The 144,179-nt window shown below is 40.0% G+C and overlaps 5 protein-coding genes, 1 long non-coding RNA gene and 1 pseudogene across 14 annotated transcripts; 1 reads left to right on the plus strand and 6 right to left on the minus strand.

The window, feature by feature from the left end:
* The first annotated feature begins 1,744 nt into the window (after window positions 1-1,744).
* Window positions 1,745-28,530, plus strand: LOC119913220 (SH3 domain-containing protein 19-like). Of its 2 annotated transcripts, XM_038732587.1 has the most exons (17): window positions 1,748-2,342; window positions 9,844-9,880; window positions 13,127-13,167; window positions 14,904-15,051; window positions 15,507-15,642; window positions 16,094-16,280; window positions 16,366-17,553; window positions 20,030-20,101; window positions 21,202-21,457; window positions 22,303-22,597; window positions 22,689-22,889; window positions 23,594-23,652; window positions 23,789-24,039; window positions 25,245-25,276; window positions 25,392-25,566; window positions 26,035-26,123; window positions 26,260-28,530. In XM_038732587.1, exons 1-17 carry the CDS (start codon window positions 2,252-2,254, stop codon window positions 26,365-26,367), a joined length of 3,366 nt encoding a protein of 1,121 aa, XP_038588515.1. In that variant the 5' UTR covers window positions 1,748-2,251; the 3' UTR covers window positions 26,368-28,530. The 2 variants fall into 2 exon arrangements, with proteins under 2 accessions (XP_038588516.1, XP_038588515.1); XM_038732588.1 differs by lacking the exon at window positions 20,030-20,101 and having other exon boundaries at window positions 1,745-2,342.
* On the minus strand, window positions 7,884-9,837 carry LOC119913249. Of its 2 annotated transcripts, XR_005446415.1 has the most exons (4): window positions 9,738-9,837; window positions 9,518-9,631; window positions 9,375-9,421; window positions 7,884-8,421 (listed from the first exon to the last, which is right to left on the minus strand). It is a non-coding gene; the product is annotated as an uncharacterized LOC119913249 (long non-coding RNA). The 2 variants fall into 2 exon arrangements; XR_005446414.1 differs by having other exon boundaries at window positions 9,518-9,837.
* A 1,321-nt stretch (window positions 28,531-29,851) lies between the features above and the next one.
* LOC119913229 (tripartite motif-containing protein 16-like) lies at window positions 29,852-32,567 on the minus strand. The gene has a single exon (XM_038732603.1). It carries the CDS (start codon window positions 32,495-32,497, stop codon window positions 30,896-30,898), a length of 1,602 nt encoding a protein of 533 aa, XP_038588531.1. The 5' UTR covers window positions 32,498-32,567; the 3' UTR covers window positions 29,852-30,895.
* A 2,779-nt stretch (window positions 32,568-35,346) lies between these two features.
* LOC119913228 (tripartite motif-containing protein 16-like) lies at window positions 35,347-37,513 on the minus strand. Its single transcript, XM_038732601.1, has one exon. It carries the CDS (start codon window positions 37,466-37,468, stop codon window positions 35,849-35,851), a length of 1,620 nt encoding a protein of 539 aa, XP_038588529.1. The 5' UTR covers window positions 37,469-37,513; the 3' UTR covers window positions 35,347-35,848.
* Window positions 37,514-42,222: 4,709 nt separating this feature from the next.
* Window positions 42,223-72,563, minus strand: LOC119913226 (serine/threonine-protein kinase DCLK2-like). The gene is made up of 16 exons (XM_038732599.1): window positions 72,337-72,563; window positions 70,313-71,793; window positions 63,836-64,224; window positions 58,004-58,130; window positions 56,476-56,607; window positions 55,463-55,551; window positions 54,834-54,906; window positions 53,778-53,883; window positions 52,796-52,853; window positions 51,989-52,108; window positions 51,723-51,869; window positions 50,680-50,813; window positions 50,480-50,557; window positions 50,189-50,285; window positions 49,186-49,266; window positions 42,223-48,839 (listed from the first exon to the last, which is right to left on the minus strand). Exons 2-16 carry the CDS (start codon window positions 70,746-70,748, stop codon window positions 48,714-48,716), a joined length of 2,193 nt encoding a protein of 730 aa, XP_038588527.1. The 5' UTR covers window positions 70,749-71,793; window positions 72,337-72,563; the 3' UTR covers window positions 42,223-48,713.
* Window positions 72,564-79,617: 7,054 nt separating this feature from the next.
* On the minus strand, window positions 79,618-101,060 carry LOC119913221 (NLR family CARD domain-containing protein 3-like). Of its 7 annotated transcripts, XM_038732589.1 has the most exons (12): window positions 100,943-101,060; window positions 100,106-100,205; window positions 96,760-96,861; window positions 94,930-95,012; window positions 86,998-87,091; window positions 85,482-85,583; window positions 84,908-84,993; window positions 82,902-84,678; window positions 81,648-81,821; window positions 80,906-81,079; window positions 80,712-80,758; window positions 79,618-80,588 (listed from the first exon to the last, which is right to left on the minus strand). In XM_038732589.1, exons 2-12 carry the CDS (start codon window positions 100,201-100,203, stop codon window positions 80,059-80,061), a joined length of 3,267 nt encoding a protein of 1,088 aa, XP_038588517.1. In that variant the 5' UTR covers window positions 100,204-100,205; window positions 100,943-101,060; the 3' UTR covers window positions 79,618-80,058. The 7 variants fall into 7 exon arrangements, with proteins under 7 accessions (XP_038588517.1, XP_038588518.1, XP_038588520.1 ...); XM_038732590.1 differs by lacking the exon at window positions 96,760-96,861; XM_038732592.1 differs by lacking the exons at window positions 96,760-96,861; window positions 100,106-100,205; window positions 100,943-101,060 and having other exon boundaries at window positions 85,891-87,091; window positions 94,930-94,944.
* Window positions 101,061-102,893: 1,833 nt separating this feature from the next.
* Window positions 102,894-141,282, minus strand: LOC119911941 (annotated as a pseudogene).
* Between the last annotated feature and the right edge of the window lie 2,897 nt (window positions 141,283-144,179).

Genomic DNA, 144,179 nt, shown 5'->3' on the forward strand with positions numbered 1-144,179 from the left:
GTATAAAGAGTAACAAAATAGATTCATTTTGGTTCATTTTTGCCAACTTTATATGCATTAGTTTTTGCTTTTGTTCAGCCCCTATTAAACTGACCCCCAAACGTATGGTATCATTTCATTCAAAACAACCTCAGCTATAGGTATGACTTATCAGTTCAAGTTTAAAGCTGCCAGGAGCACAAAATGCAAGAAAAAGGCCCCGGATACATGAAACCAAATTTATAAATCTTCAGAGATAATCACTCAAAATATTATTACACAATGGTTCAACGTTGTAAAAAATATTACATTCGCCATTTATGCTCACAAATGCAACAGAATAATGTAAAAAATAAAACTATGATGCAGACTATTTACATATTGAGTGTTGTTATTCTAAACCATTTGTATGCCAATGCATATCACTGAAAATATTCATAATTCAAAGTTTTAAAAAATATATATTCAACAGAGATCCAGTGTTAAAGCCCACGTCAGCACTTTCAACTGGTTTTCTCATCTTGTCTCTACATGATATATAAATAATGTTACGTTTTACAAATACAAAATGCTGACTAGCTAGACCCCAGATAGATTTTGGCACATTTTAGCTCTGGACATCAAAATGAAACTCAACACACGTTTCCTAACTGATCTCAATCATAACTGCAGCACAAAGGAAAACATTAACCTCAATGCCAACAGCCGCTGCCAGTCGAGACCTGTTAATACCTGTTTACATTCTTCCTCCAGCTTGCAATATGTTCAACTCAGTAATCAGTCAGTCTCTCGCTCTCTCTCTTTCTCTCTGTTGTTTTATTCTATTTTTCACAACATTTCAGTTCTCTTGTACTGTTTAAATAGGACGAAGGCTCAGTTCGTATATATTGGACTCCCTATAATGTGCTTCTCTTATAGTATATATATTTAGCACTTTAAGCCATGCTACTTGGATGACTTTAGGGGTTTCTGCCAGTTGCCAACACTATATCTCAACAACTACTGGATGGATTGCAATCAGATTTTTGTGCAAACATTCATGGTCTCCAGAGGAATAATCCTAATGACTTTTCCTGTTGCGTCACCATGAAAATGACCTCGAAGGTTAATGACATTCAACAAAAGACAATTTAGCATGGCAATTTAAACTCCTGTTTTCATCTAGTACAAACTATTTCTTATATAAAACTTTCTCTCCTGGCCTGTTCAGATGAACAAACTCATGTTTTTTTTAATAAATCGATCATGCTTAAACTATTCTTTGTGTTCTACTTGAAATTACTCACAAAACACTCTGGCCAGCACCTCTTTAAATACAACACATTATTAATATTAGATATTTATGTAGCCACCCAGCAGTATAATGTAGCCTGTTTATATATGAGAAAGGCTTACTTTAAGTACCTTTTTCAGTACTTTTAATCATGTACTTTTACTTGTAATAGAGTATTTTCACATCATGGTACTGTTACATCTAGCCTAATAAAAATATTTCACCAATGTGTTTGTTTATATATAAGATAGGCCTAACTTTTGCAGGTAAAAGTACTTTAAATCATGCGCTTTTACTCGTAACAAAGTATTTTCACACTGAGGCACTGTTACATCTACTAAAATATCTGAGTATTTTAGCACTGTGTTTGTTTATGTGAGCTAGGCCTACTGGATACTTAAGTACATTTGGCAGGTAAAAGTACTTTTACTCATGTACTTTTACTTGTAATAGAGTATTTGTACATTGTGGTATTGCTACTTTTACTAGTGAATGATGAGTACTTCTTGCGCCACTGTTTAACACAACAAGATGTTTTGGTGAGCTAAGCCAATTGTTTTGTCCTCCATTTTTTTGTCCCTCATTCCCGTGTGTTTGTTTTTTCAGGTGATGACGTCACGCAGCCGGAGAGCGTGCGGCTCTGTTTCATGAGCTCGCGACCGCCGGCGGTTAAACAGGGAAGCCTGGAGAAAGTCTTCAACCGAAACCACACAGCGACACTTACTGTAAAAACAGCATGTTTTAACCAGTCTAACGTCTCGGAAGCTGCTGGACTCAGAGCCGAAGAGTTTAACTGACCCTGGAAGTCGTTTCCGCCGATAAAGTTGACGGTGTTTGGGGCGAAGTTGTCCCGAGTTGTTGCGGTGGACGTTAGCGACGACAAAACAAGAGGAGGAATAATGTCGCTGCTGTCTCTATTTTGACCCAGCTCCATTTCCCCCAGACAGACAGGAGCAGGACAAGTAAGGGGAGAGAAAGAGGGAAAGAAAGTAAGGAGAAATGGCCGAAGCACGACCAGAAGAGGAGGAGGAAAACATGATGAGGGACACCCGGGAACAAGTGGTTCGAAGACAGCCGAACAGCTCCGGAGGTAACGTTAAAAAAAGAGCCTAAAATATTAACGCGTCTCGTTTGTGTCAAAGCGACTCCACTTGGTATCGATTCAAGATATAGATCCCCGTGGCAAACACGAGTTGTCACAAGCCGACTGACTAGCTTACACTGAAAAATGCAAACCCTCAGATAATCAGCTGGACTGGCTGCACATGTCTGCAGTATTTTCTTGATATTTTATAATTGCAGTATTTCTGTGTTAAGTTTGGTGAGCTGACAGGTACTACATACTCCCTCAGGATCCTGCACTCTTAATATCTGTGGTATCTCAGTAAAATCTCTCATAGGACAGATAAAACTATTTGTTCACTTTACAGGCTGAGTTAAATATACCAGTACCTTTAATGTGCAAAATTGTAGTTTTTAGAAAGCCACAAAGCAGTGTCTGAGTCTGTACTGAAAGACGTGTAAGAAGATGTTAAGAAATCACAAGTAAGTTGCCATATCAGCTCTCAAAGGTATGACATTTGGGTAGAAGTTTTGAATGAATAGTTGATTGACTGACTGAAAATCATTTAGTACTTAAAGCCATGTAGCTCAAATCTCTCTTAAATGTTAGTATGTACTGTTTCTATCTTTTATAACTCGCACATTAAACTAAATATCTCTGGGTTTTGGAGTCTTGGTTGGACAAAACAAGCTGTTTGAATATGTCAGCTTGTTTTTTTTTAAAAGACATTTTATGGACCAAACGACCGGTCTGTTATTGATTAATCAGAAGAATATTTGACAAAGGAATCAAAACTGAAAATAATTATAACTTTCAGCTCGAGACATGACAATAGGACACTCATACATAATAGAGAGAGCTATTTATCTATTTTGTTAACTGTATGAGCGTGTGGGTGTAACCTGCTTCAACCCAAAGACATAAATTCTCGTGGACATATCGCCATCTGGGTCAAAGTTTACACACGCCGGCATAAATACACCGACATTCCCAGTTGACTGTAATGGCAGCAGCCTGTGTGCCAAGACTCACAGCCATTAGTTTAATCTACAAGTCTCTGCCTCATACAGGGAAACTCAAGTTGTATAATTAGAGTTAATAATTGATATTTTCTTTGTAAGTGTTAGTGTGTAAGACAACGGCATACGAGGCCTTCCAGATAATGCCCTTACCTCAGCCCTCTGGCTAGGGCTGGGTAAGTGTTTAGGATAATTACGACACAAGTCTGAGCGCCACCTGAGTGATTCTATGACGAAGCAAAACCCTGAATACTCAGTCAAGTATTTTAACAGCCCAGAGTAAAACCTGAAATATTGCATTTGCCGTTATTTGTTTAATATCATCACCTAATTGGGTTGCAGTGGGATTTACGCAACAACATAACAGGATAGAGGTTCTGCTTCAGTTTGGCCTTCAGCACAGGAAGGTTTGGTTTCTGTAGACCGACCTTTTCTGCACAGTGTGTTTTGTAAATAGTGAAGCAGCTCTGAGAGACAGGCATGCACGCATGCTTTATCGTCGTTATTACATTTGGTCTCAGGGTGAGCAGATGTTGGGGTTGGGACTCAATAAAACATGTCAAAGAATCTGAATCATCACGAATCTCTTAACTAATGTAATTAGCTTTCAGCATTCGAAGGTAGCTGTGATCACAGCTGAGAAGCTAGAAACACAGCAGTTTTAAGTGGTAGCCACTAGATTAATTGACATTCGCATTAATTAAGCCAGCCTGTTCACAACCTGTAGCTACAACCTGAAAATGTAGCAGAGCAGCAGGTGATCTGAAATGTTGATGATTGATTGTTCTGATCAGCTGATAACGAACTGACTTTTACACCCGATGCTACTTGATCCACATAAAGAAGTTCCTGACTCAGAACTATGGAGTTGATGAGCTCAAAGTATTGATTTGAATTAATGTTTATGAGCTACAGCTGATAAATCAACCACGGTTTAGTTCTGGCTTGAACGAGAAGCCTGCTAATGTTACCTAAATGTTTTTGTACGTTAGTCTTTGCAAATAAATAGAAGGAGAAGATATAAAAGATGTGTTTTGCCTTCCAGGAAATGGATCCAAATTGAACCGGCAATCTGAACCTACCTCTACGATATATATACTGTGAGACGAGATGTTAACAGTCAGACATTTTCTACCATTTATACGACTCCAGGAACAGTTATTATGTTACTGCCATTGCAGACATTGTTGCTAATCAGGGAGCGTAATAATAATACATTTTATTTATATAGCGCTTTTCAAGAAGATAAGCAAAGACCCTTTACAGGACAAGTTAAAAATGATCCTAGATAACTAAAAACACAGTAAGGTAGCAGAGGACATTAAACTCAAACATTAAAGCAGCTCTGGAAAAGTCAGTTTTCAATAACTTCTGCACGGATTTGTATGTGAATAAACTTGACTGTAGGGCTACGACCAACAATGATTTCCATTATTTATTAAAGGGAGAGTTTGGGATTTTTGAAGTGGGGCTGTGTCAGTGTATTACCTGCAGTATATGACAGTCAGTTTGTCCCCAGTTCGGAGAAGCAAAGAGTTGTAATGGCACAGAAGCTAAGCAATGTACTGCTGTGGACAGGGTCGGCGGCAAAACATATTTTAGCCACCTGAAAGGTGCCAGACACTTTTATACAATACACCGCTAAGTTGCACTAATGTGTGGGAATACTGACTGTGGTTCTCAAAGTTTTACAGGTTGAGGACCCCTTAACTGACTGAAATTAGACCACTGACCCCCGTTCGATAATATTTTGTCCCAGGTTTCCCCATCTGAATTTTTGTCTTTTAGATATTGTATTACATAAAGTTTATGAAACCCACGACCAAAATATGCACACATTCTGTAACATAATTATACAAATAAGGAATTGTGGTTAATAAATTACAATTACAACTTTTTGCTGAGGATCCCCTGGAACCCCCTTCCAGGACCCCTTATGTGTCGTACATGTATCGTTTTTCCAGTGGGCCTTCTTTTAGGTAACCAGAACACATTAGCTGCTGACCCTGTCAGCTGCAGTACATTGCTTAGCTTGCATGCCGGTATTATTCTGTTTCTCCAAACAGGGCACAAGCTGACGGCCATCTACTGCAGGTACTATCCCTTTAATCTGTTGATTAGTTTTTTAAATAAATTTATTAATCGATTAAATGTCAAGATAAATGCCCTCCACTGTGTCCCAGAGCTCAGTGTGATCTCTTCAAGTTTCTTGTTTTGTCCATAACCCAAAGTTTGTCATATTACAATGACCAACAACACCAAGCAGCACATAAAACAAATCCTCACATCTGAGCAACTGGAACCAGGAAATATTTGGCGTTTTTGCTTGATTATTGTCTTAAATAATCATTTACCAAAATTGATTATTGACGTAGTGGTTAAGACGCATAACACAACATCCCCAGATCAATTCTGCCAGGATGTGGAGAAGGGAACAAGTTTCTTTGCCAAATCATGGTTTATTTATTTGAATGATTAAAAATTCAATAAATCATGATGAGGATTTTGTCCATAAAATCCTCTGTGCTGATGTTTTCTCCACTATATGAAAAGGAAGTGGTTCATTTTACATTTAATAAACAAGAAGAAGAACGGGGAAGTTAAAAATCCACTCACTCAGGTGAGAATTGGTGACAGGGAAATGCATTACTGAAACACCAAAGCAATAAGAGCTGCGCAGAATGTCCAGTGTGTAGTATAAAGGACTTTAAAAGCTTTTAAAACTTCACAATAAATGGTAAACTTGAGTTCAGTCCACCTGTCAGAACGAGGCTTAAACATGGTAAAAAGTCTGAGTCAGCTGTTGTTGTGTAATTAGACTCAAGCAATGTAGTGCTTTTCATCTTTAACTTCAAATAGTTTGATTCACCAATACTACACAAAGAGTTTTCAACAAGCAGGAAACTATTCTAGAGATTATGCAAAGTGTTTGGGTACAGCCCAGGCTGGTGACACGAGCATTAACTCACCCACTGGGAAACAGTGTTTGTTGTGGTTCCGGTCTCTCTCTCTCCGGGTTTAATCTGTGATTCATTTATCCGGCATTCAGAGTTTGTTGTTTCCACATGGGGTTTCTCTTCAGCCTCGCCTGAGCTTTGAGAAATGCAGATTAATCTCAAGTTAATCGTTTTATACATGTTGTCAATGATATCAACATTGTCAGTTTAATAAAGAAGAAGAAAGATGTTGGAGCTAGTTGGCATTTTGATTAAGGTGGAGGTGAACGTCATCCTCTAATGGATTTAAGTAGGCGGTCAGATGTTTCCAGACTGCTTCAAAAGGTTTTTATTTCCACACAGACTCGTCTGTTAACGTGCGAGGTGATAAATGTCTCATGTAAGTGTCCCAGCATTGGTCGGTGAGTGTTTCCCTCCACGTGACCATACTGACGGCAGGGAGAGCGCATCTGCTCTGCTGTACACATACTTCAAGAAAAAATATCGTCTTGTGCAGCTTTAAACCTACCTAGGTAAAAGTACCTGTTAGCAGGTATAAGTACAACTTCTACACAGTGGAAAACCAAAAGAAGGAGCAGGTCGAGCTGGTGCCGTGCAGTGGAAAAGGGGCTTTACCGTCTCTCTCTCTCTCCCTGTATGTCCGCTTAGGTGATTTCCTCCATCAGTAGTAGGCTAGGCTCTATAAAGTCACCGAAAGGAGGCGTGTTGACTACGTAGCCTATCAAAACAAAACCAACGCGGTAGCTAATGTAACATCTGACTGGTGTGTTCACTGTCGCTTTATCTGCTCCGCACTTGTAAAATATCTGCAGTGTCGCGACTTGTAACGTAATCACCGTGTTTCTCTGATAAATGCTACAATGTGTCTTCTAACCTGGACGGCCCACCGAAGTAAAGTGCATGTGTGGGAAACACTGAATGAACCGTGCTTTTCTTTTCACAAGCCAGGTCTTTACCAGTGTTGACCAGCACTGTGACTCCCGCCATGTTGATGAGTAGACGGCTGCGAGAGAGAGGAGCAAACGCTGGCAGGACTTCGCGGAAACATATTAATAATTAACTCAACATCAAACTATATCAGTATAAACTGTATTGTCTAATTTAATATCTCTTTTGAAATTATATCAGTATACATTATATACTGATATACCGCCAGCCCTACGTATGGGGAACACTGACATTATCAAAGTGATCATTTGAAATTCCCTTATAAAATGCCAAACACTCCCTGTTTCCTGCTTCTTGGTTTTGAGGAGCTGCTGCTTTTCTTCCTTTTATGTGATGATAAACTCAATATCTTTAGAATTTGATGATATCACGTCAGGTTTTACCACATTGTGAGAGGCATCATTTTATAGACCGTCCATAATAAACTAATTCTTATCTGCAGCCCTAATCGTGGATCTGTCCACCTGATGAATGAGTCCAGTATTCACCCTCCTTTAGCTTTGTATTGCTTTACATATGGCTCCTGAGGAAAATATCTGGCTTTTTAGCAGGTAAATGCTCCGCGATGTTCACCAGCTAGTCTGTAACCTTGTATGTGGGAGTTAGCAGTGTACTGTGGGTTTATCAAAGCTTTTCACTGAGAACAGTCTAGAAATTAGTTTAATGAGAGCAGTAGAGTGATCAAAACAGTGAAGTTTCAGGCTGTAAAACCAAAACAGTGAGCTGAAATTTGCTTAAAGCTTTGAAAAGTTGAGGGGAACTGCAGGGGTAGTGATAATTCTCTGTGGGTTCATCATCTTTTACATCTGTTCTCCTTAATGTGTTACATCTATACAAATATACGATAGCAGCTTCAAGGATGTGTTGTCTTCATGATGGTCAAGTTTCCTTGAGCTAAAATCTCTTCTAGCTCCAACCTGTGACCTCCCCGTGCCAAACAACAGATGACGGGCGCAGTGGAAAATGTGCTGCGTTGTGCAGCGGCGTGTTTGAACGCAGCTCCAGCATGAAGCTCAGCCAGCCTGCTGCAGGACGAACATCTGGAAGTGTTAAAAAAATCCTGATGACTCCAGCAGAAATCCACAGCAGCCAATCACAGCCTCACTTCCTGGATGCTCTCTGCCTATCAGGGAGCTGTCCAGAACAGACGGGCGGTCCAGAGTTTTAGAGACAGAGAGAGAGCTGGGGGAAGAGAAGAAGAAGATAGAGGAGAGAAAAGAGAAATGTTCAGTTTTGGATTAGCAGAATAAGACAGAAGGTAGAAGAAGGTCTTTGCAGAATATTTTACAAACATTTAGTTTGTCTGGACGCTACAGGGAGCAGCGCTGACCTGACTGTCACAGGAAGGGAGGTAGGAAATGGGAAAATGCACACAGACATTTTCTCTGTTCTTTGTTCAACTTGAAAAGGTGACGACAAGGTGAGGATGTGTTAATCCTCAAAATTGTTTTACTTTTGTCCTCTTTATTGTTGCTCTGTGTCCGTTACTGGAGTTTTTCTAAACTGCACTTTAGTCCGCGTGGACAGGGACATCCTCCTCCATTTTATTTTGATGTAGTTTCAGTAGGTGGCGCTATTTTTTGTGTGTGCTTTGCTACTTCTTCTTCGTTCTACTCCTATCAAACTGGAAACATATAACGCATAACTTCCTGTACAGGAGAGGATTGTTTGTCATTTAAACCAGATACGACTTCATCGACTCAATAACAAGTTTGAATTTATTTTTTATTTAAATTTATTATTTTCATGCGTTTTGACAGCGTGTCAGTTTTGCGTGATGTATAAAACTGATTTGTTCTTTGGGATAAAACACTGGAAGGATCATTCCTTTCTTTCAGCTTAACCACCAGGGCTGGGTGTCATTCGGACATTTTTGGTAATTGGGGCAAATACAACACTTTTTTAAAACCTTAGTTTGGGGAATAAAAAAAATAAATTAACAAAAAATGCTTCCCATTTCATAGAAAAATTGTCCACACACAGTTGAGGAGGGTCGTCAGATGCAAAAACTATCAGGGTGGTTCGATCAAAGGTTGCAAATAAACTCCCGCACACTGTCTAACTTGCAATAAAAAATTTATTAGCTGGGAACGTTTTGGCACTAGACCTTCATCAGGCAAAATTTTACAACTTACAGGACTGACAGCAGTGTCCAGTCAGGAGGGAAGCGGTCCACATGAACCTGCAAGAAAACCAGAATAAAGAGACATGAAGGTGTTTATACACAAACAATGCAAACTCTATATGCACACAAGACCAAAACAACAGTACCACTCACCAGATGGACAACAGGAAGCCGTCACAGGAAACAAGCTGAAGACATTTTCCTCGTAAAGACCCTGTGGATGTGGTCTTCTCACATAGGGAATCTAATTAGTTGTGGATGTTGAGTCTGTTGGATGGCACAGAATAAATAAAGATGTAGTCTAGGCTTCGACAAGATCTGCAGTTGTGTGGTCAAAGAATCTGACCAAGCTTTAAAAGCCCACTTCTGATACCTGATGTGAGGTGCACGATGTGTTTCAGTCCGTTGTCCGCTGAGAAATTAGTTTGAATGTAGAGGCCTGTTAATCATAATCTTTCTCCCTCTCTGTCTCCTCCCAGGTCGTCCTGACCGGCGTAAGCCCGAGCAGCGTCAGAGGTAAGATCTTTTTGTTCTTCTTCCTCTTCTTTGTCTTACCTGGCAGTTTGGTCAAGATGAATAAGTGTGAACCAGGAAGTGTTTAACATGAGCCACATGCAGAGAGAGAGAGATTTGGCAAAGGAGGTGCGTTTGATGTTGAATCCAGGTGATTCTGATTTCTCTGGAGTAGTTTTACCCAGAGTGAATCACTAAGTGAAAGGTTATGGTGTTTAAACCTGCTGTATTATATTAGAATATAAAAAAAAAAAACATCCACTATCTTTACAAACCTGCAGTAAACAGTTTCTGCTCTTTAACTCCAGCTGCAGGGTCCTCGCAGACTTGCAGGAACTACTTTTCTTCCCTTTGGTCTCAGGGTCTGACACACTCCTAGAAATATTTTGGCTGTTGTCCGGTTGGCATGTCAACCAGCCGGAGGAGTCACAGAGTTTAATGAGTGTCTGTGTGTGTGTGTGAGTTTATGGGAGGAACAGAGCCTCAGTTTGAGCTGATTTCTCTTAAAAGATGGTAACAAGAGAAACGGATTGCAAGAAGGCTGCTAAACGTTTGAAAGCCCCTGCTGCGTGACAAAACAGCAGACTGTGCGCATTAGTCTGCGTAAAGGGAGCAGACAGCGTTAGAGAATCACCATGAAATCATTTTGTAGGCCTTTGTTTGGTTTGTTTAAGTAAATATTTATGTAAGTCAGCTTTTGTGCGTACACCTCATGCTTTTCATTACCTCGGCTCTGTGTTTTGCATCTCTTCTCTGTGTTTAAAAGTGATTGACCAGTCAGTTGATCAGTGCATCCCTACTGGTACTAACTGAAGTATGGGAAGTGTGCACCATTATCACCATTAGTATGATTGATGATTCTGGTTCGAGTCTGTCTGTTCATTATAAAGTTTGTTTCCTAAACCCTCACTTGCCTTTCTGCCTTTATGTTGTGATTTACGGCAGTCTCTGCCTGATCACACCCCAAAATGATGTAATGGTTGAAGGGAAAAAGGCCCGAAAGTTTGCCAAACGCAGGAAAAACTAACATCAGCAGAGAGTTCACAAATGAATCGCTCACTAGCTCTGACTTCACAAAAACACAAACTACAGCCTCAAACTTTATCAGTGTTTCCTGTTTTGTCCAACTGTATTTCAGTGAGCAGGGAGAAATTAAATGAGTTTTTTCCATCACTGTTTAAAGTAAAGCTGTGTGTGTGTTTGTTTGGGCAGCGGCAAGGGTGAGTCATGTGTGTCTGTTCATGGTTAGCAGCAGAAAGAGCAAGAGAGACGGTCAGAGACAAAGACACAGGGAAAGAAAACAGACTGAGGGATGATTTAAAAGACTGAGAAAGTGATCCAGAAAGACTGTCGTCTGGGTGAGTCTGTTGATTCCTAACCTGCAGAGCAACGACGTCTTCTGTATTTAAACCAGACGAACTTTGGCTCAATTTCAGGCTCCTCACTCGTCCTGGAGCTCCTGGAATATCTTTGAATCATTTAGACAGTTTAGGTTGCAGACAGATGAAGTCAGGGGAATTTTCCAAAATGTGTCCCGCTGGGAATTAAAAATTTAGCCTCAAAATGTGATTTCAGCAGATTCTTTGCTCTGGACGATTGTTCAGGGTGAAAACAACATTTAAAGGTGGGGCTGGGCGATATGGCCAAAAAATTTATCACGATAATTAGTTATCAGTTAAGTAATTAATCAGTTGAGTTCTTGATAATTATCACAATAAATCTCAAATCATTATTTCTTTCAAGTTTAAAAGCTGATTTTTGCTCCAAAGTGAAAGAAACCAGATAATTAATTATGGTTTTAATTTTTTCTTTGTGGTCCGAACATGACAAACTGTGATCGCTTCTGAAGTAGAACATTATAAACAATTATGATTTATGATTTTTTTATGTGTTAAATTAAGTAAAATCTTTTTTTCTTAATAAAACACTTAAGTGCTGATTTGTTTGTGAATCAGATGATTGTTATATTTACATTGATATAAATTATTGTGCAATAATTATTGTTTTATTGATCAGCCCTATTTAAAAAAAATGTTCTGTCAAATTTGAGCAAATATCTCCTCGCTAGCTGTTCGTTCAGCATGTGTGTGCTGACAATAAATCCTGTGTTTGTACTCAGCCCTGGCTCAAAGTGGCTCGCACCCCTCAACACAACACTATCCCAGCCATGAATTGTGTGTCAGGTAACATTAAATGATTAGCACTCGGACAGTCAGCCTTCTTATAAGTTCACCAAGACTGTTGTTAGCTATAGAGGCAGGAGAGTTGTCTCTGTATCGCTGCCTGGAGCTGCTGTCCGTCTCCTCTCTGCATGTTAGCTTCATGTTGGTTACATTATTGCTCTGATAGTTGTTCGCTCTATATCATGGTATCTGTCCTGGTTTTGGATTTAACAACTTTTAACAAACCACAAAAGGAGAAACTGTTAAGTTGAAGAAAGTACTTTTGGATCTAAGAAGCGTTTTGTGTCGGCTTCTTTTTTGTCTGATTGTAAAAGGCCTCTGCGTTCAGTGAGTCAGAAATCCTGTTTGTGTGTCGGGGCCAGCAGCCAGGTATCAGCTTTGTTTTCTAAACCAGACAAATGATTAGTTGCCGCTTTAATAGCTCTATAAATTAACACATTTAAAAACAACTTTAGTTGACTGAAGTGCTTTCCAAGCTCAGGATACACAAAACGAAGACAGTACAAAATACCATCACAGTCTCTCTCCTCTGGGCTGTAAAAGGATGTTTCTCTGTTTTACATCATCTCTATCTGTAGATATCTTCAGTTTTCTTTGAGGAGTTTGTTTTTATGTCAGATTTTGTTTCACACTAACAGCCAGTTGGAGAGTGTTATTTTGTTTGTTTACGTGTGTTTGCCCTGAGAGTTCAGCCAGGTTTGGTGTAGCTAATGTTGAATCAGGACGTGGTCTAAGGTCAGCCTCCAGTGTTGGTCTGGAGTACACCTGTTGGCAACAGATATAAAAGGCATCCTTTCTGACCGTAGTGAGCACTTTGGACGTGTCAGCTGCTGTTTGGGCCAAGCTTTTGTTCTTTGCCAGATTTATCTTCTAACGCTAAGGTACCCTGAAGCAAGTCATAGCTGTCTGAATGTGAAGCAAAGTGGAGCTCACAAGTTAAAAATAGAGTTAGGCAGACTGTGTCGAAATGGCCAAGAGGGCTAGAAAAACATGTGTGGAGAGTTAGACGAGGTGGCAGCAGTGGTGGAATAATGTTTTCATCTTTTCTCTCCCTCTCTCTCTACAGCCAGGGTCCACTGTCGTCCATCAGAGCAGTCATCAAGAGAAGTGAGTCCTCCTTCTTCTTTGTGTGTTTTTTCTATCCATCAAGAAAGAAAGAAAGAAAGAAAGAAAGAAAGAGAAAAAGAAGGGTTAAGAAGGAACCAGGTGGCTTTAGAAAAAAAAATCACCCTGTAATCACTGTGCAGATGAACTTGAGATCCAGTTGGCTGATTTCCAAAATGTAAAACCCCAGATATGGACTGAATTTTAGTATTAAAACGTTCAATAAATGAACTAACGTGATTAACACAATGTAAAGACGTATCAGCTCTGACGTTTTGTTGAACTCGTACGTGTGTTGTGTTGCAGACATATCTACTGAAGTTAGCATGCTAACAATCAAGCCCCGGCCCGTACTGTCTCACTCTACCACTTACAGAGTCTGATAAAATACCTCTTGTTGATTCAGATGGGAGATGTGTGTGAGCGGCAACATCGCGATGTTCACACAAGTCTAATAAATAAACAAAATTTAACCTATTGGCCTCAGGTGAAGATACCGACGATGGTCGTTCAGTCTTGGCCACCGGTAGTCTTAACGACTGTAACGACTGTCGTCACAGCAACAAGGAACACTAACGAACCAGCGGTATCGATGACCCGGGATAACGACCCCACTGAGGTTAAATAACTGAGTTTCCCTGCCAGTCAGTCAGAACTGAAGAAGTCCTTTGGATGAGGGACGAAACGTCTTCCAGTATCTTCAACCAAGTCCAGTTGCCCTTGATTTTAACCTTCGTTGGATATCGATACATGAACGTCTAGTATCGTTCTTTTATTATTTAAATTTATTTATAAATAAATAATATTTTTCAGTCCACTAGAACAAGAGTTTTCCTTTAGGGACACAAATTGTAGTATATCGCAATATATTTTAAATTGCAAGTATTGTAAAAATATCGTATCGTAGGGCTTACTGGGAGGTGCATAAAAAGTTATCAATCTGAGTGGCGTTATTAATGCTAAAGGTTGTAAAGGTTAATATGTTCCTGAGAGTGTCAGAGTCTAAACTGTAAGTGCAGAAGAAAGATGGTAATTTGTTTAACAGAACTTTGTGGAAAGCCACTTGGATTGTGACCTGGAAAATTGTGGCTTTTTAAAAAAGGAAAATATGCATTTTGACCTTTTTGTTGGGTAATAAAATCCAGCATGGCAAGGAAGGCAGCAACTCCCAAGACTGGACTGCCCCGCAGTGTACTGTTTAACCACTTGCACCCTCGTTCGTCCTTTTAGATTCCCCTCATGTAGCTTTAAAATACGAGAACAGTCTTTTTACAATGTACAACACATATTCTAAATCTACTTTTAAAAACCAACTTTTTTTTAAAGGCTGTGTGATTACATAAAACACAACAAAAATCCAGATGCATTGTGCTTAATTTATAGTTTCCCTCTTATTATTGTTTTCTATCTTGACTGGGGTTTGAATAAATCTCTGCTACAATGCATGCTTTTGCATTGATCTGTAGTTTTTACCCCTGAAAACCTGATCTAAATCCCCACAAGCTGTTGGACAACATCACACACTGTATATTCTGCAGCTGACCTGTTCCTGCTGTATGATTCTTAAATTTAATTATTCTTTTTATTAAGCTCATTTGATCAATATGTCTTTGTAATTAGAGAAACACCAGTGATTTAAAATACTCACTTCCTTGTTTAAAACGACGTGTTTCAGCAGTATGTCTTGCTTAACGGCGTGATCTTTCTATCTGTATTTAACGCTCTGTTTTCTCTCTCAGCCTCCGCCAGGCCAACATCTCTCTCTGAGGTGCCGCGAGACAGGGAGCGAGACAGGGAGCGAGACAGAGAGCGAGACAGAGAGCGAGACAGAGAGCGAGACAGAGAGCGAGACAGAGAGCGAGACAGAGAGCGAGACAGAGACAGGAGGTAAGACACTGTTGAACTGTCGTCACTAGATGATAGTAGTAAATTGAACCGTTTCATGAGGCTGAACCAGTGTGTCAAAGTCAAATTATGCTAAATTATCTTCTGAGTCAGACTCTCTGAATATCACAGCCTGTTTTGTCTCTTTTGATTAAACATCTTGTTGTTGTAAAATAACAGTCAGTTGGTGACAGTGCAGAGCAGATAGATTATTTTGTTGATGCTCTTTAATCTGTCAGATTAGGGGAAAAAAGATTTTCAGTAAACAGGCAGGTGTGGCGGTTTGTTTACAGTAAATAAGCTCCATGTGAAGAGTTTTCACTGGATTCACTGTGCAGAGCGGCGAATGTCAGTTGGAAAAACACACTTTCTAAGTGGAAAATTGAAATACGCATCTCAGCTTGTCAAAACATGAATTTCTCTGTTGGTGACTTCCTGTTATCTGGAACCAATGCCAGGCGACCAGAAATTACCATCCTGTCAGCGGAGCCTCTGGCCTCCACATCCTGGTTCCCCGGGGCCTCTGCAGGATTTCCACCTCCCCCTCCTCCTGCCGCACAGATCTGGGGACCCACAATCCCTCCGTCCATACAGGTAACTCCGTCTGTGTTTGTGATGAGATTTGTCGTCATCGTCATCGTCGTCGTCTTCTTCGTCTTCTTCTTCTTCTTTAATGGGAGATTGTTACCATGCGGATTATTTAGCCGCAATTGTCGCTGAAAAAATATCTGCCAGTTTGTTTTCTCCTTTGACTTCAATTCAGTTTAATTTAAAATGAAGAAAAATGGACATACTTTTACAACCACAACCGCTGCAGCTTCCATTTCAAAAATAGACAAAAACAAGCTGCTACTTTCTGTTTTTACTCGTTAGATAATTATCTCGACCCTTTAAAATGTCAGAAAATACTAATAATAGTTATTTCCCAGAGACCACGGTGATGTATTAAAATACTCTGTTTACAGTAAACACACACTTGAGAAGCTGGATAAGAAGAGATTCGGCATTTCTGCTTGAAAAAGTGACTCTTGTTTCTCGTCCTCAGCCTCCTCCTTCCTATGAGGAGGTGATCAGGGAGAAGACACAGGAGCAGGTTCTCCTTCCTCCTCCGTCCACTTCCTCCTCCTCTTCCTCTTCTTCCTCCTCCTCCTCTTCGTCACGTCCAGCTACTACAATAACCATTGCCACCCAGACTGACCCAGGATCTTCCCCCGACCCACAAGACTCACAGGGTGAGAGGGAGCTCAACATTTATTCTTTCACTTTTTTTTTTGTTAAAAAATATTTGTGAGTAAAATAAAAAAAAATTGTGTGCAGCGAAACGACCAGTGAAACCACCACGGCCGCCTCTCCCAAGCCCTCCCAAACCGTCTAACGTTGATGACCTCACTATCACGGCCAGCCAGTCAACACCCACCAACCTCGACAGTAACGGCGTTGTACCAAACAGTCACCCTGAGACGGTCACACACGACGCCGCTCAGACACAACTTTGTTCACCTTTGACCTCAACCTCCGGAGCTCAGACTGACCAGTGGGATCAGTCTTTTGCGGCCGTTGACGTGGCACCTCCTCCTGTCACTTCCTCTCACGTCCCGTTGGAGCGTCCCAAGCCACGACCCCGTTCCAGGCTCAGTGTACAGCCGATCAGCAACGAGGTCAAAGTTCAGACTTTGGTGAAACTGCGTGACGACGGTTTGGCCACGCTAGCTGCCCGCAGTGGATCTGACGCTGCTAACCAGGAGGTGAGTCAGGGGAAGTACCTGCAGGAGCTCCTCGAGGCCTTCAGCAGCGACGACTGGGGCTTTCCAGAACGCCGCAGCGACAGCAGTGAGCACAGCCAATCAGAGAGCGAGGACGGAGAGGACGAGGAGGACATGGCGACTCTGAAAGCGAGGATACAAGCCTTTGAGCAGCAGCAGCAGCAGCAGCAGGTGGCTGATGGGAGCTGTGGCGACAGCAGAGACCTTGTTGTCACAAAGAGACCTGAACCCCGGCCACGCCCTCGTCTCCAGGGGCAACCAGCTAAGTCTGTCCCTCCTATTGTCGCCCCGAAACCCAAAAACGTTTCACATTCCCCCAAACCATCCGGTAAGGCATTCTGGGAAGATGAAGGCGGGACAGCAGGAGCGGCAGACACAGGGAACATTGAGGCTTTGAAAACAACAGAAGCTCCTTCTACAGACTTAAACCCTCAAACTGCCACCGAGCCTGGTACCCCATGCCTCGCCTCTGCCTCGCCCCCTGTCCCGGCCCCCAGGCCCTCTCCGCCCAAACCTACCCCGTCTGTCAGTGAGACCCTTCCACCAGCCAACCCCAAACCTCCACCCAGACCTCCAATCGCCCCCAGGGCCAGCGTAGGAGCCCCGAACCCTGATAAGAGCACGGCTGCTGGGCGCACCACCCCACCTCTGCCCCCGAGACCCTCTGCGGAGGTCGGCAGTGGAGCGCAGACAGAGACTCAAGCTGGAAGAGAAGAGGCGCAGGACGCTGCAAACCAAACTGGTGAGTTTTATTCTTTAAAGGTGCAGTCTGTACTTGGCTCTCCAGGTTTGAAAATTGTTGGAAGCATTTGGGATACTGTAAGGACAAAACTCAACAAAATATATTACATGGGTCTAGTCATTTTCAGACCTTTTACTGTGGAAACATACTAAGATATCTGCAACCCCAGATTGTATCATACCAGTCCTGAAAACTGCAAAAGTAAAATTCCTGTTAAGCCCTTTGCTTAACCAAAAATAAACATATTAAAAAGGGATTTACACACAAGTGATTCACTTTAACTCATCCAGCACTGGTTCCTAATTTGCACAATACTGTTTCTGATCTAATGTTTGCTAAATGCTGAGGGATTTTATTATGAAAGGCCAGCGCTGCTCTGTTTGCAAGCTAACCCTGCTGCTAGCTACTACGTGAACACTAAAGCTTTATTTTGGGAGTTTTAATTGGAAGTGCTAGCATGATACAAACACCACTGAGCTGCTCACAAAAGAAATTTGCACGTGTTGCTGTTGTAGTTGTTTGAACTCACGTCAGAAACAATAACTGCGTCCCAATTCAAGACTGCAGCCTGAGTGTATACAGGATACTGTGTACTAATATTTATAGTGTACAGTTTTTTGCAGTTTAAATTCAAAAATATACAAAATAATCAACAGACTGTCAGGCGTGAGGCAAACTGCAACCACCTTCCACTTTTTTCCAGCTGTGAGCAGCTCCTCCGTTTCCTCGGTGTAAACAAGTTAGTCATCAACAACAACTGTTCGTTGTCACGACGACATTGGAAACCAAGAACACTTCAACTCGGAAGAGATTTCGCAAAGTTTCCCCTCTTTCATCCCCACAGATGTGTTTTTGTGTGGCAGGAAAATCCCGACTTTACTGCCTCCTGTAAACTGAGAAGGACTTACGTTCACATTTAAGACGTTGATGTCGTAAACAGAGTGACTCATAGTAAATGAGCAGGTGGAGGTTTAAAGTCTTGGCTGTTGACAGACATGCTGACTGTTACTGGGAAGAGTATCTTTTGGACTGATTCCACATGCGAAAGGTAACCATCATAGCTGGATCTGAACAGATTAACTGACAGAAAGTCAAATGGCAACAGCTTAGTTTGTTTCACATTCCTGCTTCTAAAATATCTATATTTACTTGTTTTCAAATTCTTCTGTGATGGTAAACTAAATATTTTCTTTGGCAGCAGTCACATTAATCTGTACCTGATGTTTTCTGGAACAAATTATTAATCGATTAGTCAAGGAAAATAATTAGTAGTTAATTGCAGCCCTGAACACATTACACATTACAGCATTTTACATGTAGAGGGTTGACATCTGATTTTCTATTAATCATAATATTTTAGTTGAGTGGCTCTTCACACCCGGCTGTTGAAAGACATGTTGGCCGTTGTGGGATTTGACCCTGTGATGCTTCACTTACAGGACAGTCCGTCAGTGTTTCTAGTTCCGAGTGTTTCTTGTTTCTGCGATGTAGCGCAGTGCTGACTGTGGACTGAACAGCCTATTAAATCAGTTAAAGATTATCAGCTGCTGCACTCCTGCCTCTCTGTTCAGATTGTTTCACAAATATTTACATGAGGTCTGAACGAAGCCTGCTGCTTCCTGCTTACACTGCTTATCTGCCAGATAACCCGAATGTGTAGCTGCTGCTGATAAACTTTAAGTTTATTTAGTGACTGAATTAGCAGTTTTTCTCTTAGAGTGGAGAGAGATTTCTTTTCAAATGTGTCCACTTTTCAAGATGCTAAAAAAACAGTTGTGGGCTTAAATTAGGGCATTTCACCATATATTTTGCAGCTGTAGATTTAGACTTCACTCGCATATTTCTAGCCTGCGAACAGACAAATAGCTAATAATGAATAATAAAAGTGAAATGCAAATTGAGTCTGATTATCAGGCTGGTTAATCTCTAAACTAACAGCCTTGGTTTGATCATTTCAGAAGTTGGTGTTATGAGCTCAACTGGCTCAATATTTGTATAAAGTTTCAAGTGTTTCGACACAAAGTGGTCGAACAGATTCACATGTGCTGAACGCATCATTTGAAAGATGAGATCTGGCCAGTGTCAAAAGTGTTGATGCTGACATTTGATATAGTCTCGCTGTTTACCCTAAAACCTCTCTGGGATTCACTGTGACGTCGGTGTTTCTGACGCTGAACAGAGTTTCATTGTAATCTGCGACTAAACAACAAGCGATGGGCTCACGCTCGAAGGAAAGGAAAGTGGTTGTTGGAAGCGACTCTTCCTTTCAGTATTTACTGATTAGAGAGAAGCTCCCTGACCTGGTGTCAGGCCCCTGAATTACCCACATCTCATGTTTGTTCAGGGATTCATGTGTAAAGATCTGGCCTGTTGTTGCATGTGGGAGAAACAGCTACAAATGTAGATGAGATCTACAGTCTGCTCACAGAACTAAATATAAATTTTCTTAAGTCAAGTTTTCTTTTTGTTGTTTCAGTGAAAGTAGGAAGTGGTCGTCCGGGCATCCCGAGCAAACCAGCAGCACTGACCTCACCACACAGAGCCAGCAGTAAGTGACTCTGTGTGTGTGTGTGTGTGTGTGTGTGTGTGTGTGCACTAAGCTGGATGTAGCTTTAGTACAATAGAGTGTTTGAGGGCTTAGAGACACAAATCTTGCTTGCTCATTATGTTGCAGAAATATGCAAACATGTGGAGAGGTTTTGTGTGTGTGTGTGTGCAACCTCATGAGAGCGCGCACGGGGGGGGGTTATATTATTCAATTCAAACCTTGTGAAAGAAAAATGCTGTGATTGTGCGAGAAGGGAAAAAAGCCTTCACTGTTGTTAGTGCTGTGTGAGTTTGTCACAATGTGTGTGTGTGTGTGTGTTTTTATTGGTCAGCTTGACAGAGACTTCCCATTATACAGCTAGCCAGGCTTTATTGGCTGCTACATGAATTTGTGTCAACCAGGAAGCCTGTTACGAGTGTGTTTTTGGTTTTGTTCTGGTTTATATATTCCACAGCCCCTAACCCTAAACAATACTTTTCCAGTCAGCACACTCGGTTGGTATACCGAGAGGCAGTCTGTATCTGTGTGTCAGGATAATGTCTCTGAACAAAAGTATTTGTATTTCTCCTATAACCCACATAGTTATTTGTTTTGATCCTATGTAAGTAGCTAGTAGTGGTATATGGTAGGGGAGATAAAAGCCCTGATGTGTGTTTTTATATTATCCAGATGTTTGATTTATTTGTAGTCTAATATTTATTTCAGTCGTGAAACCCCCAGTACTCTCTGAACACTTCATTGTTCACTGTGTGCCTACAGCTGAACGCACACTCGCTGTACAAAAACACAGAGGTGTTTCTGTTTGCCTAAAATGGTTAGAGGGTGCTAAATATAAGTCGGTCTGCATCTTTACATACTTTGTCAATTAATTAATTGGTGTCGGACGTCATTAAATGCGTGTTGATAAAAAGATGACAGTTATTGTGAAATGAAACGTGGCCATGTTTTTGTTTTGTATTTTATTTTATGGTTCACACATTCAAACTGCTCATTATTCAGATCAGAAGCTAAAGTGAGGCAACAGCAGTAACAGAAAGGAACATTTTTATATAGTAATGGTTACAAAACTAGTTAAATAAACATCTGCTCTCCGTTTTCAGCTCCACACCTGGCCCCCAAACCCACCGGAGCCCCACCAGCACCTCCAGATCCAAACCCAGTTCTACCCAAACCTACAGCTGCATCCCCACCCATAGCACCCAAACCTTCAGGACCGGCCCCGGTTCCGACCCCAGGGCTCAAACCCCCAACCCCGTCTCCAGCTCCGGCCCTGAGGAAAGGCCCCGTGATCCTGACCAAACCGGAAACTACCAGCCCTGCAAACCCAAACTCCTCAGACCCTTCTCTCCCTCCACGGTAAGAAAGAGATTAGTGATAATCCGGCGGGGCGGGGGTGAACCGTGAAATATGACTCCACTGTCCCAAACAAGTGGCAGTTAATTAAACTGGAATTATGCTCCTCAGTTTTGGGTCAAATGTCAGTTTTTCCAGACTGATGTTGCTGCTGAACAACGAGAATGTGCTCTGGCTCTGATACACAGAGACGTGCACCAACAGCAATGATAGAAGTGAAATATAAAATATGAGTTTATTATATATTGAGACTTTTTTTGTTTGTGTCGTTACATTTGGCTGCATACAGGGTAGTCTGATTATCGTAATCAAGCAGTACATTTACACTAATGTCATAATGTAATCCTATTTATACTGTTCATTTCACTGTCATCTGAACATTTTAAAATCTTAACCAATTTTAAAAACACACAGACTTTCAGAAGGCACACACCAGACGATTCAGTCAAGATGCAGGACCAGACACTCGGGTGTATTTCAGAGTGGTGGTTCTGGGGATTTAGGATCTCACAGACATAAACAAACACTGAGGCAGACAGTTGGTTGCGCTTGTGTGTGTGTGTGTGTGTGTGTGTGTGTGTGCGCACAGAAAAACAATAACAGAATAAAACTGGATGAAGAGGGAGTTAGCAGGTTTATACATTATATAGTGCACACAAGTATAAACTATGTTGGAGACGCTTTCTGGTCAGCTCGCTCTCCTCGGCTGTTGCTGGTTTATGATTGGAGGCAACACAATTATCCTCAGGTGTTTGGCCAGCATTAAGCAGGTTATCTGAGACATTATCTTTAATGTTGAAGTCACCGTTAATGAATTCACCTGTCTCGTCATCCATATTCCTTTCCAGGCCTTCAAGTGTGAAGCCCCTGCCTTTCCGTCCTCCACCAATCAAGTCCATCCCGGGGCGGCCACCTCCTCCAGCCATCAACTCAATTTCCACGGCCAACCAGAAGACGCCTCCTTCTGCCAAAACAAGCCCCGCCTCCTCCGTTTCCCCGGCCAGCCGGTCTTCGCCTTCGCAAACCAGGTCATGCCCTTCTCCTGTATCAGCCAGTCAGGTGCAGTCTCAAAAGGCACTTAAGAGGGGACCACCTCTGCCCCCCCGCCCTAAACCTGGACACCCTCTCTATAACAGCTACGTGGTATGGACACACAATTGCACACTCACTCTCTCACAAAAACATTCAAACATAGATTTGAGCTCTGACGTGTCATTTCTTAATTTTGTCTCAGAAACAGGAAGTCCTCATCGTTCTGGATGACCCGAGCCCCTCAGAACCTCTATCAGGTGAAGGGAGGAGTCAAACCGCCGTCACCCCACTCATCAAACCCTCAGAGTGTCTCCTGGACCTGGACACCCAACCAGAGCCTGCTCCCGATCAGGACAGCCAATCAAAACTTCCCTGGGAGGGCCTCAACCTATTAGACTCCCAGGTACTGAAACAGCTCACTAAACATGTCGCTCAGTCCAAAAACCATAGCTAACCGGTGCAAAACGTCTGTTTTTAAAGCCTTTAAATGTTGAAACTATATAATTACTTTATATTATTCTCATCCTGATGAATAAATCTCTAAAAGGTGGGCCGTGTGCCTTTTAAATATTTATAAATGATCTCAAATAGGGCTGCGTACTAAACCAAAATATATCTGTAACACTGAGCATCAAAAGCCATCATGGAGTGAAAGCTGCCATCATTGATCGGGGCCAGATTCATAACATTTTACTTATTCTTTGATCAGAGTTTGATCAAGTTTGCCCATTTTAGACGGATTTATGTGTGTTTAGAAATATTTAACATTTGAGAACTTTGTAGAAAAACATGTTTATATTTCGTAAAGAGTAATTTAACACCTCGTGATAATCTTGTTTTTGTGGGTTAACTTCTCACCCAGCTGCAGTGATGTCACGGTGTACTCTGGGACACTGGGACATCACTGTACAGGTAAAACTTTCTGACTACAACTAAATTTTGGTCAGTGTTACATCACTCTTTAAAGAAAGGTATTGAAAAAAGTGTCTCAAAATACTAAATCATAGCTAGCTATTTCCTTTAACTGCTCTGACTGTGTCTCCCACAGGTAAACTTTTGTATCTGTCAGGATTTAATAGTTTTGTTTTCCTTTTTGTTTTCATTTAGTCCATTCTGCCTGTGCAGCCAACAGAGCAGAAAGAACAGCCAGACCCTCCTCCTGTCAGGTCAGACACACATGATGAACTACACGCCAGACTTGTAACTAAACAGGAACTATTTATAGACCAGACTTGTTTATCCTGTGTTTCATTTTGTCTTGGGGGTGTGTGTGTGTGTGTGTGTGTGTGTGTGTGCGCGCAGTGGTCCTCGGTGCGTCGCCTTGTTTGATTACGAAGGAGAGGAGGATGACGAGCTCACCTTCTCCCAGGGTGATGTCATCGCCCTCCTGGCACTCATTGGGCAGGAGTGGGGGCGGGGCCAGATCCACGGGCGAATCGGGATATTCCCCCTGAGTTTCACTGAGGTGGTGGAGCCGCCCCCACAGCCGGAGTCGTCACCGGGGGAAACGGCAAAACCAGCATCAACAGAAACCACGAAGACAGAAACTACCGGTGAGCTTTTCTGACAACCTTCCTTCTTACCTTGATTGATTGATTATATTTGATGGTTAAAAATACTCAATACAAAAAAGTCTAATGGCTTTTTTTTGTAGTCGTCCAACATCAGAATCAGCTTCATTGGCCAAGTATGTCACACATACAAGGTTTAAGTTGCTCTCAATGTAGAAGTAGACAAACATCTGAAAACAAGGACAACAAAGCTGAACAAAGATACGTAAACAAAGAAGTGTTACGTACAAGTAGGTGAAAAATAGCTGTATGTATTTAAGAAGCAACAATGACCAACGACATGCAATGTCTGCAGGTGCAGAAGAAAATGTGAATATTGTGGAAACCAGACAGAGATTAAAGCTCAGGAAACCTTTGCAAGTGTTTTGAGTTAATCCCCGATAGAGCTAGACATTTCTTTATCATAAATTCTTTATTCCAAAATTACAGTATATTTTGAGATGCTGGAGTTTTGATTACTGTGAGCTGTAGGCCGTAATCATCCATATTAAAACAAAACAAGGCTCGAAATACTTCACTATATATATATATAATATGAAAGTTTCACTTTTTGACTTAAATTACAGGGGAAAAAATGAACTTTTCCTCAATGTACTTGTAAACGATGTAAACAAATAGTGTAAAGAAATAGATCTTAAATGGGTTAAGTACCAGATTTCTTTATTTACATGAAGTGGGTGGTTACATGCAGATAAATACAACAACCATCACAATGAAACAAGAAAAATGTGACTAAGTTCAAGCTTTCTTCAAAATATATCCGAGGCTTCAAATTGCTGAGAATCCTGCTGTTCAAGGACACACTTGGTGTTGCTCTCCAACATGATCGACTCTAAACTTGTAGCAACAATATATCTTTGTATTGCAGCAGCAGCAGGATAAAGAAACATCAAACTCTAGAAACTAAACTTGTTGAACGACATCTTTTGGAAAAGCTGAGCGTCCTTAAACAGTGAAAAGTTGACTAAATACACCGACACAGCGGGTCTTTGCTTCCTACAACCCTTTTACCTTTCCTTGCCGTATACAAAGCTTTCAGTCTTTCTCCCTTACGTGTCTTTCTACCAACACATTTCTGATGATAAAAGAAAGCCTCTGCATACAGAAACTTTACAGCAGATTGATACATTTTTTGTCGTCTTTAGATTTGAATGTGATGATAGATTTTTGTTTTTTGTCCTCAACAGCACCAAAGACACCACAGCACCCAGAGTCAGAGGTGAGTGTGTGTGAACATTACTGTTGAACATTACTGTTGAACATTTTCCTACTTCTATAATATACTGTAAATCATTTTAATATATATTAACGTGTGTGTGTGTGTGTGTGTGCAGGCAAAGGAGTGGGCTGTGGCTGTGTTCGACTTCCCCGGTCAGACCGCAGAGGATCTGTGCTTCCACAAGGGGGCGCTGATTCAAGTGACGGAGCACATCGATGCTGAGTGGAGGAGAGGAAGACTGGAGGGGAGGGAGGGGATTTACCCTGCAGCCTTCACACAGTCCTGCCAGGGTACAACACACACACACACACTCCAGAAATACACACTCTAAAATACATCAGAAGAAAACGCAAGTATCAAGTATAAAATTCACACATTTAAATACTTGTAATAAAACACACATGTTTGTGAAATCACCAAGAACACACAGACTCACATGAAAGCACATAGCCTCACAATGTCTCACACACACACCACATGTGAATGTTTGTCCACAGTATTTCCAAACTCTCCTGCTGGTTTGTTTAGTACTCCTCGTTGTCCCAGGTGGGTGGAGTTTACCAAAACACAGGATGATGCAGCAGGGTCACACAGTTAAGCCAGGACAGATAATCTGTTGCTGTCTGTGTCTCACCTGAGAACGTCTGGCTGATTGTGACGACTAAACTCCACCCGTCTAGTTGATCCTGGGACATCCTGGTGGATGTGTGCAGTGGCTGCTGAGGCCTTTAACCACAACTTGTTCTTCCTGTTTCCAGCTCAGCCAATCCCAGGCGAGCAGTCAGCCGTTAAAGGAGTGGCCAAGTTTGATTTCACACCAGAGAGCGAGGATGAGCTCATGCTAAAGGTGTGTGTGTGTGTGTGCGTGTGTGTGTCATGAGTAAATATCTTCTGTCTTGTGTGACGGCAGTTTTGCACAGATTTCCATTAACCAAAATGAAACACGTCTTCTCTCTTTGTGTCTCTCTGTCCTCCTCTTGCAGGTCGGTGATATTATAACGCAGGTGGAATCTGTGGACGAGCAGTGGATTATGGGACTTGTGGGCGGGAAGCGTGGGATTGTGCCTAAAAACTACATTTCCCTTCTCTGATGAGGAAATCAGCCAATAGGAAACGCTCGATGTCTTTCTTTCGCCTTGTGCTGCTTCTCTCTGTAAAAAGGTGTGTTTGTTTTGAACTGGCAGCCTCCTCCTTCCGCGGCCTGTCAACGCTACAGACAGTTTTTCCTGTGGGCTGCTTTTGATAGTGGAGTGCTGCGTACACGTGGACACGTGTGAATTCTGGTCCACAGTTTCCAAAAACTTTCAGGCAGTTTTTAATGAAACAAAAGCAGCCTGGTCTGTTTTTATTGGTACTTCGGTTACTAAATTGGAGAGACGGGAACTCTGAGGTGTGATTGGACCGTCAGTTTGATTGACAACCTCGCTCTGGCACCTCTCGCTCTGCTCACTACTGGCATTAAGACCAAGAGAGGGAGGGGCTTTCGCTGCCTAAATGATGGAGTAAAACGGATATCACGCTGTTGGTTTTCATCTCGACGTCGTGCTCGAGTTATTTTCAACCTGGACTGGATTTGATTATCTGTTAGTGACTGACCGGCCAGTGGACCCTGGTGCTCCTGAAGCTCAACAGTTTTAGCCCCGCACTAGTGCAAATGGTTAAAAATTATCCGCATGATGGGAAATTCTGGAGAAAATATAATGTAGGTTGGATGCGGCTGGTTTGAAGAGTCGCTGTTAGAGGACTTTTCCTCTTTGAGTCTGATCACAGATGTTTAACAAAGACTGATTAAAAGTGTTATCATGTGTCTGTGGACACATTTTTTAAAATCAGGCTCACTTACAGTATTCAAACTAGAAAGTCTCAACTCAGCAGATTTATAGAGGAGGACCTCTCAGTTAAATCTACATTTATTTTAAACACAGTGTACCACGAAGAACATTATTCTCATCCTGAGCCAGAGGAGATTAGAAAACTGAATAATGTGGAGCTCTAAGCTGATTGGCTGCTGGGCTTTAACAGCTCTGAGCTGGAGGCAGAAGCCTCCTGAGGGTGAACACCAGCTTTGGTTTGTGTTTTTCCTAAACACTAAATGTTTCTAACTTGGCACTTAACACTCGGCGATCTGAGGGTCAAAAAAATGACACTTTCGAGACTGGAAATTATAGGACGTTGTCAGTTTAGTTGACATGAACTGTCAGAATGTTTTGTGACACTGTGGGTACCTAAAGCTATTTATAAGTGCTTAGAAAAGTTTTTTTGTTGCACATGTTTTCGCAGATAAAATCTTACAGAAAGCTCCTTTTATAATGTTTTACATTCCCTAAGCTTTAAAGCTAAACTGGATAATTTTACATAAAGCACACTAAGCCTGATTTGTCTGTTATTTAGAAATTGATTATACATCACTGCTGATCCTTTTGTTTTCATCTATCCTGCCAGCCTGATGAATGCAAATGAGCCTGAAAGGTTTGGTGAATGTAGCATGGTGTGCTGGAGAAGAGTTGCACAACATGTTTTAATGATCTTGAGCATTTTTGGAAAAGGGTTAGCAGCGAAGTTCACATGATTTGTATTTAACGTAATGCAAATAAAACTTGACACTAAGAGCCAGCAGCTCAATAAAATCACACATAAAATAATAATTAAAATCATGGTCGCACACTTTAACGTGGTACGGTGGATTATGAACATTAAAAAATCACCTTTGGGATGTAAAGATATCATAAAACATGTTTATACTTTATAACAGTTCAACAGAAATGCTGAAAGTTGAGACATTAAGGAAGTAAAACGATATTTCACGCCCACATTGGTTCATGTTGGATCTCCTGCAGCTGAGCAGCTTTGTAAAGCAGCATGCTGAACTGTACCAAATATAGAAAGTCTGTTATCGTACTGAACCTTTTGTCATCACGGTGCAATGCTCCAGCTGTAGTACTTCCAGCTTTTCTCAGTATGTTTCATATTTCCAGACTGAATATTCATCTCATACTCATGAACTAAAACTCATATGTTTTTTATTAAAGGTAAAACATGAAGGATTTTCTCTAAATGTGCTGTCAGCAAATTAGCAGCGATGATGATTAATTCCTCTTCTGAAATTAAATGTTGTAGTTGCTAATCAAACCTGTGACTTTTAGGAAACATGACAACATCTCATTCCTGCCACTTCCTGTTCATTGGTCTAATTTTAAATGTGCTCAGATTAAAACTTAACTGAGTTACTTTTTAGATAAAGCTCTTTTTTCACTAATTATTCATTGAGTTTTCAATATAAAGACATATTTAAAATGCAGATGAATGATTGGTTGACTATTCCTTGTCCACTTCTTGTGGAACGGGTACAAAAGTCTGTTCTTCTTTAAATAGCTGAAACAGAAGCATTCTCTACAGTAACCTTTCCTGTTCACTGCTAGTTTATTTTACGAATGGTGTTTATGTTGCTCACAGCCATTACACAACTGTCAGAGTCGATAAAATGTAATTAGATGTCAACTCAAAATGCCAGCAATACCATTATTGTGATTGTCAATGATTTTCTCGATTGATTGACAGTTGTTTGGTCAATATCATCATCCCAAAACCCAAGACGACGTCCTCAACCATCTTGTTTTGTCCACAACCCAGAGATTCAGTTCACTGTCTTAAGGTGATGATACACGGAGCAACTTTTAGAGCAATGGTACTGGGCAATGTTGCTGTCAATGGTAATGAGTAACGATTACTACTCCTGCCACTCCACCACCCTGCCCGCACCGCCGCTCTGCGTTCAAAACATAGTCGGACTTGCCACTAGCAAGATTGTTCAGCAACATTGCTCAAAAAGTTTCCCCGTGTATCATCAGCTTTAGAGGAGGGAAGAAAACAAAAAATATTCACACTTGCTGGGATCCAAAAATGTTTTCCATTAAAAATCTAATTGATATATTTTCAAAATAGTGGACAATACATTTAATAGCTGACAACTAATGGATTAATCGTTTGAGCTTTAATCTGCTGTAAAAAGTAACAAATGAAGCAACAATTTGACAGTCATGAATGAAGTTAGGGGAAATGTTCGCACTATATATTTAATAAACTATTAGTGACAGAAAATGTTGATGGGAGTAAACGTTCACTATTTTCTGCAGTTTGCAGACGCTGCATTCAGCCAGCAGTTAAAATGATTCTCACTAGACAATCACGCAGGTGGAGTAAAGAGAGAACAGTTTAGGTAACGGTCAGTATTTTTATGTCGTTGGAAAAACGTTTTTCAGCGTCAATATTTCTGTTGTTGTGAGTCGTAGCATCCAAGGTTGGAGCAAGGTGGATTTTTCATTTCTAATTTGAAGACACAATGGATCGTTTGCAGGCGTCATCACGACTAATTTGGTGGCAACTCGTCAAAGAGAAAATTTCACATGGTGCATCTTTAATTGGACTATTTGTGGACACGTAATGACTGTAACACTACTTTGTGTGTGTGTGAGGGAGAAAGACACACGAGGAAAGAGATTCATGAACTGCTTTGTAAGAGATATTTTGTGTATAATCAAACATTCCAACTTTTTAATACAAATAAAACTTTCAGACAACAACAGTTTAATTTTCTTCTTTCTTTTCAGATTAATTGTTGCTCCATTTCCTCAGAAGTTTTAGGAGCGTTATCTTTTATTGACTCCTCCTGTTAACAGGAGCTCCCACAAAAAGCTTCCTGAGCAGCAGAGTGATGTAAGGACAATATTTTTACCCTGAGCCTGAACTCTCAGGTTCCTCCTCCTACATACGTTAGACTCCGTCTCCAATCTGTCTGTATAAAATAACCATCAGGAGAATCATTTGATTAGTGGAGTTAGTTACCAAGATACTACTTTCCACTTTATGGACCTGTGATTCTCTGTAAGAAATAATTAGCTATAAGCTACAGTTTGATGTTCAGGTGACAATGTTTAATCAAAAAATACTTAATAACATTAATAGACAGTTGAAGATTGGTGACTGCTAAAATTGGTATTTCTTAGTATTTGATTTATATTTTTTCATGCTTCAATATTTTGTGGTCTGTTGTGAAATGCTGCAATCATTGAGCATTTCTGCAACTTATATTATAAGTTGAAGATTAAAAGAATGAGACACATAGTCTCTATGAATTTAGAAAATCACAGACACAAATGTGTTACATTTCACAAATTCATCATAATTAAGCTTTGGGAGAGTGTTGCATTTTCAGAAAACATCCTTTAGTTGCAGTGCATATCAAATGTATACAATAACAGATAAAATGTTCTTTTAAACTAAACTTCTAAATATTAATCAATCAATAATCAAACTTTTCTCATTGCCTCTCTATTATGTCTGTCTACCAACAGAGCAGTGCCTTAAAACAATAACTTGTTAATTCAAAGACTGAGTGAACTAAGAGTTACGCTCGACTTCCTGTCAGATGAGACATAATTTGAAACGCATTTATACACATTATGTATTAGATAAAAACCCAATAATCACAACGGTCAAATCACTTAAACTGTCCCTGTAAAGCTGTTAATGTGCCCACTAGTGAACTACGTCTACATTAATGTCCCACAGAAGTTACAGTACATGTCTTTGATGCTAACCTCTGATCAGCCTCTTTAATCACTACTTGAGTTTACACAACTCAGCAGTGTCTCCATTAAAACCACCAAGAAACAGTCCAGCATAGAGCGGCTGAGTGAATGTGGTCTGGACTCTGTGGAGGAGAGTCATGGTTTCAGTGACGCTGTAGAAAGACAGAAGACCTGCACTGTGATCCAGGTACACGCCTATTCTGGAGGATTTAGGACCTGAGATGCCAGTTGAAAGGTTGTTGTGGCTGAAGCTATAACTACTGCCACAATTTAATACCCAAGACTTCTCATTGTATCCAAATACATGTGCATTGAAGTCCCCTGATCTGCCAATACTCTTATAAGCGACTGCTACTGCAGCATTCCTGCTCATCTCCACCTCCCAGTAACACCGTCCAGTCAGTCCATCTTTACTCAAGACCTGAGATATGTTAATGAATCTGTCTGGATGTTGAGAATATGCTGAATTATTTACATCAAATTTTATTTTTCTGTTCCCCTCTGATAAAACCAGAAATCCGTTTGCTGTGTTTGGATCCAGCGTGATGTGACATGCATATTGTAAGAAATGAACTCTAAACATGGGCTCTGCAAGGAAGGCCTGTATTTTATCTCTGGCTGCCGTCACAGCTGCCATCACATCCTCAAAGTACCGCAGACGGTTGGTTTTTGGTCTCGGTGAGTCTGTAGACTCAGTAAGTTGTGACAGTGAGGGGTAACTGTGGAGAAACTGGGTGTGGTCCTCTGTGTGCTCCAGCTGCTCCAGCTCAGCGTCTTTCCTCTTCAGCTCAGAGATCTCCTCCTGAAGCTCCTCCTGAAGCTCTTTGGCCCGACTCGCTTCAGTTTCCTGCAGGGATCTGATCTGCTGCTTCACATCAGAGCTTCTTTTCTCGATCACACGGATCAACTCAGTAAAAATCTTCTGATTGTCCTCCACTGCTTTATCAGCGGAGCGATCGATCGTCTCCACCTCCTGCTGAAGCTCCTTCACGTCTTTCTCTCGGTGCTGGATTCTTCGCTGAAGTTTTTGCCGTCTTTTCCTGAGCTCCTCCTGCTTCTCTGTCCTTTCTGCTGCAGCAGAGATCATGTCGTGGCCTCTGTGTTCTTCCATTGAGCAGAGATAACAGATACACTGCTGATCAGTGCGGCAGAAGATCTTCATCACCTCGTCATGATGAGAGCAGATGGTGTCCTGAAGTTTAACAGAAGCCTCGACGAGTTTGTGTTTTTTAAAAGTGGGAGATTCATAGTGAGGCTGAAGGTGCTGCTCACAGTAAGAAGCCAGACAAACCAGACAGGACGTGAGGGCTTTCAGCTTCCTCCCAGTGCAGACATCACAGGCCACATCTCCAGGACCAGCATAGCAGTGATCAGCTGGAGCATCTTGGGGTCCAGTCTTCTTCAGTTCCTCCACTAACTCTGCCAACAAGGTGTTTTTCACCAGGACAGGCCTCGGTTTGAACGTCTGGCGGCACTGAGGGCAGCTGTGGCTTTTCTTATGATCTTCCTCATCCCAGAAGCTTTTAATGCAGCTCATGCAGTAGTTGTGTCCACAGGGAATAGTCACCGGATCCTTCAGCAGATCCAGACAGATTGGACAGCAGAACTTTGCCTGATTTCCTTGCTGCGGCATTTCACCGCTCTGTAACAGGGAATGTCTGAAGAGTTTCACTTTCCTCACAGCAAATACAAGAGTCACGCAGGAAGCCAAACCTTCTTTACTTTCACATTTGCTGATCTTTAGTCATGTGACTTGTGTCTCTTGCAGTATACAGTAGTTTACAGCATGTTGGTCACACCCATCTCTGAACAGGCATATCTGGGAAAGGGGCGGGAACCAGGAAATATACAGCCAGAGTTGGACTCTGTTATCACCAGTCATCAGTTACAGCCCTGACTGCATTTATAGCCTTCCTTTACTTGTGCTTGGTCCTGGGCTCTGCTTTTAGAAGTAAAACATCCACCTCAGTCTCTTTTAGAGGTTTTGCTTTCTGAACAGTTGAACAGTAAAGAAATAAGGAAAAATAAAAGAAGCAAGAAATGGAAACACATTCACCAAGGAAAACAGACAAAAGAAAAATAGGAGAGGAAGAAGAAAATTAAATGAAGATGATATTTCCGATACGTAATGAGCGCTCTCTAATGTAGAGGGGAAAATATGAATCTGCAGAGTAACCAGTTACTCTCGCTCAGTTAAATGTACTGGATAATTTGGAAGTACCAGAACTTACAAATGACATTTGAGTAAATGTAGTCTGCAGTTCTGTGCAAAAGTTTAGCCAGTTGTGGGGGAAAATGTTGTAAAGAAAGAAGGCTTTAAACATAAAATAAAAACATTTAAAAAGATTATATTAAATAATTAAGAAAATACAAAGTGAATGACCACAAGAAAGAATTTATCATATCAATAGTTGGTGTGAGCACTTTGCCCTCAAAATAGCATAGTGTTTGATTAAACAATTATGCAAAACAGGTGCTAATGATAATAAATGAAATAGGTTGAAACGCAATCATTAACTGAAACAGAAACAGCTGTGTTGGAGGAATACAACTGGGTGAGGACCAGCCAAACTCTGCTTGCTGAAAACAGTTTGTCAAAAGTCATTCACCACGGCAAGACTGAGCACAGCCACAAGACACAAGGTAGTTATACTGCATCAGCAAGGTCTCTCCAAGGCAGAAATTTCAAGGCAGACATGAGTTTCCAGATTTGCTGTCCAAGCTCTTTTGTGGAAGCACAAAGAAACGGGCAACGTTGAGGATTGTAGATTCAGTGGTCGGCTATAGAAACTTATCTGCAAGCAGATGAAAGACTCATCATGTTTACTTCGCTCCTCAGGATCGGAAGATGTCCAGCAGTGCCATCAGCTCAGAGCTGCAGAAAACAGTAGGACCCTGGTACACCATCTACAGTATTCATTTCATTTAGCTGACACTTTTTTCCAAATCGACTTATAATTCCTATATATATATAGCAATTATAAGTTGATATGTGTCAGGTTGCACGCCTCTGAAGCAAGTAGGGGTTAAGTGTCTTGCTCAGGGACACATTGGTGGATGTGTCACAGTGGGGAATTGAACCCGCGTCGCTCACACCAAAGGCATTTGTCCTATCCCCTGCACTGTCTCCACCTCACTGTCTGGAGAAGTCTGGTCAGGATCGGACTTCATGGAAGACTTGTGGCCAAAAGGCCAAACCTCCATCATGGAAACAAGACCGACCAACTCAACTATGCATAGAAAAACGGGACCTTGGGTACAGAAAAATGGCAGCAGGTCCTCCGTACTGATGAGACAGAATTTGAAATATTTAGCTGCAGAAGAAGGCAGTTTGTTCACCGAAGGAGAGCGGTACAAGAATGAGTGTCTGCAGGGAACAGTGAAGCATCGAGAAGGTTCCTTGCAAGTTTGGGGCTGCATTTCTGCACACGGAGTTTGAGATTGGATCAGAATGAATGGTCTCCTCAATGCTGAGAAGGACGGGCAGATACTTATCGATCACGTAGTACCATCAGGCAGGCACCTGATAAGCCCCAAATTTATTCTGCAGCATGACAACGATGCCAAACATACAGCGAAAGTCATTGAGGACAATCTTCAGTGCGATGAAGAACAAGGAGTCCTGGGAGTGATGGTATGGCCCCCACAGAGCCCAGATCTCAACATCATAGTCTGTCTGGGATTACATAAAATGAGAGCAACAACTGAGGCTGCCTAAATCCTCTGAAGAACTGTGGGTAGTTTCCCAAAAATTTGCCCAACATACTTGCAGAGTTCCTTCAAAAACTATGTGCAAGAGTACCGAGAAGAACTGATGCTGTTTTGAAGGCAAAGGTTAGTCACACCAAATATTGATTTGTTTTACATTTTTCTTCTGCTCACTCACTTTGCATTTTATTAATTGATAAATAAAATCTATCAACATGTCTATTATTGAAAGCTTCCTTACTTTTTTAACACACCTGCCTGAAACCTTTCCACAGTACCGAACATTACTTTTCTCTGTAACTCACAGAGGAAAAGCTTTCATCATCTCAACGTTGACCCAGTAGTTTCTGTGCACTGTTCTGTGCTTCTTCTGCTGTAAATGTCAGAATCACACTCTGACCGCGATAGTCAATCCTGTTCTGAATGTTTAACGTAATATAATAAACTAAACATTGAATAACCTATCATGTAGGTAAACTTGATCATCATGGGAGGAAGAAGACAGTAACTCAGACACAGCAGGGTAACATCATGCCTCTGCATCAGTTTTATTTCACAGTATAATTCATCTTTTCTCGATACAAATCAGTGTTTTTCTTTGTGCCGGATGCCTACACCCTGTTTCATTTCAACACACGTCACATTAGATTAGATTAGCAAACTACATTAATCCCAGATGGGGAAACTCAATGACAGACCATTGTTTGCTTTAAGACTTTATTGTCCACAAAAGGTCAAACAGCTGAGTTTTAATTTAGATTTATAAATTCTCAAAGGTCATCTTTACTTTATTTTCCAAGTAGAACTTAGAGAAATGTCGAGCTTTTGAGCTGTATAAGAAATACCACTTTTTCACACAGCTAATGTCAAAATCCTTTTTAGCTACCAGGTTCAAGGTTCAGTTTGGTCTTTCCAGAGAAACTGTCTTCTAAATGAAAACATTTTAGAATCTTTGTACTAAAAAGGTTTATATATCTGTTATAAAATGATTCAGCATGAATCCTCAACCTAAAAACTTAATTTCTGAGCTGACTGAACTGAACATAAAACAATGTCAGAGATTCCTTTTAGAAAAAACTCACATTTTGGTTAAAAATCCTAATTTGATGTATATATGAGTCATGATTTGAAATAGAAACAGCCACTAGCGTCAAATCACTTAAACTGTCCCTGTAAAGCTAAACTTTGCCCACTAGTGAACTATGTCTGCAATTATGTCCCACAGAAGTTACAGTACATGTCTTTGATGCTAACCTCTGATCAGCCTCTTTAATCACTACTTGAGTTTACACAACTCAGCAGTGTCTCCATTAAAACCACCAAGAAACAGTCCAGCATAGAGCGGCTGAGTGAATGTGGTCTGGACTCTGTGGAGGAGAGTCATGGTTTCAGTGACGCTGTAGAAAGACAGAAGACCTGCACTGTGATCCAGGTACACGCCTATTCTGGAGGATTTAGGACCTGAGATGCCAGTTGAAAGGTTGTCATGTATGAATTTATAGATACTGCCACAATTTAATACCCAAGACTTCTCATTGTATCCAAATACATGTGCATTGAAGTCCCCTGATCTGCCAATACTCTTATAAGCGACTGCTACTGCAGTATTCCTGCTCATCTCCACCTCCCAGTAACACCGTCCAGTCAGTCCATCTTTACTCAAGACCTGAGATATGTGAATGAATCTGTCTGGATGTTGAGAATATGCTAAATTATTTACATCAAATTTAATTTTTCTGTTCCCCTCTGATAAAACCAGATATTTGTGTGCTGTGTTTGGATCCAGCGTGATGTGACATGCATATTTTAATAAGTCAGCTCTGGTTGTGGTCTCCACTAAAAACCATGTCTCAGTCAAAAAGGCCTGTATTTTATCTCTGGCTGCCGTCACAGCTGCCATCACATCCTCAAAGTACCGCAGACGGTTGGTTTTTGGTCTCGGTGAGTCTGTAGACTCAGTAAGTTGTGACAGTGAGGGGTAACTGTGGAGAAACTGGGTGTGGTCCTCTGTGTGCTCCAGCTGCTCCAGCTCAGCGTCTTTCCTCTTCAGCTCAGAGATCTCCTCCTTCAGCTCCTCCTGAAGCTCTTTGGCCCGACTCGCTTCAGTTTCCTGCAGGGATCTGATCTGCTGCTTCACATCAGAGCTTCTTTTCTCGATCACACGGATCAACTCAGTAAAAATCTTCTCATTGTCCTCCACTGCTTTATCAGCGGAGCGATCGATCGTCTCCACCTCCTGCTGAAGCTCCTTCACGTCTTTCTCTCGGTGCTGGATTCTCCGCTGAAGTTTTTGCCGTCTTTTCCTGAGCTCCTTCTGCTTCTCTGTCCTTTCTGCTGCAGCAGAGATCATGTCGTGGCCTCTGTGTTCTTCCATTGAGCAGAGATAACAGATACACTGCTGATCAGTGCGGCAGAAGATCTTCATCACCTCGTCATGATGAGAGCAGATGGTGTCCTGAAGTTTAACAGAAGCCTCGACGAGTTTGTGTTTTTTAAAAGTGGGAGATTCATAGTGAGGCTGAAGGTGCTGCTCACAGTAAGAAGCCAGACAAACCAGACAGGATGTGAGGGCTTTCAGCTTCCTCCCAGTGCAGACATCACAGGCCACATCTCCAGGTCCAGCATAGCAGTGATCAGCTGGAGCATCTTGGGGTCCAGTCTTCTTCAGTTCCTCCACTAACTCTGCCAACAAGGTGTTTTTCACCAGGACAGGCCTCGGTTTGAACGTCTGGCGGCACTGAGGGCAGCTGTGGATTTTCTTATGATCTTCCTCATCCCAGAAGCTTTTAATGCAGCTCATGCAGTAGTTGTGTCCACAGGGAATAGTCACCGGATCCTTCAGCAGATCCAGACAGATCGAACAGCAGAACTTTGCCTGATTTCCTTGCTGCGCCATTTCACCGCTCTGTAACAGGGAATGTCTGACGAGTTTCACTTTCCTCACAGCAAATACAAGAGTCATTCAAGAGGAAAATCTTGATACTGATTTGCAGTGATTTGGCTTGTCAGCTGTTGCACTTTGCAGCATTTTGAATACACCAATCCGTGAATCGGCAGATCTGGGAAAGGGGCGGCAACCTGGAAATTTACAGTGATAATTGGACTCTGTGCTTGAAAAAAAAGGTAGGGGTTAACGGCCTTTGGCATCATTTATTTATACATTTACAGCCAGTTTGAACTTTGGCAGTGTGTTATGCACTCCTTTAAACCTTTAATACTGAGCTTGGTAATATGGCTCCATTAAAGTACATTGTAAAATAATTGTTATCATCTGGGATCTGCTCCATTTAATCCTACATTTTTCCCAGGTATAAAAATATCAAAATCATGTGTCATTAGTAACCATTTGAAATAATCAATCACTCAAATTTACATGGAAAAGTAGGTGAAAAAGTGTGTACTATGGTTGGTCACAATTGTAACCGGAGGGATCATGCGTTGTATCCTGAATCAACTAATTTCTCCAGTGCAGTCACCAAAATTTCTATGTATCCCAGACCAGTTATTAAGACATTTAAAACTGTCGAATGGTAGTCCCCAGCATTGACACTAAAATGCTCAAAATCTCATTGTAGCGTAACTAACTTAAATATCAAAATCCCTTATACAACACTGACCATTCTGAGAGCAAAGACAAAAAAAACAACGTATTTCAGCATTGTAACTTTAGTGCAACATGTATTGCATATATTATATTGTAACTTTATTGTAACATTTGAACTTGTACTTTAGTGCAATATTCATTGTAAACAGTTGTTTGTGTAGAATATGCATTCAACTAGTGGCTGATACTGGAATGCTTGGAAATGTATAAGAACTCAATGGGGCTCTAGGAGCAAACTCATAGTCAATGGCACAAGTCACTATCAAGTGCGGCATCCAAAGGTGTGATGCACTATCACTGCTGCTGTTCTGCATAGGCCTGAACCACCTCAACCAGGTAATCACAAAGGGTAGTTACAGATACCAGTTCCGAAGTGGAACAACCATCAGTCACCTCCTCTACATGGATGACATCAAGCTGTATGCCAGGAATGAGCAAGATACGACTCACTGATCCACACTACCAGGATCTACAGCAATGAATGAATGTCATTCAGACTGGACAGGTGTTGTCAGACGGTATCAAGAAGAGGGAAAATGATAAGAACCGAGGGGGTTGAACTACCAGAAGACAACATTGCAGATGTTCAGGACAGCACAAATACCTTGGGATCCCCCAGGCAAATGGAAACCATGAGGAGGCAACAAGAAAGTCTGCCACAGCCAAATACCTACAGAGAGTCAGGTCCTGAAAAGTCAGCAGAATGGGAAGAACAAGATCCAAGCCATCAACACAGTCATCAGATACCCCGCTGGTATAATAAACTGGCCAAAGGAAGAAATACAGGCCACTGATGTTAAGACAAGGACGCTCCTTACAATGCATGCAGGGTTTCACCCCAAATACCAATAGAGGCCTGGGTCTACCACACCAGGCAGGAACCCAAGTGCAGACTGTGTATGGATGCCCCTGAGAACATAACAGCAGGGTGTAAGATGCAGACAGGAACAGTGTACATGGAACGCCATAATCAGGTAGCTGGCATAGTGTACAGGAACATCTGGCAGGAGTATGGGCTGGTAAGGTGGTTAAGAATGACCGAGCTAAGATCCTGTGGGACTTCAAGAACCAGACTGACAAACTGAGGATGGCTAACCAACCAGACATCGTGTCGAGCGGCAGATGACACATACCATCTCATGAGGGGTGAGAGAGGCATTTAATTTTTTTTTATATCACGGTGCACACCTTGTCTGGGTGGTCACCCAGATCCAACATACCCAGAACACAAAATGAAACTAAAAGAGAAAAACAGATTGGTACAAGAACTGTAAATGTGTATAACTAGATGCATTGTGTTATCCCACCGGTCACTATTGTTGCCGTCATAAAGGTTTACCCATTTTATGACCACACTGAAGAAAGTTGAGTAAATGCATATACTAATACTAGACCCCTTAAAGATGATGTGTACCAAAACTCTCCGTCCTATCTTTATGTTAACATACTTTACTAACCTTTTGTTTGGGAGGTTTGATGCAGCCATCCATTTCTCATGGTGCAACCACGAAGTAAACAGCTGTCGTCATGTGACAGTTTACAATAAACATGTGACACTGCACATATTTCATTTACACCCTTTATTTCAATATTTGCTTGAAATGCATTGATACATCATTCAGAAACATTTTCAGAGCCTTATAAACAAAAAGGTTTTTTAGTGACCGATGGGATTAAATGGGTTTTAAGCCACAACAGCACCAGTAAGGTTCAGCACCGATGTTGCGTTGTCATGTTCTTCCACACCAAACTGTGAAAACCATTTGTTTAAGTTCGATTTGTGCACGGAGGCATTGTCATGTTGAAATAGGGAAAGTGTCTTCCCCAAACTGTTGACACAAAGTTGGAAACACGCAATTTTTAAAATATAGATTTCCTTTTGTTGGAACTAAAGTACCTAAACCATGAAAAACATCCCCAGACCAAATGTTGTCAGTGTTGTCCACATACCTTTGGCCATATAGTAAATAAAACGCTTCTGCTGGGTGGAAACCTTGCATCTCCAGTAAGATGATATTGTCAAAACGTAGTGGTCTTACTAGGTGCATCTCAAAGTCAAGAAAGGATCCTTCAACGGCTGAATTTTACGGATGCTACATCATCGAATCCCACCGAAGGACTGTTCTCATGTCTAGGATCCTTTGAAAGTTACGAAGGGCTGAGTCCTTCGTTCTGAGAAAATTCAAAGGTGCCTTTGTGTATCCTCAGATCGCCCAAAGCGTACCCCAGCACAATGCTGTGCTGTTGTTCTGACGATTTATGCTGCCTTATCGTAAAATGCTATCTAACCCTAACCCTCCTCCTAACCCATGAGCACGCACAGAACTGCTAAGTAGCATATCTCAATGGATAGCACATGACAGAACACTGGTTTCTTTTAAAAATGGTGAACGAGAGCAAAGCAGCAACGTGGCATCACAGATGGGGACTCGAATTAGAGACTCGGACTCAAGTGCAACTTAAGTCGCACACACAGTGACTTAATACTCGAATGGAGACTCGTCCTCAAAAGACTTCAAACTCGACTCGGACTCGAGGTGCGGGACTCAAGAACAATGTTTATTTTTTAAGAAACTTCTGATGAGCTTGCCGTTATTCCCTCCCCCACATGCGTACATAACACGTAGCATCTGCTGCGCGAGACAGCACGTGAGAAAGGACAACAAAAACCCGGCAGCTGCTTCCGTTCGTTATGAAAAGATGAATGAGCGTTTGTCTACTTGCCAAACTTGTGGTAGTCGATTAACGTAATCATTTACATCCCGCCATCACATAAATTATTACCGTTGGCTAGAAAGATTTTACAGGTTTATTGTTGATCATGTAGCCTAACAGTTTTATTTAGTTAACTTTACACTGGGTTTGAGAGTCAACAGGGTTTGTTGACTTACAGTATTTAAGCAGTCAATAATTGCATTGCACATTAAATGGTTGTGCTCTGTAAATGAAAAACAGATTACAGTTACAGTATTCCTTATAGCTCTGCAGTTTTATAAGCAACCTGGATTGAACGCAGCAAGTGATGTATGTAGAATATGTATTTAAATGTCTTTGTCCACTATAACTTATTTGTCCACCAAAATGTGTTCCATCAAAGTGAAGCATTACAGCCTGTAGTCGCTACCTTTCCTTTTTTTTTTAAAGTGACTTACTACATCACAGTTTATTAGTACAAAAGCTAGACGCCACCGGGTCATGAGATACCACAGGCTGCATGTAGCAAACTGCAAGCAAATGTTAGCTAACTTGCTAACCTCTTAATCTAACTTATCCACACCGATAAGTGGTGTGACAACTGCAAACATGATAAACGCTCATGAATTAATTACGGACATCTTTCAATTCATAGACATGGGAGAATAAAGAGTCTTACTTGCGAAATTGTGTGGGGAGCCAACGTTAGCCTATTAGCACACCTGTTAAACCTACTTTAATTTTTTCCTCCCTTCCCACATCATTGGCAAATGTGCAGGCAGTACATCCTCTTTCTCCTGCGAGCAGACTGACGCCAATGCTGCTTTTCTCTTTTGCCCTTCATTTCAAGTTAGAAAGCGAGTTAGTTAAAGAGCACAGCAGTGTTTTCTAAATGCTAGGAAGGAGTTCTGCCTTGTCTCTGTAGGACTCATCCTACCAAGGAAGCATCCTTGACTTTGAGAAGGGGCTACTGTATCTCATCTGAAATGTAAAATCTGAATCTTTAACCGTAACCACTAACTCCAGCCGTCATATAAATGTGGTGAAGTAAGGAGTACATTATATTGTCATCAGATCTGTGGTGGAAGAATAGGAGGAATTACCTCAAAATGGTCTTTGAGTAAATTTACTAGGTTACTCTCAAACTCTGTAATTCACATTTAAAAAGGCTTAAATACTGGTATTACCTTTTGTACCAACAGTGTTTGGGTATGGCTGCACTGCTTTTGATGTAATTGCCAGTTTTTTACCGTTACAGATAACGTTTAAAGATGTTTTTTAAATCCCTTTTTCTAAAGGTCATGTAGAGTCAACACAATATGTCAACATAGCAGGACTGTAACAAGACACACCAGGGTAACATGATGCCTCTGCATCAGTTTTATTTCACAGTAGAATTCATCTTTTCTTGATACAAATCAGGGTATTTCTTTTTCACCGAATGCCTTCACCCTGATCCCAACAAACATACATGTTTCATATCAACACACATCACATTACAGATCATTGTTAGCTTTAAGACATGTCTACAACATGCCCTCAAAAGTTCTTACCTCTCCTTCCACTTCAACCCAGGACTAGTTTTCCTAAAAGTATCTAGCAGAGGAAAAACTCTCAAACAGCTGAGCTTTGACTTAGATTTTAAAACACTGAAAGTGCATCTTTGCTTCGTTTTCCAGAAAGAAAAACATTGAGCTAATGAGATGCAAATAAATAACACCTTTTTAAGCTACCGGGTTCAAGGTTTAAGGGTTCAGTCTAGTCATTCAAGAAATTAGATTTTCTTCAAAATTAAAACACTTGAGAATCTTTGTACTGAGAAAGGTATACAGTATAAAGTAGCATACCTTTTGTGAGTACAGCATACCTCAGACTCAGAGATTCCTTTTAGGAAAACCAGCCCAGTTTGGTTCAAAATCTGAATTTGTCTACTGCACTTAATAAAAAAATCAGTTCCTGTCTAAAATGACATATGATGTGAAATGATCACACACACACACACACACACACACACTGCATTTGATAAAAACACACGTATGGGCCTAATAAATACAGCCACCCTGGGTCAAATCACTCTGAAATCCGCTCAGTTACTTAACAGTGGAACCAGATGGATTGTCTCTGAAATATTAACTTAACTCCACCCGCCTGTGAATTAAAGCTGCATTCAAGTCCCAATGAAGTCACAGTTTGAGGGAATTAAACTGTATTTTTCAGTAGATTTCTGTTTGTTCCTGAACACATTAAATAATAAAGAGTTAATATAAAAGAGAGACATGGTCAGATGGTAAATGAGAATTATGGGAAGTGAAAGCAGCACAACAAATGCTGACAAGAGAAGGAAATCAAAAATTGCTTTCAGTGGAATGAGTTCCTGTCACATGTTGATGCGTTTGCAAGCTACATTCAAGAAAACTCATTCAGTTGTTTACTGCTGGGTTCAGCTGATTTTCTGTCTCTACGGTTTGTTTGTAAAATGCTTTTTTGCGGCCAACTGTCAATTTTTCATGCAACAAAAAGAACGAAACAGTTTCTTGCAACTGCAGTTCCACACAGCAATCACATAACAAAAAAATAAAAACCACAATAAATGTCCAAAGCCAGTCAAAAAACCTTATGGACAATAGTCTGCTGTAATGTTAAGTTCACACAATGCTGAAGCACCAATATGGTCCTTTAACATTACTGCTGATAGTGAGAAACCTTTCTTTACCTTCTCTTCTCACGTGTAAAACACATTTGTACTGTTTGTATTAAACTGACCGTTAGTGTCAGATGGCAGAGAATCTAAGGTTACACAAAAATCATACAAACAGATAAGATTTCAGCTGCTTGTTGACCCAGGTGTAGCTGCACAGCTAACAATATCAACAGAAGGCTCCTTTTGGTTTGGTTTAAAGCAAAGAGAAAATAATTAAGACTACTGGGTTCATAGCAGGCATAGAGGTTTGAAGGCCGAGCCGCTGATTAAAAGAGTTTGACTTTTGTTACAAATGGAAATTCAGCTGTGAGGGACTTAATCATTAGTGTGACTAATGTGGGTAACTTCTCAGCATGATGACAGAGTTCAACACTGTAGAGGTGTAACAAGACATTGTAAATATATCCATAACGCAAACATGTGACCGTGTTAGTAGTATTTGTCACGATATCACCAAATGTTTATCAATTCAGCCTCTTAAAAAGTACTTTAAATTGCCTGCTGCCTCAAAATGTTGACACTGATCATAATCACAAATACACGTCTAAAGCCAGAATTCTTAAAAAATTAAGTTGGGTTCTGTGGACGAATAACAGGGAACCGTCTTAGTTAAAAATATTACTGAGCAAAATGTATCTTTATGGCCACATAGACGCAGAGGTTCTCTTGCAGTGTTTAGTCGCGTGCAAAGTCCTGCAAGCGAATATTCCTGGTAGATTGTTTTATGAACCCACATGTCCCACAGTCGTCCACTCAAAGTCTGCAACATGGCTTCAACAGCTTGTCCTCCTCGACAAACTCTTAATCAGTGGCTCCAGCCAAAGGTCAAGGCCATGGAAAGGTCGTGCTAAGTTCAAAGGTCATGGTAAGGTCATAACACTGTATCAGGTCAACGCATATACCCAGATGACGACTGACACTTTTCAAGTTTTTTAAAAAAGTGACCCCCTTCCCTTAATGCAGACACACACACACACACACACACACACAGTGAACCTCATACTTTGTCCATTTCAACATGATTTTAAGTTAAAACTTCACACTGTGGAAATCAAATACCATCACACACTTATTTACACGCGCACACACACACACAAACACACACACTTCCTTCATCCTCAGTGATTCTTAGTAACATCAACAGACAACATGATGGATGTGTGAATGGAGCAATTGACAGATGACCCAACTATGTCCCATCTCAGAGACACATGAGCATATAAGGAAAGAGATCGATCACCATCCTGTCCCGTGTCGTCAGGCGATATTTGCTACCAGATCTATCAGCAACTCGACTCCAAGGTAAGAACTCTTTCATTACAGTTCGTCAGCATCCCTCAGAAACCTTGAATCTCATTTTTTTCCTGCCTGTTTCTATTTAAATGAGGAGATAACTGTTGAAAGTATATTTTCAGTGGTGGAGGAAGTATTCAGACCCTTTACTTAAAGACGTATTGTGATACGTTTCAGCAGTAAAATGTCTAATAATGACAAGGCCTAAATATATTTTGTTAAGTTGTGTACTTTGACAATATCCGGAATATTTCCAATAATATTTAAAAACATTAAACATTAAAAATATTTAAATTTTTTTACGTGAAGCTGCTTTATTCAGTGTTTTTACCAGTTTTAATCACCATGTCCGTTTGTTTTGCACATGATTCAGTTTGGTAAAAACCTCCTGAACGATGAACACTGAAGGAATCCTGACCGGGAGAAGACTGCAATAAAGGCAATTGTGGTAAAGACAACGGCTTCCCTGATCCTACGCTTCTTCATGATGTCTTTTGCTATGGTTCTGATGTGAGAGACCCCTAGAGGCAAAAATGACATACTGTGCGTGTAAGTTAAAGTACTAATACCATGTGTAATAATACTCTATTACAACTAAAAGCCTTGCAATGACATTGTTACTCGAGTAAAACCATGTAAGTTTAATCAGGAGAATGTACTTAACTAAGTATTTAAAGTAAAAGTACACATTGCAGAAAAATGTAAGATATTTAGATATTTAATGATATAATGTATTTATTTATACTATTCTATATTATTACTCATGCATTAATGTTTAAGCTGGAGCTAACACGATCTATCTAATAATTAATTTAATTATGGATTAACCAGCTGGGTATTTTCTTGACCCACCTATATACTGTTTGGTTGGTGAAATTTAAGGTAAAAACGCTGTCACAGTTTTCCAGAGCTCAAAGTGACGTCTTCAGATGTCAGGTTACTGTACTGTAATTTAAGACAAGGAAAAGCAGCAAATTTTCACATTTGAGAAGATATTTCTGCATAAAACATTACTTAAAAGACTAAATGATCAAAACTGATTTCTTTTTATAAATGACTACTCAACTAATTGATTCCTCCACTAATCATTTAAGCTTTTAAATTTTATCTACCGTTTGGCGGTTTATCAGGATTTGTTTGTAAAATTGTAAAATAACTAAAGCTGTCCAGTAAAAAGTACAATATTAGCCTCTGAGATGTGGAGAATAAGTATAAAGTGTCATGAAATGGGACTACTCAGGTGAAGTACTTTCTGATAGTTGAAGAAATTGTGGCTCTTGAGGAAAAACAAGGTTTTTTCAGGGTGCTGACACATCATGTCTATGGTGAGATTGTTTCTTTTCATTGTAGTATTTATTTATTTTCAAACTGCTACTGTTTCCCTACTTCACAACTGACTCACACAGACAGACACCAACAGACAGAGTGATATTTACAGTATATACAAAATATTTTATCCTCCGTTAACTGCAGGCGGGAGGAGAGGCAGGGAGCTCGGGGTTTGAACTGGAACCCTTTACCTGTCATACAGCAGGTAGAAACTTCAAAAGGTTTTGGAAATTGTGAGGTTTGGAAGTCACTCAGTTAATTTGAGTTACAGTACGAAGTCTGGGAAATAGGTGAAGGACGGGAGGTGGGTGATAGGAAGTGTCCTTCAGTGGAGTGAAGGACACTGAGTCTAAGGCTCATTGTTTTGAGTTTTTTTCTTGCGTAGTTTTTGTTTTAAATTATCTGGCAACTTTGTATTTATTCAGAAAATTTTAAGTATAAGTTAAAGATTAAATGTTTTTGAAATAATACTACTGAAATCCAAGTGGATAAAAATGACATTTGTGTGAGTTAGTTGAGAAGATCTGAGCCAGGAGGTGATTAGCCTAGCTTAGCATAATGACTGGACTGAATGAAACAGGGAAAACAGCTAGCCTTGCTCAAAAGTTAAAAAATATGCCTACCAACACCTCTTAATCTGACTTATTGTTAACATACTGTATCCTGTTTCTTCAATCTGTCCGCAAAATCTTTGTAAAATCACTTTTTTATGAGGAGTTACAAGGTGGAACTGTTTCATGGCTAAGAGGAGCACAGTTTGCCTTTGTGGGTATATATGATAAACAAAGGAAATATAATTATTTGTCAGCTTTAGAGGTGCTGGTAGGCAGATTTTTGAACTCTGGACACAGCCAGGCTAGATGTTCCCCTGTTCCTAAGCTAGGCTAACCTCCATGATTTATGTACAGACATGCAAATGGTATAGATTTTCTCATCCAACTCTTGGGAAGAAGGCATATTTCCCAAAATGTCAAACTAATCCTTTAAACCAACCTACACCTCTCTAAAAACCAAGGTATATTTTAGCAAAAACCGAAAAAAAATGAGCCTTATCTATCTCTACAGCCAATGACCAGTGCTGTGGTCTGGGGAGAAGAACCTCAGGAAGAAAGGGCTGAGATTTGGGACATTAAGAGGAATTAATCAGCAGCGTAAACAGGCACAGTACTCAGATATCTCCTTGGATTGGTGGGCGCCAAGTAGAAGAAATGAGAAACGTCCTTCGGGTCAGCGCAAACAGAGCTGGAGGGTAAAAGGCAGGAGAAATGGGACGTTCCCCAGAGTAAGTGGAAGACATCCTGGTCGCCAAGCGGAAAACAATCCCTAAACCAGAGGGAACGTTTGTTAATGAATCGGTTGTTTACATCCCTATGAAAGTGGTTTGAGTAGCCTCTGAGTGTCTCTTAAGTGTCATTCAGACCAGAGGTAAGGGCCATTTTCAGGAAATGGGTGCAGTCCCGTTAGACACTGGGTGATTAAACAGGATGTATCCAATAGCACCTTCGTGGTTTCCCAGTGTTGATATGGTGTGAGTCCTTCAAGCAGATGTGAGGTGACTTCAATAGTGTCAAGCCAAAACAGAATGGGACCTCTCTTATAGAGCAAAATGGACATCTAATAGACGTTTAATGGCGCTCATCAAAGAGAATGTAAATACTTTCCAGTACAGCAGCAGGGATGGGAGATTAAATTGTGGTCTAGACTAGAGGCGAGGACAGTTTCCAGGAGATAAAGTGGAAATAACAATGGAGAACTTCATTTGTTTCCAGCAAAGCAAACGGGATGTGTCCTAAAGGTGAGGAATCCTGTTCAGTTTCCAGATAAAACACAACGTCCTTAAGACTAAGGAGAGGGAAACTCATCTGGTGTCGAATGAAAGCAACAAAACCATTCGAGACTGGAGGCAAGGGAACTTTTTTGGTTTCCAGTAAATCAAGAAAGTGGAATAAACAGGACAAGTTCATGTTCACACGTGAGGAAATTTGTTCTGTGTCCAGTTGAAAAAAGGGGAACAGATTCTAGACCAGTACATGAAATTAAATGTGTTCTGGACTGAGGAGATGAGGAAATTAGTTTGGTCTTCTGTGAAGGAACAGGACAAGTTCTAGACCAGATTGTAGGGAACATTTCTGGTTTCAACTACCTGAAACAGTACATGTTCTAGACCAGAGGTTGTGGGACTTGTTTGGTTTCCAGAAGGTAAGACGGGACTGGTCCTGGAGCAGGGATGAGGGAACTCATTTGGTTTTCAGTAGATTAAACAGGATGGACTCCAGAATAGAGGGAACTTGCTCAGTTTTCAGTAGATTAATGGGGGTGCATTCTAGACCAAAAATGAGGGAACTGGTTGGGTTTCCAGAAGAAGAAACTGAGATGTCAATTAGTTTTCATTGGAAAAAAACAGTTCTAGACCAGATTTGAGGGAACTTGTCTGGTTTCCGTGATGAGTCTGGAACAGAGGCGTGGAAACGTCAACCAGCAGTGTTGTTTGGTTTCCAGTCGATTTAAGGGGGATGTGTTTTAGACCAGAGGTGAGGGAACTTGTTTGGTTTCCAGAGTCGGGGACTCCTGCTCTGGTTCCAGTGCGTCTCCACCGGTCTGGTCTTCAGTGCTGCTCACAGTGTTGGAGTCCACGGGAGCCTCATCCTAAACAACCACACACATCAATAACAAGTTAACAGAGTGAGTACTCAGATTACTTTATTGCTGTTAACTTATAATTTAAAGTGCTTGTTTTTAGATTTTTGTACTGTTTTATGAGTTTGAATGTTGGAAGTTTACAAAAAGGAACAATCAGTCTTGTATTTTAAGAGTTATTGGCTAAAGACGCTCAAGCACAAATGTCTTTTCATGAAGAGTAACCACAGAACATACTTACTTCTGCTTTAAGGGATTTCCTGAAAACCAGAGTGATAAAACTCGGTTCCTCCGTTGTGGTCAGTATGTGTGTAGTGTTTGTATGTTTACATGTTTCTTGTGTGTGTGCACTTACAGTCACCCAGGGGTGTGACAGGACCTCCTCGGCAGTGAAACGAGTGTCCACGTTCACCTGCAGCATCTGACTAATCAGCATCTGAGGAACAGGTCATGTGAGTGTTAGCAGCCTGCAGTAAACTCTCTGAATTCATGTTCAATCAATTGCAAAAAAACACCTGGTGGGAGTTTTACATAAAGGCCATTTAGATTCTGAAGCTTTTGAAGCAACCTAAAGTTTTGAGTAAGATACTTTTTGTTGGTAAATCGCTCTCATCAAACCCACCAGACTCCATTGATAAAAACAGTAATTTTACCTCACAATACATGGGGTTGCTGGGCTACTGCTGCCTTGGTCGGTTAGTTTGTTTGTGTTACTGTGTGACTTTGGTATTTTAAAAGGGTTAAATACACAAACGTCACACAGTAACACAAACTAACTGATCAAGGCAGCGGTAAATCAGAGAGGTAAAATTACAACCTTTTGTCAAGGGAGTCTGGTGGCTTTGACAAGAGTGATATAGCGACCGTTTCTGGTGAAACAAAAAGATCTGTCTCTGTTGGGATCATTTCTATGTTGTCAGACACTTGTAATTCAATTTGAGCATGTCAGCAGCAAAAACAAGCACTTCAGTGTAAGTACTTGGCGCAATTGCCCACAAGGATTACGTTGCAGCCCTGTTTCACTGGACCAGTTTCAAATAATGTTGTCCGATTAGTCACATAACAAAACATAAGGAAAAACAGGGCCCAGGTTGGAAAATACTTAAGATATGTTTTAACTAAGTAAGCAAAACAAACCTGACCACACATCAGGTGACAACTTAAAGTATTTGACGGTTTTCGACACTTGATTCTGTGGACACAACTCACTAAGTAGTCAAAGCCAGCCCTTATTACTAAAAGATTGTTGTTAATCAGACAATCCAACAGCTTTGAAAATGTTAAAATAAACTTAATACAATTTTTAAATTGAACGCTCCACCTGACGACATATTCACTGTCAGAATTATGAGAGGTACCTTGGCTGGCAGGCTGATTGTGTCCCAGTCTGGAGATGGAAACTCCAGCTTCCCTCTGAGGATCTGATCAAACAACTCCTCCTGGATGTTATTCTCACTGAGGAGCAAAAGAGGAGGGAGAATTAACTGGACCAAAATGACAAAGATGACTTTATATTTATTATTCAACAGCATAAAAACTCAATTTGAAAATAATACAAAATAAGACACTATATTAGTAAAATAAATAAATGGATTAACAATACAGGACTAGATAAAAATTGATAATTTGAAAACTTTGTACACGCTGACCTTCTAAATGGAGGGAATCCACACAGCAGGATGTAGGTGATCACTCCCGCCGCCCAGATATCCACCTTCAGGCCGTAGCTACACACACACACACACACACACACACACACACACACACACACACACACACACGGTTTAATATAAGTGTCAGTTACACTTTTCCACCCTGAAATCGATTAGCTGCTCTTCTTCTCTCTCACCCCGTCTCGGCGATGATCTCTGGGGCCACATACGTCGGTGTGCCGCACACAGTGTACAGAGGCCCCTCCACCACCGTCGCTAAACCAAAGTCACCCAGCTTCAGTGACTTAGTGCCGTCTGGATACTCACACACCTGCAGGTCACGGACACAAACACTTCAAATCCTCCCACAAGACACACAGAGACTGAAGCTGACGCAGATTTACACCAAACAGTAGATTCACTGCAGCTCATACAGGAAATAAGTAAATCAATTACTGCTATAAATATTTTAATGCTTTAGAGTAAACATGTGAAACAGATTTTTAAACAAATAGTTCCATATTTTGAGTTATATGAGAAGATGACAATTAAATTGGGGCCTGGCAACAGCTCAGAGCCAAGAAACAGTCCAGTTTATAACGTTGTAAAACAACAAATCGTTGTTTTTCCACTTCAGTTTGTACAGATTAAACAAACAAGATATAATTTGTTAATTACTGAGTGTTAGAGGGGCAGCTAGGTGAATTCTGTAAACTTTGAACAGCGCTAGCTGTTTCCCCTGATTTCCAGTCTTTATGCTAAGCTAAGCTAACCGACCACTGGCTGTAGCTTATATTAACCGTACAGATGGGAGAGCGGTACAAATCTTCTTGTCTTAGTTAATAAGTGTATTTGACAAAATGATGAACTATTCCTTTAGTGTATTCTTACCAGTTATAGCTACAGCAAATCATTTAAAATTCTCCAAAGTATTCAGAAAAAAAATGAATATGGCTCCACTCATATATTCATGAACCCAGACTTCCATTTAAACTTGTTTTTAAAAAAATTTTTTTAAATGTATTTGTCTTATTTATGTGTAATTACATACAGAACCTCATTACCACTCAACTAATACAAACTACAGTTAATGTGGGATAAACATATGTGCTTCATTTGTGTACCAGTTTGTTTGAATAGTTTTTCAAAAACAGGAACTTGCCAAAATAAAAGCGTGCTTTTATTTTATATTTCTTTTGTTTTGGCATTTATCTATCTTGTGTGCGTGTGTGTGCTGTACCAGCAGGTTCTCTGGTTTGATGTCTCGGTGGACGATGTTCATTCGGTGCAGGTACTTGACGGCTCCGGCCAGGTTGAACACCATGGCGCTGGCATCACGCTCGCTGTACTTTGTGGAGGAGGTGATGGCATCAAACAGGTCACCGCCCTGAAGCAGACAGAGGCATTAAAACAGTAATTCTTCACATGATTTAAATATTTCTTCATATTCTCAGCTGCAAAGACACACAAACAGGAAGAAGAGAAGAAGAAGAGAAGACGAGGCACCTTGACGAGCTCCATGACCAGGAACAGCTGACTGGGCGTTTCATCCACCTCGATTAACTGGATGATGCTGGGATGTCGAACCCTTCGCAGCACCGCCACTTCATTTTCTATCAGATGCTCCTGTTCGCACACAGAATATCACATCCTGATCTGAAGCCAAATATGTATTTACAGAAACCACCGCAACTCAACCATGAAAACCAACCGTTTCAGAAATTCCTGATTACATATGAAGACATTAAACAGCAGCGTGCTGCACAACAACCTCACCAACCACCAAGACTTGAGCCGACAAGTTTTCAAGCTTTCTGCAGAGGCAGAATCAACCTGCTATTTGCTGGTAATTGTCCAATCTCCCAGCCTGCCTGAACTACACACTCTGCACTTGATTGAATTTGTCCTTGTTCTTTCTGAATATCAGTTGGGACTGTGGGACACGTTTGCAGCTGATATATAAATAAATGTGCTACTTCCATAACTGTTTTATATAGAAATATATATACACACACAAACCACTACAATAACTTGAATATTCACATGTAACAAACATCTTTACACACATGGTGATATCAGAAAAGGCAATAAACATGACAACATAAATGATATAGATGAATGCTCATTTCTAAAAGGGTAAAGGTTGTGTGGGGTTAAACACTTTAATTCAGCTCTTGGTATAATCATCAATCAGCTCTGAGGTGTGAGTGACAGATGTGACCAGCAGGTGGACCTTTGCCTCCCCTTTGTGTGTTAAAACTGTTGATTGCACTCTTTTCAACACAAAGTATGAACGCTGTAAATCAGTGTTACCTTCCCACAGCAGCGAGCTTTGTCGATGATCTTCAGAGCGTACTCCTGTCCCGTCGAGCTGTCAATCACAACAAAGCAGAAACTTGATGCATCAATCTAAACAAAATTTGAATTATCACGACAGAAACGAGAGCTTTAACTAACACTTGTGTTTTAAATAAACTATTAAGTTAACTGCATGACTTGACGCCTTGTTTTATCCAATCAACAATTCAGTTTACGATGACATGAAAAAAATTAAAAATGATCAGTGACTTAAACTGTTACCGATATCATAATAGCTGACTGATTTTCTGTTTACTGACCAATTGCTACTGAAGTAAAAATGTGTTATTCTGAAATCATCCAGATCTGATTTACTGTTTTATCATGAAATATTTCTTTATAAAAGATTGTCCTATAAACTGATATTCAATATAAACTCAGTGAGAGAGGAGCATGATGGGAATTTAACCTAGTGTTTGTTGAATGCTGCAGAGTTTGCTTCATTGTTCGCTCAACAATGAATCTCTTTTATACGCTGAAGGTCATTTATTCAGACGGAAGTTCATTTAAAAATAGAGTCTGTTTTCCCTTCATTGATTATGTGGGCAATCTACTTTGCTAATTTCATTCATTAGCACACTCCTGACCGCTTTCTATTCAAGACAACATGAATGTTTCTTGCATTATTTGCTTCTTGGTATTGTTTTAGCAACATTTTTCATTTCTGCATGAATTCTTGCAGTTTTCCTATATATTCCTTACTTTAGTGCTTCTTTTATACACTTTGATCCATTGTTTGTTGTTCCATTTTATCCTAATTGAAATTATGCGTTTATACATTTTCTGTGTGTGCATTATATATATATTTATTAACACTGTTTTGTTAAAAATGTATAAATAAATACATAAAGGGTAAAAAGACTAAATTAGGGGGTATTTGGAGTGTCTTATGTGTCATTTTCATTATTTAAACTGTTTTTGTTGTAATGCTCCTTACCGCTCCACGCACTCTTTCACCACGGCAAAGTTTCCGTCTCCGATCACTTTCCCGACTTTGTACTTCTCGTTGATGATGGAGGAAGAAACGGACCGATTACCGTTCACTGCAGGAGAAGGGAGTTTTTTTTTTTTAGTCTGTAATCTGGGTGTTGACTTACTCAAGTTGAGCCCATCACCTCTATGTCACCAGCCAGCTAAGTTTCATTAAGATGTCAGCTTTGAAAATTCACTCTTGAACCCAGAAACTCAAAAGGTTTTCTGTCTTCTTTCACACCTCAAGTCAGCGCAGGCTCGATGCGGTTAAGCTGCCGCTGCCTCACACTGCTGCAGAGAGAGGTTTTTTTTTTAGGGCTCTTCACTCTTGAGATGCTGTTTTAAAAATTCACTTGAAGACTGAGACAGCCACTTGAAAGTTTTTAGGCTTTGGGGTTTTTAAGGTAACGCTCTGAATCACTGTCATAAAGATGTTTTTTTTAAACTTGGATGACGCAGCTCTTTTATCAAAAAGTTGGCTTTAAAAAAATCTGGACAGAGTCAAACTCAAACACTCGCTGTAAAAGGTCCATTCTGTTTAAATTCAAAGCTTTTATAGTCTCTGTAGTTTTTATTACTTCCTTGTATCTTGTATTTACATTCAAACATGGTTTTCACTACACAGGAAAATTGTAATCTGAAAGGGAACTAAAGCTGTCAGACAGATGTAATAAAGTGAAGTAGTAGGCTAAGTACAATATTTGCCTCTGAGATGTAGTGGAGTACAAGTAGAAAGTAGCATTAAATGGGCCTTAAATTAGTACTTGGGGATAAATGTACTTTGTTACGTTCCACCGTTGGTTTGGGATGAGAGCTTTAAAAGTGACCCTAAACTTTAAATCCATAGGTTTAATTTGCCTTGTAGTTTGAGATCCTGAATCAATGACACTAACCTCTAACACCGGCTTTCAACACATTTCTATCTCAACAATATGGATTTTCAGAGTCCTGCTGATTTCAGGCATTGATACACGCATAGACTATTAAATGTAAACATCAAAACATGAACGCGCACACACACCTTCGACCGTGGTGTCCTCTGGCTGCTCGGCCTCCCCGTTCACATCTGTGGAGGAGGCATGCCGCGGAGACATCTGTACCGAAAAATAAGAGAAGATTTTAGTGTTTGTTTGAGCGAAATGTGTGAAATCTGAGTAGAAAGAGAGGAGACAAAAGCAAGAAAACAATTGCTGATTCAAGATTTAAATAAAAAGAGACAGAACAAGTCAGGTGATGAAGACACATGAACGCACGATGAGGATTAAATGATAATCTAAATCTAATTTAATTAAAAACTAACCTAAAATAAAAGGATTGACAGATCGTTTAATGCATAAAACTAAACTTAAATGATTGTTTTCTTATGCTTTCAACGCTTTGTTTACGTCAATATTTTTTCAATCAGCTTTTCATCTATAAGACAAGCTGTTTACTTAATGCACAAGATTTGGCTTCAAGCTAGATAAACTCCACTTTAACACATTTGTTATTCTGTTTTGTTCCACACATTGATCTGTATTAACGTTGTGTTTGTTTGACATGAAATGTGTTTGATTCAAGATTGTTTTTTTTACTAGAGATGGAAATTATTGTGTCACTGCAGCCCTTGTAATCAGTTAATTTATGAATCAACCAATCAATCAATCTGACCTTGAGGCTGCGTCGTGTTCCGGGGCTGGTGGGGGAGGGGCTGGACCTGGACGACTTCCCGCCTGACTGCGATCCTGCGGGCTCATTGGCTGACAAGAGAAAGGAGCCATCTGGTTGGTCAAAATAATCTGGTAATTGTACCTATTAGAGCATTTCAGGGGGACCTAGAGCAGAGGTTTCCAAACTGCTGACTTATTAACACACAGCTCACACGATTACAGCAACACTCCCACTCCTTCTCAGTCATTTGAACACACAGACATTATAGGGATATTTTTTGATTCATTGTGACATACACTCTCCGAGGTCATCATTACCTTGTGAGTAAATATCCATATGTCTGCTCAGAAATCATAGGGGAAAAAAAGATGCCCCTCATAACTCCAGAACTTGCCTGAGAATCATCACGTTTCCTTCAGTATCAAAGTAATCCAGTGATAGTTGTCTGTACATCCATGGCTACACTGCAAACAGGAAGTGTTAAAGGCTAATGTGGCAAACCTTAAATGGTTCTCCACAGTTTTTACTCCACATCGTAAGTCACTAAATCCATGGCAACATTATACCGTTCACGTCCCCCAAAGCAAACCCCTGCTCTAGAGCATTGTAGTGAAATACAAACTGCTTTCCCAAACAGCAGCCTAAATCAATCACGGCTGGTTGCTGGACTGACGTTATGTGGACCAATTTCAGGTACCAACATTGAGCCAAAACTGACCCGACTCCTGCTACCTGAAGATCATTTTCAACCCGATTTGGCTCATGTCCTCATTCACCCAAAACCAGAACCTACATCTGGGCCTGAGCCGGCTCATATTTGGTTCTCCAGGGCTGGAAAACAACCAAGTGTGCCGGCAAACTGCCATAATTGGCCCAAAATATAAATAACAATGACCAAAACATACAACTATATGACAGTAAATCATGATTTTCTTTGACTGAAAGAAAATTTTAACCAGATACTCATTTCTCTTATTGATTATCTGTTAGGGTGGTGTCCCATTGGTTCACACCTGGGCCAGGAGACTTTGTTCTGGGTGTGCCTTTGGGTGGCGTCTTCGAGGAGGAGAAGCTGGAGCTGCTAGGGGTCTTGGGAGTTGTACTTTTAGGAGGAATGGTAGAGCGAGGTACCTTGGCTCTGCACTCTGGGGGGAGAGAGAGAGATACGAAAATTAAATCACATTTGTTCTTACAAGTAATCATTTAGAGATATGTAAATAACACAAGACTAACAGTATGTGCATTCGATACCCCTGCTGGTAATGTGGCTCACAAAAGGAGTTTATTTATATCTGTAAGTATTGTAGTTGTAACTTATGCGGTCTTAAACCTTTATAGGATGTGGACCACTTTATTTGTGTCAATCATTGTATTTTATTAATATTATGTTCCTGTGTGTATATTTTTTTGTAATTATCACCCGTTTTTCTTTTTTTTGATCGCACTGATTTGGAGCTCTGGATGAGATGTGTAATATGAGGTGCATGAATACCCAACCCGTTCTCACTTCCAAGTCGTCACACGCATCGTCAAGACCTGTTGGCACCAGTAACACACTGGGGGAAGCCCCTTGGCGTCACAGTTGAATGCACTGGGGGAAGCTCTGTAGTGTCACTTTTGAACGGTATATGATATTTAACAGAAGAGACTGAGTAAGGAGGTGGTTGGGTTGGACGGGCGGAACACAAACCGAACTTTCAACCAGGAGGCCGGTGTTCGTTTCCCATGTGAAGCAAAAACTCAACATTGAATGTTTTTATTGAAGTTACTGTACGTAAGTAGCGTAAGTTACACAAGTAACATTACTTAATTTATATAAGTTAACTGACGTATGTAACGTGGTTATTTTAACCCAAACCTTGATCTTTTCCTAAACCTAATCAAACTGCAATGTTTCACAATGTCTAACCTGACATTGCATATTTATTGTTGCTAACTTGACTGCGGAGCCATAAACGTTGCTAAATGATGCTAAAGGGGTACCCAGGGCGTTAAAAAGCGAGGGTCTTGACCAAGCATCAATATGTGACGAGATGGGAGTGAGAATGTGTTGCCATACCACACAGTGTTGGGAGGGATTAGGGTTTCTATTTTGTTATTTTATTTGAGCCTGACTCTTTTTTCATTCTTTATCCAACTATCCTACTCTCGTACTGACTGTACTGATTGAATGTTATTTCTTCTCCAATAAAAATATTTTTAGAAAAAAGAAAACATAATGCTCTTTCCAAAAGGAAAAAAAAGGGATTTATTGACTCTCAGCCTAATTGTGCAAGCAGACCAACATTTCAACACTGCCGTGTCTTCATTAGTGTCAAAATCGACAAAGAAGGCAAAGAAATATATACACGTCAACCTAAAACAAACAAATAAATATAATTGGATATTCGGTTGAGCAAGATTTTAAATTTATTGGATAGTCCGAGTGCCACACGCAATGCACCACATCAGAAACAAGTACTGCATCAATCAAGTCTAATAAATTAGAGGAAACATGACACATTCAGAAAGTACGGGTATTAAAATGTGTGTGTCTCTCACCGTTAACAAAAGCTGGTGTTTTGCTGGTGTGTGTGAGCACAAAGTCGTCCTGAGCGTAGCGAAACTTCTCCGGTCCACACGCCATGAACACATCGTCATCCCCAAAGAAATCCTGCAGACAGGTCAGCTACACACACACATACACACACACACACACACAATTGATTAATCAAACTCATGCAATGCAAAAAACACTGCAGTGTGTGTGTGTGTGAGACAAAGCTGACGACAGCTGGGAATAGTCTGATCGTGTTTGCCGCTGGCAGTGCTTCAATGGTAACACACACAGAAACAAACACACACTGTGCTGTCTAAGAACTGTCTTGAGGATTAAATACAAATCGTGCATCAAAATGTCCCGGATTTAGGCAGACGGGGGGGGGGGGGATTGTGGGAGATGAACAGGTGAAGAAAAGAGGGATCAACAGAGGTGAGGGAGGACGGATTAAGCAGAGAGAGAGAAAGAGTTGAGGTCGGGTCACATCAGAAACTGTCAGCGGTGAAAGACGTATAACAATAAGTAAAAGTCCTGCATTTAAAGAGGTCATATCATGCTAATTTTCAGGTTCATAATGTCATTTTGGGGTTGTACCAGAACAGGTTTACATAGTTTCATTTTCAAAAAACACCATGTTTTTGTCATACTGCACATTGCTGCAGCTCCTCTTTCCACCCTGCATGTTGGACAGAGTGAGGCATCTTACTTCTATTCGATCTTTGTTGGGAGTTGCACATGTGCAGTTCCTAGTTCAGGACTACTAGCCAATCAGAAGCAGAGTAAGGCGGGCCCTGACAAGCAGGGTAGCGTGATCCAAAGAAAAGCCGCTTCAGCCGGTTAACTGCGGCTTCCGTTTAGCCGTACATGTTTGCGAAGTCTAATCCCGAAACACAGGCAGAAAAACCCGAACCACCTTCGCAACCAGGACTGGAGCAAGATGTTTCAGTTATTTGTAAAGTTTTAACTGAGCACTGTCTCTACATCACAGCAACAACTTTATGTCCATAGACTGCCTCGAGGGTTTCTAACGTTATTTGCCACACTAGTCACTAGGCGAGCATTATGACGAGTGTTACATTGTGACGCAGATAGTTTAGGGAAGTAAAGGCTGGACTACAAACGAGCTGTTAGGAGATGGAAACTCCCTTTGTGCTTTGGGCTTTTTCACTTTGCAAACCTGTTACATGCACAAAAAAAGATATTTAACACAATAAAGGAGGAAAGTATAATATAACCTCTTTAAAATCTGCGAGTTCAGAGTCGGCTAATATGACCACTAGCTTCACGGCCATCTGAGCTAATTAGCAGCTAGGTGGCAGAAGTTGTCCATCAGCAAACTGTAAAGAGTTGAGACAAAGCAAAGAGGACATCAGAGCGAAAACCAGAATATATTTTCTCCATAAAATATGATCCAGTTTCACACAACTTAGTGAATAAAGTAAAAAAGTTGTGTTTTCGTACAGTAATCAGTGAGGCCCGGTGGGCCACCAGAAACACTGTGCTCCGGTGGTGTCATAAAAATTGAAAAAGCTTTTCATTGGACGCTTTAATTAACACACGCCCGAGTGCAGGTTGAGCCATCGACATTTTTAATCGTATTTCAGGAAATGACAAACTCTAAAATACCATCAAGAATACCTACAAAACGACGGCAGGTATAGCACCAGACCTGTGATATAAATACACTTAAACATGGATTTTAATATCATGAGGACCTAAAGTAAAGTACTGTTAGCTGAATTTACTTAAAAGTAAAAGTACTTGCTCTGCAGTAAAATGTCCCATGTGATATCTTGTCGTAGCTACCGTTATTACTTAAAATTTTGTATGGATGGAACAGAGTGGGTTAATTAATGAGCTTTAGAGGTATTGGTATGCAGAGTTTATTACCTTTAGACAGAGCCAGCTTTGCTAAGCTAACTGGGTGCAGCTTCAAAACGGACAGATACGAGAGCAGTATTGATCTTCTCATGTAACTACGTATATTTCCCAAGTATTTCTTAAATAAAGAAAGATGGTGTTGTACTACCAAGGAATTTTAACGATGCACAGTGTAGAGAAACTGGCTGCAGCACAGGCACAACTGTTTCTTTGTGTATTCACACAACAACGTAACACCTTTTCTTCTTCTCCCCCTCTACCTTATTTTTCTTCCATCTCTTTCCTTGTTTCATCCTCTCCTCCTACTTCTCCTCCTCCTCCATCCCTCCTCCTTTCCTTTCCTCCCTCCTTTTGTCCTCTATTTTACCCCCTCACTCCTCCTCGGTCCCATCGTTCCCCCTCCTGTTTTACTTTTTACTAAACGCCTCCGGAGCTGCACAGTCTGTGTGTATGTGGATGGCTGGTTACCATGGCGACCACACTGCAGTGTCAAAGTGTGTGTGTTTGTGTGCCGGGGTTTCTGTCCCGCTGTTTGAAGTGGCTGCACAAACTGAAAAGACGAAGGGAGGACACACACACACAAACCTTGGCCTTGTTTCATTCAGACTGACTGAGTCTGGAGTGACGGCGTCTGACAGAATAAAAGCCTTCGTTATGACACGTTGCCTTCAAACTAAAAGCCTTAATTAGCAGTAAACTAATCACTGTTTGTGAAGAAAAGCTTGTATTCTCATGTGCTGAAAAATTACATATTCCTGCATTAGTTGTGTTGAACTGGCAAAAAATGCAACTAAATTAAGGTTGGTTATTATTACTTTCATCATCGATTAATCCACTGATTATTTTCTTGATTACCTGTCTAGTCTATACAATGAATGGCAACAGTAAATAAACATAAACATGGGTTCCCAGGACCTTTAAATGTACACATTTTTAAAAAACGGACCACTTAAACCTTCATTTGATTATCAAAATAGTTGAAAATTCATTTTCTGTTGAATTCATTGACAGATGGATTAATCAACTAAATTCTTTGGCTCTGATTTCCAAAACTGACCTGACAGCTGTTTTTGTTGAAAGATGAAGTTGATCAGACGTCTTTTAGATTGTTAAAAAGGTGAATGTACAAACAACTAAACAGGGTTTTACAAAGTATGGACTAAAATGTGCAGACATCTGATAATCGTAAATAAAAACTGACAGATAAGCCGGCCCAAATCTTCAGACGATGGAAACACACGCACACAAAAACCTCTACATAAAAAAAAAAGTGAACTCGAACATTTAACAAAAACATCAAAAACATTTTACTACAACAAATAATTAAAAAAATAAAACTGAAGTGAAACAGCAATAAAAATAGATTTATACACAGTTCAAAATCAACACACTCGAAATGAAACATCTCAACAAAACCGGGACAATTTTACTTTGTGTTCAACATAGTTAATGATTCCCTAAATTTTTTACATGGGGTGACAAACGAGAACCAAATTTAACTTTACGCCTACACTATATCTTTATTAGACAGCCGGTCGTCTAACACAGAGACATTTACATTTCACCAGAACTCTTCCAGTGTGAGATAATCAGCCTCCCAATATTTCCATAGTCTCACCGTGTGGATTTTCCTAACGTGACCTCACTGCTAATTCTCACTCATTGGTGCTGCTGTGTGTCCAAACCTGCACATAGAAACTACATACTGTCACTTTGCATTTCTTCACACCTAAACAAATAAAGACATTAAAACTACGTAAATGCTGTTCAGCTGTTGTCTTAGCAATCCTTTACTTCTGTTTTTATAGACTTTTTCTAACTGTTCTGTTTGTATGTATTACTTGTGTATCTTATGTACTACCTGCTAAATTATCTTATTTTTGTGTAAGTATCAAAATTGATTCAATACAGTACATTTAAAATCCAAAACAAGCAGAATATTTTTCAGGGGGAATGATTTTAGAAATAAAAATGATAAGAAAGCTAAAGTGTGGTAATTTAATGGATGCTTGTATTCTGAAGGCGCCGTATGTTAACACTGCTTTTATTTTCTCAAGGCCGATGCTGCAGCAACATCTGAGCAAAGGCGAACAGAGACTTTGCTTATTGGGTAGTCTGGTGTGTGTTTGTGGATGTAAATCTGAGCTGCGTTCACTGCAACAAGCTCGCTGCTGTCTCTGCTTTTCTTCAGCTCCCCATTGTCATATGTCACAGCCAACACGCTCATCTGTAACTTCAATATGTGTGTGTGTGTGTGTGTGTGTGTGTGTGATACGTTTAAATCCACAATCCTTAACTCAATATGCACAGAAGCGTTTCAGAGAGGATCAGAGCATATTCAGAGTCTGTTCAACAAGACGAGGGGGAAAATGTACTTTAGCTGACTGTCGCAGTTTGAGGGCTTTAAACAGACGGCACTTTTAGCTAAAAGCCCCAAATATTAAGCTTCAAAGAGACTGAACTAAGTGGCCAAACACTTCAAGTGGAAAATTACACTCTAAAGATGCTCTTTTATACAAAATCAATACAAAGCAGTAAATTTCTGATAAAGTGCATTTCTGGTCAACCCACTTTCTCTCAGAGTTTTGTCTGATTCTACTGCCGTTTAGAGAAAAATCACAATAAATATAGATTTTAGATATCAATATAAAGGATGCCTTGCTATGACAAATATATGCAAACTCACATAGAAAATAACACATTGTTCAATGATATGTGTTTCAGTTTTACTCATGTTATTCGTTTTTAAGAACTACGGCTTGGGGCGTCCTGGAGGCTTTAGGTGTTCAAGGCACTGACAATGAACCACAACGTCTCTGGTTCAAGTCCGGCCACGGACTTTTATTGCGTGTCATTCCCCATTTCCTTTCATCTCTCTACTGTCAACCGTCTAAGAAACACATCAAATTCCCAATCAAACAACAATCAGTCAGTCAGGCACAATTATAACCTACAGAGCTCATAGTACCTTATTAACCCACTACAGCCGAGTTACTTGTGGTTCCTAGAGTCTCCAAAAGTAGACTAGGAGCCAGAGCGTTCAGCTATCAAGCTCCTCTCCTGTGGAACCAGGTTCCAGTTTGGGTTCAGGAGGCAGACACCATCTCCACATTTAAGAGTAGGCTTAAGACTTTCCTCTTTGATAAAGCTTATAGTTAGGGCTGGCTCAGGTGAGTCCTGAACCATCCCTTAGTTATGCTGCTATAGGCCTAGACTGCCGGGGGATTTCTAACTTGACTTCTTCAGCAGGTGTCTTTCCCGTAGACACCTGCTGCTACAATTATTATCATTAGTCCTATTATAATTTGTATTATTAATGCTATCAGTATTGTTACTGTTATTTATTATCATTGATATCTGTTCCACTACCACCATTACTATTGTGTAAAATCTCTGTGTGGAAGTTGGGCTACTCTCATTCTCCCCCCCAACCGGTCGAGGCAGATGGCCGTCACGGGTCAGAGTCATGGTTCTGCTCAAGGTTTCTGCCTGTTCAAAGGGAGTTTTGTAGCCTGAAGCCTTGGAACCTGAACTCAGTCCTTCAACATTGGTTTTCCGCATTTGTGAAAAGAGCATTAACAACAGCAGAAGCCTGTGCTGTAAAGAAAAAGTGAACGTAAAAGGTTATCCCTTAGAAAAAAAAAAACACATTTACTGCAACTTTGCATTCTGGTCTATTTCCAGCTCAGGGGTGTGTGGAAATTGATGTTTGAGTGGCTTACTTGTTGGATTTCTCCCTGTATGATTGTTGAATGTCTCTAGAAAGAAGCCCTTACTCTTCGTTTCTGAAGGACCGATAACAAAACCTAAAACATTTCCTCCACAGAAGCTGCTGAATATATCTGAACATACGGTCAAAGCATCCGTGTTTCAATGGGATGAATTTCATATACGTTCTTTAATTTAGATTTAGATTTCTGAGGTAAAGCAGGAAAAGAAAAACATCCCCTCACCTGTTTCCCATCCAGCGTGTACAGCCTCTTCACGGCCCCGGAGTCCAGCTTGATGGCTTCTGTGATGTCGGCCAGCACTTGTTCGAAGGAGTGAGCAGTCTTCTTGTTCAGCAGGATCCTCACCGCCTTGCGAGGCTTCACGCCGCTGCGGATCACCGTCACCAGCTTGGGCTTGATAAAGTCTTTGCTCTCTCTGCCCTCCCGAACCTCAGGACGATCTTTTGGGACGACAGGGGTGCTCGCCGACACCCCCGTGGACGCCGTGGAGGGCCGGCTCGAGCCTGCAGGGCCTGTCCCGCTGCTGGCACCTGGCTTCCAGCTTGGCACGGCGATCTTGGTGTAGTCGACCTTTCGGTAAGGCTCGTTGGAGGCACAAACGTAGCACTCACCTGAGCAGAGAGAGGGCGGGAGAAGGAAAGGTTGTAATGTTTGACGAGAGGTGAAATGTTTTGACCAAAAATGTTTTTTTAAAGCTCAAAAACAAATCTTAACTTATAATTTAGTTTCATATTCTAGCATAAAGAGATGTGTTTAAGGATACCAAACAGCAACATTTCAAATCTTTTCAAATACTGTAAAATTTCAGTTAATAGCTCGGGCTTTTATTTGCTTCAGTCACTGAACTCAAAAATGTAGCTTACTGTAGTTTACCATATCAGTAAGTCTGAATTGTTTCAATAAAATCAACTCCGTGACATCAGATCGATATAACAATGTGTCCATATTGACAAAAGTTTAAACATTTACATTTGTATGTGCAATCTTAGCAGCTTAAAAGTAGCTCAAGCAGGCGACCTGGTGAGCTTTCAGAGGTTTTATACATCCAAAAAACTTCTATTAAAACTAGACCAGGCATCAAACTGAGACCTACATTTATTTGTCAAATACAGTCTATGGTCAAAACATGCAGCAACAACAGGCCAGAAAAATTTATTTGGTTTCCCAACATACAGTAAGGTAATACATTCAGAGTTCAAAAAGATGCAAGTTTCAGCCATTTAATTTAAAAATGAGATGTTGGGAGTGCCATTAGACACACCACAAACAAGTCCTTTGAAACTGGTCCCTACTTGCAACTGCATTATCACAAAAAAAGAAAAGAAAAAAAATGACACATGAAGAACATTTTGGGGCGGCATTAGCTCAGTCTGTGGGGACTTGGATCCAGAACTAGAGGGTCGCTAGTTCGAGTCCAGCATGGACCACTGCTAAAAGGTACCCCAGAGCAAGGCCCTGAACCCCCCACTGCTCCTCATCAGGATGTGTTAAATGCAGCCAGGAAATTTCCATTCTGGGATCAATAATAAATGCAACAAAGTTCTGATTTGCCTGTATCAAATGTCCCATTGTATACTGAAATTAACTGATGGCTTGAGCATAGGAAATAAATCTAAAAGCTCAATATACGTTTTGTAGCTGTTGATTGTCGTCGTAAATAGTTGAATAATCTAAAATAAGATGATACAGCTCCATTCTTATGTAAGAGGTGAGTTCAGGGTCAGAGGTTATTAAAGTAGTAACTGTAGTCAAATGCTCTAGTAATACGAACCGTGTGTGTGTGTGTGTGTGTGTGTGGACAGTGTATGAAGTGAAGGTGACAGCAGATGTCAGACCCACTCCCCCCCCTCTCTCTCTGAGCTGAACTCTCTGCTGGACACATGAGGAGGAAAACTGAACAACGTGTCAGTCAGCTTGTAGAAAACATACAAATAAATAAACAGCATTGTTCTCGTGTTGCAGTGTAGTGCTGGTTATTCCTAGTATTACTAGCAGTGGTGGAAGAAGTGCTCCTTTATTTAAGTAAAAGTAGCAAAATAATATTCTGTTACAAGTAAAAGTTGTAAGTAGATGAAATTTTACTTGAGAAAATTATAACCAATAAATGTACATTAAGTATTAAAAGTAGTAGATTAACTAAAAACACCTATGAGTCTCTGTGGCGCCTTTTATCTGAAACAGTGCATCATATTTAATAAGTTGATTGTGTTTTTTATGTAAACTCAAAGTTACTAGTAACTATAGCAGTTAAATTAATGTCGTGAAGTATAAAGTAAAATATTTACCTCTGAAATGTAGCAAAGTAGAAGTATGAAGTAGCAAAAAATGGTTTTATTTATTATTATTTATTTAAGGACAAATAAATGTAGCCTAATATCAAACTCTTAAGCTGATGATACACGGAGCAACTTTTTGAGCAATGTTGCTGGGCAATGTTGCTAGTGGCAAGTCCGACTATGTTTTGAACGGATAGCGGCGGTGCGGGGCGGGTGGCGGAGTGGTGGGGGAAGGAGATTACGGTAGTATTCTTTACTCATTACCATTGACACCAACGTTACCCTGCACGATTGCTCTAAAAGTTGCTCTGTATATCATCAGCTTTACTTAGCTCTAATATTTAAATTTTAAGGTATTTTGAGTATTTCCATTCACATTTGGTATACTTATATGATGAACTATACTGCTAATCTACCCAGTAGTATACAATACCTAAAACTGGGTCCACATTGAATAACATAAAACTACTCTTACAAGTACTAAAGGATCGGAGTACTTATCCACTGCTGACCAGTGAGTACGGCGAACATAATGCTACAGTTGCTTAGTCGAACCTCTGATAGCATCCAGGGCCACCTCCCATGCTAGTGGATGTGCTAGTGATTAGGTAGTAAATGTTAATATGTGCAGTTTATATTAGAGCAGATAAACACTCTTTTTAAATTGGTTCTTTACACTTTGCTTGTGTTTAACCCTCTAAACTCTCTGCATGCACTGTATTTCTCCAACTACAGCCATTTTACACACCACTTCAGCACGTGGAGAAATCAAAAACTAGACAGGAGGGGAGTTTAGCAAACGATCAATTAAACAGGAATACATGAGAGAGGGGTGAGAAATTTGGCTAATCTGATTTAAAACATTTTAAACGCACAATAATACTCATTATTTTGTTTCTTCTTGGAGTGATGTAGCTTTAATAAATTAAATGTTTTACATTAAAATCATAAATGGTGTTAAACCTCTCAGGCAGATTGCAGTCTGTCACATGTACAGTAGCCCACAGCCACTCTCCTGTTTTACCTTATATGGTTAGAAATGGCTCACCTTCTCTTTCTCCTAGTCTTTCTATCCCTCCCTCTACCTCTCTCTGTATCTCGCGGCAAAGCCTGCTATCTAACACACACACACACCTTTTTCACACAGACTTGTCAGCCTCATTTTTCTCTCTCTCTCTTTATCCCTATTACATGTTCACACACACACACACACACACACACACACACACACACACAGGTAATGTGTGTGTGTGACCTTGTCTCTCCACATGCTGACTTTCACTTTGCAATTCAAACCAGCTGGACAGTCAGTCAGTTTTTTATTAAAATACCTGACTGACTAAACACAAACACGCCTTCTGACCAGCTGAGCAAGGCACCAACATGGACGAGGGTCACAGGTTCAATTCCCACTGAACGCCATGACAGGACAGATAGGAATATGAACAACTGCATTTTAATCTTATTTTTCCAACATTTTCACGGCCTGCTTGAGAGACGTGGTCATTAACATCTCACCACAACATTTAATCAGTTAGATGATCATGAAATTCACTTCATTAAGCAACAACGACTCAAAATCATGGATTCCAACTTCTCAAATCCCTAATTATCTGTTTTAAATCACTGTAAATTAAATTTCTTTGGGTTTTTGACCGTGGTGCAGTGGTTAGCACTGTCGCCTCACAGCAAGAAGGTTCGAACCTTGGTTGTCCCAGGCCTTTCTGTGTGGAGTTTCCATGTTCTCCCCGTGTCTGCGTGGGCTCTCTTTGGGGGCTTCCTCCCACCGTCCAGAAACATGCAGGCTAAGTTAATTGGTGACTCTAAAATCGTCCTTGGGCGTGAGTGTAAGTGGTTATATATGTATGGCCCACCTTTCGCCTGATGTCAGATTGGCTCCAGCACCCCCGCGACTTAGTACACAGCATAAGTGGTTGACGGTGGATGGATGGGTTTTGGACTGTTTGCTCAGACAACACAAGACAACTCTCTGGAAACTTTGATGAATTGGTGTATGTTTTTTTATATTTTTCTGGCTTTCCAAGAATCATTGTTTAATTGGAAATCTAAATATATTCAGTAATAATTAAAAATATTAAATTGTTGCAGCCCTTTAGTTGCAACATGTAACCTTTAAGTTTCTCAGACTGCGGCCAAAGTTTAGAAGTCTGCAGAGTGGTATCACTGTTACTTGTCTTCCATTGTTCAGAGGGTCGGTGGTTCGATACCCAACTCCCTCAGTCTGTATGTCAAAGTGTCCTTGGTCAAGAAACTGAACCCCAAATTGGGAATGTGTTAATTTCTGTTTCTGATGAGGACTTTTGCCTCAGCTCATATGTGAATGGCATGAATGTGAGGTAGAGTAAAAGCGGAGTAGTCGGAAGGCTCGAATGGCGCTATAAAAGTTCCATTGATTAGTTTCGTCATGTCAGAGTCATAATCTTTTCTTTGAAAACTCCAATATATCCAACTTATTGCTTAACTGCTTAAATATGTGGACATGCCCTGACAAAACTAATGAATATGGACATAACCCAGACTTTATGGATATAGTCCTGTATACACGGCCTAGATTAGCAATCGTACAACCATCTTGAGTTGTCTGATGATGCTAACAAGCCATAAACCTGATAATCTTTTCTAATCATCTTTACCCTTAAGGTGTGAATGTGGCATTAAGTCCAAGATTGAGATTTATTTTCAGGAAAACAAACACAAAAAAAGTAAATAAAATAGGTCCCGGTTCCAGCTGCGCACATAACAAATATTACTTTTCAATTTAACAGTCACACCAATCTGTGAACATCAGTTGGTTAAATCTCTACAGTTAAAGGTTTCTGGTGCTGAAAAGCAGCCAAACAAACACTCTGCGGACATCCATCGTATTTCGACTCATACACAAATGATGACGAGTTTCCTGCTTTCGACTTTCAGGCCGTCATGGACTGCTCTGTATGTAGTTCATTAACTCCACAGAGGGCTTAAGAGCAATGCATCTGTCTTTTAGTATGTCTCTGGCTGAACAGCTTCCTGGCTCTAACACTCATTAGTGGACATTACAACCAGTCACACATCAATATTGATGATAAGTGATGTTACTCAGCCACTGGTTTGTTTCTGTCTAAATGACTTTAGGCAAGAGAGGAAGAGCAGATGGACTTTACAGCTGTTGTGTTTTAAAGAAATGTCATTATGTACATGTATTTTTTTACCAGCTATCTTTCACTTTCATACACAGTTTGCTTGTGACTCAAAGTTTGATGGTTTGATTCCCCACACCTTCAGGTTGTGAGGCATTATATGAAATATGAACATTACACTGTTGTATAAATGCTTTTTAAAAAAGTCTTTGATACTTCAGGTCAGGGCATAACACAGGAAAGTATCATTAAAAGTGTAACCCAATGAGAAGAGAGGCAGTCTGACTGGATGGTGGATGTAAGATTTGTTGTGGATATAAAGTAGATTTTATTTTCTTGACTTCAGTAGACTATGTACCTGATGGTCTCTGTATTGATTATCTACTAATCATTCTGCTGTCGTTGACGTACACAGGAATAAATAATGCATGTGTGACGGAGAGCAAAGAGGAAGGAGACAGTGAGGTGGTTTAAGGAGGAGGATCGATGGAGAGAGTGACAGGTGGGCTGGACATTTACGACTTAGTGGTAGCTGACTATTATGTAATGCTACAGTGCAGCTGAGGTCCATTTATTCCTGTGGGAGACACGTCAAGAGTTCTGGTAGTCAGACAGACAGAAAACACAAGAGAACTTCAATGTCATGAAATAAGTTTTATTCTAAATGAGCTATTTTTAAATTTTGTGTGCTCAATAAACCATCATACTGCATATTTAAAGCCACTATTACCCACCAGAGGTGTCTTGATCCTGTTTTTTTGTTGTTGTTGTTTTGGTATGCTCTGCCTTTGCTTCATATCGCTAAATGTTAGGAAACTATTTGACTATTTCAATGAAACAAAATGGTCCAGGAGCTCAACTGGTTGTAATAAAGAGATCAGAAATGGATTAGGCTTTATGTAGCCAATAGAAATCCATTAAAAGGATGCCAAGATTGGTCTTTATCCTGATCCTAATGACCTGCTCAAGACTTTCCCCTTTACAAGGTGGTGACGAATTTTTACGATTTATGTAACGAAATGATGATGTTATGTCCTATACTGACCAGGAATAGTTTGACATTTTGAGAAATATTTGCTTTCTTGCCAAGAGTTAGATGAGAAGATTGATACCACTCTCAAGTCTGTATGTTAAACATGAAGCTAAAGCCAGCAGGTGGTTAGCTTAGCTTAGCATAAAGAATGGAAACAGGGGGAAACAGCTTGCCTGACTCTGTCCAAAGGCGACAAAGTCTTGCATTTTATGACCAAGGGGGAGTAAAGACAGAAAGTTGTGAGTCCTACCTTCCATCAGCTCGTCCATACTGGTGATCTTCTTGCTGCCATCTATAGTGTAGATCGTGCGCACTCCTTGGGGCAGATGCAAGTTATCCGACAAGGAGCGTGTCAGCTCCATGAGCAGTGCATCATAGGAACGGAACCGGTCACTGGAAACAGCGTACACCAGACCCTTGAAGTACCGGTCTCCATTGCGATAGAATCGGACCTTTTTGGCCCGTTTCTCCGAGGTGAGCGCCTGCAGGGTTCGAGTCCGGTAATAGCTGCAGTTGGCGCTGTGGGCAGGGCTAGGGACCAGGCTGCTGCCCCGGGAGCTGGGGCCGGACCCCCCACCGCCAGCGCTGCTGTTGGACTCATCTCTCTTGGTGCGGGTGGAGCGTCCCCGGCGAACCTTGTCGCGTTCGTCGAAGTGCTCCAGTTCGAGGGTCTTACTCAAAGACATGGTGATTCCTGGTCCAGTAGCGGTCAACAGACAGAGTCCCTGCTACAAAAGATTCATCTTCCAACAGCAATAAACAGTAAACACTTGTCCTGGATACCTGGTCTCTAGCTTGTTACAGCAAGAATAACTTAGTCCTAGTTTTAAAAACTTGCTGTATAGTCTGTAAGATATGTTGTAAGCTTGGTGACTCACTGGTAGAACCAGTAGCTGGTAATGTTTCTAGTACCAGGATATTATTTCAATCCCATTAAGAGTGATGTAGAACCAGTAGCCTTTTTGTAGACAGTAATCTGGTTATGGTCATCCAAATGTGGTTTTAGATTCTCAAAACCCAGCTGTAATCCCTGGGACCTTCAACATGCAGACTTCTAAAATGCTTATTAATCCAGTTTGCCTGATGAACCAGCACGAGGACAAGAAGAGCCAAAAAACACTGTATTGTTTGGTAACCTGTATCTGGAGCTGGCTGTAGTACCTTTAGTTTAACTGAATTTTTCTGTAACCCAGGTGTAATACAAGAAAAAAAGATACTAATACTAGAAGAATCCTAAAGTTCAGGTATTTCATTGATGCTTTAATGCAGTGGTGCTAAAACACTGAACGCGTTCGATGCTTTAGGCTGTAGATGGATGTTTTCCATGTTAGTGGCACCAAACCTCAGACCAGTTTAGGGACAGTCTTCGACTTGCCTATGACTTGAAGCAATTCTTTCCCAAAAGATTTTTCCTCCAACTAATTTCAAGCTTGAATGAAGAACCTTAAAGCCATGAAATCCAGTTATCCCAGCAAAGGTCTACTCTCCACTTGATATCATGGACGTGCGCTCGCACTGACCTCTCTGCAGTCTCAGTAACACAGCTGTAGACCCAGTGATCTGGCTCTTAATTAAGTACACTGTTGTGCAGACCTGGTTCAAGCCCATTGAGTCCCAGCAGTCCTGTTTTAAACCTGGCACGATGGTTTGGGGTCTTGGTAATCTGGTTCGTTTGGGGGTTTCTGTCCTAGTCAAACGTTGTCTTCCAGCATCCTCAACATCCATCCATCACTGACAAAAAAACAGATGACAACCACATGGTTTACTGAAGATGGATCTCCCATCCTGATAGGTGCACGAACCGGCACATTCAGCCTATACATGTCTACTGGTGCAGGAAAATTGTAAGATTTATATTTAATGCAGTAATTTAAGGATACTGAGCACAGGTCTGCATTCAATTAGGATTAAATGTTTTGCACAATACTGCACTGTCCTGTGGTATCAAGCTTTTGCATGTGCAATGTGTTCCGGCCTAATCAAACATGCAAAAGAGGTTTTAAGTTGAATGCACCACCTTCTTTTAGTGAAATTTAATTTCCTGCAAGGCCAGAGTGAGAAATTTCCATCGATTTTCAGTCAAATTAAATTTACCTGAAGCCAGAAGCAAAATACGAGTTCGTACATCAAATTATTCTAAAACCTTGGCGGCTGTTTGTCTGTTTCTTGATCTGATAAACGAATTGACTTTATCCATCAATCCGCCCAAACACTGCTAAGCTGGGCTGACAGCGCCATTCACACACACACACACACCGAGAGGGAGGCACCTACCAATAATGCCGTGAAACCGGTTTGTTGCTATGGAGGCTTTCTCCTCTTTCCCCGGTGCCGTTTTCTGTCCGACGGATCCTGCTGCTCCAGGCGGACTGAACCGCTACGACCGAGCCCACCCGGTCCAGGTCGATCCGCTAACCCGGGATTCAGTGATGCAACGGCGACAGGTTACACCGGCGGGATGCACCGAGACAGACGGCGGACAGCAGCATGGCCGCTGCAGCAGAGGGAGGAGAGACCGGCTGAACACCCCCTCCCTTCCCTTCCCCTCCCCTCCCCTCTCCCCTCATCCGCGGCTGATGACAAGTTCCTCCCCTCCCTCCCTCTCTCTCTCTCTCTCTCTCCCTCTCGGTCTTTGTCTAGCTCGCTCTACCAGTCTCTCGCTCTTTCTATCTTTTGTCTGGTTCTCTCTGAAATTCAAATTCACTTGTTTTATTGTCATGACTGGTGCAGCCATAATAAAACCATTCATTATTAACACAGGCCACAATAACATTAAAGAAACCTGAAAGATAATATATTTTACTAAATTGAAAGTAATTTAAAGGCAGTTTGAAGGAACCATTAGACAGTTTATGAAATACTTTTCTTTCCTTTTGGCAATTAATTTATAATGCTAAAATTGATACCACTCATGTACATATTAAATACTAAGCTTGAGCCATGAGAATTCAAGCTTAAAGACTGGAACCACAAGGAAACAGCAAGGAAATGGTCTGGCACATGTAGGTCTATAACTCCTGTAAAAAAAACAGAAAACATGTATTTTTTGCATTTCTGTTTAATTGAGCTTTAGAGGTGCAGGTAGGTATTTATTAGTTTCCAGTCTTTGTGCTAAGCCAAGCTAACAGGCTGCAGCTTCATGTTCTCTTCTAACTCTCTGCAAGTAAATTAAAGGCTTCATTGTCCCAAACATCTAACAGAGAATATGGAAGTCTTTTTCTTAATAAAACCAGGAAAATGTTGAAAAGGTCATAAGATCATGTATAATCTTGTTTGTCTTTCTTTCTCTTTCTCTTTCTGTGCACCTCCCTAAACATTAGTCATGAGACCACCACATTTGCAACATCATTAGTGAGAATGATAATGGATTTTTTATTGTTTTTGTTTTTTTTTACAAAAGGTTACAAGTAGCATAAGACTTAGCATAAGCAATTAAGATCCAATAAATAAAAGATGATAAATTACTATAATGACTGAAGTAATAAATAATTCTCCTCCATTAGTCAGCTGCATATTTGATGAGGTGGTGGGCATCGCTGTGGATATTATTACTTATGTAGCTATTGTCAATTGAACTTTTAGTTGTAGGGAGCCTCAGCAATGTGATAATAAATAGCAACAATATGGATCTATTATTAACTTCACTGTAGTCAAGTTAAATAAAACAACATTGATTTGCTTTATAATTATAAGTAAAAATTCAAATAACATACCAATTGCATAGGGCAATGGCAAAAAAACTTTATGAAGATGTCCTGGAAAATTTATCAATCTAGTCAATATGCTTTACATTAAAGCAAAAGTTTGTTTTGGTAAATAATGAATGATTATCCATTTTCATGTTTGTGCATTAAATATGAAGATTGAGTCCGGAGACAAGTAGCATAGCTTAGCGTAAAGAATGGAAATAGACCAAGACATAGTCCCTGTAAAACAAGTTGTTGTTTTAATACTTGGCTTTTGTGTGGGGTAAACAAACAATACAACGTGGTAATTACTGAGCCTTGAAAGTTATGACAAATCCAGGCTACCTGTTTCCCCCGGTTTCCAGTCTTTGTGCTAAGCTAAGCTGATGCGTCCTGGCTGTAGCTAGACATTTACCCCATAGACATGTCACTATTATTGGTATTCTCTTCAAACTCTTGGAAAGAGGACAAATAAGTGTGTCAAACTATTCCTTTAAAATACATTTGCAAACAGCCACACAGCCAAAACATACTAAGGACTCCACATCCACCCCACAGGCAAACACACACACACACACACAACCTGAGAAGACACAAAAGCCATCATGTTGTAACTGACCGTTGGTCATTAAGCGGTTTGTTCCAGACCAAAGAAAGAAAAAAAGGACCCTCATCAGATCTGGATGAGATACAGAAGCTCAACAGTTACTGCTTGTTGTGTGATGACACTTTTGTTGATACCATCAATATATGGCCCATGTATTCCCAACACTTTCTGTTTTTGAAAGTAAACCCCGCCTTCTTGATTTTGGGATTTTAAACTCGATAAGCAAAGAGCACCTATCAAAGCTTAACTTTACTCAGAAATATTATGTTTCACGTGTGTCGCACCTGCCTCCTCTTCTCTTTCTTCTTTTGTAGAAGCCAGGGCTCTTTTTGTGACACATGGACGAAGCAGCCCCACCCTCCCTAGCTGTGTGTGGGGGCGACAGCTGGGACCCGAAGCAGCCAAACTGCCCCACCCTTTACTGTCAGCCAAATCAGTGAACCATTCATCCAATTATGACAATGTGGACCAGCCATTATGTTCTTGTACACATGGACCAATACAAATTACAGTCTGCATATCAAAGACAAGCACAGCTTACTAAAACAATATATTCATTCAAGCCTTAACTCAAAAATTCCTTCAAAGAATTTGTGTTCTCAGTTGAGGTTAAAAGCTTTGAAAGGTGTTTTTTAAATGTTGTTGTTAAAGTTCTCTTCATATAAGACAAAGGAAGATAACTGATGTAATGTTTAGTTGATATATAACGAAACATGTCAGTCCTTGAGCGTGATGAAAGGACAAATCAAATGGTCACCCCCCCCCCCCCCCCCCCAAAAACAAAACACACAGTTTATATTTTCTCAATTTTCTGAAAGTTTATTTCTAACATCCATCACAATATGAAAATTCTTGTACAGTAGAACTTAAACACTGCGTGCCCTTTACTGGCCGGGTGTGGCTATACATTTTGACAAATAAATGCTGGTCTCAATTAGATGCCGAGTCTGTTTTGTTTTTATAAAATTCAAGTTAATATAGACACGCTACACATCACTTACATTCTCCACAATTCAGTCACAAGCACCAAAGTATAATTCATTCAGATTTACCAGCATATTAAAATAATTAATAAAAAAATTGTGACTCCCTACCATTTAATGCTTTCATCAAGTCTGAATCTGTGTCTATTCCTTGATTATTTATATTCCTGTATTCGGTAAAGGTCCACCAAACAAAAGAACAAAAATAAAATCATAAAAAACAACAACAAAGGCAGCACTTTAGCTGACACATCGGTAATATTCAAACTGGTTTAAATAAAGAATTTAATAGTATTTCCCATCTTTTTGATCAGGAGTTTTGTGTGAAATTAATTAAAGGCTTGTCCCATATAGACTCCTAAACCAAATATAGGCAACTGAGCTATTAATTGAACTTTTACATTGTCAAAGAAAGAAATGGGTTTTTTTTACTAAATCCAGTAAAATCTAGCACCAAATATGCCAAACACAAGAAAGAAGTTTGATATTTTGGGTACACCTCTGCCAAGATTTGGGTGGGGAGATTGTTCCCACTTTCATGTCTGTATTGTAAATATGAAGCTACATTGAGCAGCTGGTTAGCTTAGCTTAGCTATGTTTTTATGTCCAGGTAAAAAAATTCACCAGAGCAGCCAAACATATTGTTAAGCTAAGTTTTCACAATAAGGTTGGAAGTTATCACTATTTTGATGTATAATTCCAGTGAACATACATTGTTGTCTTATTAATGAAGGCTTACTGTAGATGTATTGGCTGAACACGTATCACATGTACTTGTTTACGAAGTAAAGATTGATTCTTATACAGTTCGGCTACATAAAAGTGCATTGCTTTTGTTTTCTATTGGCATTTTTAGCTGCAAAGCCTCTCTATTAGCTGTAGGTGAAACCCACTACTGATTCACCGGATTATGAGTTGCTAGGCGCACTCCAATATGTTGTTTGCAGTCACATTAATTGTGATGATGCATGAAAATCAGAATGACGCAGGAAGTGAAAGGCAAAATAGACAAGATGGAGGAAAGCCGATACTGTGCTATTGCTATTGTTTACACATTGTGTCATTCCAGTCAACGTTTGTGTGTGTAAAATCTGGAATCATCCAATTAATTTTAAAATTATGGCTAAAAACTTATTTTGAGATTACTTTGACCTTTGAGTCAAAAGTGTCAGCTTTTCAGTCCAGCTGTGAAATATGGTCACAATCTCCCCGTCTGTTCCTGAGTTATGGTGTTGAATTATATTGTTTTCAAGAAATGTCACAGTGAAGTTGATCATTACGGGACAACCTGAAAAAATTAATGCTTTGCTGGTGGGCAGACATAAAAAAATTACATCACTTCATGTTGTATCCCATGAAACATCTGTGAAAAGTTATTATTGGCTGATTTGGACCCAGCCACCATCCTCTACAGACCCCCAACCGACAGCTAATTTGAATGATAATGCATTCAGTGCCATTGTGGTTACAATGTTCCGGACCTTTGCTTTGGAAAGTTTTCTCAAACTGAATTTTATTTGATTCCCCTGAGTAAAGATTAAGCACCACAGCAGCGAAACATATTGTTTAACTACGTTTTCAAAATAAGATTCCACTGAGTAAAGATTAAGCACCACAACAGCCAAACATATTGTTTAGCTAACTTTTCAAAATACGATTCCACTAGTAAAGATTAATCACCACATCAAACAAATTGTTAAGTTTTCAAAATAAGATTCCACTAAGTAAAAATTAATCACCACATCAAACAAATTGTTAAGTTTTCAAAGTAAGATTCCACTAAGTAAAAATTAAGCACCACATCAAACATACTGTTAAGGTAAGTTTTCAAAATAAGTTTCCACTAAGTAAAAATTATCACCACATCAAACAAATTGTTAAGTTTTCAAAGTAAGATTCCACTAAGTAAAAATTAAGCACCACATCAAACATACTGTTAAGGTAAGTTTTCAAAATAAGTTTCCACTAAGTAAAAATTAATCACCACATCAAACAAATTGTTAAGTTTTCAAAGTAAGATTCCACTAAGTAAAAATTAAGCACCACATCAAACATACTGTTAAGGTAAGTTTTCAAAATAAGTTTCCACTAAGTAAAAATTAATCACCACATCAAACAAATTGTTAAGTTTTCAAAGTAAGATTCCACTAAGTAAAAATTAATCACCACATCAAACAAATTGTTAAGTTTTCAAAGTAAGATTCCACTAAGTAAAAATTAATCACCACATCAAACAAATTGTTAAGTTTTCAAAATACGATTCCACTAGTAAAAATTAATCACCACATCAAACAAATTGTTAAGTTTTCAAAGTAAGATTCCACTAAGTAAAAATTAAGCACCACATCAAACATACTGTTAAGGTAAGTTTTCAAAATAAGTTTCCACTAAGTAAAAATTAAGCACCACATCAAACATACTGTTAAGGTAAGTTTTCAAAATAAGATTCCACTAAGTAAAAATTAATCACCACATCAAACAAAATGTTAAGTTTTCAAAATACGATTCCACTAAGTAAAAATGAAGCACCACGAAAAACTTTTTTAGCTAAGTTTTCACAATTAGATTCCACTAAGTAAAGATTAAGCACCACAGCAGTGAAACATTGTTTAGTAAAGTTTGTAGAATAAGAATCCACTAAGTAACATCAACTGGTATTCAATGAAAATCTGGACAGACTTTTTCTGACATATAAGCTGCTCTTTCAGGATAGCTGCCAATGAAATAAAAATGCTGTAACTTAATCAAAACAAAGTAAAAGCACAAACTTACACGTCACTATTGTTAAAACATGAAGAAATGTAGCAAACACACAGCTGCCCACTCCTACAAGTTACTGCTCTGCTTGTCAAAGTCATGTAAATATTACTAAGCTGCCACAACTCAACTAACTAACTTAAAAGGTTTACTTTACCTATTATTTTCTAGATTATTTGATAAGTTGTTTTGCCTATAAAATGTCAGAAAATTTTAGAAAATGTCCATCACAGTTTCCTAGAAATGTCAATGGTATATTCCTCACAGTGGAGAAGCTTGAGGAAGCAAATGTTTGGTATTTTTAGTTGAAAAATTACTGTACGATGAATGGATTCCCAAAGACTGTATAAAAGAAGTGGACTTAGTCAACGTGATGTCACCCGTTTGTTTGTCGACTGCCGTTTTGAAGCCTCAAATTTGGCATTATTTTTTGCAATCAGCGGCACCGGACGTGACCATATTTGGCCGAGACTGTGGAGCCAACGGTTCTGTGCAGAGCTAGCTAGCTTGGTTAGCTATGTGCATCTGTAATTGACATTAACTGTCATATTAACCGGGATGATACTTTTGTCTTGTGAAAAACAGGCCTAAAACAACTCACCAGAGAAAGTGAACAGCCAACTCCTAATAAGCTTTTTCAACAGTGCTGGTTAAATTTACACAGTGCCGTGGGAACGAGTCACTGTAGCCTGATTGACAGGTCACCATGTGTAGCAACTTCAACGTCAATCACAATATAGTCCCGCCCTGAAGAATACTCTGGTTTATGGTCTATTTTCCTCTAAATGGGACCACAGATAACTAAATAAACACCATGTTGTTTTAAAGAAGACGTGAAACTAGCGATTGAGACCATAAATTCATTATGAAAGTGTTTACTGAGGTAATAAATCAGCTGAGAAGAAGAGTCATTTTACCATTATTTCCACAAGAGGAGTCGCCCCCTGCTGGCCGTTTGATGCCATGCAGATTTAAGGAACTTCACATCCACCTCACTTTTCAGACCCAAAGGTTCTGTCTTTGTTATATACAATAACAGTGAAACCTGAAAATCTACAACTTCAGTCTTACAGTGTACACTACAACTACAGTGTAACAGCCCGTAGGACATCCTTACACTGCAAATACAACAGTTGTTTGGACTATTTATGAGACATAATGGGTTCAATCTGAGAAAATGACGCAGAGGACTGAGTGTGAAGTTCAACAGCAGGATAAAGGGGCTCACTGAACTTTGTTTTCAAGGTACAAATTGTTAAGTTTTCAAAATAAGATTCCACTGAGTAAAGATTATGCACCGCATCAAACATACTGTTAAACCAAGTTTTCAAAATTAGATTCCACTAAGTAAAAATGAAACACCACGACAAACTTTTTTTTTAGCTAAGTTTTCACAATAAGATTCCACTGAGTAAAGATTAAGCACCACAGTAGTGAAACATATTGTTTAACTTAGTTTTCAAAATAAGATTCCACTAGTAAAGATTAAGCACCACGACAATCATATTGTTAAGCTAAGTTTCAAAATACGATTCCACTAAGTAAAAATGAAGCACCACGAAAAACTTTTTTAGCTAAGTTTTCACAATTAGATTCGACTAAGTAAAGATTAAGCACCACAGCAGTGAAACATTGTTTAGTAAAGTTTGTAGAATAAGAATCCACTAAGTAACATCAACTGGTATTCAATGAAAATCTGGACAGACCTTTTCTGACATATAAGCTGCTCTTTCAGGATAGCTGCCAATGAAATAAAAATGCTGTAACTTAATCAAAACAAAGTAAAAGCACAAACTTACACGTCACTATTGTTAAAACATGAAGAAATGTAGCAAACATACAGCTGCCCACTCAACCAGCGGCACCGGACGTGACCACATTTGGCTGAGACTGTGGAGCCAACGGTTCTGTGCAGAGCTAGCTAGCTTGGTTAGCTAGGTGCATCTGTAATTGACATTAACTGTCATTTTAAAGAAAATGCTGCAGAGGACTGAGTGTGAAGTTCAACAGCAGGATAAAGGGGCTCACTGAACTTTGTTTTGAAGGTATGGAGGCGAACTCTACTGTCGGAGGAAACTCGGTAGAAGGACAGAGTGCCAGCCGGCCAATCCAGAAACACTCCTACTTGACTGGAGCGCCATCCGAGTGAAGACACATCTACTTTGTTGTTGCAGTGCAAAATATAATAACCATCATTAGAGCAAACCAGACACCAAGACTTGTCATTATGTCCCAGCTTGAAATCATCCCATTTCCCTTCCTTGTCAGCTCCTCTGTATGTCACCCCAACACTGAAGAGGCCGAACACCTCGACCTCCCAGTAGCAGCACCCGTCCAGACCCTGTTCACACAGCACCCGTTGGCACTGATCAAACCTTTCTTGGTGATGATGATGTGGCTGCTCCTCTTTCACCCAGGTCACCTTTCTGTTCCCTTCAGAGAGAAGGAGGTTCTTGTGGGCTGTGCTGGGGTCCCAAGTGAGCTCACAGGCATCTGGAGGTAAAGAAAAAACACTTTAAAACCACAGGCCGCTAAAGACAACCATATCACTAAGCATTTAATTTACTGCTTCTTCACTAGTTCACTATTCCTACCAGCAAACATACAGACACTTACATTTCTTGAAGCCTGGTTGCATCCGGTCACTTCCACCATGTTCAACGCTGTTGAGATTTGATTTTTAGAATTTATTCAGATAATAAAGTAACTGTGAATTCAGATTAGTAGGACTGCATTATGAGGCTAAATGTAAGCAGTAACTAGAATTTATTGCTGCAGGAAAGTCAATAGTGTAGTATATCTGTAATTACTTGAGTGTGTTGAGCTTGTATTGTGGATCGTCCCTCAGCTCAGAGAGCAGCTTCTCTCCTGAGTCTCCTGGATTGTTGTAGCTCAGGTCCAGGTCTGTCAGATGGGAGGGGTTGGACCGCAGAGCCGAGGCCAGATGAGCACAGCCTTCCTTGGTGACCAGACAACCTGACAACCTGAGAAAACAGTGTTTGACATACCAGCAAATATATTTAAAATAAGTTTATAAAAATCATTATCACCAGCAGTGAGCCCAACTATCTTGGTACAAGTCAAAAGACAATATTTGTAATTTAGGTGGATTTGACATGATGAAGGTATATTCTAAGCATCAGAGAACAAAACTAGGGGTCTACAGCTATGCTAAAATGTGGATGTTTAGTAGGCACAATGTTATAAACAAGAATAAAAGGGACAGCTGAGGCAGATAGGAATGTCATTAGTTTTGCAGGTAATTGGGCAAACAAAAGATCTGACCTGATGATGGTGCTAAATGAAAACTTTAGAAAACACCAAGGGATAAGTGGTGGCAAGCATTTCCTCTTGGCCTCAGGTGAAGATGCCAACGATGGTTATTCAGACTTGGCCACAGGTAGCTCTTTCGACCATGACAATGTCGTTACCACAACCAGGCGCACTAACGAATGGAATCTTGGATGAAGGACGAAACGTCGTCAAGTATTTTCAACCAAGTCCAGTTGCCCTTCAACCTCCTTTTATTGTGCTTTATATCTTTATTGATACCTCAATATCTCCAGTCTGCAGCATTGACTCGACAGTCCATCACAGAGCAGCTTCACTCCTGAGTCTTTCAGATCATTGTTGCTGAGGTCCAGATGTCTCAGAGCTGAGTAGGAGTACTTGAGAGCAAAGGCCAGGTGCTTAATCCACTCTGCAGTCACTTTGCAGTCTGCTAGTCTGAGGGTGAAAGTTAAAGTTACAATGTCACAAAAAACTTTGCTTTTTTCCTTCATTCATGGAGACAATCCTGCTCTTGGTTAGAACATGTTCAATGATCACAGTTATTATTTGTTGAGGTGTCACTATGTGTCAGATTTAGTTTTGTGTGTAAACAGGTTCGAGAACCGACACACATGACACCAGAACAAGCAGGTTCAGTTCTTAGATTTAGTACACTTACTGAGAGTGACAGAGTCAAAACAAATCCACAGAAGTGAAGTGCAACAAAGACACAAATGGGGCAATCAGACAGACAGGGCTCGAACTCAACCCAGACAAGACTACACTAAACAGAAAACAGGCAGACTGAACACAAGACAAGAAACAAACAGGCCTGAAACCCTAAACACACCAAGATGACTTAAACTTGATAGCAGAGACAGGACAAGGATCAAGACACAGAAACACAGAGCAGACGAGACCAAATCGTGACAGTATGCTTCAAAGAAAGAGTTTGTAGGATTGTTGAACTGATCCTATAAACCCCTCCCCCAAATATTTTCTGACATGGAGATTGGTGGGGCCGTGTCCAACAATCTTTAGCTGCATTTCCACCTCTATGAACTATGAATCTTTGGAGGAACCAACTGCGTTTCCACCGCAGGGACCAGGTTCCACAATTAGTTCCAGGGTCTTTTGTAACTGTACAAAAGCCACAACCTGACATTCACAGCCATTTTAATGCAATAGTTGGCCAGATGTGCAGAGCTGAGAAACAAGGCAAGATATGAAATTCTCTCTTATGCTATTTTCATATATGAATGTGTGCACCATTAACCACTATTGAACAGTTATGGTGTCTCAACCTTCTCTATGACAGCAGATATTTTTGCCACACCTTCCATTGTAGCCATTTGAAACTTCAGCTTTGGATGTGGTTTGATAACACCAGCATGCCCTGGCCTTTACATATTTGTTCACACAATGTGGCTTATGACATATATGATAAGTTTACAAGACCACCTTACTTTTTAGTAAGTTTAATTATTATTAATATTTAGCAAAATAGGTGACATATTGCAGTAAAATTAAACTTACATGGCCTTTCTGCTGCTCCTCACAGCTGGTATCAGCCTCCTCCTGCCTTCATCTGATGTGTTGTAACTCTTCAAGTCCATCACATCCAGATCATTCTTCGATACCTGCAGCATGTAGGCCAGTGCAGAGCAGTGCAGGGGAGTCAGCTCTGTTTTTGAACCATCTGACAACGTCAGATATTCCTGAAGCTCATCTCTGACTTTGTGATCTCTCATCTCCACCATGGTCTGGAAGAGGTTGATGCAACTGTCTGGAGAGAGGGTCGTCCTTCGGATGGCTCTGAGTTGAGTCAAGACTTTCTTGTCTGTATCTTGGCCTGGGTCCGGCGATGTCAGCAGACCCTGAAGGACTCTCCGGTTGGGTTCAACCGTGAGGCCAAGGAGGAACCGCAGGAAGAAGTCCAGGTGGCCGTTCTTCTTCTCCAACACTTTATCAACTGTCATCTTTAGAAGATCAAGCAAAGTATGTTCTTTGTCCTTCAGGTCGAGGAAGTCGCCGAGCTCTTTTGTATTCTTGTTTGTGAAGCAGTCATAGACAAAAAGAGCTGCAAAGAACTCCTGTATGGTCAGGTGCACAAAGAAGAAGACCTTTTTCTGAGAAAAGACGTCTTCCCTAAGAACTGCAGAACAAAATCCAGAGTGGATGGCTGCCTCTTTTATGTCAATCCCACATTCTTCTAGGTCTTCATCATAGAAGATGAGGTTGTTCTTCTGCAGATGAACAAATGCGAGCTTGCCGAGTTTCAGAAGAAATTCCTTGTGAGTTTTCAGAAGTGTCTCTTTATTTCTCTCAGTCTTCTTGTCATATTTTCTGCTTCTGCGTTTCGTCTGCACAAACAGGAAATGTGCCATCATCTCTGTTAGAGTTTGAGGAACTTCAGCTGTCTCGTCTCCCCCAAAGATCTCCTGAAATAATACGGCAGAAATCCAGCAGAAGATCGGGATCTGGCACATGATGTCCAGACTCTGTGAAGAGCGAATGTGTGAAATGATCCTGTCAGCAAGACCCAAGTCCTGATGAAACCTCCTCCTGAAGTACTCCTCTTTCTGTGGGTCACTGAACCCTCTTATCTCCATTACCTTGTCCACAAACTCTGCAGCGATCTGATTGGCTGCTGCTGGACGGGATGTTATCCAGAGGTTAGCTTCAGGAAGAAGGTTTCCCTGGATGAGGTTTGCAAGGAGATTTCCCACAGATGTTACTTCACTGACAGATGTTACCGGCTTGTTCTCAAAGTCCAGCTGAAGTCTGCTTTCATCCAGGCCGTCCAGGATCACCAGGACTCTGGCTCTGATGAAATCCTCTGAATCTTTCAGATCGTGGAGCGCAGGGTGAAATTCAGTCAGGAGTTGGTGCAAGCTTTTGTTACCTGAACTCAAATTCAGCTCTCGGAAAGCAAGACTGAAAACAAAATCAATGTCCTGGTTCTCTTTCTCCTCGGCCCAGTCAAGAATAAATTTCTGCACTGCGAATGATTTTCCAATGCCTGCAACGCCCTTCGTCAGGACTGTTCGGGGGGGTTTCTCTTGGCCAGGCAGAGGTTTGAAGATGTCACTGAGGTTAATATGTTTAGAAGATTGTCGTTCCAATTTATGTTTAATGTGTCTGAACGCATGTTCTTCATGTGGAGCTCCACTCTCTCCAGTGGTGATGTAGAGTGATGTGTAGATGCTGTTTAGAGAACTCTGCTGCTCACCATGACCTTGGTATGTCGAAGTAAATTGGTTTTTCATTGTTTCTTTAAGATTCTTCTTTCCTTTGAAAATGAAGTTGTCCCCTGTAAAAATTGAAAGAACGGTTATAATTCTGATTTGTCAACATTTTTTTTTTTCAAAAGATCTTTCCATTGCCTGCGTTGGTAAATATGTATGCCATGAAACAGTGAGTTCCTTTTAATCAAAAGAAGTTTAAATAACACCTGGAACATGACATTTCTAGTAGTTATTGCTGGTTACTAATAGCAGAATAAGTAACACTACGAAAATGTTTGAAATAGTTGAACTAACGCATGTCTTCTTCAGTATCTCTCTGGTTTAAATAGACTGGATCCTCCAAACACACTGAACTGCTGGACGGTTCCCCCCTCTGCTGTCTGTAAGAACAAATTACAACAAATTACACATATTCTTGCCAGATGCAACCTACTTCATCGGAGGATGGGAGCAGCGGCATAGCCAAGTCAGTAAATTCTGATCCCATTTACATTGATACCATATTTTCTGAGACCACCTATTAGGTTGATGTCTAATAGCACAAAATTATAGACTTGACATTGTTTTCTTGTTGCATCAAGCCTGTTAGTGTAAAGGTGTTTTCAGCTTGAACACAACGAGCATTTTGAATGCAGCATGATTGTATGTTGTCAATGGAAAGACGAGAGTTGATACAAACACACATCCACATGAATTAAACATGTTTCAGTTTGAGCAAGATAATAATGCTTATCCTAAAGCACATACAGGTACGTGTATATACTGCAGTTACAAATGGCTTTACCACTTTCAGTCTCATTACGAATCTTTAACAAAATTACCACAATATGCTATGATACATTTCATTTACAGAATACATTAAAATTACCTTTGAGCATCTTGAAAACCAAAATTGATTAGCTCGAACTTGGATCCATCACTCTTCATCGAGACAAAACTGGGAGCTGTAGATGCAGTTGTCTTCAGTACACTATAAAAGAGATCTTGTAAGTGCATAAACTCTATGCTAGTCAATCACTAGGCAATCAAGAAAAACACATCTATTACATTCAAATTTGATTTTATTGATTTATTCATTTATTGTTGGCATGCTTCAGTTCCTGGCAGGGTAACTAAGCAGAGTTGAGTTTTGTAAAGCCTGTTTAATTACAGTACACAAAAGTTCAGATTACAGTTTTAACCCTGAACACCATGGCTGATCATTCGCTCTTCAGCTGTGATATGTGCACTCATCTGTAGTCTACTTGGAAACAGTGTCTCTCTCTCACTCCGATTACATAAATCTCGTGGTAGTGGCCCCAGTACAGTATGCCATACTTCCGCAGCAACATGATATCCCAGGGTGCTGGTACAGGTTGGGTGCAGAACAGACAGACATTAGACTGCATTATTCTATACACACAGATACAAAGTTTCAATATAATGCACCACACACTGGGAAAAGTTAAAGCTTATATGGTAATATGCTGTCCACTTCAGTGATGGAGGAAACAAAACCTTCTGAAGCGCTGTAGCAGCATTTTACAAGGTCAAAATGGCGACATCTGCTGGACAAACTTTGGAATTTGGTGAATTTCTGTGGAAAACCACGATCAGTGAATCAGATTAAGTGGTGTCACTGCCGACATAGATATACTGTTCAATAAAGGTTGTAGCTACACTAGTCCCAAGAAATAACGGCCACGCATCACACAGATGTCGTTTGAAGATTTATATTTTCTAACTCTCTCCTTCTTTTGCAGACACCGTGAAAACTAGAAGAAAAGAAAATATTCATCTCACATTCATTTTAAAGTCTCTCAAGCTAGTGTTCATAGATAAACAGGCCCAAACACGTTAGCGATTAATCATATAATATTACCAAACAAAAAAAGTATTGTCCATGTAAAGCCGACAAGTACCATCCACAGAAGTAAACAAATGAAAGGAATTACCCTGTGCCCCTCTTGATCAAGTGCAGAATAGGGAGGTCTGTTGCTCCTCTGTATGCTCTGCTCTGCATCCACATTTTCTCTCACCCATAACGTCACGGTTATGCCCTCAAATCAACTCTGGTCATGTGACCCATACTTCAAATGTTTTTTCATTTTTATATGACTGTATGAACTCAAATATTCATGAACTTACACATACAAACGTACAAAATAAACATTTAACAAGTCCTTGAGACAGTAACAATGGTTAGGCTACATCATACGTAAAACCTGACCACTTGTAAACAGACTTACAGCTCTGCTTTTTTATTATATGCTTCAAGAATAACATCTCTAGCACAAGGTATCCTTTTTACGCTCAACGTTTTTCAGTGTGCACAATCTCACTTGACTGTTTTTTCTTTCTATTCTTGTTTATAAAGTAAAACCATTGAACTAAACTTGTATTACCTGACTGATGGCTCACTGCAGGCGCTGTTTGGCTCAACGGACTCATCGGCAGTTAAAGTAGAGACAGGTCGCTTCCTCTTTCTCTCAGCCATTTCTATTGTGAAACAGTGGAGGGTGAAAAAAAAAACACTTTTCATTAGGTTTATAAAAGGCACAAAAGCATAACTATAGGAAAAAGATATTCAATAAAGGCTTTTTATTGTACCAAAGCGAGTGGATTCAATATATCCATTTATAAAGAGCTAGATGTCAATATAGTTGCAAGCACATCAGTGGTGTCAGTTTCAGCCCCCAGTGTAAATAAAAACAGCCTAAAAATTAAAATAGTTGAGCTCGAGCTGTAAAGTGCTGCTTACACATTAATGCACCAGAAATAATAATCCTATAATATAACTGTATAATTAAAAAGCAGTGATGGAAGAAGTAATACTATTTAGCTTAAATAATAGTACCATTTGACTACAATCCTGAAGCTTCTGCATTCAGAAGTTGTAAAGAAAAACAAGCCCCAAAAATAAAGGTGCTAATTACCAGAATGACCCATTTCAAAATACTGTTTATTATATAGGCTAAAATATTATCATAGTATGAGAGACCACAAGATCCCCTGGGTTGTTTTTTTGTGTGTAAGAGCATTTGGTTTATTGATTACCGGCTGGAGGCAAAAAGAATTTCAATAAATATAACATGAAATGTTTCTGAAATAAATTTCCTACTCGAATTTTAATTAGGCTTACATGTGGGTTCAGCGACATTGTGACCAAACAAAGAGATTAAACAAAGGATGTGTTTATGCTCAAACACACGCTGTTGCCACGTGGTCTTGCGAATATGTAGATATCTTTGTGTGAAAAGAGAAAAAGTTTCTAATGAACTTCAGATCCCAGCTCACCCAACTTTTCACTGAAGCAGGACAAACCACAGAACTAAGTGCCGACGACACCTGTATCACCTGATAAAAGAGAACTGAAAGAAACAGCAATGAGTAGCCTACTTACTTTGGTTTTTAGAGACTGCTGCTTTGTGTGTGTCCTTTAGGAAATTTTATCTGGGTGTCCTGCAGCAGCACGAACAATAAATGGACTGGGACACAGTTACTTTCACTTATGTGTTGAGACAGAGAGAGAGAGAGAGAGAGAGAGAGAGAGAGAGAAGGGGGGCGGGGGGGGGGGGGGGGTCTCTTCTTGGTCATGAAATTTTTTCAGCTCTGCTTATCTTAGGAGCTGAGGGCAGCAGAGAGGGTTGCTAATTTTAAAAGCAAACTGAAGACCTATCTTTTTAACCAGGTTTTTAGTCAAATTGTATTTATTTATTTTCAATCATCTGTTTATTCATTTATTTATTTGTCTATGTACTCACATTTAGTCTGTTTTACTGATACATCGTTTTATTCTATTTTATTCTGCTTTTCTCTTATTTTATTTTTATTGTCCCCTTACTTTATTTAATTATTTTATTTTTAGTATTTTATTTTTTAAATAATTGTATCATTATTATTTATTTTAATCTTTATCTTACTTTTCTCTTGATACTTTTACTTTAATACGGTTTTGTGCTGGTGTGGCCATTCATGAAAGTGTTTCCTCACCTCATGTTTTTATTGTTTTTTCTTTTAATCTTATATCTGAGTCTGCTTTTTTATTTTTTTTTTTTAAAGTAAGTTAATATGGACTACACATCACTGGATCATGCCACTGATGGCTGTAGATGAAACTCACAAACAGGATCATACGTTGTTTGCAGTCACATAAATCCGATTACGCTCGAAAATCAGAAGGAGGCAGGAAGTGAAATGGAGAATAGAAAAGATGGAGGAAAGCCAATACTGTGCTAGTTATTGTTCACTCATTGTGTCATAACATGTGTGTGAGAAATCTTGAATTATCCAATAAATTTTTAAATTGTGGCTAAAAACCTGTTTAATAGACAGTATTCGACCAACTGTGATCACAATCTCCCATTCGGGCCCTGGCTATGAATAATCATTGTTTCAAGAAATTGTAATGTAACACTGAAGCTGATCATTACCACACAACCTCAAATCAAACCTAAAATTTAGCACCACAGCAATCAAACATATTGTTTAGCTGAGTTTTCACAATAAGACCTATTCACCCTTTCAGATAATCTATAAGCAGTCTTTTATCGGACAGGCGCAAAAGGTACTGTGTGGTGCGACCCACATATTTCACCCAGAATTTCATCTTTTACCCTCTGGTAGGAGATTCAGGGTTCCTAAGTGAAAGCTGAACTGATATCAACATTCATCGACCATACGGAATGTGCAAAATGCCATTGTGCAATATGTAGGCTATTTGGGTTTGGGTTGTGCAAGCTGTTTGTTGTGCAATATGTCATTTGTGCAATGTAGGCAATAAGGGCTGTAAAACAGTTTTACAGTTGTGCCATCAAATGCAACCATTGTGAAAAGGAGTGAATGTGTATATTTATGTAGGTACATGTCTTTTGTATATGAGAGCATGTGCTGTGTTACATGACCATGTGTTGAGAGATGACTATTTTGTTGCTGTTTTGTGTTGTTTTTGTGAAGCTGCAAATAGAATTGAGAGTCCAAAACAAATTTTCCTTTGGAGACAATAAAGTATATCTTATCTATTCTACTGAGTAGATATTAGGCATCACAGCAGCCAACCATATTGTTTAGGTAAGTTTTAAGTAAAAATCTGCTGGTATTCAATGGAAATCTGGACAGATGGTTTCTGACACATGAGCTGCTGTTTCAGGATAGCTGCAAATGAAATAAAAATGCTTTAACCCATGGACGTCGTTAGGCCTATTTTAGGGGGGCTGAAGCTACCCTAAAATGGGCCTAAGCCCCCTATAACAATAATAAGAAAGACAATTATTAGATTTAGATTTTTTTTTACAATGCAGTCATATTTTCAACAAGAAGCAAGAATATTGATAATATGATAGAAGACAAATATAATTTGTATTTATTGGCTGAAAATAATCTTTCTTGTTGTTTCCTCTGCTTCACAATTTAAATCCCTACTGTGGTCGTGCACTAGGACCCTGAGGGTGGCGAGCTGCCAAGCAACGTTAGACACACACACACATACAAAGAGAGATGAATGGTGAAGTATTGAGTAATACAAAGTGAAACTGCTGTTGTTGATGACTGTTTACTTGAGCTAAAGGAACATGGATATTTTAGTTGGTTATGAACAATCCTAGTCCAGCTAGTGTGAACACCATTAATATTGTCTATCTCTAGTAGGCTATTTCAAAACAATATCAGTCCCCATAGAATGTTGTTGTCAGTGAAAACTAAATGTTATAGTGTTAATGCTGCTGTGTATCCTTCCATTCATTGACCAGATGGATATTGAAAATATTTTAGGAGAGAGAGAGAGAGAGAAGCAGGAGATTGGCAGGGCAGCTGATTCTGAGTTCAGCAGTGATCTACACTCAAAAAACTATTTATCCCTAAAACATTGACTTTAAGTATTTTAATTACATTTAAATCTTCCATCTAATTTTATTACATAAGTTCAATGTAAAAGGTGACATGTAATGCAATGTTTTTCTAACATGTTTAGTCAGTTTGAATAAATGACATAACTTTGTCAGATTTGATTAAATTAAATTAAAGTAAACCTATAAATAAGCATTATGTGGTTATTCAATTACTATGAAGTTTAAGGGAATTTCTACATAAACCTTACATGTTTATTCAAATACTAAATATAAAGTTTCAAATTAGTTATTATATTTCACATATATAACACATACAAGAACTGTAACTGGAAATTTTATTGACATATTGCGAAAGAATCGTCTAATGGCAAAGTGCACAAGGTTTTCCAGTAAACCTAACTGTACTAAAAGGCTAAAGAAATAAAAAATAAATAAATAAAGGTTTTCCACCAGAATAAGTATTTCTACTGTATTCAGCAACTTTAAAAGAATTTTAAAATAATCTTTAAAAAAAATTATTTGCCATTCAAAAGAGCCTTTTTTTCCCAATACAATACTCAAAGCGTTTAAAATGTGAGTATCCAATACCAGTCTGAACAATACAACATCAAGTTACATGTTTACATATTTGGATGATCGTCTTGACCTAACTGCTGACTGACTGACGGCGTGATGCACAGGCCTGTATCTTCCAAAAACGTTTTTTTACAATCTCACTATAAACACATATGCAGTCTCCTCCGAGAACAGTTCAGCAGTGACATGTCAGCGGTGATCTACTGGTCAGTAGTTGGTCAGCATTGATTTGCTGCCATGTGATTGGCTGATTAGCTATTAGTGTTAATAAGCAATTGAACAAGTAATACAGTGGCCAGTGACACCAGGTATACCTGTTCAATTGCTTATTAACACTAATAGCTCATCAGCCAATCACATGACAGCAAATCAATGCTGAAGTACAAACTGAGCATCAGAATGGGGAAGAAAGGGGATTTAAGTGAATATGGCATGGCTGTTGGTGCCTGACGGCTGGTCTGAATACTTCAGAAGCTGCTGATCCACTGGGAAAAAGTAGTTGGTATTTAGGAGTAATGTATAAAAGAATAACTACATGGATAAGGTTTGGGAACAACTGTGGTCAGGTTTAAAAGAAACCAACAGTGACTCTTGAGAAACGAGGAAGAAAGCGTGGTCTACAGTGTCAAAGTCTCATGTTGTTACCCATCCATAATTCAGTTGTGTTCTGAACAATCGTTGTACAATAGATACAAAGAAACATTGCATGATTAGAGTTAAATGTAGCAAGCAATTTAAAAAAGTGCATATGTTCAGGTTTGTTCAGGTAAAAAGCTACTTTAATGCCATTGATAGTGGAGACTTTTGAAAGAACAGATGAGGGAAAGAACGGTTGGACTCCTTTTTTGCATAACGGAAACACAAGTACAGCTTTCTTTGTATTTCCTATATTGTAATTGATGTAAGTCTTAACACACAGATGTATCTGGCTCTGTAAAACTAAATGCAAAATTTGGTTGCTCATTTTCTCATCAAGGAACCGGAATGATCTGGCAAGCAACCAGCGAAATATACAGAAGCAATGAAAAGAAACTGCAAAAATAATTTAAAAAGTACAACTAACTTAACTGAAATAATTAAAAAGACAACAACATATCTATTTACAAGTAAACTGCTCATCTCTACAATGTACTGATTTGCTTGTCTAAACACAATCACAATATCTGCAATAACTTATTTTAATTTATTAAAATTTTCACTGATACTTATTATCTAAAATTCAATTCAGGTTAAATCATTTCAATTAAAATTAAGTTTGTCAAACCTGTACAGCTAAAAGTTGAATAGTAAAAATGTTCAAATATGAATCACTATTCTTTACCGGTCATGCCACTAGAGGTTGCAGCCACAATAAACATTAATATGGGTCGTAAAAACGTGCGTAAAACTAATGACTTACAGGGTAATTTTTCTGTTGACAGTCTTTTTGGTCTCAGTCTACTAACAGGAAAAAGAGGATCACTTGTCATAGTAAATAAAATGGACTGTACGTTTGTCCTTTATTCTTTTTAAGATTATTATGATTCCTGAACTGCTAAAACTGATCTAAAATAAATTGTGATTCTTTAAATGCATATTCACCTGATTTAATATATTACTCTTTATTAAAAGGTAACATAAAAACACTGATCACATCAAACATTGACAGAACATGACAGAGCATTTTAAAAATAAAGTACATGTAAATGTGAATATTTTGTAGACATATGAATAATGACATTTGTAACAAATAAAATCTAAAATAACATAAGTTTATTACTTTAGTAATAATTAGTCTTTGAAGTACATTAGTTAAAACAATGTTTACAAACAAACCTACAGAATTAAGGACGCACATATTTATACAAACACAATTTTAACATAATACAAAATCAATAACATAATGAAGTAATCAGCAGCTCGTTTTCTTTTATAGCTTAAGTTACTTTTTTGGAAAGTGCACATTTGTTTCATTCATATATATATATATTGTGCAAATAAACTTTTCTCAAAGTATTTTCATTTGTTACTTAACATTTGTTGGTGCAAGCTAGATTACAGAACATTTTCACCAAATGTTTTCAAAAAGTGATGAGGACAAAATCAGCCATTTCAAAATGTGCTGGGGGGATGAGCCCAGCTTCCGCAGTGTAAATGACACCTATGCCCCTGATATTTATCTTTAAATTGAGCTGTGAGCTGTAACTTTAAGATGTGTATACACAGTGTCCAGACGTATACTTTTGTTATTTCTATTTTACACTCTACTTAATGTATTAAAACAGTTTTAATGCATTTTAACAGACTACAGCCATGCTAGTAGCTCTGTAAGGCTTTGAGCTAAATGCTAACATCAGCAACATTCTCACAGTGCTGATGTTTAGCAGATATAATGTTTCTTGTCACTTTATCAACTGTCATCTTTAGAAGATCAAGCAAAGTATGTTCTTTGTCCTTCAGGTCGAGGAAGTCGCCGAGCTCTTTTGTATTCTTGTTTGTGAAGCAGTCATAGACAAAAAGAGCTGCAAAGAACTCCTGTATGGTCAGGTGCACAAAGAAGAAGACCTTTTTCTGAGAAAAGACGTCTTCTTCCCTAAGAACTGTGTTACAAAGTCCAGAGTAGATGGCTGCCTCTTTTATGTCAATCCCACATTCTTCTAGGTCTTCATCATAGAAGATGAGGTTGTTCTTCTGCAGATGAACAAATGCGAGCTTGCCGAGTTTCAGAAGAAATTCCTTGTGAGTTTTCAGAAGTGTCTCTTTGTTTCTCTCAGTCTTCTTGTCATATTTTCTGCTTCTGCGTTTCGTCTGCACAAACAGGAAATGTGCCATCATCTCTGTTAGAGTTTGAGGAACTTCAGCTGTCTCGTCTCCCCCAAAGATCTCCTGAAATAATACGGCAGAAATCCAGCAGAAGATCGGGATCTGGCACATGATGTCCAGACTCTGTGAAGAGCGAATGTGTGAAATGATCCTGTCAGCAAGACCCAAGTCCTGATGAAACCTCCTCCTGAAGTACTCCTCTTTCTGTGGGTCACTGAACCCTCTTATCTCCATTACCTTGTCCACAAACTCTGCAGGGATCTGATTGGCTGCTGCTGGACGGGATGTTATCCAGAGGTTAGCTTCAGGAAGAAGGTTTCCCTGGATGAGGTTTGTAAGGAGATTTCCCACAGATGTTATTTCACTGACAGATGTTACCGGCTTGTTCTCAAAGTCCAGCTGAAGTCTGCTTTCATCCAGGCCGTCCAGGATCACCAGGACTCTGGCTCTGATGAAATCCTCTGAATCTTTCAGATCGTGGAGCGCAGGGTGAAATTCAGTCAGGAGTTGGTGCAAGCTTTTGTTACCTGAACTCAAATTCAGCTCTCGGAAAGCGAGACTGAAAACAAAATCCAAGTCCTGGTTCTCTTTCTCCTCGGCCCAGTCAAGAATGAATTTCTGCACAGCAAATGATTTTCCAATGCCTGCAACGCCCTTCGTCAGGACTGTTCTGGGGGGTTTCTCTTGGCCAGGCAGAGGTTTGAAGATGTCACTGAGGTTAATATGTTTAGAAGATTGTCGTTCCAAATTATGTTTATGTGTCTGAACGCATGTTCTTCATGTGGAGCTCCACTCTCTCCGGTGGTGATGTAGAGTGATGTGTACATGCTGTTTAGAGAACTCTGCTGCTCACCATGAGCTTGGTACGTCGAAGTAAACTGCTTTTGCAAAATGAGGTCGCTCCCTGTAAGAACTGAATGAACGATTTCATTCAGTTTTTTAAACAGTAAGTTTTTGTTCAAAAGATCATCCACTGCCTCAGTTGGTAAAGATGCTATGTAACAATGAATCAAAAGAAGTTTGAATAAAACCTGGAACATGACATTTCTAGTAGTTATTAGTAGCAGTATAACCAACACTACAAAAATGTGTTAAGTATATAGTTAAACTTACTCATGTCTTCCTCAGGATATCTCTGGTGTCTAGTGAAATCCTCCATGGACACTGAACTGCTGGACGGTTCCCCACTCTGCTGTCTATAAGAAACAATGAAACATATGACACGTTGTTCTTTTCAGATGCCCACTATTTCACTGGGGAGGATGCCACATCGGCTAAAACTGTTAGTTCTGGTACGAATTATAGTTATACCATTTTCTCTGAGGCCACCAATGTCCAGTTGTACAAAATCATTGACTTGACATAGTTGTTCTTGTTGCATCAAGCCTCTTATGGTGCTTTCAGACCAAAAGCAAAGTGAGCGTTGGGGGCGGTGCGTTTACATACAAAGTCAATGCAAAGATACGGAGAGCCGCGATTTCCTGGATGGCAGTGCGAGGGGGTGGTGGCAGTGACATGAGGGCCTTCGTGTGAGTTGAAAATTTTCAACTCGAGCGAGAAAGTTGCATGACGCAGACGATAGTCTTTCAGCATTGAGATTGTCCGGACGTCACAGACGGCTTCAGAGCGTTGTTTGGAGAGGACCAGGCAGAGCAGAGGAGTGAAACGCTGTGGACCGACGGAGAGCTGCTAAACTAGGGGGAGTAGTCGAGGACAGAGCCAGGAGCAGCGCTGCAGGGTTTGGACAAATAAACACCCGTTGTCAGTCTGGATTATACAACTACACCGTTTACCCGCGGTAGGAGCTCGGAGTAAACTGCTTTTATTAAATAAGCTTTTTACCTTAGTTTTTGGGATTACAACGTTGATTTATCTTCACTCGTGCTTCTCAGCATCTAGCTTCCGTGCACAACCGGTTCCAATGTTGTTGTTAGCGCCGGTTGGCACCCAGAGCTCTGTTGGACTACTACTTCATATTTATATAAAAACTGGACATAAATGGACATTGTTTGGAGAAAGGAAAGCAAGGAAGTTTAACTACCTGGTGATTTTAGAAAATACACTGAAAAAAATTATAAATGCAACACTTTTCTTTTTGTCCCCATTCATCATGAGCTGAACTCAAAGAACTAAGACTTTCTCTATGTACACAAAAGGCCTATTTATCTCTTATAGTGTTCAAAAATCTGTCAAAATCTGTGTTAGTGAGCACTTCTCCTTTGACGACATAATCCATCCACCTCACAGGTGTGGCATATCAGGATGCTGATCAGACAGCATGGGTATTGCACAGCTGTGCCTTAGACTGGCCACAATAAAAGGCCACTCGAAAATGTGCAAAAACAAGTGTTGCGTATATAATTTTGTTCAGTGTATGTGTCTGTTACTTTATTCCTGCTATCGTTGAACTTTACTGTGAACGAGTTAGCATGGCATAGCCCTGATCGATCCAAACTCCATTCAGAAAACAAACATTTAAAAACTTGTTGTCCTGCTGTCTTGCTGACAGACCTGACAAAGCATGAATTCACATGTTTAACAAATCGGCATCATATTGTAGTTATTTCGGCATCAGTTTGATCCATTTATTGGGTATCACATTAAATTAAATCACAGTAAAATCTTTAAGTTCATACAGCTGTAGTAATCGCGGGTTGTGTTTATTATAAATTCGCGATTGGTCTGAATGCACAGTTAGTCTAAAGGTGTGTTCAGATAGAACACAATATTCATTTTGAATGCAGTAGACACATCCACATGAGTTAAAAATGTTTAAGTTTGAGCAAAATATTCATGCTTATCGTAAAGCACATACAGGTACGTGTATATACTACAGTTACAAATGGCTTTACCACTTTCAGTCTCATTATGAATCGTTAATAAAATTACCACAATATGCTTTAAGATACAATACATTTCTTTTACAGAATACATTACAATTACCTTTGTGCCTCTTGAAGACCAAAACTGAGCGGCTGGGACATGGATCTATTACTCTTCATCGAGACACAACTGGGAGCCGTAGATGTGGTTGTCTTCGGTAAACTAAAAAAAGATCTACTCAAGCATTCACTCAGCAATCACAAAAAATCACACATCTTTTACATTCAAATGTGAATTTATTGACTTTTGATTGTTTGCATGCCTCAGTTCCTGGCAAAGAACAAGAGCTCAGTCGAGTTTTGTAGGACTTTCAGGAATTGTACCATAATATACTGTACACTTGATGGAGGAAACGAAACTTTCTGAAGCGCTGTAGCAACATTTTACAAGGTCAAAATGGTGACATCTACTGGACAAACCTTGGAATTGCTTTTGTCTGAAATACCCACTAGAACCGCCAGGCTTCGCTGTATAGGCTACCTTTAACCGCCATAGCGGGTAAAATTTACCGGGGTAAATTTAGTGGTAAAATTTACCCGCTATAAAAACGCAGTGATTATTTTGCTACATGTTGCTCAAACACACTTTGGGAAACATTTAGCACCTTGGCTGTGCATTTCCTATAAACACCATCCCCACATTTCAGGCATTTACAGAATATGTATTCTATTCTATTCATTGTCTTCACCGTGCAGGTCGCGCCGGCTCTTTTGATGTCATCCACTCACCGCTGTTAGGGGCTGGGTGCTGTCTCTTTTCTTTGGGAACGGTGGGGATGTGTGTGGGATGCTAGGGAGGGAAGAGCGCGGGGGTGGCGGTCTTCTGACCTGACCTGGCCTGAGTGACATTGCCTCCTGGGTGTGGGCGGACTTCGGGTGCTCCTCCTTGGGGGTGCTTGACTGGGGGGGCTGGGCCCCCGTCCAGGGATGAGATCGGCCTCGGGGGCTGCTGGCACTGCCTGCACTCTGGGGAGGGATGCCTCTGGCTGGGCTGGGGGACTGTTGGCCTGGTTCTCCCGCATTATCACTCCCTGGCGGCAGGGAGCTTCCCGGCACAACTTTCTGCTGTTCTTCCTTGGGGCGGGGTACAGCTTCCCCCGGGACATGCGGTCTAGGGTCCTTTACGCTTGGGGTGCCCTGGCTTCTGGGGGTGGGGGTCTCTGCTCGGGTTGATCCTGTTACGGTTTGGAGGGCTGCAGTGGGATTGTAGGGCGATTGTCGATGCATCTTGATGCATTGTGCTTTTTCCCTGGGCAGGGTCTCTGAATGGCTGCTGGGCGTTTAGTTTGTGCATTGGAGTCTGGGGGAGGCATTTCCTCAGTGGCTTGGAGGGACCAGTTTGTTTCGTTGGCCTCGGATCGATGCTTCCCCATTTCTCTGTCGGCCAGTTGTTGGACCCCTCTAGATACTGAGGTATAGTTAGTTTTTGGGATGTGCAGTGTGGGTGCGGGGCAGGGCTGTGCTCCGGTTTGCTTTGGGTTTGTGCCTGGAGTTCTCGGCCCTTGACAGGTGGGTGGGTTGGTGGTGGCATGCAGCTGAGCTGGTTGATTTTGCCTCGTTGCTGGTTTGGCTGGTGTTGCATGGCGGCCGGGGGGCGTGCTGGGCATGGGGGATGTCAGCTGGCGCCGGCGGCCTTAGTTTTTTCCGGTGGTTGGGGGGACGGTGGACTTTTATTGGCGGGTGACCGGTGCGGCGCGTTTCTCTCTGCTGGCTTTCGCTGTCGTGTTATTCCGTGTTATTCACACAATCATCATTGCGTGGCATTTGGGTGTTTTGGTTGTTCGCTGCGCGGCGGTGGGGTGCTGGGTCGGGGGGGGGGGCCTCCCTGTGTGTGTGCCGGGGTCGGCCCGGCGCTGCTCTTCCACGAGTTACGCTTCTTGCGTTCCGTCAGCATTACGTTGTCAACTGGCATTTGGGTCGGGGTCTTCTGCGTTTGCATCGCGGTGCATCTGGGAGTCTTTGTTTTTTTGATTGATTTGTTTCTTTTTTTTTCTTTCTCCCACCCCTATTGGCTACTGGGGTTCTTGCCTGCCTGTTGCTGGGGTAAGTGTGGCACAGTCGTGGCGTCCCACTCTCACTAACAACTACACAAATACAGACACATTCACACAGACACACACAGTCTCACACATAGACACAAACAAATTTAGGTTGTCCCTGGTAGAATTATTCCTGATGCTTTTCTTTCAGTTACTTATTTAAATTAATTGTTGTTATTCCAGCTCTCGTTGCTGTGCTGTGTTGCTTATTTAGTGTGCTGGACTGTTTCTTGTTTTCATTTTTCTCTTAGTTGTCATACTATGTCAGCTGTTTATTGCTGCTGTTCGGCTGGTTGTCTTTTACTATTATTATTATTTTTATTGTTTGTTTTTGTTTGTGTTTGTTTGTTGTTGTTTTTCTCCTCCCCAAGCCCCCCTCTCTGTTCTATTGCAGGTTTCGTTGCTTTCTGCAATTGGTGTTTCCCACTGCTTTTCCCTGTTGTCCCCATCTTCCATCCCCCTTATCTTACAGGTCTTGTCCTTTCTCTGTGCTGTCTGTTTGTGCCCCCCATCCCTGTGTCTGCCCCCCTGTCCGGCCGGTGACAAATCAATATATTAATAAATAATAAAACAGACAAAGGAGTATATTAATACTCTCTTTGTCTGTCTGGCACAATGGTATCAGGTCAGCATCCATTTCTATCATGCTTTTATAGAATCTGTTTTGTCTTTTTCCATCTTAGTATGGTACGGTCATATATCCTTAAAGGCAAAAAATCATCTAGATCAGATAATAAAATGGTCTGGCCGTTTGATAGGCGAGTCAAAACCAGGAGTGGCATCACTATATGCCAAACAATTACAAAGGATGGCCCTTTCAATTTTAAATGATGACTCTCACCCTCTGCGAAATGAGTTTCAGTTATTACCGTCTGCGAGGAGGTATAAAGTCCCTAGGTGTAGAACGAAAAGACATAAAAGCAGCTTCGTAATAAATGCGATTGATATGCTTAACAAATTGTAGAGGTGTTTTCTCAGATATATACTAGGGGTCTCATGAATTTTCATGAATTTTCATAATGATTTTTATTTTATTATTTTATCTGTCTTTATGTGTAGTGTGATGTTCTGTGTTGTGTGTTGTTTTTTTGTACTGGATGCCATAGAATGTCATTGCACTGTAAAACAAATTACCTACGGGTATAAATAAAGTAAACAACAACAACAACAATCATACTCTATACCAGGCTGCTGGGCAGGACAGGTTTAAAAAATAAATAAATAAATATATATGCTTGAAGCATAACATCTCTAGCACACTGTATACTTTTTGCTTAAAACAGACCAGTCAACTTTTTTCAGTGTGCAGTTTTTTGTTACTATGTCTTCTACAGCCTGCCCATTAATGAAGAAATAAACTTTTATTACCTGACCAACGGCTCACTGCAGGAGCTGTTTGGCTGCTCAAAGGACTCATCAACCGTTAAAGAGGAAGAGTCATGTCGTTTCCTCTTCTTCTCAGCCATTCCTATTGTGAAACAGTGGCGCATGAAAAAACACTTCAATAGGGTTATAAAGGACAGAATATTTTGCTTAAATAATAGTACCAATAAAGTAAAATTCATAAATAATGTTATATGTAAAATGCTGCATTCAGGAAAAAAGGACCCAAAACTAAAGGTGCTAATGACGCAGAATGAACCATTTCAAAATATTGTGTATTATTTAAAAAATTGTTATTGAAGGAGAACGACCACAAGATCTCAAATATTTGGTTAATTTATTGCTGGCTGGAGGCAACAAGAATTTCAATAAATATTACAAAAAAAGCTTCTGAAAGAAATTTCCTGCATGAGCTCTAATTACATGTGGGGACTGCCACATGGTGACCAAACAAAGAAATTAAACAAAGGATTTGTTTATGCTAAAATAAACGCTCTACACGCCTTCTGCCACGTGGTTGAGCGAATAAAGGTCAAGATATCTTTTGTTTGTTTGTAAAAAAAAACAACAACAAAAAAGTAACATTAATACAATTAATAACTTGTGGGCCTACTGGTTAAATTTTTTCCCAAACAACCAATGGTCTCATCACATTATTTCATGTTAATCTTGTGGTTTAGGGCCAGTTGTAATCAGCTTACGAGACTTTGCAGGAAAGCAGGCAAACGACAGAACTAAATGCAAACGACACGAACCAGACAACCTGTATCACCTGATGACTGATAACTAAGATATCTGAAAGAAACATGAAGGAGCACTTACTTTCGTTTTTATCCTGCTTCTTATGCCTGCTTTCACAAAATATTCTCTTGCAGCAGCTCAAACAAAAGATTTACTTTCACTTTCAAGTATTGAGGGGGGCGACAGGGTGAGGTTGAGAGAGGTAGGGTGGGGCTCAACGTCTGCAACGTCTTCTGTTAGTTAATAAGTCCTTTATTGGTCTTGGTCCAGAATATTTATCAGATCTGCTTTAGTTTATGAACCTTCTGAACCGTGAGGTCCTATACTGGCTTTAATGATCCCTAATATCTGAATAACTCACCTTCCTTTTATTATTATGGCTCACTTCTGTGGAGCAGCAGCCTGAGGACCTGAGGGCAGCAGAGAGGGTTGATATTTTTAAAAGCAAACTAAAGACTTACCTTTTTAACGTACTTTTAGTTCAATTGTATTTATTTTAATCATATCTTACATATTTATTTATGCACTCACATTTTGTCTGTTTTACTGAAACAATGTTTTATTTCATTTTATTACCCTGTACCCTTATTTTTTATTGTATTATATTATTTTTTTATTGTCCATCCATCCATCTTCATCCGCTTATCTGGGATCGGGTCGCGGGGGGAGCAGCTCTAGCAGGGGACCCTAAACTTCTCTTTTCCGAGCCACATTAACCTGCTCTGACTGGGGGATCCCGAGGTTTTCCCAGACCAGTGTGGAGATATAATCTCTCCACCTAGTCCTGGGTTTTCCCCGAGGCCTCCTCCCAGCTGGAAATGCCTAGAACACCTCCCTAGGGATGGAGAAGAGTCAGTGAATTGCAGTGAGTTTTGTATTTTTATCTACAAAAGTACATTTTACAGAATGGGTTACACTCTCACCCAACAGGAGCGCAAGCTGAGAGACAATACACTGGTACTCTCGTTGCAATGCAAATCATTCACTTTCTCTTTCCTGCCAACGGTTCTGTACGTTAAACTAATGTAGAAGGGATCCAACACCTCGACCTCCCAGTAGCAGCGTCCCTGTTCACACGGTGCCCGTTTCTTGCTGATGGAGATGTGACTGCTCCTTTTCCACCCAGTCCACATTTCTGTCCCCTCCCGAAGAAGGAGGTTCCTTATATATGTGAAAGACAAAGAAGAAACCACAAAAGATATCTGAAAAATGACTCAGTTTAAAAATAACAAAACACGTCAGTCCTTCAGTAGGCTACTATAAAGGAAAAAGTTCATGCCTCCCAAAAAACACACAATGTTCTTCGTTTCCTTAAAGTCTATTTCTAACATCCATTGAAACTTTGTAAATTCACCACAACATTCATTAGAAATACACTGATTAACAATAACAAAATTCTTGTAAAACAGTAAAACTTCAATTGAACACTAAGTTTCTTTTACAGGCCGGGTGCGGCCATAGGTGCCGTTTTTTTGTAGAGCTCCGTGTAGGGAAACGAGTCAAAGGTGAAAGCGAGTGTCTGAGTCCGTCCTCTCTCTCTACCGCTTCAGCCTTCATACAGAGCAAGGGCCAGAGCAAGTACTGTACTCTGTGTTGACATTTTTATGTAAAGTAGGATCTTTCAGTAAATAATAAACATCACATATTCAGTCAAGTCATATAGTATTTTACATTTTAAAATGTATTAAAAGAGTGGCCCTGATGGAGCTGATAACATTAATATACAGCAAGTATTGTTATCTATAAATTACAGGTGCTATGCTAAAGTTTGTCAGTAGATGTTGGATCATCAGCCAGTATCAGCACAAACTCCAGCCTCAACCAGTACCAGCACAGACCCAGTACAGACCTCTTTAGCAAGTCCCACAGACCCAGGTGAAATACAGGGAACTTCAGCCAGTAGCCTGCTAGCACAACCATAGATGTAGAGCATAGGTGTCATTACAGTGTCCCCATCACTTTTTGAAGGTATTTGTTAAAATGGTTCTGATGCATTGCTTGCAACAAGACATGTTAAATAACAAATGAGATTGCTTTGAGAACGGTTTATTTGTACAATAAGAAACATGCAATGCAGTGTAAATATCTAAGAAACAAATATGCATTGTCCAAGAAAGTAACTTAAGATTACTAAATTATATTGCATTATATTTTTTACACTTTGTATTGTCACCTTACGCCTGAATTTTGTGTTTCCCTTTGTATGTGTATAAAACACATTTCTACAATAAATTGGTTGAAAATGTCTCCAGAATGCAGGAAATTAAGTGTTTAACGCTCAAAATCCTCTGGAGGAAGACCCCCAGAACCCCCAACTCATACATCACAGTAGTGAATATTTATTTTAATATCTTCTTGTTGTGGTAACATTTCACGAGCAAGTGTATCACTGCACCTCTAATCTGAGCCCTTAAATGCCCCGACCACTTTTCAGCACAAAGTGACGCCCTTGATGAACAGCCAACAACAGGTACAAGCAGCTCAGACCGTAATAGAACATTAGATTGGCCCCAGTCGTAAGAGACTTGATGAGGACTGAGTTAGTGTGCAGAGGTCCATTCAAACCAGCACTGGATTTTTCTAGAGGTTTCCATTCAGATTTATTAGTGAGACAGACTGTTTTAAAGGTGGGAGGATTGTAGCAAGAGTACTGCTGTGTCAGGTGTGACACAGCTGTGTCAGCAATGGCAAATTGTTTACATGGCTCACGAGTCAGGTAGGAGGGCCCCATAGCAGAATTTCTTTAAGGTCCCTGGGTTCCGCTTCATGATTTGACAAATATATGCAGGTCCCCATTAGATAGTCTGCTTTTTTATAAAATTCAAGTTAATATGGACATGCAAAAACACGTTTGCTGTCACGTAAATTCGATTATGCTCGAAAATTAGATTGAGGCAGGAAGTGAAAGGCAGAATAGAAAAGATGGAGGAAAGCCCATACTGTGCTAGTTATTGTGTATCTATCATTGTGTCATTCCAGTTAACGCGTGTGTGAAATCTTGAATCGCTCAGTTAATTTTTAAATCGTGGGTAAAAAACCTTTGAGTCAAAAGTGTCAAATATTCAGTGCACAACTATAGACTGTATCCGACCAACTGTGCTCACAATCTCCCGTTCGGTTCCTGGGTACGAATAATAATTTTTTAAAGAAATTATAATGTAACAATGAAGCTGATCATTACGGCACAACCAAAATAATGCTTCGCTGGTGCGAAGACAAAAATTAAGCACCACAGCAATCAAACATTTTGTTTAGCTGTATTGTTGAGTTTTCACAATAAGAACTATTCACCCTTTCAGACAGTCTATAAGCAGTCGGTTATCAGACAGGCACAAAAGGTAGTTTCTGATCCGACCCACATACTTCACCTAAAATTTCATCTTTCCACCCTCTGGTAGGAGATTCAGGGTTCCCAAGTGAAATCTGAACCGATATTCAACATTCAACTTGGCTGTAAGGGTTGTGCAATATGTCGGTTTTGTGCATTGTAGGCTATGGGCTCTGTGCAACAGTTATTGTGGGCAATGCAGGATTTATTGGTTGTGCCATCAAATGCAGCCATTGTGAGAAGGCGTGAATGTGTATATTTATATACAGTAGGTAGATGTCTTATGTATATGAGAGCATGTGTTTTGTTACATGACTGTGTGTTGAGAGATGTCTATTTTAATGTTATGTTTGTGTTGTTTTTTTGTGAAGCTGCAAAACAGTCCAAAATAAATTTCCCTTCAGCGACAATAATGTACATCATATCTATTCCACTGAGTAAATATTAAGCACCACAGCAGCCAAACACATTGTTCACTGCCCATTCCTACAAGTTACTGCTCTGCTTGACAGATTCATATAAAAATCACTAAACTGCCACCACTCAACTAACTAACAAAGCAAAACACAAAATAACCTCAAAGGTTGACTTCCCAACTTTGGGAATGCTTTGGAATAGTGCAGTTGTTTTAGCTTTTATTTTTTTATTTGATTATTTGATTTGTTGTTTTGTCTATAAATGTCAGAAAACATCTATCACATTTTCCAGAAATGTCAATGGTATATTCCTCATAGTGGAGAAACTTGAGAAAGCAAATGTTGGGTATTTGTAGTTGACAAATTACTTAACAATGAATGAATGATCAAAATTAGCAGTTTCTTCTAATTAAGTATTTGATTAGTCAACTAATTGTTGCAGGTGTACATTTTTAACACAGTAACCTCAGTTCAAACCTCTAGGATCCAAATTATAGTTATGTACAATAACAGTTAGTGAAACCCTCAACTTCAGTCTTATACAGTGTAACAGCCCGTAGGACATCCTTACACTGCAAATACAACAGTATTTTTGGACTATTTATGAGACATAATGGGTTCAATCTGAGAAAATGCTGCAGAGGACTGAGTGTGAAGTTCAACAGCAGGATAAAGTGGTTCACTGAACTTTGTTTTGAAGGTATGGAGGCGAACTCTACTGTCGGAGGAAACTCGGTAGAAGGACAGAGTGCCAGCCGGCCAATCCAGAAACACTCCTACTTGACTGGAGCGCCATCCGAGTGAAGACACATCTACTTTGTTGTTGCAGTGCAAAATGTAATAACCATCATTAGAGCAAACTAGACACCAAGACTTGTCATTGTGTCCCAGCTTGAAATCATCCCATTTTCCTTCCTTGTCAGCTCCTCTGTATGTCACCCCAACACTGAAGAGGCCAAACACCTCGACCTCCCAGTAGCAGCGCCCGTCCAGACCCTGTTCACACAGCACCCGTTGGCACTGATCAAACCTTTCTTGGTGATGATGATGTGGCTGCTCCTCTTCCACCCAGGTCACCTTTCTGTTCCCTTCAGAGAGAAGGAGGTTCTTGTGGGCTGTGTTGGGGTCCCAAGTGAGCTCACAGGCATCTGGAGGTAAAGAAAAAACACTTTAAAACCACAGGCCGCTAAAGACAACCATATCACTAAGCATTTAATTTACTGCTTCTTCACTAGTTCACTATTCCTATCAGCAAACATACAGACACTTACATTTCTTGAAGCCTGGTTGTATCCGGTCACTTCCACCATGTTCAACGCTGTTGAGATTAGATTTTTAGAATTTATTCAGATAATAAAGTAACAGATTAGTAGGACTGCATTATGAGGCTAAATGTAAGCAGTAACTAGAATTTATTGTAGCAGGAAAGTCAATAGTGTAGTATATCTGTAATTACTTGAGTGTGTTGAGCTTGAATTGTGGATCGTCCCTCAGCTCAGAGAGCAGCTTCTCTCCTGAGTCTCCTGGATTGTTGTAGCTCAGGTCCAGGTCTGTCAGATGGGAGGGGTTGGACCGCAGAGCCAAGGCCAGATGAGCACAGCCTTCCTCGGTGACCAGACAACCAGACAACCTGAGAAAACAGTTTTTGGCATACCAGCAAATATATTTAAAATAAGTTTATAAAAAGCATTATCACCAGCAATGAGCAGTGCACAGATCTTTAAATGACTAAAAATATGGTTTAAAATAATGAGGGGCCCATCAGTGGGATTCGGTACTGTGATTAAAGTAAATCATATTCACTTTAAAGAGTTTAGCTATGGTTGTATAGTGGCATAGCCAGAACTCTGAGACTGTCCACAAAGGATGAACTCTGCTGAGGCCTCAAACTGACATAAGATGTAGTTAAGTGAGAAATGAGATACATAGGTTGGCTTGCCAGTCTGGTTGATCCTTGTCCAGGTGGAAGAAAGCCCAACTACCTTTGGAGAAGTCAAAGACCATCTTCATAAATGAGGTGGATTCGACATGATGAAGGTATATTCTAAACATCAGAGAACAAAACAAGGGGTCTACAGCTACGTTACCATGTGGATGTTTAGCAGGCACAATGTTTACCGTGTTCACCATCGTATAAGACTTATCAGATCCTCCGTTTTTGCCCGTACACATTAATCCGCTACCCCAGAGTTTTAAAATGAAAAATGGGGTTGGCAGAGTTATCAAACTTTTCCGTTTTAGGTCTTCGAATTTGCCGTTTTAGTCTGGATGGGAGGTGCAAATGTAGCAAAAGGTCTTTGTTTCAAAACAAAAACGTAGTAGTGTGGATGGCCCCTCAGTCTACACGAACACGGGTATTTTCAAAACCAGGTGAAGATTTTAAGAATCACCAGTTGCACTATGTTATGACCTGGCTCAAAAGGCCAGACACACCATGGTAAACAGGTAACATATGTTTATTTAATGAAAATAAACCAAATCAATAGTTACTTCAAATTAACATAATTAAAGTATGAGGTATGTAGTCTATGGTTTCAGTAGTGTCTGTGCAGGACGATGGTTGCATGAATGTATGTGTGAAGGAGTTGTAGCATGCAGACAAAACAAATACCACAACGCAACAGTCCAACCAAAGAAAACCAAACTAAATGGAAAACCAGGGAGGCGGCCGCGGGGAGGTCTGATCTGGTCTTGATAGCAGCTCCCTTGCCGAATGAGAAAACAGTCCCAAATACTCTACAGGGCAATTAGCCCAGGTGCCCAGAGCCACTGCAATCAGCCCCTCCGAGAGAGAGAGAGAGAGAGAGACCACACTCATGACTCCAAAGGGCGTCCACAGTCGGGTAGACAGTAAAACCGCAGTTTTTGCCTTGCAACGTCAGAGTGCGTGCCGTTATCTGCTGTGTTTGATGTCAGATTGTGTGCCACTGCCCGCTTTGTTTACGATTTTCTGATTTCTCTGATCGCTGAGCATGGCTTTACGGTTACGGTCAAATCGCCGCTTGGTGGTTTGGCATGCTCTTGACATCGCTAGATTGCGTGTTTTGCGTTTCACGTTAATTATGGCTGTTGGCTAGAAAGAGGTCACAGGTTTATTGTTGATTATGTAACCTTACAGTTTTATTTAGTTATAACGTTACACTGGTTTGAGAGTCTGGTGGTGTGTTGACTTACAGTAGTTTAAGCTGTCAGTGATTGCATTGTACATTACATGGTTGTGCTCTGTAAATGAAAAACAGGTTACAGGTTTATTGTTGATTATGCAACATCACAGTTTTATTTAGTTAACGTTACACTGGATTTCTGGGGAGTCTGGGGAGTGTTTGACTTACAGTATTTAATAAGCTGTCAATAATTGAATTGTACATTACATGGATGTGCTCTGTAAATGAAAAACAGGTTACAGTTACAGAATTCTTTATAGCTCTGTGGTTTTATAAGCAACCTGGATTGAATGCAGCAGGTGATACAACATTCGTAATAACCACGAGAGACTGGAGACTTGACTTGGACTCTGGCTCAAAGACTTGTGAGCATCTCTGATACATAATTACTAGTTACTTTTTATTTACTAGTTACGAGTTCTGATGCTACAAGAAATAACAGAAGACATTCCTTCTAAAGCATTTTGGAAGGTCATTGTTGCATTTGAATAATTAGTTATCATCCCATAAATGAGAATAGAGCATCAACCACTTCTTGTTAGAGCAGCACATAGCTAACACATAACCTTTTCTGTCTGCCTGGTCTCCTTTATGGTGTGTGTGTGAATGTAGTTTTTTGCATTCTTTTGCCCTTTTGCGATGTCTGCTGTGTGCTTGGTTTGTTTTTGTTTGGCGTCCGTCTCTGTGTTCTGCTTTCTCTCTCATGCTCTGGATACCGCTGGTGGGCGTGTTCGCTGGTGCCCCTGCCTTCTCACCGGGCTCATCACTTTAATCAAGCACACCTGTTCCATATCCTGCAATCAGCTCACCCATAAAAGCCAGACCAACTTTCAGTCCCCGCCGGATTGTTGTACTACTTGATAGTTAACTCGTTTTTTCCTGTCTCACCGCAGAGTACCAGCATGGACCTCGGACTCAGTTCAACTCACTTGAATCACGAGAGCACAGGAACCCGGACCCCTAACTCCCAGGCCAATCTGAACATATACCGCCCAACCACATCTCTATTTGCAACTTCTTTTAATGAATTCACCTTTGCCCTGACATTTTCATGTAGAACAGATTAAAGTAGGACTACAACTGTCCCCCTTTATCTGTTACTGTACAGTATATCTGTATTGATACCTCATTATCTCCAGTCTGCAGCATTGACTCGACAGTCCATCACAGAGCAGTTTCACTCCTGAATCTTTCAGGTCATTGTTGCTGAGGTCCAGATCTCTCAGAGCTGAGTAGGAGTACTTGAGAGCAAAGGCCAGGTGCTCAATCCACTCTGCAGTCACTTTGCAGTCTGCTAGTCTGAGGGTGAAAGTTGAAGTTTCACAAAAAAGGAGCTTTTTCCCATAAATATTTTGCTAGAACTAACAATACAGATTGTTAAAACCAGTACAACATACAGGGAGACAATCTTGCTCTTGGTAAGAACATATCATACAACGAAGATCCCAAAACAGTCACGGTTACAGGCAGGACCAGACTTGACAGAGGACACAGAGCACAACAAGCTGCAATGATCCGACAAGACAGAACTGAAATGATAATCATTTAAACACACAGGCAAACGAGCAGGTCGGGAGAAAAACAGGTGAAACACATGAGGAAATCAAGATCAGGAGCTCATACAAACACAGGCAGGCAGAGCGAAGAACAGGTGACCCAAATGGGGCAATCAGACAGACAGGACACAGAGCTTGAAGTAACACCAGACTAAACATAACAGGAAACAGGCTGACTGAACACAAGACAAGAGACAAACAGGGCTGCATCCGAAAAGTCAAAAAATCCTTTTCTTGACCTCGATGGAAAACGTTATGAGGTCAAGGAAAGATGTGAAGGACAATTCAGAAGGACTTAGGAAAAGAAGACTGCGGGTCTAAAAGAATCGTACTGCTCTTTTCTAAGCGACGTAATTATGCGACGGCGGATTTTACTGACGTGGCTTGCCGTGATAAAACTACAATGTTCTGAAGATGGACAACAAAAAGCGCATCTTTGACACTGCGCCCTGTGTTGTTGTAATGCACAGTGGAAAATATTACTTAATAACCAAGATAGTAAAAAGGTAGATAAGGTACCAGTCACTAAATAACAGACAGTGTTGTCACATTGAGAATGCTCACTCACGCTCACCCTCCTGTCCACCCATAGGTGTATTTATCAACATGAATCCCAATTGTATGTAAATACAGTGTTTCCAACAGAATGACAGCGTAACTGTGGCGAGAGAGAGAGAGAGAGAGAGAGAGAGATGGGGCAATAAGAGATGCTGAGAGAACATGTGTGCTGCGCGGAGCTCTGTCATGAAATATGATTTTACCCATTTTAAATAGTAACAAAATCAATCGAAAATCAATCTGTGGCGATCAACGCTGATAATGTGGCAGACATGATAAGTTTACAAGACCACCTTGCTTTTTTAGTAAGTTTAACTATTGTAGTAATAATAATAATAATAATATGTAGTAAAATGTTATATATTGCAGAGAAATTAAACTTACATGGCCTTTCTGCTGCTCCTCACAGCTGGTATCAGCCTCCTCCTGCCTTCCTCTGATGTGTTGTAACTCTTCAAGTCCAACACATCCAGATCATTCTTCGATACCTGCAGCGTGTAGGCCAGTGCAGAGCAGTGCAGGGGAGTCAGCTCTGTTTTTGAACCATCTGACAACGTCAAATATTCCTGAATCTCATCTTTGACTTTGTGATCTCTCATCTCCACCATGGTCTGGAAGAGGTTGATGCAACTGTCTGGAGAGAGGGTCTTCCTTCGGATGGCTTTGAGGTGAGTCAAGACTTTCTTGTCTGTATCTTGGCCTGGGTCCGGCGATGTCAGCAGACCCTGAAGGACTCTCCGGTTGGGTTCAACCATGAGGCCAAGGAGGAACCGCAGGAAGAAGTCCAGGTGGCCGTTCTTCTTCTCCAACACTTTATCAACTGTCATCTTTAGAAGATCAAGCAAAGTATGTTCTTTGTCCTTCAGGTCGAGGAAGTCGCCGAGCTCTTTTGTATTCTTGTTTGTGAAGCAGTCAAAGACAAAAAGAGCTGCAAAGAATTCCTGTATGGTCAGGTGCACAAAGAAGAAGACCTTTTTCTGAGAAAAGACGTCTTCTTCCCTAAGAACTGCAGAACAAAATCCAGAGTAGATGGCTGCCTCTTTTATGTCAATCCCACATTCTTCTAGGTCTTCATCATAGAAGATGAGGTTGTTCTTCTGCAGATGAACAAATGCGAGCTTGCCGAGTTTCAGAAGAAATTCCTTGTGAGTTTTCAGAAGTGTCTCTTTATTTCTCTCAGTCTTCTTGTCATATTTTCTGCTTCTGCGTTTCGTCTGCACAAACAGGAAATGTGCCATCATCTCTGTTAGAGTTTGAGGAACTTCAGCTGTCTCGTCTCCCCCAAAGCTCTCCTGAAATAATACGGCAGAAATCCAGCAGAAGATCGGGATCTGGCACATGATGTCCAGACTCTGTGAAGAGCGAATGTGTGAAATGATCCTGTCAGCAAGACCCAAGTCCTGATGGAACCTCCTCCTGAAGTACTCCTCTTTCTGTGGGTCACTGAACCCTCTTATCTCCGTCACCATGTCCACAAACTCTGCAGCAATCTGATTGGCTGCTGCTGGACGGGATGTTATCCAGAGGTTAGCTTCAGGAAGAAGGTTTCCCTGGATGAGGTTTGCAAGGAGATTTCCCACAGATGTTACTTCACTGACAGATGTTACCGGCTTGTTCTCAAAGTCCAGCTGAAGTCTGCTTTCATCCAGGCCGTCCAGGATCACCAGGACTCTGGCTCTGATGAAATCCTCTGAATCTTTCAGATCGTGGAGCGCAGGGTGAAATTCAGTCAGGAGTTGGTGCAAGCTTTTGTTACCTGAACTCAAATTCAGCTCTCGGAAAGCGAGACTGAAAACAAAATCAATGTCCTGGTTCTCTTTCTCCTCGGCCCAGTCAAGAATAAATTTCTGCACTGCGAATGATTTTCCAATGCCTGCAACGCCCTTCGTCAGGACTGTTCGGGGGGTTTCTCTTGGCCAGGCAGAGGTTTGAAGATGTCACTGAGGTTAATATGTTTAGAAGATTGTCGTTCCAATTTATGTTTAATGTGTCTGAACGCTTGTTCTTCATGTGGAGCTCCACTCTCTCCAGTGGTGATGTAGAGTGATGTGTAGATGCTGTTTAGAGAACTCTGCTGCTCACCATGAGCTTGGTACGTCGAAGTAAATTGGTTTTGCATTGCTTTTTTAAGGTTCTTCTTTCCTTTGAAAATGAAGTTGTCCCCTGTAAAAATCGAAAGACCGATTATAATTCTGATTCGTTAACATTCTTTTTTTTTTCAAAGATCTTTCCATTGCCTGCGTTGGTAAATATGTATGCCATGAAACAGTGAGTTCCTTTTAATCAAAAGAAGTTTAAATAACACCTGGAACATGACATTTCTAGTAGTTATTGCTGGTTACTAATAGCAGAATAAGTAACACTACGAAAATGTTTGAAATAGTTGAACTAACGCATGTCTTCTTCAGTATCTCTCTGGTTTAAATAGACTGGATCCTCCAAACACACTGAACTGCTGGACGGTTCCCCCCTCTGCTGTCTGTAAGAACAAATTACAAAAAATTACACATTATTCTTGCCAGATGCAACCTACTTCATCGGAGGATGGGAGCAGCGGCATAGCCAAGTCAGTAAATTCTGATCCCATTTACATTGATACCATTTTTTCTGAGGCCACCTATTAGGTTGATGTCTAATAGCACAAAATTATAGACTTGACATTGTTTTCTTGTTGCATCAAGCCTGTTAGTTTAAAGGTGTTTTCAGCTTGAACACAACGAGCATTTTGAATGCAGCATGATTGTATGTTGTCAGTGGAAAGACGAGAGTTGATACAAACACACATCCACATGAATTAAACATGTTTCAGTTTGAGCAAATAATAATGCTTATCCTAAAGCACATACAGGTACGTGTATATACTGCAGTTACAAATGGCTTTACCACTTTCAGTCTCATTATGAATCTTTAACAAAATTACCACAATATGCTTTAAGATACATTTCATTTACAGAATACATTAAAATTACCTTTGAGCATCTTGAAGACCAAAATTGACTGGTTGGTACATGGATCTATCACTCTTCATCGAGACACAACTGGGAGCTGTAGATGCAGTTGTCTTCAATACACTAAAAAAGAGATCTTGTAAGTGCATAAACTCTATGCTAGTCATTCACTAGGCAATCAAGAAAAAAAACACATCTATTACGTTCAAATTTGATTTTCTTGATTTATTCATTTATTGTTGGCATGCTTCAGTTCCTGGCAGGGTAACTAAGCAGAGTTGAGTTTTGTAAAGCCTGTTTAATTACAGTACACAAAAGTTCAGATTACAGTTTTAACCCTGAACACCATGGCTGATCATTCGCTCTTCAGCTGTGATATGTGCACTCATCTGTAGTCTACTTGGAAACAGTGTCTCTCTCTCACTCCGATTACATAAATCTCGTGGTAGTGGCCCCAGTACAGTATGCCATACTTCCGCAGCAACATGATATCCCAGGGTGCTGGTACAGTTTGGGTGCAGAACAGACAGACATTAGACTGCATTATTCTATACACACAGATACAAAGTTTCAATATAATGCACCACACACTGGGAAAAGTTAAAGCTTATATGGTAATATGCTGTCCACTCCAGTGATGGAGGAAACAAAACCTTCCGAAGCGCTGTAGCAGCATTTTACAAGGTCAAAATGGCAACATCTGCTGGACAAACTTTGGAATTTGGTGATTTTCTATGGAAAACCACGATCAGTGAGTCAGATTAAGTGGTGTCACTGCCGACAGTGAGAAACAAGTGGTGAAACTGACCACTTGTAAACAGACTTACAGCTCTGCTTTTTTTTATTATATGCTTCAAGCATAACATCTCTAGCACAAGGTATACTTTTTACGCTCAACGTTTTTCAGTGTGCACAATCTCACTTGACTGTTTTTTGTTTCTATTCTTGTTTATAAAGAAACACCACTGAACTAAACTTGTATTACCTGACTGATGGCTCACTGCAGGCGCTGTTTTGCTCAACGGACTCATCGGCAGTTAAAGAAGAGTCAGGTCGCTTCCTCTTTCTCTCAGCCATTTCTATTGTGAAACAGTGAAGGGTGAAAAAAACACTTTTCATTAGGTTCATAAAAGGCACAAAAGCATAACTATAGGAAAAGATATTCAATAAAGGCTTTTTATTGTACAAAAGCGAGTGGATTCAATATATCCATTTATAAAGAGCTAGATGTCAATATAGTTGCAAGCACATCAGTGGTGTCAGTTTCAGCCCCAGTGTAAATAAAAACAGCCTAAAGATTAAAATAGTTGAGCTCGAGCTGTAAAGTGCTGCTTACACATTAATGCACCAGAAATAATAATCCTATAACATAACATATGTATAATTAAAAAAACACACATTAGGCAGTTTTCTACATTGAGTACTTTTAATACATTACATTTCCCCCCAGTAATACTTATGTACAGTAACTGACGTTTTCAATGCAGGACTATGAGTACTGAATATTTTTACTTACTTTTTACTTTTTTACTTAAGTAACACATCTGAATGTGTTGTCCGCCGATGGATGTCTTTACAATTAAAGAATACATGCTAGCAGTGATGGAAGAAGTAATAATATTTAGCTTAAATAATAGTACCATTTGACTACAATCCTGAAGCTTCTGCATTCAGAAGTTGTAAAGAAAAACAAGTCCCAACAATAAAGGTGCTAATTACCAGAATGACCCATTTCAAAATACTGTTTATTATATAGGCTAAAATATTATCATAGTATGAGAGACCACAAGATCCTCTGGGGTTGTTTTTTGTGTGTGTAAGAGCATTTGGTTTATTGATTACCGGCTGGAGGCAAAGAGAATTTCAATAAATATAACATGAAGTGTTTCTGAAATAAATTTCCTACTCGAATTTTAATTAGGCTTACATGTGGGTTCAGCAACATTGTGACCAAACAAAGAGATTAAACAAAGGATGTGTTTATGCTCAAACACACTCTGCTGCCAGCCGTGGTGCTGCGAATATGTAGATATCTTTGTTTGAAAAGAGGAAAGTTTCTAATGAACTTCAGATCCCAGCTCACCCAACTTTTCACTGAAGCAGGACAAACCACAGAACTAAGTGCTGACGACACCTGTATCACCTGATAAAAGAGAACTGAAAGAAAGAGCAATGAGTAGCCTACTTACTTTGGTTTTTAGAGACTGCTGCTTTGTGTGTGTCCTTTAGGAAATTTTATCTGGGCGTCCTGCAGCAGCACGGGATATAGTTAGTTTCACTTATGTGTTGAGACAGAGAGAGAGAGAGTGAGAGCGAGAGAGAGAGAGGCTTTCAATTCATGAAAGTGTTTCCTCACCTCATGTTTTTATTTTTACTTAAATCTAATCTTAATCTTATATCTGAGTCTGCTTTTAAAAAAAAATAAAATTTAAGTTAATATGGACTACACATCATTGGATCATTCATTCAGATCCCTACCTATTGAAGAGGTCATAAAGTCTGAATATGCATCCATTCCTTGATTATTTATATTACTTTCATCTGCAAGGGTCCAAAGGAATAAAAAGAATTATCATAAAAATGAATCTAAGTTGTGAATATGTTTGTGTGAAGTCCATTGCTCACTCTCTGCTGGTTTAAATTTCTCATCTTTACTGAGTAAGAATAATGTTAAAGGAATTAAAGGCCTGTCCCATATATCAGCAGCAGAGTTCAGTGAATAAAGCAAAGAGCCCACGCTATTAATTGAACATTTACAGTATCTAAGAAAAGTAATGTATTTTCCTAAATCTATAAAATCAAGCATTAAAGAAGCCAAACATACAGAAGAGTAGTTCAACATGTTGGGTACACCTCAGCCAAGACTTAAAAGGGAAGATTGTTACCACTTTCATGTCTGTTTGGTAAATATGAAGCTACATCCTGCAGCTGGGGGCAGCACGGTTCCAGCCCTCCTGCCAACCTGTACACAGGATAAGCGGTTGGCGATGGATCCAGCAGCTGGTTAGCTTAGCTTAGCTATGTTTTTATGTCCAAGTAAAAATGTTGCACCGCAGCAGCCAAACATTTTTACAGTTTTCACAATAAGGATGGAAGTAATCACAATGTTTGATGTATAACTTCAGAGTAATACAGATTGTTGAACTGAATAATGAAGGATCACCATAGATGTATTGGCTAAACAGGTATCACATGTACTTGTTTACTATGTAAATGTTTCCTCTTTAGCTGCAAAGCCACTGATGGCTGTAGATGAATCTCACAAACAGGATCATATATTGTTTGCAGTCACATATATCCGATTACGCTCGAAAATCAGTGCCGGTCAGTCCACCGACGGAGCATGAGGAACAGAAATCAGGAAGTGAAATGCAGAATAGACAAGATGGAGGACAGCCAACACTGTGCCAGTTATTGTTCACTCATTGTGTCATAACACGTGTGTGAGAAATCTTGAATTGTCCAATAAATTTTTAAATTGTGGTTAAAAACCTGTTTAATAGACAGTATTCGACCAACTGTGATCACAATCTCCCATTCGGGCCCTGGGTATGAATAATCATTGTTTCAAGAAATTGTAATGTAACACTGAAGCTGATCATTACCGCACAACCTCAAAAAAATAATGCTTCGCTGGTGTGCAGACATAAAATTCAGCACCACAGCAATCAAACATATTGTTTAGCTGAGTTTTCACAATAAGACCTATTCACCCTTTCAGATAATCTATAAGCAGTCTTTTATCGGACAGGCGCAAAAGGTACTGTGTGGTGCGACTCACATATTTCACCCAGAATTTCAGCTTCTACCCTCTGGTAGGAGATTCAGGGTTCCTAAGTGAAAGCTGAACTGATATCAACATTCATCGACCATACGGAATGTGCAATATGCCATTGTGCAATATGTAGGCTATTTGGGTTTTGCAAGCTGTTTGTTGTACAATATATCATTTGTGCAATGTAGGCAATAAGGGCTGTAAAACAGTTTTACGGTTGTGCCATCAAATGCAACCATTGTGAGAAGGAGTGAATGTGAATATTTATGTAGGTACAAGTATTTTGTATATGAGAGCATGTGCTGTGTTACATGACCATGTGTTGAGAGATGACCATTTTGTTGCTGTTTTGTTGTTTTTGTGAAGCTGCAAATAGAATTGAGAGTCCAAATCAAATTTTCCTTTGGAGACAATAAAGTATATCTTATCTATTCTACTGAGTAGATATTAGGCATCACAGCAGCCAACCATATTGTTTAGGTAAGTTTTCAGAATAAGATTCCTTAAGTAAAAATCTGCTGGTATTCAATGGAAATCTGGACATATGTTTTCTGACACATGAGCTGCTGTTTCAGGATAGCTGCAAAAATGCTTTAACCCATGGACGTCGTTAGGCCTATTTTAGGGGGGCTGAAGCTACCCTAAAATGGGCCTAAGCCCCCTATGACAATAATAAGAAAAACAATTATTAGATTTAGATTTTGTTTTACAATGCAGACATATTTTCAACAAGAAGCAAGAATATTGACAAATATAATTTGTATTTATTGGTTGAAAATAATCTTTCTTGTTGTTTCCTCTGCTTCACAATTTAAATCCCTACTGTGGTCGTGCACTAGGACCCTGAGGGTGGCGAGCTGCCAAGTGACGTTAGACACACACACACATACAAAGAGAGATGAATGGTGAAGTATTGAGTAATACAAAGTGAAACTGTTGTTGTTGATGACTGTTAGTTGCTTTAGCTACGTTTACTTGAGCTAAAGGAACGTAGATATTTTAGTTGGTTATGAACAATACTAGTCCAGCTAGTGTGAACACCATTAATATTGTCTATCTCTAGTAGGCTATTTCAAAACAATATCAGTCCCCATAGAATGTTGTTGTCAGTGAAAACTAAATGTTATAGTGTTAATGCTGCTGTGTATCCTTCCATTCATTGACCAGATGGATACTGAAAATATTTTAGGAGAGAGAGAGAAGCAGGAGATTGGCAGGGCAGCTGATTCTGAGTTCAGAAGTGATTTATACTCAAAAAACTATTTATCCCTAAAACGTTGACTTTAAGTATTTTAATTACATTTAAATCTTCCATCAAATTTTATTACATAAGTTCAATGTAAAAGGTGACATGTAATGCAATGTTTTTCTATCATGTTTAGTCAGTTTGAAAGAATGACATAACTTTGTCAGATTTGATTAAATTAAATTAATGTAAACCTATAACAATTATGTGTTTATTCAATTACATATGAAGTTTAAGGGAATTTCTACATAAACCTTACATGTTTATTCAAATACTAAATATAAAGTTTCAAATTAGGTATTATATTTCACATATAAACACATACAAGAACTGTAACTGGAAATTTTATTGACATATTGCAAAAAAATTGTCTAATGGCAAAGTGTACAAGGTTTTCCAGTAAACCTAACTGTACTAAAAAGGCTAAAGAAATAAAAAATAAATAAATAAAGGTTTTCCACCAGAATAAGTATTTCTACTGTATTCAGTAACTTTAAAAGAATTTTAAAATATATTTAAAATCTTTTTAAAAAATTATTTGCCATTCAAAAGAGCCTTTTTTTTCCCCAATACAATACTCAAAGCTCAAAGTATCCAATACCAGTTTGAACAATACAACATCAAATGTTACATGTTTACATATTTGGATGGTCGTCTTGACCTAACTGCTGACTGACTGATGGCGTGATGCACAGGCCTGTATCTTCCAAAAACTTTTTATTACCACCATTTACAATCTCACTATAAACACATATGCAGTCTCCTCCAAGAACAGTTCAGCAGTGACATGTCAGCGGTGATCTACTGGTCAGTAGTTGTACTTGAGCACTGATTTGCTGCCATGTGATTGGCTGATTAGCTATTAGTGTTTATAAGCAATTGAACAAGTAATACAGTGGCCAGTGACACCAGGTATACCTGTTCAATTGCTTATTAACACTAATAGCTCATCAGCCAATCACATGACAGAAAATCAATGCTGAAGTACAAACTGAGCATCAGAATGGGGAAGAAAGGGATTTAAGTGAATGTGGCATGGCTGTTGGTGCCTGACGGCTGGTCTGAATACTTCAGAAGCTGCTGATCCACTGGGAAAAAGTTGTTGGTATTTAGGAGTAATGTATAAAAGAATAACTACATGGATAAGGTTTGGGAACAACTGTGGTCAGGTTTAAAAGAAACCAAAAGTGACTCTTGAGGAACGAGGAAAAAAGCGTGGTCTCCAGTGTCAAAGTCTCATGTTGTTACCCATCCATAATTAAGTTGTGTTCTGAACAATCATTGTACAATAGATACAAAGAAACATTGCATGATTAGAGTTAATTGTAGCAAGCAATTTTTAAAAAAGTGCATATGTTCAGGTTTGTTCAGGTAAAAAGCTACTTTAATGCCGTTGATAGTGGAGAGACTTTTGAAAGAACAGATGAGGGAAAGAACGGTTGGACTCCTTCACGTATTATTTGCTTTTTTTGCATAACGGATACACAAGTACAGCTTTCTTTGTATTTCCTATATTGTAATTGATGTAAGTCTTAACACACAGATGTATCTGGCTCTGTAAAACTAAATGCAAAATTTGGTTGCTCATTTTCTCATCAAGGAACCAGTCACATCGATCTGGCAAGCAACCAGCAAAATATACAGAAGCAATGAAAAGAAACTGCAAAAATAATTTAAAAAGTATAGCTAACTTAACTGAAATAATTAAAAAGACAACAACATATCTATTTACAAGTAAACTGCTCATCTCTACAATGTACTGATTTGCTTGTCTACACACAATCACAATATCTGAAATAACTTTCACTAAAATTCAATTCAGGTTAAATCATTTCAATTAAAATTAAGTTGGTCAAACCTGTAGAGCTAAAAGTTGAATAGTAAAAATTTTCAAATATGAACCACTATTCTTCACCTGTCATGCCACTAGAGGTTGCAGCCACAATAAACATTAATATGGGTCGTAAAAACGTGAGTAAAACGAATGATTTACAGGGTAATTTTTCTGTTGACAGTCTTTTTGGTCTCAGTCTACTAACAGGAAAAGGAGGATCACTTGTCATAGTAATTAGTCCTTTATTCTTTTAAGATGATTATGATTCCTGAACTGCTAAAACTGATCTAAAATAAATTTTGATTCTTTAAATGCATATTCAAAGCCTGATTTAATATATTACTCTTTATTAATAGGTCACATAAAAACACTGATCACATCAAGCATTGACAGAACATGACAGAGCATTTTAAAAATAATACATGTAAATGTGAATATATTGTAGACCTATATAAATAAATAAAAACTTTTTTTACCACCATTTACAATCTCACTATAAACACATATGCAGTCTCCTCCGAGAACAGTTCAGCAGTGACATGTCAGCGGTGATCTACTGGTTAGTAGTTGTACTTCAGCATTGATTTGTTGCCATGTGATTGGCTGATTAGCTATTAGTGTTAATAAGCAATTGAACAAGTAATACAGTGGCCGGTGACACCAGGTATACCTGTTCAATTGCTATAAAAATAAAATACATGTAAATGTGAATATATTGTAGACCTATATAAATAATGACATTTATAACGAATAAAATCTGAAATAACACAATACACGGTATATTTAACTTCATTTGGCATTTCAAACAATGTTAATAATGATAATTCAGTAATAATTAGTCTTTGAAGTGCAAACTGAAAATCTTTGGATAATCATATACATTAGTTACAACAATGTTTACAAACACAAACCTACAGAATTAAGGACACACATATATTTATACACACACACAATGTTAACAAAATCAAGGCAAATACAGATCAGCTGACTGTTGAAATCTGATGCTGGTACCATGTGTTTCTTTTGATGTTGCAGTCATGTGGTGCTACCAGGCCCTTCTGTTGAAAAGTGGTGGTGACCTGAGGGTTCAGATTAGGGGCGTAATGATACACTTGGAATTAGCAAATGCTGAAATTATTGTGTGTGTGTCTAGATTAGCGGGCGGTCTGGGGGTCCTCACCCAGAAAATTAGAGTATTAAACACTTAATTTTCTGCATTCTGCTCCATGGTGGAAATGTCTGTATTTATATAAAGGGAAAGAAAAATCAGCTGGCAACTTAACATAATGCAGTAATCAGCAGCTTGTTTTCTTTTTTAAATTAAGTTGCTTTTTAGGATGGTGCACATTTGTTTCTTCTATATTAAAGTTGCATTGTATGTTTCTTTTGTGCAAATAAACCTTTCTCGAAGCATTTTCATTTGTTAGTCAACACTTCTTGGTGCAAGGCACTTTTCAGAACATTTTCACCAAATGCTTTCAAAATGTGATGGGGGGGATGAGCCCAGCTTGTGTATACTTTTGTTATTTCTATTTTACACTCATGCATTTTAATGTATTAAACCTGTTTTAATGCATTTTAATGTAAATTACAACGACTAACAGACTACAGCCGTGGTAGCAGCTCTGTAAGGCTTTGAGCTAAATGCTAACATCAGCAACATTCTCACAGTGCTGATGTTAGCAGGTGCAATGTTTACCTGTTCACCTTGTTGGTTTAGAATATTAGCATGCACTAGCTAATCAGCACAAATCACAAATTTGTCATTAGTTTTGCAAAGTGCTTGAAGTGGACAAAAATAGGTGCCAAAAAGTGACGGAGACATTCTGATTCTGACCTGTCCCCAGGTCCGATGAATGGATTCCCAAAGACTGTATAAAAGAAGTGGACTTCTTCGTTTGTGAACTGCCATTTTGAAGCCTCAAGGCGGTCCATATTTGGACGAGACTGTGGAGCCATTGGTTCTGTGCGGTGCATAGATAGTCCCGCCCTGAAGCATACTCTGCTTTATGGTCTATTTTCCTCTAAATGGGACCACAGATAACTAAATAAACACCATGTTGTATTAAAGAAGACGTGAAACTAGCGATTGAGACCATAAATTCATTATTAAAGTATTTACTGAGGTAATAAATCAGCTAAGAAGAAGGGTCATTTTACCATTATTTCCACCAGAGGAGTTGCCCCCTGCTGACCGTTTGATACAATGCAAGCTTAAGGGACTTTGGCATTCACTTCACTTTTCAGACCCAGAGGTTCCCGCTTTGATATATATAATAACAGTGAAAACTGAAAGTCTCCAACTTCATTCTTATACAGTGTAACAGCCCGTAGGACATCCTTACACTGCAAATACAACAGTTGTTTGGACTATTTATGACACATAATGGGTTCAATCTGAGAAAATGCTGCAGAGGACTGAGTGTGAAGTTCAACAGCAGGATAAAGGGGCTCACTGAACTTTGTTTTGAAGGTATGGAGGCGAACTCTACTGTCGAAGGACACTCGGTAGAAGGACAGAGTGCCAGCCGGCCAATCCAGAAACACTCCTACTTGACTGGAGCGCCATCCGAGTGAAGACACATCTACTTTGTTGTTGCAGTGCAAAATATAATAACCATCATTAGAGCAAACCAGACACCAAGACTTGTCATTGTGTCCCAGCTTGAAATCATCCCATTTTCCTTCCTTGTCAGCTCCTCTGTATGTCACCCCAACACTGAAGAGGCCAAACACCTCGACCTCCCAGTAGCAGCGCCCGTCCAGACCCTGTTCACACAGCACCCGTTGGCACTGATCAAACCTTTCTTGGTGATGATGATGTGGCTGCTCCTCTTCCACCCAGGTCACCTTTCTGTTCCCTTCAGAGAGAAGGAGGTTCTTGTGGGCTGTGCTGGGGTCCCAAGTGAGCTCACAGGCATCTGGAGGTAAAGAAAAAACACTTTAAAACCACAGGCCGCTAAAGACAACCATATCACTAAGCATTTAATTTACTGCTTCTTCACTAGTTCACTATTCCTACCAGCAAACATACATGCACTTACATTTCTTGAAGCCTGGTTGCATCCGGTCACTTCCACCATGTTCAACGCTGTTGAGATTTGATTTTTAGAATTTATTCAGATAATAAAGTAACTGTGAATTCAGATTAGTAGGACTGCATTATGAGGCTAAATGTAAGCAGTAACTAGAATTTATTGCTGCAGGAAAGTCAATAATGTAGTATATCTGTAATTACTTGAGTGTGTTGAGCTTGTATTGTGGATCGTCCCTCAGCTCAGAGAGCAGCTTCTCTCCTGAGTCTCCTGGATTGTTGTAGCTCAGGTCCAGGTCTGTCAGATGGGAGGGGTTGGACCGTAGAGCCGAGGCCAGATGAGCACAGCCTTCCTCGGTGACCAGACAACCAGACAACCTGAGAAAACAGTGTTTGACATACCAGCAAATATATTTAAAATAAGTTTATAAAAATCATTATCACCAGCAGTGAGCCCAACTATCTTGGTACAAGTCAAAAGACAATATTTGTAATTTAGGTGGATTTGACATGATGAAGGTATATTCTAAGCATCAGAGAACTAAACTAGGGGTCTACAGCTATGCTAAAATGTGGATGTTTAGTAGGCACAATGTTTACTGTGTCCACCATTTTAGTTTAGCATCTTAGCATTCAACATTAGTTAATTAGCACAGAATAAAAGGGACAGCTGAGGCAGATAGGAATGTCATTAGTTTTGGGTTTTAAGTAATTGGGCAAACAAAAGATCTGACCTGATGATGGTGCTAAATGAAAACTTTAGAAAACACCAAGGGATAAGTGGTGGCAAACATTTCCTCTTGGCCTCAGGTGAAGATGCCAACAATGATCATTCAGACTTGGCCACAGGTAGCTCTTTCGACCATGACGAATGTCGTTACCACAGCCAGGAGCACTAACGAATGGAGTCTTGGATGAAGGACGAAACGTCGTCAAGTATCTTCAACCAAGTCCAGTTGTCCTTGACTTTAACCTCCTTTTATTGTGCTTTATATTTATTGATACCTCAATATCTCCAGTCTGCAGCATTGACTCGACAGTCCATCACAGAGCAGCTTCACTCCTGAGTCTTTCAGATCATTGTTGCTGAGGTCCAGATGTCTCAGAGCTGAGTAGGAGTACTTGAGAGCAAAGGCCAGGTGCTCAATCCACTCTGCAGTCACTTTGCAGTCTGCTAGTCTGAGGGTGAAAGTTAAAGTTACAATGTCACAAAAAACTTTGCTTTTTTCCTTCATTCATGGAGACAATCCTGCTCTTGGTTAGAACATGTTCAATGATCACAGTTATTATTTGTTGAGGTGTCACTATGTGTCAGATTTAGTTTTGTGTGTAAACAGGTTCGAGAACCGACACACATGACACCAGAACAAGCAGGTTCAGTTCTTAGATTTAGTACACTTACTGAGAGTGACAGAGTCAAAACAAATCCACAGAAGTGAAGTGCAACAAAGACACAAATGGGGCAATCAGACAGACAGGACACAGGGCTCGAACTCAACCCAGACAAGACTACACTAAACAGAAAACAGGCAGACTGAACACAAGACAAGAAACAAACAGGCCTGAAACCCTAAACACACCAAGATGACTTAAACTTGATAGCAGAGACAGGACAAGGATCAAGACACAGAAACACAGAGCAGACGAGACCAAATCGTGACAGTATGCTTCAAAGAAAGAGTTTGTAGGATTGTTGAACTGATCCTATAAACCCCTCCCCCAAATCTTTTCTGACATGGAGATTGGTGGGGCCGTGTCCAACAATCTTTAGCTGCATTTCCACCTCTATGAACTATGAACCTTTGGAGGAACCAACTGCGTTTCCACCGCAGGGACCAGGTTCCACAATTAGTTCCAGGGTCTTTTGTAACTTTACAAAAGCCACAACCTGACATTCACAGCCATTTTAATGCAATAGTTGGCCAGATGTGCAGAGCTGAGAAACAAGGCAAGATGTGAAATTCTCTCTTATGCTATTTTTCATATATGAATGTGTGCACCATTAACCACTATTGAACAGTTATGGTGTCTCAACCTTCTCTATGACAGCAGATATTTTTGCCACACCTTCCATTGTAGCCATTTGAAACTTCAGCTTTGGATGTGGTTTGATAACACCAGCATGCCCTGGCCTTTACATATTTGTTCACACAATGTGGCTTATGACATATATGATAAGTTTACAAGACCACCTTACTTTTTAGTAAGTTTAATTATTATTAATATTTAGCAAAATAGGTGACATATTGCAGTAAAATTAAACTTACATGGCCTTTCTGCTGCTCCTCACAGCTGGTATCAGCCTCCTCCTGCCTTCATCTGATGTGTTGTAACTCTTCAAGTCCAACACATCCAGATCATTCTTCGATACCTGCAGCATGTAGGCCAGTGCAGAGCAGTGCAGGGGAGTCAGCTCTGTTTTTGAACCATCTGACAACGTCAGATATTCCTGAAGCTCATCTCTGACTTTGTGATCTCTCATCTCCACCATGGTCTGGAAGAGGTTGATGCAACTGTCTGGAGAGAGGGTCGTCCTTTGGATGGCTCTGAGGTGAGTCAATACTTTCTTGTCTGTATCTTGGCCTGGGTCCGGCGATGTCAGCAGACCCTGAAGGACTCTCCGGTTGGGTTCAACCGTGAGGCCAAGGAGGAACCGCAGGAAGAAGTCCAGGTGGCCGTTCTTCTTCTCCAACACTTTATCAACTGTCATCTTTAGAAGATCAAGCAAAGTATGTTCTTTGTCCTTCAGGTCGAGGAAGTCGCCGAGCTCTTTTGTATTCTTGTTTGTGAAGCAGTCATAGACAAAAAGAGCTGCAAAGAACTCCTGTATGGTCAGGTGCACAAAGAAGAAGACCTTTTTCTGAGAAAAGACGTCTTCCCTAGAACTGCAGAACAAAATCCAGAGTAGATGGCTGCCTCTTTTATGTCAATCCCACATTCTTCTAGGTCTTCATCATAGAAGATGAGGTTGTTCTTCTGCAGATGAACAAATGCGAGCTTGCCGAGTTTCAGAAGAAATTCCTTGTGAGTTTTCAGAAGTGTCTCTTTATTTCTCTCAGTCTTCTTGTCATATTTTCTGCTTCTGCGTTTCGTCTGCACAAACAGGAAATGTGCCATCATCTCTGTTAGAGTTTGAGGAACTTCAGCTGTCTCGTCTCCCCCAAAGATCTCCTGAAATAATACGGCAGAAATCCAGCAGAAGATCGGGATCTGGCACATGATGTCCAGACTCTGTGAAGAGCGAATGTGTGAAATGATCCTGTCAGCAAGACCCAAGTCCTGATGAAACCTCCTCCTGAAGTACTCCTCTTTCTGTGGGTCACTGAACCCTCTTATCTCCATTACCTTGTCCACAAACTCTGCAGCGATCTGATTGGCTGCTGCTGGACGGGATGTTATCCAGAGGTTAGCTTCAGGAAGAAGATTTCCCTGGATAGGTTTGCAAGGAGATTTCCCACAGATGTTATTTCACTGACAGATGTTACCGGCTTGTTCTCAAAGTCCAGCTGAAGTCTGCTTTCATCCAGGCCGTCCAGGATCACCAGGACTCTGGCTCTGATGAAATCCTCTGAATCTTTCAGATCGTGGAGCGCAGGATGAAATTCAGTCAGGAGTTGGTGCAAGCTTTTGTTACCTGAACTCAAATTCAGCTCTCGGAAAGCGAGACTGAAAACAAAATCAATGTCCTGGTTCTCTTTCTCCTCGGCCCAGTCAAGAATAAATTTCTGCACTGCGAATGATTTTCCAATGCCTGCAACGCCCTTCGTCAGGACTGTTCGGGGGGTTTCTCTTGGCCAGGCAGAGGTTTGAAGATGTCACTGAGGTTGATATGTTTAGAAGATTGTCGTTCCAATTTATGTTTAATGTGTCTGAACGCATGTTCTTCATGTGGAGCTCCACTCTCTCCAGTGATGTAGAGTGATGTGTAGATGCTGTTTAGAGAACTCTGCTGCTCACCATGACCTTGGTACGTCGAAGTAAATTGGTTTTTCATTGCTTCTTTAAGGTTCTTCTTTCCTTTGAAAATGAAGTTGTCCCCTGTAAAAATCGAAAGACCGATTATAATTCTGATTCGTTAACATTCATTTTTTGTTCATAAGATCTTTCCATTGCCTGCGTTGGTAAATATGTATGCCATGAAACAGTGAGTTCCTTTTAATCAAAAGAAGTTTAAATAACACCTGGAACATGACATTTCTAGTAGTTATTGCTGGTTACTAATAGCAGTATAAGTAACACTACGAAAATGTTTGAAATAGTTGAACTAACGCATGTCTTCTTCAGTATCTCTCTGGTTTAAATAGACTGGATCCTCCAAACACACTGAACTGCTGGACGGTTCCCCCCTCTGCTGTCTGTAAGAACAAATTACAAAAAATTACACATTATTCTTGCCAGATGCAACCTACTTCATCGGAGGATGGGAGCAGCGGCATAGCCAAGTCAGTAAATTCTGATCCCATTTACATTGATACCATTTTTTCTGAGGCCACCTATTAGGTTGATGTCTAATAGCACAAAATTATAGACTTGACATTGTTTTCTTGTTGCATCAAGCCTGTTAGTGTAAAGGTGTTTTCAGCTTGAACACAACGAGCATTTTGAATGCAGCATGATTGTATGTTGTCAGTGGAAAGACGAGAGTTGATACAAACACACATCCACATGAATTAAACATGTTTCAGTTTGAGCAAGATAATAATGCTTATCTTAAAGCACATACAGGTACGTGTATATACTGCAGTTACAAATGGCTTTACCACTTTCAGTCTCATTACGAATCTTTAACAAAATTACCACAATATGCTATGATACATTTCATTTACAGAATACATTAAAATTACCTTTGAGCATCTTGAAAACCAAAATTGATTAGCTTGAACTTGGATCTATCACTCTTCATCGAGACACAACTGGGAGCTGTAGATGCAGTTGTCTTCAGTACACTATAAAAGAGATCTTGTAAGTGCATAAACTCTATGCTAGTCAATCACTAGGCAATCAAGAAAAACACATCTATTACATTCAAATTTGATTTTCTTGATTTATTCATTTATTGTTGGCATGCTTCAGTTCCTGGCAGGGTAACTAAGCAGAGTTGAGTTTTGTAAAGCCTGTTTAATTACAGTACACAAAAGTTCAGATTACAGTTTTAACCCTGAACACCATGGCTGATCATTCGCTCTTCAGCTGTGATATGTGCACTCATCTGTAGTCTACTTGGAAACAGTGTCTCTCTCTCACTCCGATTACATAAATCTCGTGGTAGTGGCCCCAGTACAGTATGCCATACTTCCGCAGCAACATGATATCCCAGGGTGCTGGTACAGTTTGGGTGCAGAACAGACAGACATTAGACTGCATTATTCTATACACACAGATACAAAGTTTCAATATAATGCACCACACACTAGGAAAAGTTAAAGCTTATATGGTAATATGCTGTCCACTCCAGTGATGGAGGAAACAAAACCTTCTGAAGCGCTGTAGCAGCATTTTACAAGGTCAAAATGGCGACATCTGCTGGACAAACTTTGGAATTTGGTGATTTCTATGGAAAACCACGATCAGTGAGTCAGATTAAGTGGTGTCACTGCCGACATAGATATACTGTTCAATAAAGGTTGTAGCTACACTAGTCCCAAGAAATAATGGCCACGCATCATACAGATGTCGTTTGAAGATTTATATTTTCTAACTCTCTCCTTCTTCTGCAGACACCGTGAAAATAAAATACATAAAGCTTAAAACATTCATCTCATGTTCATTTTAAATTCTCTCAAGCTAGTGTTCATAGATAAACAGGCCCAAACACGTTAGCGATTGAATCATATAATATTACCAAACAAAAAAAGTATTGTCCATGTAAAGCCGACAAGTACCATCCACAGAAGTAAACAAATGAAAGGAATTACCCTGTGCCCCTCTTGATCAAGTGCAGAATAGGGAGGTCTGTTGCTCCTCTGTATGCTCTGCTCTGCATCCACATTTTCTCTCACCCATAACGTCACGGTTATGCCCTCAAATCAACTCTGGTCATGTGACCCATACTTCAAATGTTTTCTCATTTTTTATATGGCTGTATGAACTCAAATATTCATGAACTTACACATACAAACGTACAAAATAAACATTTAACATGTCCTTGAGACAGTAACAATGGTTAGGCTACATCATACGTAAAACCTGACCACTTGTAAACAGACTTACAGCTCTGCTTTTTTATTATATGCTTCAAGCATAACATCTCTAGCACAAGGTATCCTTTTTACGCTCAACGTTTTTCAGTGTGCACAATCTCACTTGGCTGTTTTTTGTTTCTATTCTTGTTTATAAAGAAACACCATTGAACTAAACTTGTATTACCTGACTGATGGCTTACTGCAGGCGCTGTTTGGCTCAACGGACTCATCGGCAGTTAAAGAAGAGACAGGTCGCTTCCTCTTTCTCTCAGCCATTTCTATTGTGAAACAGTGGAGGGTGAAAAAAAAACACTTTTCATTAGGTTTATAAAAGGCACAAAAGCTTAACTACAGGAAAAGATATTCAATAAAGGCTTTTTATTGTACCAAAGCGAGTGGATTCAATATATCCATTTATAAAGAGCTAGATGTCAATATAGTTGCAAGCACATCAGTGGTGTCAGTTTCAGCCCCCAGTGTAAATAAAAACAGCCTAAAGATTAAAATAGTTGAGCTCGAGCTGTAAAGTGCTGCTTACACATTAATGCACCAGAAATAATAATCCTATAATAAAACATATGTATGTTTTAGGCAGTTTTCTACATTGAGTACTTTTAATACATTACATTTCCCCCCAGTAATACTTATGTACAGTAACCGACGTTTTCAATGCAGGACTATGAGTACTGAATATTTTTACCTACTTTTTACTTTTTTACTTAAGTAACACATCTGAATGTGTTGTCCGCCGATGGATGTCTTTACAATTAAAGAATACATGCTAGCAGTGATGGAAGAAGTAATAATATTTAGCTTAAATAATAGTACCATTTGACTACAATCCTGAAGCTTCTGCATTCAGAAGTTGTAAAGAAAAACAAGCCCCAAAAATAAAGGTGCTAATTACCAGAATGACCCATTTCAAAATACTGTTTATTATATAAGCTAAAATATTATCATAGTATGAGAGACCACAAGATCCCCTGGGGTTGTTTTTTTGTGTGTGTAAGAGCATTTGGTTTATTGATTACCGGCTGGAGGCAAAAGAATTTCAATAAATATAACATGAACTGTTTCTGAAATAAATTTCCTACTCGACTTTTAATTAGGCTTACATGTGGGTTCAGCAACATTGTGACCAAACAAAGAGATTAAACAAAGGATGTGTTTATGCTCAAACACACGCTGTTGCCACGTGGTCCTGCGAATATGTAGATATCTTTGTTTGAAAAGAGAAAAGGTTTCTAATGAACTTCAGATCCCAGCTCACCCAACTTTTCACTGAAGCAGGACAAACCACAGAACTAAGTGCCGACGACACCTGTATCACCTGATAAAAGAGAACTGAAAGAAAGAGCAATGAGTAGCCTACTTACTTTGGTTTTTAGAGAATGCTGCTTTGTGTGTGTCCTTTAGGAAATTTTATCTGGGCGTCCTGCAGCAGCACGAACAATGAATGGACTGGGACACAGTTACTTTCACTTATGTGTTGAGACATATGGGGCTGCTGTTGTACAATATGTCATTTGTGCAATGTAGGCAATAAGGGCTGTAAAACAGTTTTACAGTTGTGCCATCAAATGCAGCCATTGTGAGGAGGAGTGATTGTGTATATTTATGTAGGTACAAGTCTTTTGTATATGAGAGCATGTGCTGTGTTACATGAACATGTGTTGAGAGATGACTATTTTGTTGCTGTTTTGTGTTGTTTTTGTGAAGTTGCAAATAGAATTGAGAGTCCATATCAAATTTTCCTTGGAGACAATAAAGTATATCTTATCTATTCTACTGAGTAGATATTAGGCATCACAGCAGCCAACCATATTGTTTAGGTAAGTTTTCAGAATAAGATTCCTTAAGTAAAAATCTGCTGGTATTCAATGGAAATCTGGACAGATGGTTTCTGACACATGAGCTGCTGTTTCAGGATAGCTGCAAATGAAATAAAAATGCTTTAACCCATGGACGTCGTTAGGCCTATTTTAGGGGGGCTGAAGCTACCCTAAAATGGGCCTAAGCCCCCTATAACAATAATAAGAAAGACAATTATTAGATTTAGATTTTTTTTTTACAATGCAGACATATTTTCAACAAGAAGCAAGAATATTGACAAATATAATTTGTATTTATTGGCTGAAAATAATCTTTCTTGTTGTTTCCTCTGCTTCACAATTTAAATCCCTACTGTGGTCGTGCACTAGGACCCTGAGGGTGGCGAGCTGCCAAGCAACGTTAGACACACACACACATACAAAGAGAGATGAATGGTGAAGTATTGAGTAATACAAAGTGAAACTGCTGTTGTTGATGACTGTTTACTTGAGCTAAAGGAACGTAGATATTTTAGTTGGTTATGAACAATACTAGTCCAGCTAGTGTGAACACCATTAATATTGTCTATCTCTAGTAGGCTATTTCAAAACAATATCAGTCCCCATAGAATGTTGTTGTCAGTGAAAACTAAATGTTATAGTGTTAATGCTGCTGTGTATCCTTCCATTCATTGACCAGATGGATATTGAAAATATTTTAGGAGAGAGAGAGAGAAGCAGGAGATTGGCAGGGCAGCTGATTCTGAGTTCAGCAGTGATTTACACTCAAAAACTATTTATCCCTAAAACGTTGACTTTAAGTATTTTAATTACATTTAAATCTTCCATCTAATTTTATTACATAAGTTCAATGTAAAAGGTGACATGTAATGCAATGTTTTTCTAACATGTTTAGTCAGTTTGAATAAATGACAAAACTTTGTCAGATTTGATTAAATTAAATTGAAGTAAACCTATAAATAAGCATTATGTGTTTATTCAATTACTATGAAGTTTAAGGGAATTTCTACATAAACCTTACATGTTTATTCAAATACTAAATATAAAGTTTCAAATTAGGTATTATATTTCACATATAAACACATACAAGAACTGTAACTGGAAATTTCATTGACATATTGCAAAAGAATCATCTAATGGCAAAGTGCACAAGGTTTTCCAGTAAACCTAACTGTACTAAAAAGGCTAAAGAAATAAAAATAAATAAATAAAGGTTTTCCACCAGGATAAGTATTTCTACTGTATTCAGCAACTTTAAAAGAATTTTAAAATAATCTTTAAAAAAAATTATTTGCCATTCAAAAGAGCCTTTTTTCCCCAATACAATACTCAAAGCGTTTAAAATGTGAGTATCCAATACCAGTTTGAACAATACAACATCAAAAGTTACATGTTTACATATTTGGATGGTCGTCTTGACCTAACTGCTGACTGACTGACGGCGTGATGCACAGGCCTGTATCTTCCAAAAACTTTTTTTACAATCTCACTATAAACACATATGCAGTCTCCTCCGAGAACAGTTCAGCAGTGACATGTCAGCGGTGATCTACTGGTCAGTAGTTGGTCAGCATTGATTTGCTGCCATGTGATTGGCTGATTAGCTATTAGTGTTTATAAGCAATTGAACAAGTAATACAGTGGCCGGTGACACCAGGTATACCTGTTCAATTGCTTATTAACACTAATAGCTCATCAGCCAATCACATGACAGCAAATCAATGCTGAAGTACAAACTGAGCATCAGAATGGGGAAGAAAGGGGATTTAAGTGAATGTGGCATGGCTGTTGGTGCCTGACGGCTGGTCTGAATACTTCAGAAGCTGCTGATCCACTGGGAAAAAGTTGTTGGTATTTAGGAGTAATGTATAAAAGAATAACTACATGGATAAGGTTTGGGAACAACTGTGGTCAGGTTTAAAAGAAACCAAAAGTGACTCTTGAGGAACGAGGAAGAAAGCGTGGTCTCCAGTGTCAAAGTCTCATGTTGTTACCCATCCATAATTAAGTTGTGTTCTGAACAATCGTTGTACAATAGATAAAAAGAAACATTGCATGATTAGAGTTAAATGTAGCAAGCAATTTAAAAAAGTGAATAGGTTCAGGTTTGTTCAGGTAAAAAGCTACTTTATTGCCATTGATAGTGGAGAGACTTTTGAAAGAACAGATGAGGGAAAGAACGGTTGGACTCCTTCACGTATTATTTGCTTTTTTTGCAGAACGGATACACAAGTACAGCTTTCTTTGTATTTCCTATATTGTAATTGATGTAAGTCTTAACACACAGATGTATCTGGCTCTGTAAAACTAAATGCAAAATTTGGTTGCTCATTTTCTCATCAAGGAACCGGAATGATCTGGCAAGCAACCAGCGAAATATACAGAAGCAATGAAAAGAAACTGCAAAAATAATTAAAAAGTACAGCTAACTTAACTGAAATAATTAAAAAGACAACAACATATCTATTTACAAGTAAACTGCTCATCTCTACAATGTACTGATTTGCTTGTCTAAACACAATCACAATATCTGCAATAACTTATTTTAATTTATTAAACTTTTCACTGATATTATCTAAAATTCAATTCAGGTTAAATCATTTCAATTAAAATTAAGTTTGTCAAACCTGTACAGCTAAAAGTTGAATAGTAAAAATGTTCAAATATGAACCACTATTCTTCACCTGTCATGCCACTAGAGGTTGCAGCCACAATAAACATTAATATGGGTCGTAAAAACGTGAGTAAAACGAATGATTTACAGGGTAATTTTTCTGTTGACAGTCTTTTTGGTCTCAGTCTACTAACAGGAAAAAGAGGATCACTTGTCATAGTAAATAAAATGGACTGTACGTTTGTCCTTTATTCTTTTTAAGATGATTATGATTCCTGAACTGCTAAAACTGATCTAAAATAAATTGTGATTCTTTAAATGCATATTCACCTGATTTAATATATTACTCTTTATTAAAAGGTTACATAAAAACACTGATCACATCAAACATTGACAGAACATGACAGAGCATTTTAAAAATAAAGTACATGTAAATGTGAATATATTGTAGACATATGAATAATGACATTTGTAACAAATAAAATCTAAAATAACATAATCCAGAGTGTATTTAACTTAATTTGATACTTTAGTAATAATTAGTCTTTGAAGTACATTAGTTAAAACAATGTTTACAAACAAACCTACAGAATTAAGGACGCACATATTTATACAAACACAATGTTAACATAATACAAAATCAATAACATAATGATGTAATCAGCAGCTTGTTTTCTTTTATAGCTTAAGTTACTTTTTTGGAAAGTGCACATTTGTTTCATTCATATATATATATTGTGCAAATAAACTTTTCTCAAAGTATTTTCATTTGTTACTTAACATTTGTTGGTGCAAGCTAGATTTCAGAACATTTTCACCAAATGCTTTCAAAAAGTGATGAGGACAAAATCAGCCATTTCAAAATGAAGAAGTCCTTTTTCTGAGAAAAGACATCTTCCTTTAGAACTGCAGAACAAAATCCAGAGTAGATGGCTGCCTCTTTTATGTCAATCCCACATTCTTCTAGGTCTTCATCATAGAAGATGAGGTTGTTCTTCTGCAGATGAACAAATGCGAGCTTACCGAGTTTCACAAGAAATTCCTTGTGAGTTTTCAGAAGTGTCTCTTTGTTTCTCTCAGTCTTTTCATATTTCTGCTTCTGCGTTTTGTCTGGGCAAACAGGAAATGTGCCATCATCTCTGTTAGAGTTTGAGGAACTTCAGCTGTCTCGTCTCCCCCAAAGATCTCCTGAAATAATACGGCAGAAATCCAGCAGAAGATCGGGATCTGGCACATGATGTCCAGACTCTGTGAAGAACGAATGTGTGAAATGATCCTGTCAGCAAGACCCAAGTCCTGATGAAACCTCCTCCTGAAGTACTCCTCTTTCTGTGGGTCACTGAACCCTCTTATCTCCATTACCTTGTCCACAAACTCTGCAGCGATCTGATTGGCTGCTGCTGGACGGGATGTTATCCAGAGGTTAGCTTCAGGAAGAAGGTTTCCCTGGATGAGGTTTGTAAGGAGATTTCCCACAGATGTTACTTCACTGACAGATGTTACCGGCTTGTTCTCAAAGTCCAGCTGAAGTCTGCTTTCATCCAGGCCGTCCAGGATCACCAGGACTCTGGCTCTGATGAAATCCTCTGAATCTTTCAGATCGTGGAGCGCAGGGTGAAATTCAGTCAGGAGTTGGTGCAAGCTTTTGTTACCTGAACTCAAATTCAGCTCTCGGAGCGAGATTGAAAACAAAATCAATGTCCCGGTTCTCTTTCTCCTCGGCCCAGTCAAGAATAAATTTCTGCACAGCAAATGATTTTCCAATGCCTGCAACGCCCTTCGTCAGGACTGTTCTGGGGGGTTTCTCTTGGCCAGGCAGAGGTTTGAAGATGTCACTGAGATTAATATGTTTAGAAGATTGTCGTTCCAATTTATGTTTAATGTGTCTGAACGCATGTTCTTCATGTGGAGCTCCACTCTCTCCAGTGGTGATGTAGAGTGATGTGTAGATGCTGTTTAGAGAACTCTGCTGCTCACCATGACCTTGGTACGTCGAAGTAAACTGCTTTTGCATTTCTTCTTTGAGATACTTCTTTCCTTTCAAAATGAGGTCGTTCCCTGTAAGAACTGAATGAACGATTTCATTCAGTTTTTTAAACAGTAAGTTTTTGTTCAAAAGATCATCCACTGCCTCAGTTGGTAAAGATGCTATGTAACAATGAATCAAAAGAAGTTTGAATGAAACCTGGAACATGACATTTCTAGTAGTTATTAGTAGCAGTATAACCAACACTACAAAAATGTGTTAAGTATATAGTTAAACTTACTCATGTCTTCCTCAGGATATCTCTGGTGTCTAGTGAAATAGACTGGATCCTCCATGGACACTGAACTGCTGGACGGTTCCCCACTCTGCTGTCTATAAGAAACAATGACACATATGACACGTTGTTCTTTTCAGATGCCCACTATTTCACTGGGGAGGATGCCACATCGGCTAAAACTGTTAGTTCTGATACCAATTATAGTTATACCATTTTCTCTGAGGCCACCAAGGGCGATGTCCAGTTGTACAAAATCATTGACTTGACATAGTTGTTCTTGTTGCATCAAGCCTCTTATGGTGCTTTCAGACCAAAAGCAAAGTGAGCGTTGGGGGCGGTTACATACAAAGTCAATGCAAAGATACGGAGAGCCGCGATTTCCTGGATGGTGGTGCGGAGGGGGTGGTGCCTGTGACATGAGGGCCTTCGTGTGAGTTGAAAATTTTCAACTTGAGCGAGAAAGTTGCATGACGCAGACGATAGTCTTTCAGCATTGAGACGTCACAGACGGCTTCAGAGCGTTGTTTGGAGAGGACCAGGCAGAGCAGAGGAGTGAAACGCTGTGGACCGACGGAGAGCTGCTAAACTAGGGGGAGTAGTCGAGGACAGAGCCAGGAGCAGCGCTGCAGGGTTTGGACAAATAAACACCCGTTGTCAGTCTGGATTATACAACTATACCGTTTACCCGCGGTAGGAGCTCGGAGTAAACTGCTTTTATTAAATAAGCTTTTTACCTTAGTTTTTGGGATTACAACGTTGATTTATCTTCACTCGTGCTTCTCAGCATCTAGCTTCCGTGCACAACCGGTTCCAATGTTGTTGTTAGCGCCGGTTGGCACCCAGAGCTCTGTTGGACTACTACTTCATATTTATATAAAAACCGGACATAAATGGACATTGTTTGGAGAAAGGAAAGCAAGGAAGTTTAACTACCTGGTGATTTTAGAAAATACACTGAAAAAAATTATAAATGCAACACTTTTCTTTTTGCCCCCATTCATCATGAGCTGAACTCAAAGAACTAAGACTTTCTCTATGTACACAAAAGGCCTATTTATCTCTTATAGAGTTCAAAAATCTGTCAAAATCTGTGTTAGTGAGCACTTCTCCTTTGACGACATAATCCATCCACCTCACAGGTGTGGCATATCAGGATGCTGATCAGACAGCATGGGTATTGCACAGCTGTGCCTTAGACTGGCCACAATAAAAGGCCACTCGAAAATGTGCAAAAACAAGTGTTGCGTATATAATTTTGTTCAGTGTATGTGTCTGTTACTTTATTCCTGCTATCGTTGAACTTTACTGTGAACGAGTTAGCATGGCATAGCCCTGATCGATCCAAACTCCATTCAGAAAACAAACATTTAAAAACTTGTTGTCCTGCTGTCTTGCTGACAGACCTGACAAAGCATGAATTCACATGTTTAACAAATCGGCATCATATTGTAGTTATTTCGGCATCAGTTTGATCCATTTATTGGGTATCACATTAAATTAAATCACAGTAAAATCTTTAAGTTCATTCAGCTGTAGTAATCGCGGGTTGTGTTTATTATAAATTCGCGATTGGTCTGAATGCACAGTTAGTCTAAAGGTGTGTTCAGATAGAACACAATATTCATTTTGAATGCAGTAGACACATCCACATGAGTTAAAAATGTTTAAGTTTGAGCAAAATATTCATGCTTATCGTAAAGCACATACAGGTACGTGTATATACTACAGTTACAAATGGCTTTACCACTTTCAGTCTCATTATGAATCGTTAATAAAATTACCACAATATGCTTTAAGATACAATACATTTCATTTACAGAATACATTACAATTACCTTTGTGCCTCTTGAAGACCAAAACTGAGCGGTTGGGACATGGATCTATTACTCTTCATCGAGACACAACTGGGAGCCGTAGATGTGGTTGTCTTCGGTAAACTAAAAAAAGATCTACTCAAGCATTCACTCAGCAATCACAAAAAATCACACATCTTTTACATTCAAATGTGAATTTATTGACTTTTGATTGTTTGCATGCCTCAGTTCCTGGCAAAGAACAAGAGCTCAGTCGAGTTTTGTAGGACTTTCAGGAATTGTACCATAATATACTGTACACTTGATGGAGGAAACGAAACTTTCTGAAGCGCTGTAGCAACATTTTACAAGGTCAAAATGGTGACATCTACTGGACAAACCTTGGAATTGCTTTTGTCTGAAATACCCACTAGAACCGCCAGGCTTCGCTGTATAGGCTACCTTTAACCGCCATAGTGGGTAAAATTTACCGGGGTAAATTTAGTGGTAAAATTTACCCGCTATAAAAACGCAGTGATTATTTTTGCTACATGTTGCTCAAACACACTTTGGGAAACATTTAGCACCTTGGCTGTGCATTTCCTATAAACACCATCCCCACATTTCAGGCATTTACAGAATATTTATTCTATTCTATTCATTGTCTTCACCGTGCAGGTCGCGCCGGCTCTTTTGATGTCATCCACTCGCCGCTGTTAGGGGCTGGGTGCTGTCTCTTTTCTTTGGGAACGGTGGGGATGTGTGTGTGGGATGCTAGGGAGGGAAGAGCGTGGGGGTGGCGGTCTTCTGGCCTGACCTGGCCTGAGTGACATTGCCTCCTGGGTGTGGGCGGACCTTCGGGTGCTCCTCCTTGGGGGTGCTTGACTGGGGGGGCTGGGCCCCCGTCCAGGGATGAGATCGGCCTCGGGGGCTGCTGGCACTGCCTGCACTCTGGGGAGGGATGCCTCTGGCTGGGCTGGGGGACCGTTGGCCTGGTTCTCCCGCATTATCACTCCCTGGCGGCAGGGAGCTTCCCGGCACAACTTTCTGCTGTTCTTCCTTGGGGCGGGGTACAGCTTCCCCGGGACATGCGGTCTGGGGTCCTTTGCGCTTGGGGTGCCCTGGCTTCTGGGGGTGGGGGTCTCTGCTCGGGTTGATCCTGTTACGGTTTGGAGGGCTGCAGTGGGATTGTGGGGCGATTGTCGATGCATCTTGATGCATTGTGCTTTTTCCCTGGGCAGGGTCTCTGAATGGCTGCTGGGCGTTTAGTTTGTGCATTGGAGTCTGGGGGAGGCATTTCCTCAGTGGCTTGGAGGGACCAGTTTGTTTCGTTGGCCTCGGATCGATGCTTCCCCATTTCTCTGTCGGCCAGTTGTTGGACCCCTCTGGATACTGAGGTATATAGTTAGTTTTTGGGATGTGCAGTGTGGGTGCGGGGCAGGGCTGTGCTCCGGTTCTGTGTTCTGGGCTTGTGCCTGGAGTTCTCGGCCCTTGACAGGTGGGTGGGTTGGTGGTGGCATGCAGCTGAGCTGGTTGATTTTGCCTCGTTGCTGGTTTGGCTGGTGTTGCATGGCGGCCGGGGGGCGTGCTGGGCATGGGGGATGTCAGCTGGCGCCGGCGGCCTTAGTTTTTTCCGGTGGTTGGGTGGACTTTTATTGGCGGGTGACCAGTGCGGCGCGTTTCTCTCTGCTGGCTTTCGCTGTCGTGTTATTCCGCTTGCTCTCTCTCGTTTGCCCGACCTCGCACGCGGGATTCGCGGGGTGCTGCTGGGCATTGGGTGTCGCCGTGCTTGCGCAGTGTGCGTGTAGGGCTCGCCACTTGTGCAACTAAAACACCCAAATGCCACACATCATTGCGTGGCATTTGGGTGTTTTGGTTGTTCGCTGCGCGGCGGTGGGGTGCTGGGTCGGGGGGGGGGGGCCTCCCTGTGTGTGTGCCGGGGTCGGCCCGGCGCTGCTCTTCCACGAGTTACGCTTCTTGCGTTCCGTCAGCATTACGTTGTCAACTGGCATTTGGGTCGGGGTCTTCTGCGTTTGCATCGCGGTGCATCTGGGAGTCTTTGTTTTTTTGATTGATTTGTTTCTTTTTTTTTCTTTCTCCCACCCCTATTGGCTACTGGGGTTCTTGCCTGCCTGTTGCTGGGGTAAGTGTGGCACAGTCGTGGCGTCCCACTCTCACTAACAACTACACATACAGACACATTCACACAGACACACACAGTCTCACACATAGACACAAACAAATTTAGGTTGTCCCTGGTAGAATTATTCCTGATGCTTTTCTTTCAGTTACTTATTTAAATTAATTGTTGTTATTCCAGCTCTCGTTGCTGTGCTGTGTTGCTTATTTAGTGTGCTGGACTGTTTCTTGTTTTCATTTTTCTCTTAGTTGTCATACTATGTCAGCTGTTTATTGCTGCTGTTCGGCTGGTTGTCTTTTACTATTATTATTTTTTATTGTTTGTTTTTGTTTGTGTTTGTTTGTTGTTGTTTTCTCCTCCCCAAGCCCCCCTCTCTGTTCTATTGCAGGTTTCGTTGCTTTCTGCAATTGGTGTTTCCCACTGCTTTTCCCTGTTGTCCCCATCTTCCATCCCCCTTATCTTACAGGTCTTGTCCTTTCTCTGTGCTGTCTGTTTGTGCCCCCCCCATCCCTGTGTCTGCCCCCCTGTCCGGCCGGTGACAAATCAATATATAATTATATAATTAAATAAATAATAAAACAGACAAAGGAGTATATTAATACTCTCTTTGTCTGTCTGGCACAATATGGTATCCAGGTCATCATACTCTATACCAGGCTGCTGGACAGGACAGGTTTAAAAAATAAATAAATAAATAATATATGCTTGAAGCATAACATCTCTAGCACACTGTATACTTTTTGCTTAAAACAGACCAGTCAACTTTTTTCAGTGTGCAGTTTTTGTTACTATGTCTTCTACAGCCTGCCCATTAATGAAGAAATAAACTTTTATTACCTGACCAACGGCTCACTGCAGGAGCTGTTTGGCTGCTCAAAGGACTCATCAACCGTTAAAGAGGAAGAGTCATGTCGTTTCCTCTTCTTCTCAGCCATTCCTATTGTGAAACAGTGGCGCATGAAAAAACACTTCAATAGGGTTATAAAGGACAGAATATTTTGCTTAAATAATAGTACCAATAAAGTAAAATTCATAAATAATGTTATATGTAAAATGCTGCATTCAGGAAAAAAGGACCCAAAACTAAAGGTGCTAATGACGCAGAATGAACCATTTCAAATATTGTGTATTATTTAAAAAATTGTTATTGAAGGAGAACGACCACAAGATCTCAAATATTTGGTTAATTTATTGCTGGCTGGAGGCAACAAGAATTTCAATAAATATTACAAAAAAAGCTTCTGAAAGAAATTTCCTGCATGAGCTCTAATTACATGTGGGGACTGCCACGTGGTGACCAAACAAAGAAATTAAACAAAGGATTTGTTTATGCTAAAATAAACGCTCTACACGCCTGCTGCCACGTGGTTGAGCGAATATAAAGGTCAAGATATCTTTTTGTTTGTTTGTAAAAAAAAAACAACAACAAAAAAAGTAACATTAATACAATTAATAACTTGTGGGCCTACTGGTTAAATTTTTCCCAAACAACCAATGGTCTCATCACATTTTTCATGTTAATCTTGTGGTTTAGGGCCAGTTGTAATCAGCTTACGAGACTTTGCAGGAAAGCAGGCAAACGACAGAACTAAATGCAAACGACACGAACCAGACAACCTGTATCACCTGATGACTGATAACTAAGATATCTGAAAGAAACATGAAGGAGCACTTACTTTCGTTTTTATCCTGCTTCTTATGCCTGCTTTTCACAAAATATTCTCTTGCAGCAGCTCAAACAAAAGATTTACTTTCACTTTCAAGTATTAAGGGGGGCGACAGGGTGAGGTTGAGAGAGGTAGGGTGGGGCTCAACGTCTGCAACGTCTTCTGTTAGTTAATAAGTCCTTTATTGGTCTTGGTCCAGAATATTTATCAGATCTGCTTTAGTTTATGAACCTTCTCAACCGTGAGGTCCTATACTGGCTTTAATTATCCCTAATATCTGAATAACTCACCTTCCTTTTATTATTATGGCTCACTTCTGTGGAGCAGCAGCCTGAGGACCTGAGGGCAGCAGAGAGGGTTGATATTTTTAAAAGTAAACTAAAGACTTACCTTTTTAACGTACTTTTAGTTCAATTGTATTTATTTTAATCATATCTTCATATCATATTTATTTATGCACTCACATTTGTGTCTGTTTTACTGAAACAATGTTTTATTTCATTTTATTACCCTGTACCCTTATTTTTTATTGTATTATATTATTTTTTTATTGTCCATCCATCCATCTTCATCCGCTTATCCGGGATCGGGTCGCGGGGGGAGCAGCTCTAGCAGGGGACCCTAAACTTCTCTTTCCCGAGCCCATTAACCAGCTCTGACTGGGGGATCCCGAGGTTTTCCCAGACCAGTGTGGAGATATAATCTCTCCACCTAGTCCTGGGTTTTCCCGAGGCCTCCTCCCAGATGGAAATGCCTAGAACACCTCCCTAGGGATGGAGAAGAGTCAGTGAATTGCAGTGAGTTTTGTATTTTTATCTACAAAAGTACATTTTACAGAATGGGTTACACTCTCACCCAACAGGAGCGCAAGCTGAGAGAAATACACTGGTACTCTCGTTGCAATGCAAATCATTCACTTTCTCTTTCCTGCCAACGGTTCTGTACGTTAAACTAATGTAGAAGGGCTCCAACACCTCGACCTCCCAGTAGCAGCGTCCGTCTAGACCCTGTTCACACGGTGCCCGTTTCTTGCTGATGGAGATGTGACTGCTCCTTTTCCACCCAGTCCACATTTCTGTTCCCTCCCGATAGAAGGAGGTTCCTTATATATGTGAATAAAGACAAAGAAGAAACCACAAAAGATATCTGAAAAATGACTCAGTTTAAAAATAACAAAACACGTCAGTCCTTCAGTAGGCTACTATAAAGGAAAAAGTTCATGCCTCCCAAAAAACACACACAATGTTCTTCGTTTCCTTAAAGTCTATTTCTAACATCCATTGAAACTTTGTAAATTCACCACAACATTCATTAGAAATACACTGATTAACAATAACAAAATTCTTGTAAAACAGTAAAACTTCAATTGAACTCTAAACTTAGAGGCCATGTGCGGCCATAGGTGTCGTTTTTTTGTAGAGATCCGTGTAGGGAAACGAGTCAAAGGTGAAAGTGAGTGTCTGAGTCCGTCCTCTCTCTCTACCGCTTCAGCCTTCATACAGAGCAAGTACTGTACTCTGTGTTGACATTTTTATGTAAAGTAGGATCTTTCAGTAAATAATAAACATCACATATTCAGTCAAGTCATATAGTATTTTACATTTTAAAATGTATTAAAAGAGTGGCCCTGATGGAGCTGATAACATTAATATACAGCAAGTATTGTTATCTATAAATTACAGGTGCTATGCTAAAGTTTGTCAGTAGATGTTGGATCATCAGCCAGTATCAGCACAAACTCCAGCCTCAACCAGTACCAGCACAGACCCAGTACAGACCTCTTTAGCAAGTCCCACAGACCCAGGTGAAATACAGGGAACTTCAGCCAGTAGCCTACTAGCACAACCATAGATGTAGAGCATAGGTGTCATTTACAGTGTCCCCATCACTTTTTGAAGGTATTTGTTAAAATGGTTCTGATGCATTGCTTGCAACAAGACATGTTAAATAACAAATGAGATTGCTTTGAGAACGGTTTATTTGTACAATAAGAAACATGCAATGCAGTGTAAATATCTAAGAAACAATATGCATTGTCCAAGAAAGTAACTTAAGATTACTAAATTATATTGCATTATATTTTTTACACTTTGTATTGTCACCTTACGCCTGAATTTTGTGTTTCCCTTTGTATGTGTATAAAACACATTTCTACAATAAATTGGTTGAAAATGTCTCCAGAATGCAGGAAATTAAGTGTTTAACGCTCAAAATCCTCTGGAGGAGGACCCCCAGAACCCCCAACTCATACATCACAGTAGTGAATATTTATTTTAATATCTTCTTGTTGTGGTAACATTTCACGAGCAAGTGTATCACTGCACCTCTAATCTGAGCCCTTAAATGCCCCGACCACTTTTCAGCACAAAGTGACGCCCTTGATGAACAGCCAACAACAGGTACAAGCAGCTCAGACCGTAATAGAACATTAGATTGGCCCCAGTCGTAAGAGACTTGATGAGGACTGAGTTAGTGTGCAGAGGTCCATTCAAACCAGATTTATTAGTGAGACAGTTTTAAAGGTGGGAGGATTGTAGCAAGAGTACTGCTGTGTCAGGTGTGACACAGCTGTGTCAGCAATGGCAAATTGTTTACATGGCTCACGAGTCAGGTAGGAGGGCCCCATAGCAGAATTTCTTTAAGGTCCCTGGGTTCCGCTTCATGATTTGACAAATATATGCAGGTCCCCATTAGATAGTCTGCTTTTTTATAAAATTCAAGTTAATATGGACATGCTAAAAACACGTTTGCTGTCACGTAAATTCGATTATGCTCGAACATTAGATTGAGGCGGGAAGTGAAAGGCAGAATAGAAAAGATGGAGGAAAGCCCATACTGTGCTAGTTATTGTGTATCTATCATTGTGTCATTCCAGTTAACGCGTGTGTGAAATCTTGAATCGCTCAGTTAATTTTTAAATCGTGGGTAAAAAACCTTTGAGTCAAAAGTGTCAAATATTCAGAGCAC

Source organism: Micropterus salmoides, unplaced genomic scaffold (assembly GCF_014851395.1).
Source record: "Micropterus salmoides isolate LMB-PRFRI ecotype aquatic unplaced genomic scaffold, ASM1485139v1 Ms_hic_scaffold_2, whole genome shotgun sequence".
Taxonomy (NCBI): Eukaryota; Metazoa; Chordata; class Actinopteri; order Centrarchiformes; family Centrarchidae; genus Micropterus; species Micropterus salmoides.

Excerpts from the sequence above, each read along its gene's own strand:
- LOC119913220 (XM_038732587.1), top strand. The coding sequence starts at position 2,252 with ATGGCCGAAGCACGACCAGAAGAGGAGGAGGAAAACATGATGAGGGAC. Across the intron at positions 15,052-15,506 it reads GAGCGAGACAGAGACAGGAG|GCGACCAGAAATTACCATCC; the intron begins GTAAGACACTGT and ends AACCAATGCCAG. Across the intron at positions 20,102-21,201 it reads CTCACCACACAGAGCCAGCA|CTCCACACCTGGCCCCCAAA; the intron begins GTAAGTGACTCT and ends CTCCGTTTTCAG.
- LOC119913229 (XM_038732603.1), bottom strand. The coding sequence starts at position 32,497 with ATGCCGCAGCAAGGAAATCAGGCAAAGTTCTGCTGTCCAATCTGTCTG.
- LOC119913228 (XM_038732601.1), bottom strand. The coding sequence starts at position 37,468 with ATGGCGCAGCAAGGAAATCAGGCAAAGTTCTGCTGTTCGATCTGTCTG.
- LOC119913226 (XM_038732599.1), bottom strand. The coding sequence starts at position 70,748 with ATGTCTTTGAGTAAGACCCTCGAACTGGAGCACTTCGACGAACGCGAC. Across the intron at positions 64,225-70,312 it reads TATGGACGAGCTGATGGAAG|GTGAGTGCTACGTTTGTGCC; the intron begins GTAGGACTCACA and ends CTCTCTGCTCAG. Across the intron at positions 50,814-51,722 it reads TCAAACCAGAGAACCTGCTG|GTGTGTGAGTATCCAGACGG; the intron begins GTACAGCACACA and ends CGTGACCTGCAG.
- LOC119913221 (XM_038732589.1), bottom strand. The coding sequence starts at position 100,203 with ATGGCTGAGAAGAAGAGGAAACGACATGACTCTTCCTCTTTAACGGTT. Across the intron at positions 87,092-94,929 it reads ATATCCTGAGGAAGACATGA|AAATGGCTGAGAGAAAGAGG; the intron begins GTAAGTTTAACT and ends GTTTCACAATAG. Across the intron at positions 84,994-85,481 it reads GGTTTTCAAGATGCTCAAAG|ACAGCAGAGGGGGGAACCGT; the intron begins GTAATTTTAATG and ends TTGTTCTTACAG.